Source organism: Pipistrellus kuhlii, unplaced genomic scaffold, assembly GCF_014108245.1.
Source record: "Pipistrellus kuhlii isolate mPipKuh1 unplaced genomic scaffold, mPipKuh1.p scaffold_m20_p_26, whole genome shotgun sequence".
In the NCBI taxonomy this organism is placed as follows: domain Eukaryota; kingdom Metazoa; phylum Chordata; class Mammalia; order Chiroptera; family Vespertilionidae; genus Pipistrellus; species Pipistrellus kuhlii.
This window is the reverse complement of record NW_023425525.1, coordinates 1,725,407-1,869,291: the sequence shown is the minus strand read 5'-3', so window position 1 is coordinate 1,869,291 and position 143,885 is coordinate 1,725,407. Positions and strand designations below refer to the sequence as shown.

At 49.7% G+C, this 143,885-nt stretch overlaps 2 protein-coding genes and 1 long non-coding RNA gene across 7 annotated transcripts; 1 reads left to right on the top strand and 2 right to left on the bottom strand.

Annotated features, from left to right (window-relative positions):
* Window positions 1-28,315: 28,315 nt before the first annotated feature.
* On the bottom strand, window positions 28,316-29,174 carry LOC118727840. The gene is made up of 2 exons (XR_004990689.2): window positions 28,568-29,174; window positions 28,316-28,421 (listed from the first exon to the last, which is right to left on the bottom strand). It is a non-coding gene; the product is annotated as an uncharacterized LOC118727840 (long non-coding RNA).
* Window positions 29,175-30,117: 943 nt separating this feature from the next.
* SEC61G (SEC61 translocon subunit gamma) lies at window positions 30,118-34,645 on the top strand. The gene is given in 6 exon segments (XM_036453819.2): window positions 30,118-30,202; window positions 30,205-30,236; window positions 30,239-30,249; window positions 31,801-31,898; window positions 33,829-33,931; window positions 34,469-34,645. Coding segments are annotated over 6 exon segments (324 nt in total). The 5' UTR covers window positions 30,118-30,132; the 3' UTR covers window positions 34,479-34,645.
* A 31,709-nt stretch (window positions 34,646-66,354) lies between these two features.
* VSTM2A (V-set and transmembrane domain containing 2A) lies at window positions 66,355-107,106 on the bottom strand. Of its 5 annotated transcripts, XR_006742642.1 has the most exons (7): window positions 106,944-107,104; window positions 104,951-105,117; window positions 103,832-103,882; window positions 101,700-102,039; window positions 83,837-85,253; window positions 77,343-77,347; window positions 66,355-66,368 (listed from the first exon to the last, which is right to left on the bottom strand). XR_006742642.1 is itself a non-coding variant. In XM_036453820.2 (5 exons), exons 1-5 carry the CDS (start codon window positions 107,014-107,016, stop codon window positions 85,165-85,167), a joined length of 720 nt encoding a protein of 239 aa, XP_036309713.1. In that variant the 5' UTR covers window positions 107,017-107,106; the 3' UTR covers window positions 83,326-85,164. The 5 variants fall into 5 exon arrangements, 4 of the variants coding, with proteins under 4 accessions (XP_036309713.1, XP_036309718.1, XP_036309714.1 ...); XM_036453820.2 differs by lacking the exons at window positions 66,355-66,368; window positions 77,343-77,347 and having other exon boundaries at window positions 83,326-85,253; window positions 103,832-103,876; window positions 104,945-105,117; window positions 106,944-107,106; XM_036453825.2 differs by lacking the exons at window positions 66,355-66,368; window positions 77,343-77,347 and having other exon boundaries at window positions 83,326-85,375; window positions 106,944-107,105.
* Window positions 107,107-143,885: the final 36,779 nt, after the last annotated feature.

Sequence of the window (143,885 nt, the reverse complement as noted above, 5' to 3'; positions counted from 1 at the left end):
CAGGCCAACGCTCTATCCTCTGAGCCAAACCGGTCCCGGCGCAGCCCACCATTTAAAATATGACTGATTTAAATGGCTGAAAGCAGCACTTAGGCTGGATAATATCGTCCGAGGACACAAAATAGTACAAAAGTCCTGACTGTCACATGATTAAACAGAGAATGCATCTCTACTCGTTTTTACCCACAGCCGGACAGAGCGGGCATTTTGCATTTATCTGTGTGGGTGAACAATATTTCCCCCGCCCGTCGAAATTCAAATGGAAGGAAGATCAGAAACGACAGTGTCCCTCCAACACCACACCTCCCCACACCTGTTTTCTTCCCCCCCAAACCCCGTGCTTAGCTTTGCTTAGAGACGTTACATTGGGGAGGACATATTTGCCAATTGATAAGGGGTTAGTAGCCAACATTTAGTAGGAGCTTATAAAACTCAACACCCTCAAACCCACACAGTCCAATTCAAAACTGGATAAAGGGCCTGAATAGACACTTCTCAAAGGAGCACACAGACAGATGAAAAGCTGCTTCAAGTCACTCAGCCTCAGAGAGGCGCTCACTAAAACCACAGGGCGGCGGCACCCACACCTGCCAGAGGGCCATCAAGAAGTCAACAAACAGGCGCTGGTGAGGGTGTGGCGGGAAGGGACCCTCGTGTGTTGCTGGTGGGAACGCAGTATGGAGTTTCCGCAAACGATTAAAAATGGAACTGCCTTATGGGCCTGCGATTCTGCTCTGGAAACATGTCTGAAGAAACCCAAAACACGAATCCGTAAAAACACACGCACCAGTGTGTTCCCTGCGGAGTTATTTCCAACAGCTGAGATCTGGAAGCAGCCCAGGTGCCGGAGGAGCCGATGGGTGAAAAAGCTGTGGGACATTACACCATGAGGCAGTTCTCAGCTGTTAAGAGAAGGAAATCTAACCCTTTGCGGCGGCACGGAGGGGCCTGGAGAGCATTAGGCAAGTGAAATGAGCCGCTCAGAGAGAGACTAGTACCACGTGATCGCACTTATAGGCGGGATCTAACGAGCACATAAACTAACAAGCCAAATAGAGACAGACTCATAGACACAGAACAAAATGACACCTGTAAGAGGGGAGGGGCTTGAGGGGAAAAGGATTAAGCAAAAACCAAACCCACCAAACTCAGACACAGATGACATCATGGAGATTGCCAGCGAGAAAAGGGGCTCGGGGAGGGAGGAGTGAGAGGGTAAAGGGGGGTACATGGTGATGGAAGAGTACTTAACTTGGAGTGGTGAACACACAGTATAATACACAGATGGAAAAAAGAAAAAATATGTATTTGTGTGTACAAGGAAATACCTATTTGTTTCTCCAACGATTGGCTCCAAACATCATCTGTTCCTACCGTTTTTGGCACTGCACCTATTGATACCTGTGCCAGGTAACGGGCAGGACACGCAGGCTCTCCAGCCTCTCAGAGTCACCCTGAGGCCTGACCCATATTTTTTTTTTAAAATATATTTTATTGATTTTGTACAGAGAAGGGAGAGAGAGAGTTAGAAACATCAATGAGAGTCATCGATCAGCTGCCTCTTGCACACCCCCTACTGGGGATATGCCCGCAACCAAGGTACATGCCCTTGACCGGAATCGAACCTGGGACCCTTCAGTCCCCAAGCCGACGCTCTATCCATTGAGCCAAACCGGTCTCGGCAGGCCTGACCCATATCTATGGACCTGCCGGCCGCCTCCCACCCTCGGGTGCCACATTACATCCTTAAGTTTCTATGCGAGCTATGACACAGAGCAGGTTGGAAGGTCTAAAACACGGGGCTTTCCAAAGCCGTCTGATGCTCAGTTCTCCGCTTTCCCTCTACACTGGCTCTCTGCCTTCAGGCCTCTCCTACCTCTTTCCACATTCACGTGCGTGACTCCTGTTTTTGTTGTCACCTGAGGATGTGATTAACGAGTTTTAGGGAGAGAGGAGGGGAGAGAGGGAGAGAGAAACATTGACTTGTTGTTCTACTGACTTATGCACTCACCGGTTGGCTCTTGCATGCACCCTGACAGGGCACTGAACCTCGCAACCTTGGTGTATGGGGCAGGCGCTCTAACCCAGAGCTACCCGGCCAGACCGACATGACGTAAAGACTTCTCCATGCGGAGCTGACTCCACGTTGCAGGGGTCAGACGAGGTGTAGGAAGTCTCGGGCTGTGCTCACAGCGGATGGGGGGGGGGGGACCCCTGCCTGCGCCCCGGGAGAGCACAGCCTGCACCTGCTGCTGCGGGCGCCCAGGGCGCAGTGCCCGCGGTGGTGCCGCACGTGTTTAGTCTCGTCCTGCTTGCTGCTCTCTCCATGGAGTAAGGAGGCGAGTCCAGGGCCGAGTTCAAGGCACTCACGGCTTGGCTGGCCGCCGGCTCCCGGGTCGCTGGGTGAGGGACGGCGGGGCCTGTGCACGGCGCGGCTGGGAGGGAAGCAGGTCCCTCCTGGCCCGCGCTCAAGGCCAAGTCCGCGCCCGTTGTGCTCTCTCATTGAGCCGGACGGGGACGGTGGCGCAGCTGCTAATGATGCACCGAGGGGGCCGCCATAGTGACGGCGGCGGCTGCCAGGGAACCCCGCGGGCGGGAGCCCCTGAAAGGACAGGAAAGTGACACTCACAAGTCGGTGCCCAAACACCCCGGGGGAGGGGGGCAGCGTGTCAGGGATCCATAGAAAGAAGGAAATGCAAATCAGTCATCCTCAGGGGCTAAACAAGTTATAGTAAACCAACAAATAATTACCGGTCCCAGGATTTGCAGCCCGCTGTGCTGGGAGCCAGAGCCGGGGTGTGTGTGGGGGGATGGACAGGGGAGGGGAGGGAGGCTGAGTGCAGGCTGGGCTCCCAGCCCAGCTCCCAGCTCCCAGCTTTATAGCAAAACTGGGCAAAGTTACTCTTCTCCCTGAGCTGGAGCCACAGTTGTGAGTGTGTGAAACGCTGCCTGCCACGGAGCGTGAAGACAGTGAATGAAAACAATCAGGCGTGCTCAGCAGAAAGTCTGGGAAAGAGTTAAAACCATAAAAACGCAGGGACGAACTGCCGTCCGCGCCCCTCCCGGAAAGCCGATATTACATCTGAAACGTGTTTTGAGAGTTTCCCCGATGCGTGTTTCAGAGGGACTGAGTCCGGATCGCACACCCTGGACCCTCGGCCTTGAGAACAGGATGACTGGAAAGCGGGCGGCAGCTCGGTGTGCGGCGTTGTGGGAGTCACGTCCCCAGACTGTGGCTGAGCTGTCTCTGACTGTAAAGAACTTCCAGTGTTTCCTTCAGGAACAAGAACCCTGGGCGGGACAGATCTGGCTTACATGCTCGTTCCCTTGCCAGCTTATTTCCTCAGAAGGAGAGGGTCCTCGGGAGCAGAGTCACTGTGTCCGTGTGTGTGAGAAGGAACACCGTGCTGTGGGTGACATTGCCCGGGGTCTCTGCGGGGCTCTGAGGGCGCCGGTGTCTCTCCCAGGACCCTCGTCTCTGTCATCACGGGGCCTGAGCGCTTTGAACCCTCCCATTGTCAACAGGGATGTTTTTACAAGGAGGAAGCTGCTATCTTTCCAATGCTCCCCATTGGCGATGGACTGTATGTCGTGGTCTGCTGGCTCATGCCTTTCGCTTAAAAGACGCCTTTGCTTATGTAACATCCACGAGTCGGTGATTTGGACAAACTCAGCCACTGAAACCACCGGAGCCGTGGCCGGAGCCTGCCTGAGAGCCTCGCGCTCACCGTGGGCCCTTTCCCAGCCGCCGCGCAGGTCCCACGGGAGCTGACCTCTGACCCAGAAGGTCGCCTTCCAGCCGGTGACACACACCTGCGGGCCCCTAGAAACCCAGAGCTCATGCCTGGCCAGTGCAGCCCGGCCCGCCCTCCCGGCCCGTGTCCCGCCCGGTGACTGGCACGGGGGCCTGTCCCGCCCGGTGACTGGCACGGGGGCCTGTGCCAGCGGCCGGGGTGGTGGCAGCTCGCTCTGAAAGAGCCATCAGGATGCTGCCAGGGCCTCTCTGAGCCGCCGAGCACAAAGGGGAGCGAGCGGCAAGCGCAGCCGGCTCCGGGCTTTGTGTGCGGTGACGGGCGTGAAGGCGCCCGCGGCGAGTGTGCTTCCGCGGGAGCGGGCTGTGCTGTGCGTGTCCCGGCCGCAGCCCGCACCCCGGCTGCTGTGCCGGCTCTTCGGGGGCAGTCAGGGCGGAGGGGGGCGTGTGATGCTGGAGTAAGAGGGAAGGACCGGCCAGCATCACCCTGGGCGGGCCGCCGCGGGCCTCTCCCTGTCTCACGTGCTGCTGGTCACACTAAAGCCACGTGCACGCGCGTGTTTCCGGGAAGGACTGAGCCCTCTTCGAAAGTCCAACCCAGAAGCACATTCCGGAACCGGCTGCCGTCGTTTGGTCCGTTCCCGGTTCCGCTGTGAGCGCCCGTCGGCGGAGGCGAGCCAGGGGGCAGGGGCGCCGGGAGGGCGGGGTGAGCTGGGTCTCAGTCACACTGGCCGAGGGCGCTGTCTGGTTCTGATAAGAAAGCACTCTGCAAGCAGGGCATTGTAAACACAAAACGAGGTCATACTAACCTCAAGGACCATTCACACACACACACACACACACACACACACCCTGAGCCCAGCTGAATCACAGGGTGACGCGCCTGTCCACCGCGCTGTTTGACACCGTGTGCAGCAGGCACTCCTGCAACCGGGAAAACCTGGGGATGTCAGGGGCTGCATCTGAGGAGGAGGGGCCACGAAGCATCAGGAATGGCGCACAATATCACTCATAACAACACGCAAGCGGCGGTCTTCTGCACGGTTATGTCTTGGTAAATTCATTTTCCTTTTTGTAAATATATATTTTATCGATTTTTTTACAGAGAGGAAGGGAGAGGGACAGAGAGCTAGAAACATCAATGAGAGAGAAACATGGATCAGCTGCCTCCTGCACACCTCCCACCAGGGATGTGCGGGCAACCAAGGTAGTGCCCTTGACAGGAATTGAACCTGGGACCCATCAGTCCGCAGACCGACGCTCTATCCACTGAGCCAAACCGGTCAGGGCACATTTTCCTTCTTAACAGGAGCGATATGGTCACCTCTTTTCTCTGTTGCAATTGCCAATTGATGAAAAGGGATCGAAAAGCAGCCTCTTGGTTTTAAAAAATACAGTTATTATTGTAGCTAAAATGAAAAACAACCTCTCCACGACACGCGGCTGCTGCTGGCGGCAGGTCCGTGGCAGGCTCTGCGCCGGCCGCTGTGAGTGCAGAGCTGGTCCGTCCCGAGCCCTCGGGCGGGAGGTCCCTGCAGCCCCGGGCGGGCCCTTCCTGCACGCAGAGCCTGGCTGCCCTTGAAACGCTCGCCATGGACCCGGCGTCTGCCCCGTTCTACGGAAAGCCGGAAAGCCACGCTGCCCGGAGCTGTCGGTGGACAAGAGCACAGCTCCTGTGCTGGAGTCAGGCCCCCGCCCGCCCCGCCCCGGCCTGGCCCGGCTCGCTCCGTGTGACACAGACAGCAGGCTTATCTGGGGCCGTTCTCAGGACTGAGCGCCTGAGCCTCTGTCTGCTCTGCTCGCTGAAGGAAGCCGGAGCGGTGTGTGTGTGTGTGTGTGTGTGTGTGTGTGTGAGGGCAGGGAATGGGGCAGCAAGGACCCGAGAGTCAAGGAGAAGGTCCGACTCTTGTCCGCGAAGAGGCACCGGTGAGGTCTTGGTGAATAACCTCACCCCATGGCCCTGGAATCCCCCTGAACGTGACACCAGGCGGCCGAGAGCAGAGCCTCTCACGCTGGTTTTCTGTAAAGAATGACCCAGTCCGGCCGGGGCCCCGTGGCTGAGCATCGACCTCTGAACCAGGAGGTCACGGTCTGATCTGGGTCAGGACACTCACCAGGGCTTTGAGCTTGATCCCCCATAGGGGGCGTGCAGGAGGCAGCCGGTCCATGACTCTCTCTCATCCGTGATGTTTCTCTCCCTCCCTCCCCGTTCCTCCTGGAATCAGTGAAAATTAAAAGTAAAGAATGACACCCCGAAATCCATGTCAAGGTTCCCAGCAGAGGACCCGCCGTCTTACCCTCAGCTGCCGGGCCGGGGCGAGCGAGGAGGGAGCGACAGGCCGGGGCGGAGCACAGCGGGAGGACAGGTCCTGACGGCGCCCGTTGGCTCTGTGCTCAGACAGAGGCAGGGGCTGTGCGTGTTTGTGCGAAACGCCGACGTGAAGGAATCTGTGTTGCTTTCCTGTTCAAGACGGGAGCAACAGCGCCGAGGAGAACAGGAGAGACTGAATTCACGCCTGAATAACACGTTCAACGTAAAACAGAAGGGAGCAGAGGGGGCTGTCCCGCAGCTACTGACTCGGTACCCAGCCTGCGGCATTGGCCGGGGACAGGGAAGCCGGGAGATGGAGCAGCGCCCAGGAGCTCGGAGGTGCAGGAGAGCCTGTGTCTTTTGCGTCCACGTGCCCGGTGGTCAGGCCCGAGGTTCTCACCGTGGGACCTAGGCCCTGCCCGGGAGGGGTGCGGGCAGCTGAGATAAACCCGCTGGCTGCCAGCTCCAGGGATTTCCACGGCCTGGTGCACGGCTGGGCTGAGCGTGCTATAAGGCGGGATGGGGAGCCTTTCCCCACCTGGGCCGTTTGGACATTTATAACATCATCCGGGGACCACACAAACCATCGCTTACAAACCCGCTGCTCAGACATTCAGTGGGCTCTCCCCTAACCCGGCGCAGGGCCAGCCGGAGCTTTCTGGGCCTCTGTGGCCCGCGGGCTGCATGTCCCCCCCTGCCCGAGGCCTGGGCGGGCCTTCGCTGCGGGGCTGGACCTGCAGCCACGTCTCTGATCCACGCTGCGGGCGGAGTCCCTGCGGGGCCTCAGACCCGGCCCTCTCCCCCCCGCCCCCCGCGCCCGGGGCCACTGCTGGTCTCCTGGGCCCAGGCGTCCTTTCCCCGAGGTCATAGCAAACAGACAGGGTCCCCCAAAGGCACACCCACACCCGGCAGCTGGCCCAGCTCAACCGACGTCCCTCTCTGCTCAGCGTTAACCAATCGGAGTTAATTGTTCCAAGTGCGTATGCTTTTGGGGGGACACTCTGTGTTAAACAGTCTCCTGCTTCCTGGGGCAAATCTGTTTTGGGGCAAGTGTTCCCTTCCACCCCCCGAGCGCGGTGCCCTCTCTGCTGCACGTCCTGTCTCCTTGTCCAGCTCCCTGCCCCCGCCCCCGCCCCTGCCCCCGGGGGTCGGGCCCTGCTCTGGAGCCGGAGGAAGACTGGCCTGGCCAGGGCGGGGTGGGGGTGGGTGGGAGCAGTCACAGGGTGACAGGGTGACAGGGTGACAGGGTGACGGGGTGGGGGTGGGTGGGAGCCGTCACCGGGTGACGGGGTGATGGGGCACCAGCGCCGTGGGAGAGGGGAGGGCGGAGGGTGAGGAGCCGGGACAGAAACCAGATGAAAGAGCGCCAGTGTGCGAGCAGAGCCACAGCGGCTCCTGGCAGCGCTGGGCGGGCGGGCGGCCTGGGCCTTGGCGGGTGCGGAGGGCCCGGGAACGCGGTCCGGCCCAGACACGCGTGCTGACGTTTAGGCGTGTTTATCGCAGGATGAAGGGGAACTTCCAGACCAATTACCTTTTTAACCAGGCCTCGCTCTCCGGTCTCCTCGCCCCCATGCCGCCTGGGCGTGGCCGGCCTGGCACCCGGGAGCCGCTGTCAAAGGCCCTGAGGCGCCAGGCGCCCCCTCAGGTCTGAGCAGGGAGGGGAGCCTGCCCAGAGGGGCCAGGTGGGGGGACAGAGGCAGGGGGGCAGGCTGCATCCAGGTGACCCCACTCCCACACACCCGCACGCCTCCTCTGGTCCAGCCCAGGGCCCAGTGGTGGCTCTGACCTGCTGCCAGACTGGCAGGGAGGGAGGAGGGAGGGAGAGAGGGAGGAGGGAGGAGGGAAGGATGGAGGGAGGGATGGAGGGAGGGAGGAAGGCTCCTCTGAGGACCTTGCTGCTGGTGTCTGTGTTGAGGGGCAGGTTGCGTGAGGCCGGCCAGAGAGAGAGAGGAGGCCGAGCCGTGGCATCGGCCCCTGCAGACCGGCAGCTGCCTGGGGCGGGAGCGGGGAGGGGGGTGGGTGCTGCTCGGGTGGCTCTCAGTCCCGGATCTGGGACCCTGGCCGGGCCCGCCTCGGGCGGCTCAGCCCGTGTTCCCCACCAGCTGAGTCCTCCCCGGCCCAGCTGGGGTTCGTGCAGCAAAATTCGTGCAGCGTGGACGCGGCCTGTGACTCTCCGGTGCTCCCGCCCCCGCCAGCCTCCTCCCGGCGGTGTTTCCGGGATCGCGGTGGGAACCGGTGACCTTCCACCGTTATTCCTGGGTCACTCTTTATGACAGCTCAGGAAGACAGCCACGGCTTCCAATCCGCTCCTGGCCCGTCCCCGGAGCCCGAGGGTGGCTTTGCGGCCACACAGCCGAGTCCTCTCTCCCACCCCGCCCGGCCCTCAGGGCCCAGCCTCCGTCGGGTCAGTGGGGTCGCAGGGCAGGGCAGCCTCCGGAGAGAGATAACCCACCCAGCCGGGTCCCAGCCCCTGGCCTGAGGCGGAGCCCCCGCTGCTCCCGATGGGGACACTCAGAGCTTCCTCCAGGCGGAAACGACTCCCTCCCCTCCCCTCCCCTCGGCTTAGGGCCCAGTGAGTTTGCCCGAAGGAGCGTCTAGCCTCTGTGCCCCCGGAGGCCGCTCCCATTCTGGGTGGTGCCAGGAAGAGCCAACCCGCCCAGGGGGAGGGCGGGAGGGGCGCAGTGGTTGGGGTGTCGTCCCGCACACTAAAAAGGATGTGGGTTCAATTCCCGGTCAGGACATAGACGGGACCCAAGCGATGGATGTTTCTCTCTCTCGCTTCCTCTCTCTCTAAAGTCAATAACAGACAGACAGACAGATGCGAGCTCGGCTGAGGGTGAACACAAATAAACCAGGAGCCAACATTTCTCCGCTGCGAAGCGCAGAAAAGATCATCAGACCAGGTCAGAGCGGGGGTCTGAGCGCGACAGGAGCCGGCCGAGCCCTCGCAGCTGCCCGTCCCCCAGCGGGAGGACAGCTCTGGGGTCGGCCCAGCGCCCGGCCGGCCCGGCGGGAGCAGCAGGGCCGCCTGAGTCAGAGGGACAATGACCCGGGCCAAGGCCCCGGAGCTGGACAGCGACGGCCGCCCGCGGCTGGGACAGAGCGGGAGTGACTCAGGAGGGGGCGGCCGATAGGGCACTTTCCTGGCTGTGAGGGGAGCCGTCAGAAGCTCCTGCCTCCGCCCAACCAGGCCCAGCGGCGGCCCCGTCTGGAGAGGCCCCGGGCCAGGCTGGAAGCCACGGAAGCAGCACCGGGTGATGGTTTGCCACCGCTGCTCCCAGTGTTTTCATTTATTTATTTAAAGACACGCTCTCATTCATTTCGGAGAGGAAGGAAGAGGGGGCAATGGAGAGAAGCATCAATGATGCCAGAGAGTCCCCGAGGGGCTGCCTCCTGCGCGCCCCACATGGGGGTCCAGCCGGCAACCCGGGCCCGTGCCTTCTGGTTCACAGGCCGACACCCAACCACGGTCACACCGCTGGGCTCCGTGTATTGATTATTTTTATTTTTATTTTTTAGATAGAGAGAAAGGGCGGCAGGGGGAGGGGGAGAGACAGAGAGAAACATGGATGTGAGAGAGACATATCGATTGGCTGCCTCCCACACTTGGCCCCCAGGGATGGAGCCTGCCACCGAGGGCCGTGCCCGGAGAGAACTGACCCGTCACTACACTAATTGCGAGTCCAGCCTGCAACCCTTCCGTCCAGGGCTGGCGCTCTAACCACTGAGCAAGCTGCCAGGGCTGCTCTGGATACTTTAAAAGAGGGCCAGGCAGGTGTCAGTCCAGACATGGGCCCCGTGAGGGCTCCCCCGCAGAGCGGCAGTGCTCCGGATTTGGGGGGGCGGGGGGCGGCCCTCGGGGTCCCAGTCCTTGCACCTGTCTCGCCAGCTGGGCTCGCCAGCACCTTACCTGCCTCTGCCTGCTCTCCCTCCTCTAGGAAACGGAGATGCTGCCACCACTGTGCGCCCCGCCCCGCCCGCCTCAAGGCTCAAGGAGGGGACGAGCTGCTAGGGTCTGAGCCCGGGCTGTGCCCTGACGGGGCATCGAGCTGCGATCTTCGGGCTCATGGATCCACGCCGGCCGGGCACAGAGCGATATTTCTTGAGAAAATGTATCTTGACAAAGCAACATCGGAGGCTTCTTCCTGTTAGAATGAGCGGCAAAAGGTATTTTTTTTTCTGGTTGCATCAATATTGTTCCCCCAAACAGCAGAGAAAAGTCTACATGAGGTCACATAGAGTTAAAAACGTGGCGTTCCCTGGAACTTCCTGCCTATGTACTTATGGTTTTGTGCATGTTTCTGCCATAAATACTTCAATATAGTTCGTATACATACGCTGACATGGTTGTGCAGCCTGACGTTATTCTGGAGACGAGAAAAGCAGCTGAACAAAAACAGAAACGTGATGCTTGTGAGCGATGAACAGCCTCCTGTGGGGCCGGAGAAGGTCATGGGACAGTGGAATCCTGACCGGGAAGAGCGTCGGCCGGGAGGCGCCACTAACGCAGACCGCAAGGCCGTGCCCCTTCGTGCAGCCGCCCTGGGTGCGGGAGCCGAGGGTTCCTGGCTGGGTGCACAGCACCCGAGGGCGTTCTGCACATCAACAAGTCCCCAGGGGATCCGGACTTGTCAGCACTTGGGAGCAGCGGCAGGAGCGGCGGCCGGCAGACAGGGGACCGGGGCTGCAGCGGGAGGGGCCCTGTGCCCGCGGTGGCCTCTCGGCCCACAGTTCCTTTCAAGGTGCACAAATCCGTGCACGGGCCCTAGTGTTATTAATAAACCCCTGCCTGCAGAGCTCCTCTCTGCACTGCGTCCGTGCTGACGGGCTGGCGTGCAGGTGCCTGCCCGGGGTTGCACAATGAAAGGCAGAGCTGGTTTGAGTCCAGGTCCGGCCAATCCCAAGGCCATGTTTACATGGAACACCTAAGCAGAGCCCCAGGCCCACCGTCTGCGGAGACCTTGTCCCCTCACCGGCTGAGTCGGTGTCTGCAGAAACCTGACTGTGCAGGGGCCGTGCCGCGGGCAGTGGCTGTGGGGATGGACCCCCAAAGCAGCATGCTTGCATGTCAGGGAGCTAAGGTGCAGCGTCTGCGGCCACCGGGGCTCCTGCAGGGAGCTCACCGGGCAGGGTCTTGGCTTCCTCACCGCACGTCTGTCCCGGGAGCCCATGCCCATGGTGTGAAGTCTGCCAGCAGCTCACACCCCCTGCCGGCCCACCCTCATCCACAGGGAGGCGGGCTGCCTTTGCACGCGTGTAAATCCTGTCAGTTTTCAGATGCCGCGTGGAAAGGGGCCTTCGCCGCTCAGGCAGACCAGGGCCATGGGCACACCACTCACGGCCGCGCCCCAGGCAGGAGAGCCAGGGTTCCAGCTCCTGTTGGAGAACGGATCCCAGGCCCTTCCCGTCCGTGTGGGGCGGTGCGGGGCTCCCCTCTGCCTGCAGTCGGCGACCCCAGAAGCCCTTACAGAGCGCTGCCTGCCAGGGGTCCCCTCGATGGGGTCCCTCGGCAGCCCGGCCTCTGCTCTCACGGTGGGAGGCAGCTGCAGCGCCGGTTCTCACGGCCCAGAGCTTGGCAGCCCCTGGCCCGCGGACAGGAGCAGATGTGGCCGGCCCCCGCGGCTCCTCCCCCTCCCCATGCGGCGGCTGATGGGGGTTTCCTGAGCGCGGAGGCCAGGGGCAGCCCGACAGGCCGTTTCCACATGGGAGACGGAGAGAGAGGCCCGAGGGGTGGCTCCAGGGGAAGGGCCCTCGCGGTAGAAACGTGGCTTTTCCCAGCGAAGGTGCGTGGGAACATCTGGAAACGCTTCTGCGAATAAATCACTTCTCTGAAGCAGCAACGTTCTCCGGCGAGGGGTGCGTCGGAGTTCCAGAGACATGAGCTCTTGGCAGGCTGCGAGCTCCGCGCTCCCCTGTGAGGCCCACACGCCGTTTCTCATGTGCGGAGCATGCTCTGGCCTGGCTGTTAGAGAGCTCTGCCCGCAGGAAGTGAGACTGTGGGGCCCGCGATTTCTCAGCGTGCGCTTACCCGTGTCCTGTGAGCAGCCATGTGGCCATGGACATTCACAGGAAACCCCCCCAGAGGTGGTCAGGGACCCATTCCCACAAAAACCACCTCAGACTCAGCACTGGAGGAAACCCAGCTCTGAGGGTGGCAGGGAAACGCCACAACGAGGAGAAGCCCTCTCCCTTTCACTCTGAAATAAATACAAACATTAAAAAAAGAGGGACAGGAAGCACAAAGCCAGAATCCACCACATTTCTTTCTTTAAATTTTTAAAAAATATATATATTTTATTGATTTTTTTACAGAGAGGAAGAGAGAGGGATAGAGTTAGAAACATCAATGAAAGAGAATCATGGATCAGCTGCCCCTTGCACACCCCCTACTGGGGATGTGCCCACAACCAAGGTACATGCCCTTGACCGGAATTGAACCTGGGACCTTTCAGTCCGCAGGCCGACGCTCTATCCACTGAGCCAAACTGGCTTCGGCCCAACACATTTCTTTATCTACATACTAGCGGCTGGTGCATGGATTCGTGCAGCGGTGGGGTCCCTCGGCCTGGCCTTCGGGGATCAGGCTGAAACTGGCTCGCCAACATTCCCTGAGGGGTCTCAGATTATGAGAGGGGACAGACCAGGCTGAGGGACCCCACCGGCACACGATCGGGGCTGGGGAGGGACCTCGGGGAGGGCTCCAGGGTGTGTCTGGGCTGTCATAGCGAGTTGTCGAATGGTTGAACGGATGATCAGACACTTAGCATATAAGGCTTTTATTATATAGCGTGTGTGTGTGTGTGTGTGTGTGTGTGTGTGTTTCAGAGAGGAAGGGAGAGTGAGAGAAACATCAATGATGAGACAGAATCATTGATTGGTTGCTTCCTTCACGCCCCACACTGGGGATCGAGCCCACAATCCATCATGCATCCTTGACCAGAACTGAACCCGGGACCCTTGAGTCCACAAGCCAGCACTCTATCCACTGAGCCAAACAGGCTGGAGCCAAACACAAGTTCATTCGAAAGGATTCAGGATCCCAGTGCCAAGACCTCATGGGATGGGCATCTGCTCTCTGTAGCAAAACACAAAGCAGAAACCCTCCCTGATCTGACCCTGGGGTGTCTCCACGAGCCTCAGTGAGGGCAGAGCGAGTGCCAGCCGTTCTGTACGCACAGGGCGGCCCCCTCATGCTCGCACGCTGTGCATCCTGGGAAGGGCGGCTCGTTAAAACACACGCCATCCTCACAACGTGATGGGCCCGCTGTCCGGTGGGCATGCATTTCCGGGCGCCCTGCCTATGGCAGAGGCACGAGGCTTCCATGTGCCTTCGTGTGCTGCTGTGAAATGCTTTGGGTGATGTGTGTGTGTGTGTGTGTGTGTGAAGAGAAACAATGAGAAATTATAAACAGACTGCTATCATAGTAAAAATGATAAACAGTAAACGGTATTAATAATAAGTGAGGGTGAAAGGCAGCGATAAAGGAAGGAGCCAGGTGACTGGCAGCAGCTACTACAGCACATTTCACTGACACTCATCTGGCTGCAGCCCCGCAGAGCCGAGGACTCCCTGGCCGAACGTGGCCCAGGTCCCACAGACTGCGGTTCCCGTCCTGTCTGCTGAGCATTCCTGTGACGACTCGTCCTCTCGCTTTGCTGGCCTTGCTGCGGATTGGGGAGAAAACGTTTGGGATGGACGAGATCTCATTTTCTTACTGGAGAAAGAAACACCGTGAGGCCTGGTGCAGAGTGAGATGCCTGGGAGGGACAGCCGCTGTCTGTCCTCGGGGAGGGCCGGGGGAGGTTCCCGTCCCTCTGAAGGAGCACGCCCTCCCTGAAGCCCTGCCCTCAGGGGCACATTCCGCAGTGAGAGCATTACTAGGCACCGACTGCAAATTGACCGTCACTCCATGACAAACATGATGGCGCCCACAGCCAATAAGGAGGGAATATGCAAATTGATGCGATAAAGATGTTGGCCGCTGGGCTGGGATTCTTGTGCTGTTGCTACGGTGACAGTACAGGTGTCTGCCCCGCCCCAGCCACTCTGCGCCTCTGGGCAGGGCATGTGCGCAGGCCCAGAGTGGCCGGGCAGGCAGGATGCCTGCCGTGAGGGGGTGTGGGGGGTGAGGGAGCTTCAGGAGGACGGCAGGGCCGGAGCGAAGGTGGAAGGCAGTGGGCAGAGCGGAGGCCCGGGTCCCAGGTGCCTGAGGGAAGCCGGTGCTGCAGCCAGGAGAAGGAAGGCCTATTCTTGCACCAATCTTCCTGCGTCGGGCCTTTAGTTTTTTTCATGAAATTTATTCGTAGCAAGTCATTATTTCATTGCTTTTATCTGTGCTGTTTTCTTTGATCTGGGGTTCTCTCACAGACACTAAGTTGCCTGATACACAAGTAATTCCTCTATTACCCACCAACGTGCCCTGAAGCTGGGCTGAGTGCTCAGCCAGACGGAACCTAATGAGGACGGGAGACATCTTCTGCTGGTTATCCCGCATTTTCCTAATTTAATTCAAGCCGTTTCTTGTCTTATCAGCTGTGGTTACACAATATGTTAACAATCGACTTGGCTGACCTCCTCCTAGGAAAGAAATTTGGGGAAATTTCTTTGTCAGCAGCTCCTCTTGGCTGCCGGTTCTCAAACCCATGTCCGAGTCGAGGGTGGAGCAGCGGCCACGGGGCTGGGGCAGGCCCCGGCCTGGCTCAGAGCTGGAGTGGAGGACCTGAGCCAGGCCGGCAGAAGTGGCGAGCTCAGAGCAGAGGCGGTGGAGGTGGTGTTGGACTTAGGCCGTGGCAGGAGGATGGAGAAATGGCCACATGGCGACTTGCTAGGGGCCAGGCGAGAGACTCCACTGGAGACATGGAGATGGTCTAGGCCAGTGGTCGGCAAACTCATTAGCCAACAGAGCCAAATAGGAACAGCACACTGTTCATGTGAAAAGTGACTTTGGCCCAGAGAGATCAAAGCTGGCCGTCAGAAGTTGAAATGGCTCATCAGCGCGTGTCCAATGGCCGCGGCGGCTGCCGGCCTGTGAAGTGTCTCCACCTCTCTCCTTGGAGCCCCACCTGACATGGGGCGAAGGCCACTGCCATCAGCCCTCGTCCTCCTGGCAACAGGCCTCCGGGGGGAATGTAAACAACGGGCACGCTGCCCTGAACGATCCCTCCACTCCTCACGTCCTCCCTGGCTGCTGGGTAACGGAGGCCCCTTCCTGAGTCCTGTTCCCGGGCGCCCCTCCTCCCGACGCCACCAGATGTCAGCGTCAGTGCCCACCTGGGCTGGCGCTGCCAGACCTCCTGGGTAGCAACCTGGTGACTGGCCCTGGGCACCTTGGTCAGGACACATGGGCCCAAGTGAGGCAGACTCTGTCCAGATCCTGCCCTGGCCAACAGCTCGTCCATCCACCCCCCATCCACCAACCTACCCATCTACCCACCCACCCATCCATCCACCAACCCACCCATCCACCCATCTACCCACCCATCCACCCACCCATCCATCCACCCACCCATCCACCCATCTATCCACCCATCCACCCACCCATCCATCCACCCACCCATCCACCCATCTACCCACCCACCCATCCATCCAGCCATCCACCCATCTACCCACCCACCCATCCATCCACCAACCCACCCATCCACCCATCTACCCACCTATCCACCTACCCATCCATCCACCAACCCACCCATCCACCCATCTACCCACCTATCCACCCACCCATCCACCCATCCACCCACCCATCCATCCACCCAGCCATCCACCCATCTACCCACCTATCCACCCACCCACCCATCTACCCACCTATCCACCCACCCATCCACCCATCTACTCACCCATCCATCCACCCACCCATCCACCCATCTACCCACCTATCCACCCACCCATCCACCCATCTACCCACCCATCCACCCACCCATCCACCCATCTACCCACCTATCCACCCACCCATCCACCCATCTACCCACCCATCCATCCACCCACCCATCCACCCATCTACCCACCTATCCACCCACCCATCCACCCACCCATCCACCCCTCTACCAACCCACCCATCCATCCACCCACCCATCCATCCACCCACCCATCCACCCATCTACCCACCCATCCATCCACCCAGCCATCCACCCATCTACCCACCCACCCATCCATCCACCCACCCATCCACCCATCTACCCACCCATCCATCCACCCACCCATCTACCCACCTATCCATCCACCCACCCACCATTCACCCTGAAGATGTTCACTGGACACCAGCTCTGAGCCAAGCACTGGGCTAAAGAGGCACACGATGGCCTCTGCCTGAGAAGGTGGTCTTTCAGGGCAGGTGCTGGCGTGGCCGGGACCCCCAATTGCACCTGTGAGCGCAGCCTGAGGATTCTAGGGAGGCAGTGGGGCCCTTTCCTGAGGCTGCAGCACGTGTGTGTGTGTGTGTGTGTGTGTGTGTGTGTGTGAGTGTGTGTGTGAGTGTGTGTGTGTGAGTGTGTGTGTGTGTGAGTGTGTGTGTGTGTGTGTGTGTGTGTATGTATGTGTGTGAGTGTGTGTGTGTGTGTATGTGTGTGTGTGTGTGTGTGTGGTGGGGGGGTGGGGTCTCGGTGACGGAGGAAGAGTTAGTAGAAAGGGAAACTGTGTCCCATCACTGCTGTCAGCCACGACCTTGGTCTCCAGGTGCCAGGTGTTGGGGTGGGGGGGGGAGGGGCAGCAGGCTGTCCTCCACTGGAGGCTGGGGAGGGCAGCTGCAGTGTGTTTTTTTTGTTTTTTTTTTTTTAACCAGTGATGAAAAACAGGAGAGCAGAGGCTTTGGAATGCCACCTGGCTTGCACAATTCTGGAAAACAACAGGTTTCTGGGCCAGTGTTCCGGCATGTTCCCTAACGATCGCCGTGAGGCCTGTCGGAGGTACAGCCTGGAGCCCGGAGCAGCCGTCAGAGGAGGGAACACGTGTAATGACTAGCGCGTCTCCTGAAACTCCTCCACGGCCAGACGCACAGCCTGACAGTGCGCACGGCTTCCACGGACTTCACCTGGATGTCACCTCTTTCAGTGACAGGCAGGCCTTCTGCAGGCGTGCCAACTGGGGGGCTCTGCTCAGCCCCCTCTCCCGACTCTGCAGGAAGCAGCCTCCTCGGTTCTACCCCTCCAGGTGGAGAGGCTGTGCTCACACTCTGCTCAGCTCAGGGAGGCAGGCAGTAGCGTGAGCGTCATGAGTGAGCATCATCCTGTGCACCAAGAGGTTGCTGGTTCGATTCCCATCAGGACACATACCCGGGATGCGGGCTCCATCCCCAGTAGTGAGCATGCAGGAGGCAGCAGATTAATGTTGATGTTTCTCTCTCCCTCTCCCTTCTTCTTTCTCTCTAAAACCAAACAAAAAAACCCACAATAAAACAAATAAAAATATAAAGAAGTGCATTATAAAGCAGGTTAGAGAGGCCCAGTACACGGGGACAGAGTCCTGAGTCTGTGATTGGAAGGTGGCAGGTCTGAGGGGTAAGAGGCCGGCCATGTGGACCTGACGACCGGGTAGGCTGGGGAGGGGAGGCTGGGGGAGGGGAAGCCGGGGGAGGTGAGGGGAAGAGAGGCTGGGGGAGGTGAGGGTGGGGCGGCGAGGGGAGGATTTTGAACTTTATGTCCTCATTCCCCTCCTCCCAGTAGAAAGACATTCCATTCTTCCAAACAACAGAGATGAAATGAGCCAGAGGAGGAGAAGGTAGACGGGTGAGGCAGGAACCAGCAGTCTGGAATGACCACATGGGGCTGGAGGGGTCAGGGCAGAGAAGGGGGAGCAGTGGGGCTGCTAGGAACCCCTGAGGCTCAGGATGGCTCCTGGCTTCCTGCCTTCACAGCCAGGCCGCCGGGGCCCTCCCGGTAACACCTGCACCAGGAGGAGCACGCAGTGGGGGGCAGTTCGCCGAGCCTGAGGAGCCTGGGGGACACGAACAGGCTGTCAAACAGCAGGGAGGCGGCCCTGGCCTGTTCGGCTCAGTGGATAGTGTCACCTGTGGACTGAAGGGTCCTGGGTTCAATTCTGGTCAGGGGTATGTACCTTGGTGGCAGGCTCAATCCTGGCCCTGTTCGGGGCACGTGCTGGGCAAGCAATCTGTGTGTCTCTCTCACATCTGTCCCTCCCATCCCTTTCACTTTCTCTAAAAAAAAAAAATCAATGGAAAAATATCCTCAGGTGAGGATTAACGAAACCAAACCACACACAGAGAGAGAGAGAGAGAGAGAGAGAGAGAGAGAGAGAAAGAGAGAGAGAGAGAGAGAGGGAGAGAAGAAGAAGAAGGAGAAGGAGAAGGAGAAGGAGAAGGAGGAGGAGGAGAAGAAGAAGAAGAAGAAGAAGAAGAAGAAGAAGAAGAAGAAGAAGAAGAAGAAGAAGAAGAAAAGGAAATGGCCGTGGGGAGCTAGAGTTATGGGTTTGGAGAGGAGACATGAGGAGTCATGGTAACAAACAGTCGTCCAGCACGATGTGAGTTTGCGTGGCCAGAGTACGATTCCAGGCTCTCCTCCTGGGGCCAGAGCACCACACCGGCTGCTGGGGCAGATGCAGAGCCGGACTGATCTTGCTTCTTGCTTCCACTGGCCAAGCTCTCCGAGTTTACCTCACTTTTCGGAGCTTTAGGTCCCCCTTCTGGGAGCTGGGGGCATTACCGCTGGAAGGATGTTTGCTGGTTTGACAAAGATAAGGTCTGAAAACCCCAACGGGTGTTTGTCCTATCTCTGTCCCTGTCCCCTCCTTTGCTTTCCCCCCCTATTTCCCTCTCAGAGCCCCCATTCTTGCTGCATTACTTTTTATAACCTTGTCCTCCCTGCCTCGCTCCTGATGGTGTGACACCATCCTTGGCGCTGAGGACATGCCTCTGAGAGTCTGTCTGGAATGTCCTAACATGGCCGATACGAAGGCTGCAGATGTAGGAATACATCATAATCATGCAACCTGTGAGCCCAAACCCCGCTGGCTCCGGAGGAGGAGTCTGTCATGGCGGCGCTCAGCGGTCACTCCCTTCCAGTCGCACTGCCCAGGCCGCGCAGGAGAAGGAGGAGGAGAAGCTGAGGGCCTGGACGGGGTTTCCCTGGAGCGGGAATGGCCTCGCCCCTTCGGTGGAAAGACAAGGAGGTGAGCGAAGGGAAATGCTGGCGGGACCGCGGTAAAGTGACCCCGGTTTGCTCAGGAGCTGCCCACGTGGCACGGAAGGGAAGGGTGTCAGGATAGAAGAGAAGAACATTTTGAGAAAAAATTCCAACAAAGGTAAGTGTCTCTCCCAGGTATGAAAACACATTATAAAATATAATGTTTAAAGCAGAGACAGAGATGAAAATGAGAACCCATATAAGAGGAAAATCTGTGAGCCCAGAAACTGGCCCAGATGAGTGTGGGGTTGTGAAACCTGGCTGGACGGTGGGTGAGAGCAGAAGAAAACGTAGTGATCGTGGGTTAAAACCAGACTGTTTCAGAGAATAAATATGTAACCAGGCTCAAATACCCTCCAAATGCATCGAAGAACTAGATATTTGGGAAGTCACGGGTGCACAGCAAGAAGGCAGGGTTTGTCAGAACTTCAGAGTGACGAGAGGAGGTCAAATCAGAGAGACCAGCAAGGAGAGACGAGGGGGCGCTGGGCCAGAGATGCCACGCTGGGACCTCAGCCCCCGGTTATTCCAGGAGTCAAACATGGGATGCAGCTTCACAGCAGAAGCAGCATAAGACAGAAGGGAAAAATAACGTTTACATTGCATAAAAATGTAACATTTTTATAAGCAGAAGAATGCTTAAAATAATAACGCCGCCGAAGACTGGGCAGCCGGTGCCAACAGAGTATGTGCAAGAGACAAAGCAGGGGTATAAACGGCACAGCGGGCGGAGAGGTAAGCAGCTAGGAAAATATTTATAGGATTTGGACCAGTATGCTAACATCTAGAATCTATGCTAAGGAAATGGTGGAAAGGAGGCAAGACTGGGTCCATGGGAGGATTAAATGGCTAGATTATAACTCTGAAACGAACAAAAACAACCCACATAACTATGAAACGAACAAAAAAACCCCCACACATCTAAGGGGTGACACATGCAGCGGTAAAACAGTAATTGTGAATACGGTGTAATAACACAAGAAACATCTGCGATGTTATTGGAAGGCTCTGTGCACAACTGTGTGTATGGCTATGGACAAACCCTATAATAGTCACTAAAGAGTTAATAATGTTCTATTAGGGAGTTAGGCTTATGGGTGGTTTTTATTTTATTTTATACTAGAGGCCTGATGCATGACATTCGTGCACAGCAGGGGGCGGGATGTCTCTCAGCCAGGCCTGCACCCCTCCAATCTGGGACCCCTCTGGAGATGTCTGACTGCTGGTTTAGGCCCGATCCCTATGGATCCTTATGGGATGGGGCCTAAACCGGCAGTCACAGGGATCAGGCCTAAACTGGCAGTTGGACATCCCTCTCAAAATCTGGGACTGCTGGCTCCTAACCACTCTCCAGCCTGCCTGCCTGCCTGATTGCCCCTAACAATTCTGCCTGCTGGCCTGCTTGCCCCCAACTGCCCTCCCGCCAGCCTGATCACCCCCAACTGCCACCCCTGCCAGCGTGCTCACCTCCAACTTTCCCCCCTCTCCCCTGCCGGCCTGATCACCCACAAAGGCCATCCCATCCTGGCCTGATCACCCACAAATGCCCTCCCCTCTTGGCTCCTAACTGCTTCTACCTCGGACCTGCCATCATGACGTTGTTCAGAAGAATGTCTGGTAGGTCTCCTAGAAGATCTCTCAGTCTAATTAGCTTTTATTAGTATATGTATGTATGTATGAATATATATATATATATATATATATATATATATATATATATAAAATTGGTTTCAGAGAGGAAGGGGGGGAGAGACAGAGAGAGAGAGAGAGAGATACATCAATGATGAAAGAGATTCTTTGATCCGCTGCCTCCTGCACGACCCACACACTGGGGGTAGAGCCCACAACCTGGGCCTGTGCCCTGACCGGGAACTGAACCATGATTTCCTGGTTCATAGGTCAGTGCTCAACCACCGAGCCATGCCGCTGGGCCTGGGCCTGGGCCTGGTGATTGTATTTTTACAATTTCATTTAAGAGCTTAAAGTGCTGATGGAAGAATCAATCAGAAGACACTCGAGGCAGGAAGTGGGAGGAGGGAGTCCGGGTCTTGCTGAAAGCAGATGGCAAGTCACCGGGGCCGAGGGCACAGGTCCCAGGAGCGCTGGGCGGGTCCGAGGCCTTTCCTCAGCTCCTTAACCCCCTGGCCAGCACCCGGGGATCCTCGTTACTCACAGGAAGTCAGCTTGCTTAGATGACGGACTTAATCACACCAGGCGCTGTGATTAAGTCTCCTCCCTCAGGCACGGCCCCTCCCAGCAACCACAGGCACCAGCACTTCTAGGCAACAGTACGCCAGGATGCTCCACCTCTTAAATGGATAAAACCGGACATTCTCACCAAGTTTGGCTCTTTAACAAAAGCTCCTGGATCTTCCCAAAGCACGATGGACCCACGAACAGCCTTCTCTGAGCCCGGACAGCGAGGTCTCTGTGCTCACGTTCCTGCTTCCTCCACACAGTGTGTGGGTTATAACAACAACAAAGAGTCAGAAAGGGAGAAGTGAGGGGAAACTAGGCCTGAGAAGGAGGAGCCCGGGAGGCTGGGAGAGGCCAGTGCTGCCTGCAGGAGAGGGGCTCCTAGCAGAGGGCAGTGCCCCAGAGGGGCCTGCAGGGCTGGGAGCCGCCTGGGTGGGCCAGTGCGTGACTGCGAAGGCCTAGGACATGGCTGGACACGCCTGTAGACGTTACACACACTGCACGCGTAGGCCGCACTAAATGTATAGACACTATTTTCTTTCTTCAATAGTTAACCTTACCTTACTGAAATGTTTTTACTTTGTAAACTTTAAAACATTTTTCTAACGTTTCACCTCTTTTGTAGTAACCCAGTTTTAGATACAAACACATTGTTCAGGTGGACGAAAACATGTTTCTTTGCATCCTTATTCCCTATTTCATTTTTTTTTTTTAATTTTCAGATTTTTTTTTTAAAGAGTAGGTTGTTGATTTTAGAGAGAGGAAGGGAGAGGGAGAGAGAAATTGATGTGAGAGCATGACATTGATCGGGAGGATGTCCAACCAGCCCAGCCACACCAGCCAGGGCTGTTTCCCTTTTTAAACTTTTTAGTGGAAACAACAGCGCACACATCAGCCTGGGCTGCACAGGGTCGGGCTCCCCTTCCACCCTCGTCCCGCCGGGAGGGTCCGGGACGATGAAACAGGTGCCCGGTGCGTGGTGAGGACCCAGTAAAAACTGCTGTCACTGTCGCTTCCCCTTCATCTGTGCAGCTCTGGCCGGCCTGGCTCCGAGCTCCCGTCCTGCTTCTCAGTTATCCTCGTCTCTACATTGCGGAAGTAGCTTAGCTTGTGCTTAGACAAGTTCTCTGGCTGTGTTGGCCGTGTGCCTTCTTCGCTAATGGTAAAAACATGTGGGTGCCCTCCTGGGAGCTTGCCTCCGCTGCCCTCTTCCTCAGTTCATCCTCCCCAGGATGACAACGATGCACAGAGCACCGTTTCTCACTGGCAAAACGATCACTTACCCGGCCGACAGTGTCCAAAAATTCCCGTGCAGTTAGATAATCTGCCCACATGGCTCTGCCTCCTCCGCAGGGGCTGCTAGGGAGCGCCCAGGATGTGCGGGTGCAGAGCGGGGCCAGAGGGGGATTTTTTTTTTAATCTGAAAATTTTAAAAAAATGAAATAGGGAATAAGGATGTAAAGAAACATGTTTTCGTCCAGCCCTGCTCAGGGCTGTGACAGACTGACTCGAGTTCCTAGGCCTGAGGATCACGGAGGAGGTCAAATCAGAGAGACCAGCGAGGAGAGACGAGGGGGCGCTGGGCCAGAGATGCCACGCTGGGACCTCAGCCCCCGGTTATTCCAGGAGTCAAGCACGGGATGCAGCTTCACAGCAGAATGAGGAGAAAGAAGCAAGAGACCAGTTTGTGTGAGCAGTGATGGCCGCCCCACCCAGCATCGCCCCCACGTGCAGTGCAACCACTTGTTTACTTCCTGGACTAAGGACAGGGACAGTATGTCCTTGGGACCTAACAGGAGTCTGGGATCTAAGGACTGAATAAATAGTGGATGAAGTAACTCATTACTGATTTATTAATGAGTGAGAAGCTTTACTAAGCTGTTGGCCGTGACCTAGTTTCCTGGTCTAATACTGGATGGCCCTAACCTCCCCACCATCTCACAGCTGCAGACACCGCCCCACAGCGAGCCCAGCTGCAGCACTGCTTCACAGCAACCAGCTCCTCAAGGAATCAACCCCCTGGAGGAACTCCTGGAGGAGGAGGAGGAGGAGGAGGAGGAGGAAGAGAAGGAGGAGGAGAAGAAGGATGAGGGAGAGGAAGAGGAGAAGAAGAGGAGGAGGAGAAAGAGGAAGAGGAAAAGGAGGAGGAGGAGGAGGAGGAAGAGAAGGAGGGAGAGGAGGAGAAAGAGGAGGAAAAGGAGGAGGAGGAGGAGGAAGAGGAGGAAAAGGAGGAGGAGGAAGAGGAAGAGGAGGAGGAAGAGAAGAGGAGGAGGAGGAAGGAAAGGGGAGCAGCTCTTTGTGACATTTCTATGGTTACTTCCTTATCCTGTTACTTAAAGCCATTATTGCTATTTTACTCTTTAGTATAAAGGTCCAAAGCTGAGAACTAACAGTTATGGAGCTTCTCAGATAGAAGCTTTATGTCCAATGTCATTTCACTGTCAAAAGCCTCGTCTGAGGGAGACATTATCTTCACCCCAGGAAACTGAAGCTAAGGTCGTGTACGTGTCTTGTGCAGGGTCACACCAATGGCAGCTGAAAGGCAATACTAACCTTGGTCTTCCACACACTCCTGCTCCTTCTGGAGGTCAAGTTCATCTCTCTCAGGCATGGGGCCTTTATTCCTAAAGGCCCAGTGCATGAAATTCAGCCCAGGAGCCCTTGGGGGAGAGCACACTGTCCACCAGGGGGAAGCTCCTGTGTTGAGTGTCTGCCCCTGGTGGTCAGTATGAATCATAGAGACTGGTCATTCTACTGTTTGGCTGATTTGCACATTAGCCTTTTATTATATAGAATTCTTTATGCATTTTTCATAGCTAAGAAATATTTGATAAGAAGTATCTGAGCCCGGCCGGCATGGCTCAGCGGTTGAACGTTGACCTAGGAAGCAGGTCACGGTTTGATTCCTGGTTGGGGCACATGTCCAAGTTGCAGGCTCCATCCCCAGTAGGGGGGGAGTGTATAAGTCAGCTGATCAATTATTCTCTCATCATTGATGTTTCTCTCTCTTCCTTTCTGAAATCAATACAAATATTAAAGAAACATTTGAGTCTATCCCAACACACTCCCCATAGACTCAGGGTAATCAGTTGAGAGCCTTACGATGAAGAGGTCACACTGAAGGACTGGAGTGGCCGTAGGTAAATGCTGAAGAGCCGTGTGATTCCGGAGCACTGCTCCCAGGTGATGGGAACCAGGGAGTGGCCCCTGGGCTTTAGAGAGACCAGACCTGAGGTGACAGTTATGTGGTTAGCATGGAAGCGTAGAAAGAAAGGATCTTAAGGAAACACACACTGGAAGGCTTGCCGACTGGGTCTGGAGAATGGCGGTGAGTGAGAGGGCGGAGTCCTCTGCTGACAGGTAGAAAGCGGGTGATGTTCATGCGCCCTGTACCACAATCAGGAAAATACAGCTTGGTGTTTTCTTGACTGTGGTACAGGATGAATGAACAGCAGACACGGGGCTGATGTGAGGAGCTGGTAGGACAGTGAACAGACATGCCCAGCTTGACATGCGGCTACAAAGGTGACTCAACGTTTGGCTTGAGAACTATGGCTAAGGGCAAGCGGATGCTGTGTGTTCAGGTGAGGTTCCACCAATGTGTACAATGTGAGAGGAGTGATAAACCGACTGCAGTTTCACGAATGGGGAGGAGGTGATGAGAGGAAGCAGTCACTTTATAGCCCAGGAAAAAAACAGGAAGCAGAGTGAAAAGATGATGTGGAAGAGAATCATAGGGAAAAAAAACTGCCAAGGGTAGACCATTTTAATGTTTAAGAGCGCCGTAAGCTATCACTGGTGTAGAAGATGGCTTCGAAATCACTGCAGCGGGTGACTCAGACCCGGGGAAACACAGTGAACTAATCCGTGCGCTTTCTCCGTTACGTGTCCTTCTCGGTCCCCGGGGGCCCTTAATAACAGATATCACTTCGGTGGAGAGAAAGGGTGCCGGAAATGGGCCATGGTGGAGACAGCCAACGGTTTGCTTTGCCTCCTTTATAGTTCCTGTCGACATCCCGAGTGTAAATCCTGCTGGTGTTACCCGTTGGAGATGTATCCCAGCAATCATCTTTGGGGCGAGCAGAACTAGGGGGGTCTGTCACAGTGAGCAGTCCTCAGGACACGACCCGGCCCAGGGCTGGGTGAGGACTGTGCGCTGTCTTATTAGTCACCTCCTCAGGACTCAGCTCGACACATAATTTCCTCTCATTTGACAATTTTTTTTTCCTGTGTCGCTAGTTTAGAAGCATTCCAAGAGCGGATGAGCATGCAGTAAGCATTACTAACACTGACCTCAATATCGTGGACATGACCTCATCACCACTCCCGCTGCCAAACCACTCTGGCGGAGTGTGATGTGGATGGAGATGAGCAGTCAGAACGGAAGAGAGACCCATGGACCACGTCTCCCCCAGATCCCAACCTGCTCCTCTTACAAAAGTGATCGGGGAACTCGGGGTCGGCTGACTGAAGAGCAGCGCAGCCAGCGGTGGTTGCGTGAATGTATGAATGAATGTATGAATGAGTGTATGAATGGCAGTTAGCACGGGTGTGGGTTTAAAAGCCACGGAAGGCCCCTTGTGGCTGGGGTCACGAGGGACGGTGCCACCTGCAGCGTCTGCGCTACAACCAACTCAGACGCTGTCCGCCCCGAAGGCCAGGCCACCCCACGTCAGCATTTCAGGGACACGTGGCCTCTCCTGCCAGTGCCCGTCCTTCTCGGTAGTTGTTCACGCCATCACCACTCACGCTGTTACCTCTCATTCACCTCAGGAATCTGATCACCCGCCCTGTGCACCGTGCGATTGTAGTGGTGACGGGACAGACAAAGCCCTGCCTCTGTGCTGACACATTTTAGTGGGGAGAAAGCGGATGGCCTCGAACTGACTGTGGGAGCTTAGCGGAGATCTGGGTTAGCCTAACAGAGGGACAGGCCAGTTACCAGGGCCGAGATCCAGAGATCCTCCCCACAAGCCCACCCCCAGCCAGGGCACCGCTGCCTCACAGCTGCCCCTGACCCTGCTCCACCCCCCAATATACAGCATCCACACCATGAACATACAGCATCCGGGGACTGTCCTTTCTTATTGGTGCCTTCGCCATGGACATGTGGACCACCCATCCAGCCTGAGCCCCAACAAGTCACACGTATAAGGCACACTGCGTGCTCTGCTGGTTCTAACTGCTTCTCCCCGTTAAACCGCTTTCCCCTCTGCAGTGACTCCCGCTGCCACAAATAACCCCATCTGGGACAGCGTTTGGGAAGGACACAGCCGGTGCAGTGGGACGGAGGGGACTGAGGGGCCCCTCTGGTGAAGACAGCAGGGGGGCGTCGGGAGGGGAGTGACAGACTCCACGCAGGGAGGGAGGAGAAAGCAGGCAGCCCAGCGGAGGAGGAACATGGAGGCGTAGAGAGCAGCGAGGGCAGCGGCCTGGACGGCGGGCTGGGTCTGCAGTGTCTGTGGACGGACGGGAAGCAGGACACAGCGAGAGGAGGCTCCTGGACACCACGAAGGAGCAGCAAGCCGGGGGCAGGTCAGGGCCGGGTTTACTGCAGCTGCAACACGAAGCTACGAGGAGATCAAGTGAAAGATGAACGTGAGTTGATCTTTTGGCCAGAAAACCAGGCCTGGGCCTAGGCTCCTGGGTCCACCCGGCACCTGCTGGGACCGTCCCAGGGTACAAGTCACAGAGCTGGCCGCTCACAGGCGCCTCTCCTTCCTGCCCGGCCCCTGCAGAACCCTGCCTCTCTCCTCCCGTCTCCACGGTGGCGGGTCTACACGCAGCGGGAGTTTGTGGATGGGAACTCCTTCCTTACTGAGGAATCCTGCTTTAAACAAGACATTTTGAATCGTTTTTTCTAGAAGCACATTCCTTTCTTTTTGCTTTGGGTGGGACGGGGGCTTCTTGGTGCTAACCACCAGGTGACAGCCTCCTTCTGTAGAAGAGCTGCTTGGTTATACACCCACTGCAGCTCCCAGACGGCCACCAGCCCTTCCAGCATTTCCCAGCACAGCCTGTGACCACGCGTGCTCCTGCACTGCCCTCTGCTGGCCGAACGCTTGAACTACAAATCAAAGTACTCTCATGGAACCAAGGTTTCCAGACAGCTCAATGGGTAACTAATTGCAGTAATTCTGAGTCTTCCTAGTAACAAAACACCCACTGACTGCAAACTTACCGTTTTGACTTTTATTAACAACAATAGAAAACAACAACAAAAAGGTAGTGAGAACAATACATTGTTTTGAAAGGCTGAAGGACTATCAGGTGAACCTGGGATGAGTGTGTCTGTGAGAGAGAGAGAGAGAGAGAGAGAGAGAGAGAGAGAGAGAGAGAGAGAGAGAGAGAGAGAGAGAGAGAGAGGGAGGGAGGGAGGGAGGTGTGTCTCACATACATGTGCTTTCTTAAGAGTTATTTCGCCATCTTGTGTCTTTCTCAGATTCTTCTGATGAAAACCATGGACACCTTTGCTGCCTCCGCGTCCGGACTAGGTCTCCTCCAAAGTCTGTGTGCAGGTTTGTGCGGACGTGTTCCAACTCGCTGGGGTACATACCAAGGAGCGTGACTGCCGGACGGCGGAGTGAGATGTTCAGCTGTGTCAGAACCTGCCCGCTGTCTTCCCGGTGGCCGCAGCGTCTGAAATCAGAGTCCCTGTGCTCCATCCCTCAGCACTGGGAGTGGCAGCGTGAGGTTAGCCACTGATGGGTGAGCGAGGCATCTCACTGTCTTACTTTGCAGCTCCCTGGTGGCAGGTGGTACTGAGCACCTTTCCATTTGCTTATTTGCCATCTGGTGAGGCATTTTTGGGACTCTGCCTATTTTTTAATGAGTTTTAAGTTCTTTGCATATTTTGGATAGAAGTCCTTCATCAGATACATGTTTTACAATTATTTTTTTCCCCCCGTCTCTGACTTTTTTTTTCCCTTGTAATAATGTCTTTGGAGAGAAGTTTTTTTTTAATCTTAATGAAGTCATACTTAATGAAGCCAGAAAAAGAGCCATCTCTTATTTAGGAATCAGCCTAAAACACTAACAAATGGGGGGGGGGAGGAAGAGAAGGAAGTGTGTTAACTGTTTCACCCCAGCAGGGCACTGATTTTACTGTCTAATCAAAACAATAAAATTGAAACTTTCTTAAAAAGAATATATGTCTTACAGTACCTTATTTCACTTACCATGTTTTAGATATTCATCAATATTGCCTGTAATTTTTTCTCAATTGTGTACTATTTCACTGTAGAAATAAGCCTTTTTGTCCGTTTATCCATTTTCTGTTGATGGACCCCTGAGGCACTGTTTTTTTTTTTTTTTTTTTTTTGCGATAACAAATAACCCTGCTACACCCTTTTGTAAGTCTTAAGAGCCACTTTTAAATTCTGAGTCGGCCTGGATGTTTGGATAATTTGAATCCGGCGGCATCATTTCCTCAGGCCTGTCGCCAGCACCCAGGGGAGTCCTGTCTTTCTCCCACTGTCCTCCCCCGCTCCCCTTTTTTACTGTCACAGCCGCAGCCCCGCGCGGTTACAGTCACGGCTCACTGGCCGTCCCGCGGGCGCGGCGCCCCGGACCGCAGAGCTGCGGGGGCCCTGCCCGGGCGAGAGGCCGCCCGCCCGCCAGCGGCCAAACGCTGCGGTTCGAATGCTCTCAGCAAAGCGAGGACAGCCACGCCCCAGCCAGCCTGAGGCTGCAGGGGCGCCCCGCGACGTCCCCGCCGCCGGCCCGGAGGAAGCCCGGCTGGCGGGCGGGAGGCGGTCTCCAATCAGGCGGCCCCACACCGTCACCGGCGCCCGAGGAGGCAGTCCCCACACCCGCAGGTGCGGCCCGGCCGGCGCCGCGGGGGCCCAGCTGGCGGGGCACCGGCCCAGCGGGCACCGGGGCTCCTGGGGGGGCAGCGGGGGCTCGTGGGGGGCATCGGGGGCTCGTGGGGGGCAGCGGGGGCTCGTGGGGGGGCATCGGGGCTCGTGGGGTGGGCAATCGGGGGCTCGTTGGGGGGGCAGCGGGGGCTCGTGGTAGACACCGGGGGCTCGTGGGGGGGCAGCGGGGGTTCGTGGGGGGCAGGGGGGCCGGGGGTCGTGGGGGGGGCCCGGGGGCTTCGTGGGTGGGGGCACCGGGGGCTCGTGGGGGGAAGCGGGGGTATCGTGGGGGGGGCAGACGGGGCTCGTGGGGGAGGGCAGCGGGGGGCTTCGTGGGGGGGCACCGGGGGCTCGTGGGGGGGCAGCGGGTGCTCGTGGGGGGGCACCGGGGGCTCGTGGGGGGGGCACGGGTGCTCGTGGGGGGCAGGGGCTCGTGGGGGGGCAGCGGGGGATCGTGGGGGGGCAACGGGGCTCGTGGGGGAGGGCACCGGGTGTTTCGTGGGGGGGCACCGGGGGCTCGTGGGGGGGCACCGGGGGCTCGTGGGGGGGGCACCGGGGGCTCGTGGGGGGGCAGCGGGGGCTCGTGGGGGGGCAGCGGGGGCTCGTGGGGGGGGCACCGGGGGCTCGTGGGGGGGCACCGGGGGCTCGTGGGGGGCACCGGGGGCTCGTGGGTACCAGGGTTGGCGGGGTACCTGGGTCTCGTGGGGCGCCCGGAGCTGGCGGGGCACCGGGGCGGGCGGGGCAGAACGGCAGCCGCCTCCAAACTCGCAGCAGCTGAGTGCCCAGCCCCACAGGAAGTCCAGCCCCTGGGCGGTCCTCTCACCGGAAGCGGGGCCGCGGCGCACGTCAGCGGCGCCTGCGCAGTGACGTCTACGCGCAAAGGACCAATGAGCGCCGAGGTGGGCGGGCCGGAGGCCAGCGGCCCGGTTTCCGGTTCCGGCTGGCTGCAGAAGCTCAGCTCAGTGCGACGTGTCCCAGGCGGCGAGGCGGAGCGGCGGCGGCAGGTGAGGCGCCGTCCGGGCGGGGACCTCTGCCCGGGGCGGCCGGGGCGGGGGAGGCCCGGGGCCGCCACGCGGGTGGAGGCGGAGACGCGGTTCCCGAGGGCGAGGGCGAGGGCTCCCGGGCCGCGGCTCTTCGGGCCTGAACCGGCGGCCTCGGGCCTGCGTGTGAGCCCTGTGTCCGGCTTCGGGGCGTCTGTGCCTCCGGTGGGCGGGTGGTGCTGCCGCCGGGCCTCCGGGGGTGGGGGACGGTGGGGGCTTTGGGGGTGTGAGTCCCTTTGGGCGTGTGTCCCTGACCCCTCGGATGTGAGTTCCCTGGATCTGTGTCCCCCCCGGATGTGTGTCCCCTCGGAGGTGTGTCCCCCTCGGATGTGAGTCCCCTCTGGGAGGTGTGTCCCCTCAGAGGTGTTTCCTCTCGGAGGTGTGTCCTCTGGGATGTGAGTCCCCCCGGATGTGAGTCCCCTCGGAGGTGTGTCCTCTGGGATGTGTGTCCCCTCGGAGGTGTGTCCCCGGATGGGAGTCCCCCGGATGGAGCCCTCTGGGATGTGAGTGCCTCGGGAGAGCCGTATTCCGGCGGCCCAGGCGCCTGTGACGTGGGGCGGGGGTAGGGGTGGGGGGAGAGGTGGTCAATCTAATGAACAGGTCACAGAGGCTCCTGCAGCCCCCCCCCACCCGCTCCCACCCCGCCCCCCCCCCCCCCGGGAAAGGGTCCTTCACTCGCAGGGCGGAGCTGGGAAGTGTAAGCCCCAGGGTTTGGGACCGGAGGGAGACACCGAGAAGCCCAGCGCCGGTATGTTTCTGGAGGGACCCTCCATCCTCGGCCCAGAGCATCCCCCACGTTCGGAGCCTGCGGTCCCGCCTGCCTCTCACCGGGGCCTGGGTGTGTGTGTCCGGCCCTCCCCCGAGCTGGAGGGGACGGTGACGGGCGGGGCACTGGCTGGCCTCCGGCTGGCCAAGCTGAGGTCAGACGGCGCGGAACCCCTGTGAGAAACTCGCCCCGAGTCCCCAGAGCCGTGTCCAGACCTCAGGGCTGGCCCATAGCCTCAGTCGTCCTTGTTCCGGGCGTTTGCTAGGTCTCTGCCATCAGGCGTGTGATTTCCTAGACGTGCTGGGTGGCCACGGCTTGGAGCAGTCACCTCGCAATCCACGTTTGCCTCGGCTCTGGCTCTTGCAGCACCGTCGCTGGCATTTACTGGGGGAGACACAGGCTCGGGGGGTTTAAAATAAAATGTAGAAGGTTTCTGTTGGCTCCTTAGTAGGCACAGCGGAGGCCTGTGGAGTGCTAGTGCTGAGGATGGGATGCGATGGCGCCGCCCTGCGTGTCTTTTGTCTGTGATGGATAATCACCCGCAAAGCGGTTGCCATTGCCCTGATGCTTGGCTGGAATTTACAAAAATAGCGTCAGTTTAGGCTCGGAGTCTCCTTCTCTTTCCTCTTGTTTATTTTGTGGGGGATTGGCTACGGCAGGCCGGCATCTCCGGCCGGTCTCCTGCACACGGTGGTAGAACAGTCCTGGCTGCAGGACATGACCTTGACTGTCTCTCCTGTTTGTCCAAGCACCATGGACCAGGTCATGCAGTTTGTTGAGCCCAGTCGGCAGTTTGTGAAGGATTCCATCCGGCTGGTCAAGAGATGCACCAAACCCGACCGGAAAGGTAAGGCTAGCAAGCAAGAGGCAACGGTCCACGCCCGCATTTTCCGAGCCTCTCCTTGTGACTGTTGTCCTCTTCAGTAGCCATGCAGTTACTCTCTCTTAAGCCACATTTTTACTTATTTTGCTTTGTTTTTTTTTTAACACTGTCACTTCCTATATTTTGTACACTTTATACATGCTTCTGTTGTGTGTATTTTCGAATGGTGAAAGGGTACTTATTAGAGCCTTATTTTCATGTTATGTTTGTGTTAGTCATATTTAATGGCGTCAGAGTTTTTAGTATCTTCCATATTTTCACGCTGCAGTCTTTGAGGAGTCCTTTCCCTCCCCAAACAGAACCCTAACAGGAATCAACGACAGAGTGCCAACCTCGGAAGTTAATTTCTTATTTATCCCTTGAGGCCCAGTGCGTGAAATTCCTGCATGCGATGGGGTCGTCCCTCAGCCTGGCCTGCGCCCTCTTGTAATCCAGGACCCCTCAGGGGATGTCCAACTGCCGGTTTAGGCCCGATCCCGGCAGTCAGACATCCCTCTCACAATCCGACCCCTAGTTCCCAACTGCCCATCTGCTCACTCCTACTGCTTGGCTCCACACGCCTTAGCACTGCCATGGAGGCGGGAGAGGCTCCTGCACCGCCGCTGTGCGCGCCAGCCATGAGCCCGGCTTCTGGCCGAGTGGCGCTCCAGCTGTGGGAGCGCACTGACCACCGGGGAAGCTGGTCACTAGGCTTTTATATATATAGGTAAACTACAATAGATGGTTCATGTGTTAAAAGATGCCTCAGACTTTGTCTGTTTTTATTCATTTCTTGACTGCTGCCTGGGCTAGGAGCTGGGATTACAATAGAGAATTTAATACATTATGTTATATATATAGTAAACTATACAACAATATATAATAGAGAATAGTCCTTGCTCTTATAGAGCTTAGACTTTTTCAGGGAAGGTAGTCCTAAGCAAATAAATGCAGTTACAGTTCCTAATTACTGCTGTCGAAAGTGTTATGGAAAAGGAAAAGAAGAATTAACAAGAGGACTAACCACATCTGGACAGCTTCCCCGATGGCAACTACCTGAGTCTGAAACCTTTGCAGAAAATTGTGCTCAAGCCTATCTGATTTTCAAGCCTTGTGTTTGGCTTCTTCATAATATCAAATCCAGCGGGCCTATTTTTTATGAAAAATCATGTTCTGTGCTTTTATAATCTAGAGGTCCAGTGCATGAAATTCATGCATGGGCAGGGTCCGTAGGCTTGGCCAGCGATCAGGGCCCATCAGGTTTCCTGCCTCCCCACCTCCTTTCCTCGTCCCACACACCACCTCCTGGTGGTCAGCACACGTCATAGTGAGTGATCTAATTCCCAGTTTCTTGGTTTAACTCTCAAGGGGACACTTCGCATATTAGCCTTTTATATATATATATTTAGCAGTGGTGGAAGTTTTTAAAGACAAATGCTCTGTATTTCTCCTATCCACAGTTTATTTCTTTTTGGCATCCTGGTCATTTGCTGAGAAGATAAAATATTTCACTGCTCGTTGATGGATTCACTAGTGGCATTTCCTTCCTTCCTTCCTTCCTTCCTTCCTTCCTTCCTTCCTTCCTTCCTTCCTTCCTTCCTTCCTTCCTTCCTTCCCTCCCTCCCTCCCTCCCTCCCTCCCTCCCTCCCTCCCTCCCTCTCTTTTCTCTCTTTTCTCTCTTTTCTCTCTCTCTCTTTCTCTCTCTCCCCCTACCTTTCTCCCCCCCCCCCCCCTCTCTCTTTCTTTCAACCTGTCAGTTTATTTACTATTAATAAAGTGTCATACTTCCTTTTCTTTAAAATTATGTATTTATTATCAGGAGAAATGTTCACCAGTAAGTTTATGTTACTGCTAGTTTTCCCCCCTATACTTGCAGTGTACTGTGAAAATGATGAATTTTGTGTTTTTAATCCAGAATTCCAGAAGATTGCCATGGCCACAGCAATAGGATTCGCTATAATGGGCTTCATTGGCTTCTTTGTGAAGTTGATCCACATCCCTATTAATAACATCATTGTGTAAGTAACCTTTCTGAAATAGGCAATATCTAGAATAGAATGAGAACTGGAACCATTGGAGTTGACAGCTATTTCAATAATGCGCAGACAGGTCTTTGACTTTGGAACCCTGCGGGGTCTGCTGGTGTTTATGAAGCACCTGCTGGTGTGAGGGACTTTGTTTCCAGATGAGCGAGCCAGGATGTGGCTGCCTGGGAGGCTGCCGCGGTGAGAACCGTTGCTGGTGTGAGCTCTTTATTTCCGCTAGCGATCAATCTCCCAAACTGGACACTTCTCCGCCACCACCAATAGGTGGTTATGGTTTTGTCTTGTTCAGAAAGACATGTCCCAAGTGAGGATCCTGGCAGCCACTTATCTCCAAGGATGTTTTCAGCCAAAGACTTTACAGTTCAGTTTCTTCTCGTTTGTGCTGTCTCGGGCCATGTAGGGGTGTGGTTCTAGTGAACCGGTTTGGCTCCAGCACAGCGCAGCGCACTGCTCTCGGGTCATTGGTAAAAGCCGGCATGCACGCAGAGCTGACCTTTCTCTCTCTCGCAGCGGAGGCTGACGGCCTACGGACGAGGTCCATCGTGGGGATCGGTGGACGGTGCGGATTTGAGACGCTCATGGAGTAAAGACGTTGCCTGCATGTTTTGTGTCTTTCTTTTTTTCCAGGATGTTTTCTGTTTCTAAATTAAAATAGTTTCCGTACAAACCAGCTTCTCTGTTTTCTATGGCTTGTGTTCCCGCTGGTTCTGGGAGTTGGGATTCCTCCAGCACGTCCATCCATTCAGCTGCTCCAGAGTTTGTCCTGGAGTTCTGTGTGCATCGCCACGCCAGGTGTCCCCAAGTCCTCCCACTGCACCCCCATAAGCATCTAGTAAACGCTGAACACGACCTTCCCTTGGTCTGAGTGGCGGTATTGCAGAGACCCGGCGGCACACAACTTCACACGATGTGAGCCTGCAATTACTCTGGGCCCACGCCCTGTAAATAATGAAGTTATGCAAGTTTCTAGAAGCGCTTTGGAACCGCACTAATCCCAGAGCCCACTCAAACTTGAACTTGCAGCTCACTCTCTGAGGAGGGTGCACGTTTATCAGATCAGGCCACGGCTGAAACGCATTAAAATGCATTCACTGTTTCAGTTTCCTCAACACATTTTTGCTGAATTCAACAAAGTAAAGTGGGACACGAGAGATGGGAAGGCAGCTCCCGGCTCAGGCCCACTCCTGATGCCTGGGGGACTGGGTTCGGATCTAATAAACTGGGTGTGAATGTCCTGAAGTGCCATTCCCTTCGCGATGTCACTTGTCGGAGTGTGAAGCAGACAGAGCAGCATGAAGCTGCCATGGCAGAGGGGGCGGGTTATAAAATACCTCCTGCCATTGCACCGGTCCTACTGTGCGCCCCGAGTTTGAAAGACAGGAGGTGACTCTCCCTAAGGGGGGTGTTTCCTGCTTCTGTGGAGGGGTAAATGGCTCTTCTTTTATGGTTCCTGTGGGAAAGAACAGCTGGAAGGGGGTTTAAGTTAGAAGAAGAGGTGGCTTATTCACAGGTTCTTATTTCTGATGCAAAAGAAACAAAAAATTCCCAAGCTCTTGGACCGAGAGGAAATTAAGGGACAATCATAGTTTGCTGAGGAAGTGAAATTAATGAAAAGGCCATATTAAAACTTACGGGAGTTGGTCAAATTCTGAAACCTAAAGTGGTTTTTCTTCGGGTTTTTAAAAAAGACTATTATTTTTTAAAATGTTTTTTAAATTTTATTTTAGAGAGAAAGGGACGTGGGGGAGAGAATATCCATCAGCTGCCTCCTGCACGCCTCCTACTGGGGATGGAGCCGGCAACCTGGGCCTGTGCCCTGACTGGGAGTGGAACGGTGACGACCTGGTGCATGGGACAATGCTCTACCAACTGAGCCACACTGGCCAGGAGACTTACTTTTAAAGCAATTTTAGGCTCACAGAAAAATGGAGAAGGTGCAGACATGTCCCATATACCCTCACCCCTCACACATTATCAACATCTCCCCCCACAGTGCTACATTTGTCACAGTTGATAAACCTACATTGATATGTCATCCCAAATCCGTAACTCACCTTAGGGCCACTTGGTGTTGGACATTGTGTGGTTTTAACAAACTTGTAATGAGATGCATCCACTGTTATCATGTCATCATACGCGATGATCTCACTGCCCCACAGGCTGGGACCGAAGCACATCTCCGCCGTCAGACTGTCCCAGGCCAGGTCAGCAGGCATCACAGTGACACCTGCTGGGAATGACCTGGTGCCCACGAGCCTCATGGTCTCCGAGCCTCATGGCTGCTGCTGGCAGAGACTCTAGCAGGCCAATACCCAAGTCAGATGGTGGGCATCTGGGTAAATCAGTCCCGCCCAGTGGACGCGGTGGTGGCGGTGGTGATGGTGATGGTGGTGGTAACTGGGGATCCTCCACTAAAACACCGAGCTCTGTCCTACGAGGGGAACCCCCTCGGGCGCTGGGTTCCATACGCACCTGTGGCTCCCTCACACCCCGCACCGGGCCCTCCGCACCAGGTCACACCCAGAAGTCCTGGGTGTGGATCCCACTCTAATCCTGGTGATAGGAAGAAGCGGAGCTGAGAACAGCGGAGAACGGGCTCCAGGAGGACAGAGCAGGCCCAAGCAGACAGGCAGACCAGAGACGGGCCGGTTCCGCTGTGGTGCCCTGGTGTCTTCAAATGGGTCCGTCCCAGCGAGCGGGCCCAGCACCCGCTGACCCAGGCACCTGTGAGCAGCTGCCCACCTCCCTCCTCTCCCGGCACAGGAGGCATGCCCCTGTGGCTGCTTGGTGTGTGCCAGTGGCAGACACAAGCCCAACTGAGACAAGTTCTTTTAAAATACATTTTTCATTGTTGAGAGTATTTCAGATCTCCCCCATTTCCCCTCCTCCCGGGCCCCTGCTCCCCAGGACGTTACTCCCCTATTGCCCGTGTCCGCGGGCGTGCACACAGGGGTGTAAGTTCATTGGTACATCTCCGGTCCCCCACTCCCAGCCCACGGGAGATCAGTTCTGACAGCTGCGTGAGATGACATCCTAAGCCGCTCTGTGCCTTAGTGTGCTCTCTCTCCCTCCCTCCCTTCCTCCCTCCCTCCCTCCCTCTCTCTCTCTCTCTCTCTCTCTCTCTCTCTCTCCCTCCCTCCCTCTCCCTCCCTCCCTCCCTCCCTCCTTCCCTTCCCCCCCCCCCCTCTCTCTCTCTCTCCCCCTACCTCCTTCAAGCCAAAGCCCCGCCTCTGGCAGCAGGAGTAAATGATGTGAGGTGGTTTGTGCCAAAACTTTTTCCTCTTCCTGCAGGCTGTGCCATTGCGAGTGGGCCATGATCATCTCGCTCCATCAGAACCACATTCTCAGTGTGTGTGTGTGTGTGTGTGTGTGTGTGTGTGTGTGTTATATCATACCATTTTTATACTATATTTTTGGCTATTAAGTAAGTGGAAGATACTCAGCCCTTGCCCTAATTTGCATTTTGGGTTACAATTTAGGATCATATTTTCTCATGATTTGTTTACTATTTTTAAACCTTTATGGAGTTTTTTTTTGTGTGAAATATTTTTATCTTTTTCCAAACAGCTAATGGGATGTTAGTATAAAGAACCATTAAAATGCACCATTACCTTGAAAAGACATGATTATTTCCCAATTGTAATATTAAAAAAAAAACACCCTTCCCTCGTTTGCTTGCTTTTCAGTGTGTTTGTGTTTTTGCTTCCTGGGCAGGTTGTGAATATTTTACATTCCTGTGTGTTTGTGTGAATATTTTACATTCCTGTGCGTCTGCTCATCCCATTGTGGTTCCTCCTGTTGCCCCAGAGTGGAGCTTGCTCTCAGGGCACAGACCGCATGCACATTCTCTCCTTCACTTGTCGGCTTTGTCTGCAGGTTTTTAAAGTTCCAGTTTCTGCTTCATCTGTGCCTTATGTTACCTTAAACATTTTACATAATTTGTAGGCACTGGAAATGCTAGCCTCTTAAATGACACTTCATGGATGCTGTTCCGAAGCCTGTGATCCAATCTCCCCCTTTTCTTAAGAAAAAAATATTTTTATTGATTTCAGAGAGGAGGGGCGAGGGAGAGAGAGAGAGACGTCATTGATGAGAGAGAATCACGGATCTGCTGCCTCCTGCAAGCACTCTATGCCGGGCCGGCGTGGCTCGGTGGTTGACCCTCAACCTACGAATCAGAAGATCACAGTTTGATGCCCTGGCGGTGGCTACGGGGAGGCAGGAGGAGGCTCAGGAGAACGCGGGCGCGTCTGCCAACACCACGTCCAGAAGTGGGGCGGGGCGGGCGGGGAGCCCCGTGCTCCTGGGACACAAACAGCAGGAAAGGAGACTCAGACGGAGCTGGGGAGGCCTCGGCCTCGGATGGAGCAGACGGAGGGGCCCTTTCCCACTGGGAAGCGGAGGGCAGAGGCCAGGGCAGGAGAAGGTAAGACAGACAACGCTTAGGGTGCTTCTGCCATACCCAGCCGTTCGGGAACCAGCACGCCAGGAGCTTCCCAGGAGCTGGCAGGAATCCTATCGCCAGGAACGCACACGCCTAAGAGCCTGCGCTGGGCTGTGGGCAGAACGTGGGCCCAAAGCTGTGAGCATCCTCTGAGGCGGCTCCCAGCGCCAGCTCAGAGGGGGGGCGTCGTGAAGAGGGAGGCGAGATCAGAGGCCCCGGAAACAGGGACCTCGGGCTCCCCCAACCAGGAGCCCCAGCTTCTGCCCAGGGTCCCCCAAACCAGCCCAGGCGCTTGGGTCCAGGTCAGAGGCATCTCTCTTGGCTGCCTGCAGAGGCCGGCCTGGCTGCAGCCCGCAGGCAGGTGGCCGGCTGCACTGCGCTCCTTGGGCCAGCAGGTGGCGGTGCTGCAGTGGCCGGGAGCCCGGAGCCTGGACAGAGCCCAGAGCCGCAGCAAGTGCCTGCGGGCCTTGCTCACAGCTGTGCATCCTCCACGCAGCTGCGGGCAGAACCCGCCACCCACAGGAGAGCCCTGTACCCCGCCAGCATGGAGCTCAGAGGGCCCAGCTTTTCCTTCTCCCCCCTGTCCCCACGCAGACCTGGGGCAGCGCAGGGTGCTGGCCCAGCTCACTCTGGTTCCCAGACCTTGGCCTTTGGGGCGCCCAGCTCTGCCCCCCTGGGCCAGGGCGCAGCCTCTGAACGCTGTTTCCTGATTGGTGAAATGGACTGAGCCCGGTGGTGGGAGGCCACAGCCTGGGCTGGATGTCGGGGTCTGTCAGTTCATGTCTCCCCCTCCTCCCAGGACGGTCTCTAAGCCACCACCCTTGACCTCTCACCCACCCTTGATCTTACACTCACCCTTGACCTCGGGTCTTCCTCCATCTGCCTCTTCCTCCTCCTGTATCTGCCTCTCTCCGCCTGTTTGCACTGCAGCCAGTGACCTTTAAAATGGAACTTGGCCATGTGGCTCTTGGGCTTAAGCCTTTTACACCATCTCCCCGCATGCAGAGTGACACAGGATGTGTGGTCTGTCCTACGGCAGGTGGCACTTCGGTCCTAACAGGTTCTCCGCACGTCTGGATTCCTTGAGTTCACTTCCCACATTCCTCCTGAGGGTTTGCTTTCCTCTTCTTTCCCAGCTTCTGGAAACCTCCAGGGCCCCCTGCCCCGGGCGGGGCTGCATTCCCGTTACCCTGGTGTGTCAGGAGCCCAGCCCTTCGCAGGCCTGGCATGTCCCCCAGGAGTTTCCCCCTGCCTCCCGCCCAGGCCACACCTTGCCTCTGCATTAGATTGTATCCACACACCCATCTTTTCCCGAAGCTGTGCTCTGCTCTGCAGCTTTTACAAGGGTCCTCTCCTCTGAAGGCAGGCTCTCGGGGCGAGGGCTGTGACGCCCGAATTTTGGAGAGTCTGGGCCAGTGCCCTGTGCACTGCTGAACACGCCCCTGGCCTGAGGAGGGAGCGTGGCAGACTCAGGGTTCTCCTCCCCGTCTCCTCCCCATCTCCATCTCCATCTCCATCCCCATCTCCTCCATCTCCTCCTCCATCTCCATCTCCTTCTCCTCCATCTCATCCTCCATCTCCATCTCCATCCCCATCTCCTTCATCTCCTCCTCCATCTCCATTTCCTCCTCTGTCTCCACCTCCATCTCCACCTTCATCTCCATCTCCATCTCCTCCTCCATCTTCATCTCCATCTCCATCTCCTCCATCTCTTCCTCCACCTCCAGCTCCACCTTCAGCTCCACCTCCACCTCCATCTCCATCTCCATCTCCTGTATCTCAGCAAGTATTTGCATTTTCATGGATTTTGTACCATGTGGATCTCTATAGAGACTGCTCACTCACATATTTTAAGGTTAGTTGAAGAAAAATAGTAAAATGAAAACATCCATCTTGGTAATTGGATTTGGCACTGAGCTTTCTCCAAAATTGCCCCAACTCTTTCCCTTGCTCTGATGATGACAATCTGGCTTGAAAGTGCTCATAGATAATATTTTAATTAAAACTAGCTGAAAACAAGCTTACTGTACTACTTAAATAACTGAAGAGGAAAATGTGGAAAAACTGATGATTTCAAAATGAAGCAGGGAGAAATAAATATTAGGAGTGGAAATAGAAGTGTGATTATATTACATATTTAACGTTGCTTAAGATCCAAGAATAACACCTTCTATGAATATCCAGGGCACATTTCTGCTCCAGGGTAGCAGTGGCCCCAGTTATGTGCTGATCTCCTTGACCTTTCAGAAAATCTGGGAATGATTTTACTTATATAAGGAAATATGCAGGAATAAGCCCCAATACACATGGCAATACACGTGGGGCTTACACGTTGTATAAAATGCTTAGTTTTATTGATTTCAAAAGATTTTGGAGTAGCCTTCATATGACTACTAGCCCTACACTTCCTCTTTCTATCCTATGGAGAGGATGACTTTCCGCTAGGTCATAGGGCACTGAGCCGGGGGGTACTGTGGCCCACGAGGGGGCACATTCTGAGCTGGGATCAGGTGAGCCATTGACTTGGTGGCCCGAGGTCCCAGGCAGGGAAGCGTTTATCAGTGTGTCCTCTCGCTTGCGTAGCTGCAGCTCAGTGCACGCTCCGGACCTGGCTGAGGCAGGTTGTGACCGGCACACGCACTCACACGGGGGAGGGCTGAGGGACCGGGAACCTCCTCCTGTCGCTGAGAACAGTCTTCTCACGGATCGAAGACCAGGTCCCAGGAAGTGTGTGATGCGTGTCCTGGCGGGCGAGGCTGGGAGGCCGGTGGCGGAGGCTGTGCTTTGTGTTATCCGTTCATCTACCCACTTATCGGCTCAGCTCCAAGTCCATCCTCCCTGGACTCATCTGGGAGAACCGAGAGGCCTCTCTAAAATCTCTTCTCTGCCAGGGCCGATGTCAGGGGAGGTGGGGAGAGACCCTGCAGGAGGAGGGGCTTTCCTCTCTAGCTCTCCAGGCTGCCCGGAGGCCAGCTCTTCCTCGTTACTGACGAGCAGCGTGGCTTCTCCAGGGCGAAGGGCACGCACGGTGCAGCCTTCCCCAGCATCAGGGGCCACGTGCTTCCTGCAGCTCTGGATGTGGCGTCCCTGTGTGGCCAGCATGGGCCCGCCCAGTCTGCTCATCTGTGAGTCACTAGCTCGTCTGATCCCAGTTCAGAATGCACCCCTCGTGGGCCATAATACCCCCAGGCTCAGCACCCTATGACCTAATGGTAAGGCGTTCTCTCCATGGGACAGAAAGAGGAGGTGGAGGGTTAGCAGTCGTATGAAGGCTACTGCAAAACCTTTTGAAATCAATAAGTGCCCTCCTCATAGCCCTGTAGACTGGGGCAGGTCCAGTGACCATGGAAACCCAGTAAAATCCTGTCCCGTCCGGATGGGTGCATCCCACGTTCTCCTGTGAGGCCCAATCCCCTCCTCAGGGTGTCTGTCTGTGGGTTCTCTCCCACAGCTCTCTCTCCGTCTCCGCAGTTACTCTCCTGTCCTGTTTCCCAAAATATAGCTTATCTTTTTTGCATTAAGCTTCCCTTGTTATAGCTGTGTTGTCATTTGCATGTCCCGGTCGGACCCAGGTTATAAATATCTCGCAGCGGGAAGAAGGAGCCAGCTTCCTGACTGGGGAGAGGTGGGCCAGGAGTAACAGGTGGGGAAGAAGAGCTGGCGACGACAGACAGAGCTTTACACAGTTATGTTGTCAACAGAGACTCACATGATGTCAAAGCTGGAGGGGTCGGGGGTCAAGGGAGGTCTTTTATTATAGTAGGAGAGACAAGACAATATCTGTGTGCTGTAGGGATGATCCTTTAAAGAAGTAGACACTTTACGAGACACCATGGTCTTATTGGGCTTTGGCTTCTGGGGGGTGGGGGGGGGGGAGAGAGAGAGAGAGAGAGAGAGAGAGAGAGAGAGAGAGAGAGAGAGAGAGAGAGAGAGAGAGAGAGAAATGAACAGAGTATTGCGGATGCCTTTGAGGTGAGGACCCCAGAACGGATCAGACACTTAAAATGGGCAGGGGAGATGCTGAGGGAGAAGAGAACACTTATGTGATTTAAATTTTAAAATCATCATCCCAGACACTGACCTTAAACCCACCCCCTTCTGTTAGATGTCAGCATCACGACTCTCATTTGAACATGCTTCTCTCCCACTGACACTGGCCTGTCCTCTCTCCAGACTGTTTCCTCCCCACCCCAGCCTGTCCCTGGACCTCTCGACACACCATGGGGCTTCCCAAGCTGTTAAGAAAATTGTTTTAATTTTTTAAAAAATATATATTTTATTGATTTTTTACAGAGAGGAAAAGAGAGGGGTAGAGAGTCAGAAACATCGATGAGAGAGAAATATCGATCAGCTGCCTCCTGCACCCCCCCCCCCCCCCCACTGGAGATGTGCCCCGTAACCAAGGTACATGCCCTTGACTGGAATCGAACCCGGGACCTTTCAGTTTGCAGGCCGACACTCTATCCACTGAGCCAAACCGGTTTCGGCTGTTTTAATTCTTAAATGCAAGTATGTTGCTCCTTAGGTTGAGTGAATTTCTTCCTATTATCTGTGAAATAAACCCATTATGACAGCAGACAAGGCCCCTTAGGACCCAGTAGCCGACCAGCCCCCCTGTTTCTCTCACTCCAGGTCCCCGGGGCTATAAAGCGTAGCCCCGCTGGCCTTTTCCAGATCCTCCTACCAGCCAAGTTCTTGCTCAACAAGATTGCACATCGGAAATCTCTGCCTGGGAGAACACCGTCACTAAATTCTCACTAGGACCTCCCTCCCAAACCAGCCCCCTGTCATTCTCGGTTTCATTCACAGCTGCCAGCATCTCTGGTCACTGTTTATTGGCTCACTTGCTTGTTCTTTACCTCGTTCCTCAACGAGATGGCAAGAAGCTCCTTGTATTTGGTTGACCTACCGTATTTTTCGGACCATAAGACGCACTTTTTCCCCCGGGGGGAAAAAGTCCCTGCGTCTTATGGTCCAAATATAGCCTACACATATACTTTAAAAAAAAAGTTTTTTTACTTGCCCGGCTCTGTGTGGTCTCTGTGTGCTTGCCCAGCTCTAAAATGGTTCTAAATGCTGCTGTTTACTTTACAGGGTTGATTACATGTGTTTATGACTGTGATGTTGGGTTTTAATGCACATAAAATATTTTAGGACACTATTTGTTTCAGAATCTTTTTTTCTTCATTTCCCTTCTCTAAAAACTGGTGCGTCTTATGGTCCGGAGCGTCTTATGGTCCGAAAAATACGGTAATTGTTCTTACCGTCCGACGCCTGTGGGCACCTAGTAGGTTCACAGTGACTGCTTCTGGAATGGTAAGGTGCATTTTGTACCCAGCATATTATCATGGCATTTGTGCTTTGAACAAGGTCAACACCACGATTAATTATGATTATGATGGATCTAGCCATAGACTATTCCTTTTACATTTTTAGAGCCTTTTGGATTTTTGACTCAGGACTTTGGCCAAACTTGTCACAATAATCAACCTTATGTGCTATTTGTCTCCATGACTTCATCAGCGCAGTTAGTCATTCTGACGTTTAATAATCAATAGTGCTATGGCTAATCACCGCGTTCGGCATGGCTGGGGCCGGTGGTAACCGAAAGCCAGCATTTAGCAGCATTGTTTCCCAGTTATTCTCACGCCTGATATAATTATATATTTAAAGTAGAAATCAAGTTTGTTGTGATAGAAGAAATATTCTCCCTAGAGGCAGCTATTTCCTGTAAAGCTTGTGTAAGGGTAGAAGCCTACACTATTGTTCTCCCTTTCTCCTACTCTACGGGGCAATGCTTATTCGTCAGCGTGGAAAATGCAGGGCAGTTGCATTAAAAATCCACCCAGCCGTCTCCACCATGAGGAGCTGCGTGAAGGCTTATGGGCTGAGGCCCAGGGTGGTGACAATAAAAGGAAAACGAAAAGTCCCAGTAAATTGGTTCAAAATAGGGAATCACACCAGTCTGTCGCTGTGGGTCAGAGTGCCCTGAAGAGAATTAGTCAGTTTTGCAGAGAAGCTGGGTCTTTCTCCAGCGTTGACTGGCTGACGGCAGCATGTAAGCTGTGAAGAGGCCCAGCCAGGGTGGTTCAGTGGATGAGTGTCGACCCATGAGCCAGGAAGACACAGTTCGATTCCTGGTCAGGGCACATGCCCAGGTTGCAGGCTTGATACTCAGTGTGGGATGTGCAGGAGGCAGCCAATCAGTGATTCTCTCTCATCACTGATGTTCCTCTCTCTCTCCTTTCCTCTCCAAAATCAATCAATAAAAATGTAATAAAAATTCTGTGGAGAGCCTGTGCTCTCTGTGGGTAGGTAGGGGTTGCAGGTGCTTGGGAAAAGCTTACCCATTTTCCACTAAAATCCTTGGTAAGTTTGGGTCCTTGTGGACTTAAACTTCCCTAAGGACAGAAGAAGGCCCTTCAGAGGCAGGTGGGCTCTTATCTATCGGGTACGACTGCAATGGCAACGGGGCAAACACTCTGCCCAGCTGCATCCAGACACTTTACAATATCTCAGCGAGAAAGTAAAAGTGGTGTTTTATAATATTAGCAGCATGACACAATGCACATAGAAAGGCAGAAACACACCAAAATGCTCAATTTATACCGGGCCTGACTGGCAGACCCTGAACGATGGACGAAGGATTACTCTGATGCATGTTTCTGTGAAAGAGAGGTTAGGGACTCCTTGGCTATCACCACCAAGCAGCCCCGTTTGTCTGCCTCCGTAGGCTTTTATTGGAACAACAGCTTGAACTAAAATTAACTATTAGATACAATCAGCAGGTGAGCATCCTTGAGAAAGCACCTGCTTCTACAAGGTCGTGTCTAAAGACCAAACACAGAGATTCCAGTAAAACACTGGGGGCTCAGAGTTTTTTGGAAAAGTCAAAGTAGAGGCTGCCACCTTTGGCAAGATATGTCCCCCTAGAGACCCAGGACCTTTCTGAGAATCCTCCTTACAGACCTTCCAACCAAGACCCACAAATTTACTTGGGGTGGAGGTGATAAAGTGGGCACAGTTGTATAACTAAAACCCAGGTTCGTCTGCTTGTCACCATGAAAGCCAAACACATAAGACAGGTACTGGTGACAAAGGAAAGAGGTTTATTCAAGTGCTGGCAACCTGAGAAGAAGGGAGACTCTTGTCTGAAGCCATCTCAATATCTCAGTGCAGGCAGAAGATTTTATGAGGAGGGAAAAGGGAAGCGGAAGAAAGAGATCAAGGTGAGGGGGTGAAAAAGGTCTCCATGTGCAGACCAGGGCCAAGTGATGGGTGATCTGGTGTGCATCCTCCTGGTTGCAGTTGAAGGTCAGCAGGCCTTCTGCAGCTGGGATGACTGAAGGTTGGAGTCTGTGTCTTTGGAGTTTAGTTCCCAGGATTCTCATACAAACATGCTGTTTCTCTACAAGCTGCCCATTGGTTAGAGCCCACATTTACAGGAACAATGTCAAAAGAATGATGGGGTGGGTTACTGTTACAGTTAGACCTGGACCTTCTGACGATGCATTTCAATAACAGGTTACTGTCAACTCTATGAGTAACAACAATATGCTAGAAGGTTAAAAGCAACTCAGTAAAAGGGTCCTTTATGTTTCAAAAATCAGTTTATTTAATACTTTTTATTTATTAAAAATGGCGATAGAACTTTAAACTTATAAATCTATTTCCCTTTTTGCCCTTTCAGCGTGAATTGTGTGATCAGTTTTTAGCTTTCTGTGCACAGGAGACCTGTATCGACGTGCTGATGATGTGATACTTTGGAACAAGGTCATGGACAGGTGCTGACAGGAAAAGTCCAGGAATGAAGTATTCCTACTAGTAGCATGTGGGAGAAGAATAATTAAAAACAAAACTTTAACACCCATGAAAGCTTAGAACAAGCTTCCTGCCTCAAAATGCATTAAAAAAAAAAATTATACCATGCCACTGAAACTGGTTTGGCTCAGTGGATAGAGTGCCGGCCTGCGGACTAAAGGGTCCCAGGTTCGATTCCCGTCAAGGGCATGTACCTTGGTTGTGAGCACATCTCCAGCGGGGGGTTTACAGGAGGCAGCTGGTCAATGATTCTCTCTCATTGATGTTTCTAACTCTCTGACCCTCTCTCTTCCTCTCTCTAAAAAATCAATAAAATATATTTAAAAAAATTATACCGTGCAGTCAAAACCTGACATGTTGTTATTGAATCCTGTCCTATTTAGGTGGTGATCTGAGAAGACACCTTATCGCCTACCTTTTCTCAGCAGCACAGGCATTAAAGCGGCAGAGTCACAGTCCGGGGAGGACGTTTGGAATCACTTGGTCCGGTGCACTTACTTTGCAGAAGAGGAAATGGAGGGTCAGGACGGCCGTGGCCCACCAGTGCCCGGGCCGTGGGGGCTGGCATGACTCCCCCACCCCGACCACCCTCTTCAGGAACGTCCGCCTCCCACGTGTCCTCCTCACTCACCAGATTATGGAGTTTACTTCTGTTTCCATACCCACCTGCTCTGCTGACTGCTTCCTCCCCCTCTTCCCAGCCCTGCTTCCTGCTGTTCCCGGCCCCTGCCTCACAGCCCAGACGCCTGGAGCCCTCGCTGCGGAAATACCGAAGCAGGTGGGAGCATGAAGGAAGCCCTGGCTGATGATGGTCTGATTGTATCAAAGCAGCAGCAGGACTCACCTGGCATGTTTTTACGAGAATATGGTTATTTTACTGCGTGATAATCACAAACAACAACGTAATGGGGAGAAGAGGGTGTGGACCTCCAGGAATGAGACATCCCTCTTGTATCTTTAGAAGGTGTGTGTCCCTGAGGCTTTTCAGTAAGGAAAAGGAGCTGCGTCGGCAGCAGACTCCCCGGAGGGCGGTTTTCGGAGGTTTGCTTGCTCGGAAGGCCCAGTCCCCGATGCCCACAGATGAGGAAGGAGCAGCGATTCAGGCCGTTCTTTGTACTGAAAGCATTTGAATTTTTGGGGGTGTATGATGATGTTTTGATATTTTAAAATGATCTTTCTGGCTGGAGAGGGACTGCCCCTCCCTGAGGCGGCCCATTCGTAGAGACGGCAGTGGGTGCCGCCAGGAGCAGGTCTCTGAAGCACAGAGTCGGCCCCTCTTTTTGGCCCCTTCCCGTCGGGAGGCCTCACCCCCTGCCCGCATCATCCCGGCCCCGGGAGGTGCCTCGGGGCCACGGTTACAGCTGGAGCCGCTGAACTGACTCAGTTAGCCAGTCCTAGGCTGTTCAACCTGCAAAAACCCAGCGAAGGTCATGACCTTAGCCTTCTCCTCACGCCTGTCTACCTGGAAAGAAATAATGTGACAATGAACTGACCAATAGGAAGTGGGGAGCTAGTGTGTCACAAACCCTGCTACCCGGTGGCGGACAGGGATGGATCAGACAGAGAAAAGTCACAGACTCTGTGGGTTCGGGGCGGGGTGTGCTGGGAGCTGGTTGCTCAGAGCTGAGGGTCATAAACCATTTCTTGGGACCTGAGGACAGCGCCGCGGCCTTTCCTGGGTCCCTCTGTCCGGCCTCAAAGGGAAGTGGCCGGGCTCCTCTGCCTTAGGGCTCAGGACCGAAACACGATGTGATGTTTAAGGTCAGATGTGATGCTGAGCCTGCTAGAGGCCCGGCCATGTGACCATTCTCCAGGTCCCCACTGTCTTCCGCGGCCTCGGGGGACAGGCTGGTCTCTGGGAGAGGGCTGAGATTTCCACAGCTCGGATTTGAACTCAGTTTAAACCAAGTCGTAAGGCCCCTCGGCCCCATCTCTCCCGGGGGCCGGGAGGCAGGCGGGCCTCTGTCCGCACCGGGCGTGTGAGAACTCTGTTTCCCGGAGCCGCTCCCGTGTGATGGTGAAGGGAAGGGGCACAGGGTCGGTTTCGTGGGAAACGGCCGATGGAAACGGATGCAGACAGATGGCTCGGGGAGACCCAGAAGCATTCTTAGCCTCGACGGACCGGACCGAGATGGTCAGCGCCACATTTGCCACATTCGTGGTTTCCAGCTTGGTTTCTGCGGGGAGGAAGCAGCACATTTACATATTCCTCCTCCGGTGCAGCCAGCGCCGGGCTCGGAGCCTGGACTGTTCATAGCGCAGCTGAGGAAGCTTCCAGAAGCCTGCGAGCTGCCTGCGGAGCGGCCTGAGCGGGAGATGAAGGGCGCGGAGAATGGCTGCTGGTGAGAGGGCGTCCCCTCCCGGAGGTTATTATCTCCTCCCGCTCCGCTAATATCCACACACACCCAGTGCCAATGGGGCCGCAGTTAATCTCAGAAATATCCAAACAGCTCCAAACGCTATTTTTTGAGGCTTATTCCAGAGGATTTTCTGTTCTGTGCAGGGCCAGCGCTGGGGTTCGCTGACCCGTCCACGTGGTGATTGGATCTGAGACCATTCCCGCGTCTGTGTAGACACGTATCATTTACTTCTGCCCAGGCACCTTGGGGCTGCTCGCCGTTGTAAAGTCTGGTGCTGAATGGCTAATTGTGTGACTTCGTTAGTGTGAACGATGCTAATTTAAAGTTAAGTATTTGCCTTGCGGGTTCCAGAGAGTTCCATTTGTCATGGGCTCAGTTGCTTCTTCTCACAACTTTATTTATTTATTTATTTATTTATTTATTTATTTATTTATAATATATTTTATTGATTTTTTACAGACAGGAAGAGAGAGGGATAGAGAATTAGAAATATGGGTGAGAGAGAATCATCGATCAGCTGCCTCTTGCACACCCCCTATTGGGGATGTGCCCGCAACCAAGGTACATGCCCTTGACTGGAATCGACCCTGGGACCTTTCAGTTTGCAGGCCAACACTCTGTCCACTGAGCCAAACCAGTTTCAGCACAACTTTATATACATTACACGTAACATACATGTTCTATGTATATAAGAAGTATATCTAATCTACTTACCTAATAATGATCAGTTATATCTATTTAATTTTACTTTTTAGAATAGGAATTTCATACATAGTTTACATAGTGATGGAGGAAATCATAAATCAAGACCCCATGCACATACCCCTAGTCTACTTGCAACAATTATCAGTATTTTGCCAACTTTCTTTCAAGAATTCTAATTATTTTTCTTCGCAGGATATGATGGCATTTAAATCACAAATATCCCAGTTTTGTAATGATTTTTATTAGATTTCTGGACCCAATATTATTTTATTATTTATCAACTTTTCTCTTATTCAATAATTCTTTATTTTTAATATGATGTTTTATGTTTTAATGTATGCAATGCACATTTTATTTGGTTTATATTTTCTTATTTATCATCTTCTCTCACTGATTATGATTTCTAAGTGGCAATTGCTGGTTCATAGGGACGTTGTTCATTCTTTACTCTTTTTATAAAAAGTAATGTTTTAAAAAATGTTCCCTACATTTTGTGGAATTTATTGAAGTAGAGAATATGCAAAAGACATTGTCTTCATATCAGACAGAGGGGCCATCAAGCCCTGGTCCCCAGGCAACATAACCTTGAGTGGAAAAAAATAGCAAGGCAATCTAGGAATATATTCCAACAAACTAGAAACACCAATCAGAAGGGATATATACACCCCTGTGTTCATAGCAGCACAATTCACCATAGCTAAGATTTGGAAACAGCCTAAGTGCCCATCAGCAGATGAGTGGATTAGAAACCCGTGGTACATCTGCACAATGGAATACTACGCTGCTGTAAAAAAGAAGGAATTCTTACCAGTTGTAACAGCATGGATAGACCTGGAGAGCATTATGCTAAGTGAAATAAGCCAGGCAGAGAAAGATAAATATCACATGATCTCACTCATATGTGGAATGTAACAATCAACATAAACTGATGGACAAAAACAGATTTGGAGACAGAGAAGCATCAACCAGACCGTCAAACCTCAGAGGGAAGGCAGGGAAGGGTGGGGGTCAGGGGAAGAGATCAACCAAAGGACTTGTGCACGCATACGGGCCTAACCAATGGACACAGACACCAGGGGGTGAGGCACGAGTGGGCGGGGTGGGGGTAGAATAGGGAGATGAGGACACACATGTAAAACCCTTCTATGCACTGAGAGCCACAGAAGTGTGAGGAATCCTGGTGGAGCGGGGGCCGGGGAGGTCATGGGCACCAGGGCTCCTTGTGGCCACACAGCAGTGAGGAGGCCACTTTCTGAGCGACTCGGACTCTCACACTACGTCAGAACCACATGGTGGGGAGACCGTTAAGTCTCTTGATCATAGAGACTTTCCTGAGGGAGCCTGGCTGTGCCAGGAGGTGTGCGCCCCGAGGTGGTCTCCCTAGAACGCATGTCCATCTGGGCGGGTTGTTCCCACCGGCTGGCATCAGACCCCCCATTGGCCCCGTGCAGTAATGAGGCTGCATCGGTGCTCTTGCTTTCCCGGGAGAGCAAGGGACAGGGACTGTTTCTTATCACCATACTGTACGCACCGGGGCCAAGAACTCTCTCTTAACTATCGCTGTATCTCTACGCCATAGCCTGTTCCCTGTGACATAGGGCATTTATAACAAAGGCTTGTTGCGTGGAATGAATGCCGTTAAAATTAGATCTGTGCCCTGATACTGTAGGAGGCATTGTCATACATTTCCATGGGAAAGATAAAAACGTGTTTACGATGATTCATACACAGATGCTTACAATATACCTTTGTTATTTTTCTCAAAGGGTAAGTTTGTGGAAAACAAACACACCGATTCCAATTTACAAACGAAAACAAAGCAAAACACATCTGTACCTGGCTGGCTGTGTCACAGGTTGCATAATGTAACTGCTCAGTAATTTATTATTTCTCTGGATAAATAGGAGTCTCTGGAGTGCTGGTATCTGTGGTGAGACTTTTTACACAACTTTTTACAGAAGCCAAACTCCTAGAAATCTTCCTAGCTTCTTCCTTATGTGTATGATACCTTTTGATTGCTAAATTGCATTTGTTTTAGTTCTCATAGCTATGGCCTTACTGCAGAGTCTCATCTTTTCCTATTTAGCTCATAGCAACGCCCTATCGATGGTTCTTCCGCCTTTTCGTTCCGGTCTTTGGCCTTCAACCAATCCCCACTCCACAGGAAGATGCCTGTCTGACTCAGTCAGTGCCTCGCCTAAAGCTGATTGCTGGTTCCCTGAACCTAGACTCCTTCTGACATAACTTTCATGACCCGACCCTGCCAACCTCTTTTCGGGATTGCTGTCACTCCTGCCCCTCCCCTCAGATAATATCCCCCGGACCATGCTCTTCCCGGAGTCATCTAAGCATTGTCTTCATTCTAGTCACACCGGCTCACCACTGCGATGGATGCGCCTTCTTCCTTTGCCTCATCATCCCATCCACGTGTTTTCCCCAACAGAATTAATGAGCAGGTTCTTCATTTCTGAGCAATGTTAAATGGAAGTTTCATACTTCTATGATTTTACTTATTCTATTCTGCTACAATGATTTATCTACATGTCTGTCGTTGCAACTCTTCTTTAGTCTCCCTGAGAATCAAGCTGAGAATGATGTTGGTTTTCAGCTCTACAGAATCACAGCAAGCAACTGATGTACAGTAAACTCGGAAGGAGGGTTAGTTGGGCTGATGACCTTTAGTTTTAAATACCGCACATTTACATGATTAGATGCCAAACATTTAGATTATGGCCCCTCCTGATCGTAGACATGAACTGTGGATGACTTTACTCAGCCTCCGTTAGTCCAATATGCGCTTTCCAGTCGCGCTTTGAATAAGACAACAACAAAGGTCCCTTTAGAAAGTCCTGGGAAACAGTGGTGACGGTGAGAGGATGTTTTATATTTTTTCCTTGCTCTGACTGAGTCCTCTCAAATAGATTTGCTGCAAGACAACTTACCTGAATTCAGGTGCAGTGGCTGCTGCGGAAATGACAAAAGAATCAATCTGTATTAGATGGGGTTTTCTGTTTTTATTTATTTTATGAAGACCATAAACTTGAACTGTTATTTCTTCACCAGGTGAGAGAAGAGAAGGGAACATTCTTTTCCCCCCACTTTTATAACCACAATGAAATTTGAAAATCTGGAAGGAACATGCTTTATGTACTGTTAGGGAGTGATTTCATGAATCATTAAAGTGGACAGGGTTTGGAATGACTATTAAGAAAGGTAATGAACTACTGAAGAGGACTTTTTGTGCAATTGTTTTTAAATGATTTACCTGTCGCTTTATGTTAGTGAGAGCTGTTTTGTTGTTAGAATCATGACACAGACAAGGATGAAGCCATCAGCCTGCGGAGTAAAGATAACATAAAGGAAGTTAAGACTCCATTACTTGAGCGGATCCTCGCTCAGGCAGCCACTGCTCCTGACAAAGGTGAAGAGCATCCGCGTCAGAGCCTTCCTGCTCAGCGGCCCGATCCTGTGGCGGAAACAGGGGCGCACAGAGGAGGTGTCTCCTAGGGCCTCACCGGGCCAGGCAGCGCACCCCTTCCTCTCCCACGGAAGTGGAATCCTTAGTGAATCAATGCGATTTGTATTATCTGGGCTCCGTGATTCGGTGACAATGGGAGGAGGGCGCAGGTTTAAAGACAGAGTGTGTGACTGGGTCCTGGAGATTCTGTCGCCTCCCAAATGCTCATTAGGATGACTGACAGGGTGGGTAATAGGCGGGGATCTTCAGCAGCGTGGGAACCGGGGAGAGGTGTCACCCTGATTCGGGAGAGGGAACGATTTCTGCCACCTCGCCTGTCAAGTGAGTCGACGAGAAGGAAGGACCCAGAGCTGAGGACGCCCCTTCCTCGAGAAAATAATGAGCCTGAGGAGGACGTGGACAGGAAAGGCATGTCCCCGTCAGGCTGTCTTGGGAGGGTTCCGGGAGGCAGTCTCTTGGGCTTCCCTCAGGGGTGACTGACAGTATTAGAATCCCAACGGAAGCTTCTAGAATGGATGGCACCAGAAAGCACAGGGTGTGGCACCTCTTGCTCTACCACGCTCACGTTGCTCGGGAGGGAAAATCTCCAGAAAGTTTCCTCCATAGAGTCCTGGACTGATGGGTAGGCGGCTTCACCTGTTCCCTATATCTCCCCCACGCAGATCAAGATGAAACCATGTGATCACCATGGAAACCTGTATAGGACCCCTTAATATGGTTCCCAAGAGCACTTTCAGATTCCTATTACATTGAAATCCAAACTGGATACGTATGAATCTATGTTTTGACAAGAGATGAAAGGGAGAAAACGTGGAGTGTAACTCATGTAAAATAGGACTCTGTCATTTCTCTGAATTATCAGTGTCTTCCGTAGCCTGGAGCACGGAAGGGAACATGCAGGATACGCCAAATCCATGTCCTCAATTTAAAAGAAAATAGAATTGCCGAAACCGGTTTGGCTTAGTGGATAGAGCATCGGTGTGCGGACTGAAAGGTCCCGGGTTCAATTCTGGTCAAGGGCATGTACCTTGGTTGCGGGCACATCCCCAGTAGGGGGTGTGCAAGAGGCAGCTGATCGTTGTTTCTCTCTCATCGATGTTTCTAACTCTCTATCCCTCTCTTTTCCTTTCTGTAAAAAAAATCTATAAAATATATTTAAAACAGGTAAATAAATAAATAAATAAATAAATAAAAGAAAACAGAATTTATATTGTTGTTTCTTAGAATTTATTGAATGGAGGACCTTTTGAGAGCCTTATGAAAATTATGGATACCCACCGAGAGAAATACAGCTGAAAACGTTCACACCCAGAAACACCTGCATACCCTTTTGGGAGCTTCACAGCCTCCCTAACATCTTCCTGTTGATCCCAGATTACCTCTGTATTAGCCTGAAATCGAACCAATAGAAACCGAACCCATTTAGAGATGCAGGAATGGGCTCAGGTGGTCACGGCCCGAGAAGAAGCCCCTGGGTCTCCAGGTGGCATGTTGGGGACCCGGGAAAGCTGCGGGCTCAAGTCCGAGGCAGGGGAAGACCAGCGGCCCAGCCTGAAGGCGGGGAAAGAGAGAAACCTCGTCCTGACTCAGCCTTTTGGCTCTCCTCTGGCCTTCCTCTGGTGAAACGAGGTCCACCCACACTGGGAAGGGTCACCTGCTTTACTCAGGTGACTGATTCAAATGCTGCTCTTCCCGGCCGGCGTAGCTCAGTGCTTGAGCATCAACCTGTGAACCAGGAGGTCAGGGTTCGATTCCCCGTCAGGGCACAGGCCTAGGTGTGGTCTGGATCCCCAGGGTGGGGTGTGCTGGAAGCAGCTGATCAATGATTCTCTCTCATCATTGATGTTTTTCTCTCTCTGTTCCTTTCTCACTGAAATCAATAAAAACATATTTAAAAAATCCCCAAAATGCTACTTTCACCCAGATACTGCCTCACAGACACACACCCCTGACCAATGTTTTTAAAAAACTATATTCATTTTTTACAGAGAGGGATAGATATTAGAAACATAGATGAGAGAGAAACATCAATCAGCTGCCTCCTGCACACCCCCTAACAGGGATGTGCCCGCAACCAATGTACATGCCCTTGACCAGAATTGAACCTGGGACCTTTCAGTCTGCAGACCCAACTCTCTATCCATTGAGCCAAACTGGTTTTGGCGGGTTTGGGGATTTTTATCTGACCGAGTGCCCTTCTTATCTTGTGAAGTTTTCTTAAGAAAGAGCAGCATTTGGCAACGTGGAGAACAAAGACCCAGTGCACCCCAGAGCCCGTGTCTGTAACCCACAGCACCGGCCCAGGGACCACACAGGCCTGAGGCTGTTAAGGTGCCAGGATGGAGCTCCCTCGGAGTCCGGGGCCAGCGCTGACAGGCCGCCCGCACTCAGCGAGCAGACAGCTGCTGGTGAAGTCCCACCAGGCAGTCTCTCCGCCCGCAGAGAGCAAAGAGGCAGCTAATGGCGATGACCTGTGCGGAGCGCTAAGACGGGAGAAACTGCTGGTGAGGCCGAGGGAGAGGCGGGCTGGCTGATGGATGGGCGGGTGCCCGCTGCTGACAGCACTCCCCTCTCTGCTCGGAGGAGACAGTCCAGAGAGCCTTTAGACATTTAAATCCCTCCCTTCCTGATCTGACAGAGAGAAATGGTGGATGGAGGCGGAAGTCTCTAAAGCTACCGTGTTTCCCCGAAAATAAGACCTACTTACAGTTTCCTTCTGAGTGAAATATAAGGCATCCCCCCAAAATAAGGCCCCCCCCCCCCCAGCTAAACATGAGAGATTTGGTCCACTGATTCTGAAAGAAATGGAGTCACAAGAAATTCACCAGGAAATTCAGGAATTGGATCGTTATGATGATGTTCCAGAAGATGATGACATGATTGTCATTGAATAAATGAGAAATTCTTGATACTGTAGGATTCATAGTTTGTCTGGTTTGTTGACAACTACCGTACTACCGTATATAGGCAATAAATTTCCTTTATTTTCATTTAACAGTAAATGTGTACCGTTTTCTTCTTCATGGAAAAATAAGACATCCCCTGAAAATAAGACCTAGCGCATCTTTGGGAGCAAAAATTAATATAAGACACTTATTTTCGGGGAAAAAGGGTAACAGTTTGTCACGGGCCTGGCAATCTGACAGAGTTCAGAAAACTCTCTTTAAACCCAGAAATGCTGGGGGACCCTTCTCCCTCCGGCTGGATGCAGGGACGCCCGGAGGTGTGGTGATGCGGGCCGGCTGTGTCTGTCCCATGCAGTGTGTCTGCATCCTCCTGTCCTCTCCGCTGCCTCTCCTCGCCCCAAAGCATCAAAATATCACCCAGTTACTTCTTCTTCTTCTTTTTCTTTTTTTAAACTAAATAGTTTTTATTGATTTCAGAGAGGAAGGCAGAGGGAGAGAGAGAGACATCCATGATGAGAGAGAACCATGGATCGGCTGCCTCCTGCATGTCCCACACTGGGGATGGAGCCCACAACCTGGGCATGTGCCCTGACTGGGAATCAAACCCTGACCTTCTGGTTCCTAGGTTCAACAGCTGAACCACACTGGCCGGCCAATATCAAACAGTTATTTCTTATTATAATAGTACCAGGGTGGTTCTCACTGGCTCAGTTAAGCTCAAGCAGAATTTGTCACTGCTTCCTGGCTCTGTTGTCCACAACTGCCACTCACAGGGCCTCGCTTCCCAACATATGGGCAGACTCTGCTGGGCTCCTTGGTGGGCACGGGGACCCAGCTCTTTCGGATCCACTCCAACATTCCCCATCACCCACTCCCCACACCCCTGTGTGGGCTTCAGGCCCGGGGTGAGGGGGCCCCGGGCCCTCTCCTGTCTCCGCTGGGCACATGCAGGCCCTCCGTCTCCCCGGACGCCCAGAGAGTTTGTCCAGCCCCTGTGCCGGCCCCAGCTAGTCTTCCTGGCCATCCCTGCTCCAACCAGAACCAGAACCCAGGTGGGCCCGGCGCTCCCTGTTTCGGGCTTCGGAGATGCTCAGCGTGAAGGTCATCGCTCCACGCCAATCCAGTGGGCCCGCCCGCAGACACGTCACAGGGGCTGGCTGTCCCGGTCCGTCCCGTCCTGGCCGGAGCACCGGCTGCTGGGCCGGGGACGGGAGCAGCTGGGCCGGGGACGGGAGCAGCTGGGCCGGGGATGGGAGCAGCTGGGCCGGGGACGGGAGCAGCTGGGCCGGGGACGGGAGCAGCTGGGCCGGGGACGGGAGCAGCTGGGCTGGGGATGGGAACAGCTGGGCTGGGGATGGGAACAGCTGGCCGGGGACGGGAGCAGCTCTAGGCCCGATGCGCCACTCGGACAGCGCCAGCCTGAACGGCAGTCGTTTTCATGGATACACGGTTCTCGGTTTGGGTGTGCCTTTGGTCAATGCCCAGAGCGCTGGCACTGATGTTTCTGACATCAATTTTACAGCGACTGCTCTGGCACAGGGCTCGCTGGGCTCCCCTTCCGTCATGCTGGCAGGGAGGACCGCGGAGCAAGGATTTCAGAACAAGTCTCCCTGGGAAAGACGTTTGGAAGTGAACAGAAAGACACACCGTGAAAATGAGTCAGAAAATAAATGGCCCGTGTGTCATTATTTAACATAGGACTTCAGGACACAGTCCAGCCGGGAGAGACATCAAAATGTAACGCTCAGGAACGGGAGCGCCATGAAGTAAGCAGACGTGTAGGCCATTTTTCTTATCTGTGTCTGAAAACCAGATTTAGAGACTTCACTGGTATGGTGTCTGTCTTAGTTATTTTTCTGGGGAATTTTTGTTGTTGCCGATGGACAACCATGCCCCCCTTTCCCCCCTTCCAGCTTTCTGTTCTTTTTGGATCCGCACCTGAGGATATTTTCCCACTGATTTTTAGAGAGAGTGGGAGGACGGGGGAGAGACACAGAGAGAGAGGCATCGGTGTGAGAGACACACAGCAATTGATGGCCTCCCACACGTGCCCCAGCCCGGGCCGGAGGCTGAGCCGGCAGCCGAGGTGTGTGCCCTTGACCCGAACGGAATCGGGGCCCTTCAGTCCTTGGCCAACGCTCTCTCCACTGAGCCAAACTGGCTGGGGCTCAGGGCCCGCTTTCTGCAGTGTTCTGTGCCCGTGTTGATTCCGTTCCTTCCCCAGAACACTGGCTGCTGTTTCCCCTCTCCTGACCTCCATTTGTCAGCCCCCACGCCATCTCGCATCCACTTAATACGGCAAATGGTGCTCCTTTTCCGCAAGTTCTAAAAATGACAAAATTATTTGCATAGTTGGCAGCTTGCACCAGCGGACTTAATTTTATGGAGATGCTTAATTTCACTCGGCAGAAGCAGAATTACATAAAACAACATAAAAGCCATTTTTACTTCTAATTAACTTGAATAATTTTTCCTGCCTCTTAAGGGTTCATATTAAATTAATCGAGCCACTCTTTTTCTTCTTTTCTTTTCTTAAAAAGGGCGTTATCTTTCAAAAGCCCTTCTCCTTGTCTTGTCCCTCTAAGATGGGAAGATGTGTTTCGTGTTGACAGAGTTATGATCGAGACCATACCGTCCGATCTCTGTGAAAGGTTTTGCCTGGAAAACACTGGAGCTATCTTAAAATATTTGCCATTTTATTTTTTAAAATTAATTTCTTTATTGATTAAGGTATCATATATTTGTCCTCAACCCCCTATTTCAATCCCCCACCCTCCCCACTCATGCCCCCACCCCCCTATTGTCCTTGACCGCTGTTTTGGCTCATATGTGTGCACATAAGTCCTTTGGCCAGATGGGGATTTTTAAAATGGCAAAAATAAATAAATAAATAAAAATCCCAATATTTGCCATTTTAAATAATTCCCGTCTGGCATGCAGCCCGGCCCGGCGCTCTGGCCCTCACTGAAGAACCTGCCTGCACACCGGGAAGAGATGCCGCGGGGAGCGATGGGCGCTGTCACGGACCGGGAGGCATTTCACGGCTTGAAAGGCCCACCGGAGCTCACCGCCAGCAGCTCATCCTGACAAGACTCCCTTCCTGGACGACCTTAAGAATTTATTTTCTTCACAAGTTCCGGCTGAAAACCCATAATGCTTAGAGACGTAAGCAGAGAGCAGGTCCCAGCCGAGGAGGCGGCTCTGTGGACAGTGTCTGCCTCTCCCTGCAGCCTGGCCGGGACGGTGGCAGCTGCAGGGCGAGATGGGGACAGTGACTTCCTGGCCGCCAGGAGCCGGGACCTGAGCAGGGAGCCTTCGGGAGGACAACTCGGGGGACGCAACGTTTGCTGAGCGCCCCATCCAACCGTCAGGGGGTCTCACATACCACAGAGAACATGAAGAGGCAACAGCAAACCCGAAAAAGCTGTGTGCAGGGATTCTGAGATTAAAGATGAATACGTGGTGGCTCGGCCAGCCTGGCTGAGCATCGATCGACCTTTGAACCAGGAGGTCGCGGTTGGATTCCCGGTCAGGGCACAGGCCCGGGTTGTGGTCTCCATTCTCAGTGGGGAGCATGTAGAAGGCAGCCGATCAGTGACTCTCTCTCATCACTGATGTTTCTCTCTCTCTCTCCCTCCCCCTTCCTCTCTGACATCAATAAAATTATTTATCAAATATGAATATGTGTGTCCAGGGTCTCCTGGTCGGCCCCAGGGTTTGGTGATTCTCTGGGGGTACACACAGGACTCGGCCGACGCTCACGGCCGCGCTGGGGCAGAGGGAGGACAGAGCACCGCCGTGGGGAGGAGCTGGTGCGGCCAGAGGAGCCGGGGCGTGGCTGCCAGGCTCCTCCCGGGACTCCGGAGGCCAGGCCTGACCCCGAGCAGCGTCAGCTGTGCCAAAGGCAGTCATCACCTGGGAGACCAGGGGAGAGGCAGGGCCCAACGACTCAGCTGGTGTGACCCAGGGCCCCGCCCAGCATGTGCCAGACCCATGCTCTGAGGGAAGCAGCGGTCCCACAGACACAGTGCAGTGCAGTGAGCAGCGCTCATCACAGAGGGACCGGGAGGACACGCCCCAAATACCAGTTGCTGGGTGCCAACCAGGCCCTGTCTTGCAAGCAGGCCTATGGAGTCTGCTGCCTTAGCTCCTTTCCCCGTTTCCTGTGTAATTCTGTAAGTCAGGGTTAGAGAGGCCAAGCCTTCAGGAGAGGAATGGATAAAACATATGGAGAGACAACTAACAGAATTTAAAAAATACCTATGCTTATTGTCTTTTAACCTGACATTCCCTAGTGGTGTTAATAGTACTGGGAAATTTACACCCCCACGGGCTGTTTCAGAAGAGTATAATTCAGCACAGCTTCTCTCTCCCGCTCTTTTTCATCACTCATAATAAATGGATAGAAAGATATAGAAATAACATGGATATGAATATAGATTAAGATAGACATAGATATAGATGTACTTTTCCTAGTCTTTGAATGTTGAAATTTATTTAAAGTTATACTAAGAAATAATTAGATATGCTGAAAAAATTCTGGATTAAGAATATTCACTACAGGATTATGTAATAATATTAGAGATTCGAAATAACCCAAATGACCTACATTGAGGAAATAAATGCACTGGACTGCATCTGGATAGTAGAGTCCTAGGTAGCCATTAAAATCATGTTGTAAAATAATTGTCTTCATGGGAAATATATTACCCCCTGGTGCCCACCCCCCCCCAAAAAAAAGAATAAATTGTAGCACTAGTGCCACAAGGAATGATCAGAAGGAGGAACGTAATCAGTACAAAAATAATATCAAGTTAGTTTGGACAGGATGAGTTAAATCACCATGTGGCTTTGAAAACATTTTGTATTCCATTTTTGTAGAAATACATAAAACTACTTGATATACAACATTGCAACGGGTCCTAGCCAGGATTATGGCTGGCTCCAGCCTGCCCCATGGGGTGGACTGCTTGTGTTTCTTATTGCTACACCATCATTCACAATCATACGGAAACACTTCCAAATAAAGCATAAAATCTCTTGTCAACAGACTTGGTAATGGTATTTGTCCAGAGTATTAGAGGGAAAATAAATTAAATTACAGAGGAATCCTCTGATTAAGAAAAAAACATTATCTGGAGACACACGCGTGAGCTCACACTGCAGACCTGGCCCACGTCCACTCGTGGGCATCAGCGGTGGGATCATCACGGCGTGTAGCTACAGGAACGTTGCCGTGGGCGTGACGCATGTACCCGGGATCGGACCGATTGGGATTTCACGGTCGGGAGCATTATGCATTTGTCAGTCTTGTTCAATCGTTCGCAGCAAAGCGACTCAATCATACTGTTCGTGTCACTCAGGGGAAAAAAATAAAAGTGGAGTGGCCTAAAATTAGCTTATGTACTAACTGCAGGCGATTGGTCTCTGTCCAGAGGCACTTTCCCGCCGCTGATAGATTCTTGTTATGAAACTTAGAACCCATTTGCGACGAGTCACAGCCCATTAGCCATCTGCTCTCTCTTAGAGACCTTTCCTTTGGTGGCACAGAGATTTGACTTTCATGATAATTTAAAAATATTTTACAGGCATTACGAAATGACAGCGAATGCAATCAGCATTCACATCAGAGCAATCATTTTGCTACAGATAGGTCTAAGGGTACAAGGACTAAAACATGGGAAGTTCACATAAGATGAAAAGAACACGTGGAGAAAAACCACGAAAATGCCTTCCCCGATAAATATTGCATTGCAGTAGAAGACACGGTCTTCATACACGACAACATGCATGACAACATACATGACAACATGCCATTGAAAAGGGCATCTGGGCCAGGTCTCTTCACAACAGAATTTTATATGATCCCCTCAAGACAGCCAATGCCATTGAACCTATCCTTGGTCATAACAAAGATAGAAATCTTCCTGCTTCATTTGTAAAACTTTAATAATAAAACTTTATCATGATGGCATTTAAAGTTATAAAAAAAAATCTTAATAATAAGTAAAAGCCAGATCAGTTCAACTAAAAGTTTAGGAAAAGAAGCTAGAAATACACCAGAAGACTAATACAGTCCAACCAAGGAGGATTTAATACATAAGTAAAAAAGTATGAAAGTCTAGGACCAATCCTAGACTTCATACCTGACTTATTGCAGGAGATAGATCTTAATCGGTCAGTCTAGAACTTTCTGGTCACTACCAATGAGGTAACTTATCATGTGGGGTGTCTGTCCCCCAAAGAAGATGAGGTAATCAGCCTGAAAAGACCCCCGCCTTCCGCTAAGGCAGTGGTCGGCAAACTCATCAGCCAACAGAGCCAAATATCAACAGGACAACGATTGAAATTTCCTTGGAGAGCCACATTTTTTAAACTTAAACTTCTTCTAACGCCACTTCTTCAACATAGACTGGCCCAGGCCGTGGCGTTTTGTGGAAGAGCCGCACTCAGGGGCCTGTGGCTCCAGAGGAAGGTAGTCTTGCTCGAAGGGACCCTTTCTTTCCTTTTGCTATAACTTCTGGCCACACCAGCTTCTGCCCAGAAAGCTTTTCATCTTGTCCAGCTTCACTGGCTCCTGCCTACTGACCAGAGGGGTGGCTGGCCAGCAGAGGACTGTCCTCTAAGGCAGCTAGGTATTTAAATCTTCCCTGGTGGAGTGTTCGCTCTTTAGCGGCATTAAACAACCCATTACATCAACACATGATAGGTAAAACACGATTATTTCCATCGATGCTGCAAAAGTATGGCATTCCTTTCTTTAAGTATAAGATGGAAACAATGGCACAGCAAGCTATGTGGCGGGAAGCCGTTTTCTCCTTGTCTTCTGTGGGCACGCAGTCTCCGTTCTGCTCCTTCTGTAAGGACACCAGCCTCACGCCCACATTTTACCGTAATTCCCTCTTTAGAAACAGCAGTATTGAATAGAAGCACAGTAGCTGACTCCGTGGACGAGGGAGAGGGCGGCCCACCTGGGCTGGGGAGGACAGGCCGGGGGAGGGGCTGCCGGACAGCTGCACCTGCCTGTGCTTTGCAAACGAGAGACGCACAGGCAGGAGAGCTGGCTCTGTCCCCCTCAGCCCCAATTATGCTCCGGTGGTCACAGTGTCTCCCTCAGATAGGAGCCCTGGGACTCTCTAACCTGCTTTCTGATTTTGGCAAAATGAGTCCGCAGACGACCTGGTTCGATCTGGCAGCTGCAAGCCCACATCAGGCTGCTGAGAGCTTCGCCATCCCAAAGTTAAACAACAACAACAACCAAAATGGGTTTTCTTTGTTTTTGTGGAAACTTATTTTAATTAAAAGTTCCTTAATCTTTTTTGGAGAGCAAATGCGCAGAAAGGAAAATCTCATTAAGGAAGGCAGTGTAGCAGCCAGGGTCCTGGCAAAGCAGATAAACAGACGGCATGTTCAAACAGGGCGGCCCGAGGCGAGTTTGATGAAGACACTGAAAACGGGTGGCCAGGCCGGGCGGCTCTGCCTTGTGTGGGCGCCCGCCGCGCCTGGTGGGCAAAGGCTGGAAGCCATGGGCCAGCATCTGCCGACGGGAGGGGGCAGGGCCTGGGGGAAGCAGACTGCTGGTCTGGTCCAGGCAACCCCACCGGAAGGAAACCAGGGGACTCCCTCACGGGGCAGCGTGGCTCAGTGGTTGAGCATCGACCAAGGAACCAAGAGGTCACAGTTCAATTCCCGGTCAGGGCACGTGCTCAGGCTGCTGGCTCGATCCCCTGGGCGGGGAGGGGTATATAGGAGGCAGCAGATCAATGATTCTCTCTCATCACTGATGTTCCTATCCCCTCTCTGAAATCAGTGAAAACATATTAAAAAATAAAATAAAAAAACCCTCCCTACCTCTCAGCTCTCTCTCCCTCTTTCTGATACCATCTCGTCTGAACTCAACCGGAAGCCAGAGGTCCAAGGTTCAGTTCTCAGTGGTCGGCCTCCTGGAGCGCAGAGCAAGGTGGGAAGGGTGAACACTGGGTGTGGAGGGCAGACAGGAGGTGTCCATACAGTCCACCCCTTTGGTCCCTCAGCCTCCACCCTGGAGCTTCATCAGGTATGAAATCCATGTCCTCACCATGGGGGACGCGGCACATCTCCACAGCTGGCCTATCATCATGGGGGGGCGGGGCATCCCTAACTCCAGGAGGAGAGGGTTTGTGTTCACGTGCCGCCTAGCCCTCTGGTTTCTACTCTGTTCTCAAGTTCCATATGCTGTCCTCTCCTCTCTAGGGCGGCGTTTCTCAGCCTCAGCACTGCTGACGTGGGGTCCATTAACTTTTGTGATGGGGCCTGCCCCCTGCATTGCAGGACGAGTCACAGCGTCCGGGCCCCCGCCCACCAGCACCAGGAGTCACCCCTCCCCCCAACCAAACTGTCTCCAGACAAAGTCAAAGGTTCCCCGGGGGACAGCATTGCCACCAATTGAGAACCACGGCCGAGAGCTGTCAGGGAAAGGGCCACTGAATGCCACAGCCTCTCCATCCATGTTATCCTCACGGAGGCCAGCAGCTGCAGCAAGCGGCCTTCTCCACCTCCTGCCCTCCATCTGCCCTTCATGGCCGCCTCCACCGACGTGAATACACAGGACCCCAGGTGACGTGGCTGCTCCTCTCACTTACCCCGTGGCAAGGGGAGCCGGCCAATCCCAGAATCCCTGGCGAAGGCCTGTTTCCCAGAGCTATTTCGGTACCACGTTCCGTATCAGTTCACATCCCAGCAGGAAACAGATGTTGAGCTGAATCCAAGCAATTTGACAGCCGTTTAATCAGACGCTATTTACATGGATGTGGGCAGGACTTAGGGGGACCGAGAGGGAGGGAAGTGCAGGGCCCTGAGCTAGAAATGGGCCATGGTGGGGCGGGGGGGAGGAGGGGGGGATGCTCCATTCCCTCCTCTCTCTAGGCCTGAAGAAGTGAGGGAAAGAGGGGAGAGAAGATCCCGGGTCATAGGGCCACTGGAGAGGGAGGGGAGGGAGGGCCTTGTGGGCATCTCCCTCCAGGTGCTGTTCTTTCCTGAAGGCAGGAGCCTGGGAATGGACCCCCGTCCTCCCTGCTCCTCCTCCTCCGGGGCAGCTCCCTATCGGCAGAGCCGGCCGCCAGGAGCCTGAGAATTCACGTGGTCAACACGCTCTCAGTGAACCTGCTCTGCTCTTGGAGAACCACGCGCTCAGGCACCATGGTCACCGGGCTCCCTCACGGCAGCAAGACGTCCGCCAAATCTCACAGCTGCTTCCCGGAGTTTCTCTTTCCCTTTGCTCTCCACAAACCCGGTGTCTCCGAATTTCTTCGTCTGATTTCCTACTTTCCTGAAGTGGAGTGTGTTCTCCAGGAACTTCGTGAGCAGGAGGCCGCCCGCCTCCCATTCCTCCTCCTCTTCCTCCTCCTCTGCTAGCTCTCTGAGACAGTGCTTTCTGGTTACTGGCATGTCACATGCCCCCTGATCGCCAGTCCTTTGCAGTGTCCTATTTTTCCTTCCTGGTGGCTTCCAAAATTCGCTCTCTATTCTTGAGGTTGTGGAACTCTACAGTCATGATCCCTCATGTGAATCTGTTTTCATTCCTTTTCAGTCTGGCCAAGTGCGGTGAAAAACTTCAACTGAGATTTTTATTGTAATTCCATTGGATTTATAGATTAATTTGGGATTCATTGACATCTTTACAACATTTAGTCTTTTCATCCATGAACATAGAATAAATCTTTCTCCATTTTTAAGATCTTCTTTTATGTTTCACAATAAAATATTTTATAATTTCCTCTTGAAAAGCTTTGCATTTATTTTAGATACATATTTATTTATTTATTTATTTATTTATTTATTTATTTATTTATTTTTTAGGTATTTGGTATTCCTAGATATTCCTTTTGTCTCCCACTGGGAGTGTATCTTTGTAAAAATACACGATGTAATTGGTTACAGAGACAAGCCATTGAATTTTGTATATTCATCTTTGACTTACCAAAGGAATTGGGTACTGGTAAATTCTAATAATTCTTCTGTGAAGTCTCTTTAATTTTCTTTATAATTAACCACATTACCTTTAATTACCAGCAAATAGCAATTTTGTTTCTTCCTTTATAATTGTAAACCTCATTCGCTTTCATACTTTCTTGCCTAAGCATCAGGTATCCTCGAATTGCTTCTGACTTTAAAGGGAACGCTTCGGCTGGTCTAAGCAGTACTAACTGAGCTAATGGCTGGCAGTCTGGTAGGCACACGATTAGGTTCAGCTCCATTCATTAGTTTGCTGTTCCCTTTTTTCGTCAATGCGTTTTATATTATCAATGCTTTGCAGCATGTGTATGGTGAACATAATTTTCCTCCACGTCTCTGTGAACAAGGCAAACTATGTGACTAGTTTTTCTGGTATAAAATGTACTGGTTACATTGGCGTCAGTTCTTCTTGGTCATGGCGTGCCTCGTGCTCTTGGTACTCCAGCCCTCTGTCCGCCTTAGTACTGCCTGTGCACGGGTTGGCTCAACCACCAGTGGGCTCCAACTGCCCCTAACGAGACCTCTTCCTCTCTCCCTCTCAGCCTTCCATGCCCTCCATATTAATTCCATCCCACCCTACATCTCTGTGCACTTTCATTAGCAAAAGAAACCCATCTCTTCCAATCATTCTTTACCCCCCAGGTTCTTACCTCCCCGTGGCTACGTATCTCCTAACGTGACTCAAATTTTCATCTTCCTCAATCTCACAAACCCTTTCACGGCCTTGAGTCTGAAAAATGGTCCACATCTTTAACTTCCCCTTTTAACTCCTTGATGAAACTATATTTGTTGTGTTCATTGAATCTCTTTTAAGTGGTAGATGCTTTTTCTCCACACCTCTCCTGCAGTTCATCCTAGAGCTGAGGTAGGTGGCCGTCGCAGACTGCATTTTACAAAGATGGCCGCATCACCCTTAATCCCATCCCGTGTGCTCTTGTACAACAATAAGGTCGACACTTCCCTTCACTGGGCTGTGGAGTCTACGTCCTCTGTCCTCCACTCTTGGACTTAGATGGACCTTTGCAACTGCTTCAGTCACTAGAATGTAACACATTTGCCATGTGACTTCTGAGGCCAGGCGATAAAAGGCAGTACAACGTCTGCTTAGCTTCTCTCTGGTTTGGGGAACCCAGCCCCACGTGGCAAGGTAACTGAGGCCACCCAGAGAGCCAGGTGTAGAGACCGCAGCTGACAGTTCCAGCCAGGCTCACAGCTCCTCACCGGCATCAGGAAGTGAAGGAAACATCACATGACAGGAAACGTCAGGTGACGCAGGGCTCCAGGCTTTGTTTTCAGGAGAGGGCCCAGAGTCAGGGATTTCGGCCCCCTCGGTGGCTTGTCTGAATTCCTGACTCACAGAAGCTATGAGAGGTAATAAATGATGATTGTTGTTTTGAGTTTTGAGTTAATTTGTCACGCAACAATAAATCACTAATAGGAGCCCGTGATGTTTCTCATCACCGTTTCCAGATCATTATCTCAGCTCTTCCCTATAAAACCCAAGGTTCTCTGCAGCTCATGCTCTTGGAGTATAGCACACATTACTCTCAGTTCTTGCTATTCCTCATTTCTAGGATATGTTAACGACGAATGTGTCGCCTCCTTTTCTAATGACTCATGATTTATTCTTTGTGGTTATGTCAGTGTTCTCATTGAGTAAGTTCCCAGTACCCTGAGGCTTTTAATTTTCTTGAGGTTTTCACTTCCAAGAAACCTGTCCACTGTCAATGTCAGCCTCAGTGTGGTCATTACCAATAATTGCAATCCCTCCATAATCTCAATGATAAGCTTTCGGTTTTCTGGGTACCGCTTTAAGTCATACCAATTCTCCCCACGCTCCAATTTCAACAATTGATCTCAGTGAGCCTTCCAGTCAATGGACCCATGACCTTATCATTGTCCTTCCAATCCCAGTCGTATCTCACTTTCTTCTTTTCCAGCTCAGAGTCCCTGGTGGTCCACCATTGTGATCACTTCCACATCCCCTCTTTCTCTTCATTCCTGGAAAAATCCCACACCTAGTTAATTGCAATTCTCCCTTAATGCTATCCCTGCAGCCATGAAGGTGAAAGGAACTGGAGAAAAATGTACACTGACACTGACCGCTCTGACGTTACGGTCACGACCAGCACATCGAGAAAGTTTTCAGTGCTTCCTGCCAATCTTATTACATTTCCCTTCTCTTCTCCATCTCTCATTCTTCCGGACATCTTTTTTAAGCTCCAAAACCTTCTTTCCCCCTCACTCTCAAGTGATGACTTCTTTTTTTTTTTTTTTTTACTTTTTTCTATAAGAATAAAAAGTTAAACGGAGACGTTCACAGCTCCCACACCATCACCTAGGTCTGTATGTACAGTTTCTGCCTTGCCTTTTGTTACACTGAACGAACTCTCTGTGCACCTGGAACCGGCTCCCGTATGCAAGCAATTACCTCCATTTCCTCTTTCCAGCTGAAGCTCACACTTGAATCATCTCTCTTTTGTAGCATTAAATTTCCCCTCTAGTGGACCATTTCCATCAGCCTGTGTGTATGCTTAAAAAACTTAAAGAAATAGCTCCTTGAACTGTATATCTACCTCCAGCCATGTCCCACTTCTCTGCTCATTAAATTTCAAAAAATATATAGTCTGTACTTTCTTTCCTCATTTCATCTTCTCTCATTCTTTCTTGAACCTACCCCAACAAGCCTCCTCTCCTGCTCTCCCACCCAAAACCCACGTGACAAGGTCCTCTGTGATCCCCAATGTCTGTGCACACGGGCCAGGAGCAGGCAGCACAAGTTGCTCTTCTGCTCTGGTTTACAGGGTGCAGACTCCCAGGTCTAATCTGAGTACGTTCTGAGGGTCTAATGTACAGCATGCTGATAACTTCACACCACTGTATTGTATGCCGTCCTGACAGGTGCTAGGAGAATACATCTTAAATGTTCTCTCCAAACACACACACACGGTAACTGTGAGCGGTGATGGATGTGTTAATTAACCTTCTCGGGGGTAAGCGTTTTGCAGTCTAAAGGAATATCACATCATCTCATTGTACACCTCAAGTTTACACAAAGCCACATGTAATCATATCTCAATAAGGCTGGAGGAGAGTTTCCTTTACTTTAGCTTCCGGGAACGACTGAAGCTAATCCCCCATCTCATTGTGTTCCTGCCAACCACGTAGAATCTCTGGGAGAAAAACTCCCTCAGAGTCAAGGCTCTTGAGGGGACTATTAGACAGAGGCCTTTTTTTCTTTTCTTTTAGAAATAGGAATTGTGTTTATTGCCATAAATGGAACAAATACAAAGGTACCAGCGATTTTTCTCCCTTTAAAAATTTTCTCCTCTTTTATTACGCAAGAAATACGGTGTTTTGTGGTCAGTAAACTTCCTTCTTGTGCAATTTCACTTTGCTGTTTTATTTAATAAAAACTTAGAGCAGCCCGGCCAGTGTGGCTCAGTGGTTGAGTGTGGACAAGGAGGTCATTGTCGATTCCCAGTCAGGACTCATGCCTGGGTTGTAGACTCCATCCCTAGTAGGGGGCAGGCAGGAGGCAGCTGATCAATGATCCTCTCTCATCACTGATATTTCTCTCTCTTTCTCCTCTTACTTCATCTCTGATATCAATAAAACTATATTTAAAAGAGAACTGAAAGCACACAGTAGGTGTGGACAGTGGTTCCTGTTTGGCTTTGCAGAAGGATGAGTCCGTAAAGCGGGACTAGCTCCTGGTGGGCAATGTTCTCTCAGAGGCCAGGCATCTGACCCGGCCACTCACACAGCCAAGCCGTTTCCTCTAAAAGGTTCCAGATCCTTCAAAGAAAACAAAAACCGAAGGAAGAGATAAGTGTTAAAATCGAAAGTGCCGAACATAAAAACAAAGTTGTGCCTGTAAATTGGTGCCGAGAATAAGGCAGGATTGAAGGAACTGGGTCAGTTATAAGCTTTTCAGCAGACAAAGCAAAAGGAAAAAAATCTATTAATGACATAATTCAGTTTCCTGGAAGTGAAACTAAAATCTCTGAAGACAAATTTCAGCCAGCGCACCTGGCCTTTTCTGAGGAGCAGAGAGGACTCTGCTCCGGGTGCTCCCTGCGGGCAGCACACGGAACCAGTCTTGTCTGGTTACAGCATCTCTGTTTTGCTCACGGATGTTTATGACACACGTGTGCCATTCACTCATGTGAACTGAAGGAAGAGCAGGAATTCTCGTGGCTCGCTGGGGCAGGTCCCCAGTTCTCAGATTTTGACCTGGAGGGCAAATGCCATCCGCGGAAGATGGCCATCCTTGCCCTCAGGTCTGGCTGTCTCCACAAAGCTTTGGCCAGCGTGCAAGGTTGTGTGCCTCCGCATGCAGGGTGGGCGCACCTGATCTAAGTATCCGAAGAGGACAGTCCTCAGGACTTCACAGATATCGACTCGCGGGTAGAGCTGATATTTTCTTTTTGAAATCTTGAAATTGACAAGGCATCTGTCTATATCAAAATATGCTTTCATCTGCTGCTTCAAAGATACCGTCTCTTTCAGGTGGACAGAGTGATCAAGGAAATAAGAATGACTCATGAGAGGATGGCTCATTGAATAAGATCAGAAAATTACAGTTGTATTGGAATGTGGCCATAGCCAGGGAGTTTTAACATCTCATGCTCACACGGAACAATCACCACACGGCAAGTTCAATGTTTATTAAGAAAGTGCAAGGTCATAGTGTCACGTTGGGAGCTGAGGATATTTTGGGAAGGTCTCAGACGGACCTGAGTTAAAATTGGGTGCCTTTTCTGTTCTTGACTTTGACGTGCCTCCATCTTCCCATCACCCCACATTCCATTTCCGTTTTCAGGTACACGTCGAGCCGTTGCTGCTGGAGTGTATTGGTAATACTGGCGTTTGCTGGATCGTGTTCAATTAAACAAATCACTGGTGCATAACAAACAGCCTCCAATCCCATAAAATCACTCCTGCCTTGTTAAAATCTCATTTGTTATAGGAACTCTTAAAAACATAAGGTGCCTCTGAGGGGAAATTATTACCGTTCATATTGCAACAGGAAATAATGCTCCCTATAAATCAATACCAGCAGGGATGCTCTTATTAAAAGGAGCACACAGGTCAATTGCTAATTTCCAGTTGACAGCATAATTTAGTGAGGCATACTGTGCCCTACGGTGGCTGGCGATCATTTTTAGAGAACAGGGGCCATTTCCCGGGTTCTGAGAGAAGCCCTACACAGTGGAGATAAAATAGACTCAAAGTTTCACGTGCCTTCTTGTTTTAGATATTTTCTTTTTTGAAAACAGCTTTATTGAGGCATAATTGATATGCAGAGAACTGCATGTATTTAATGTGTAAAGTTTGATGTGTGGACATATGTGTAATGTATAAAGTGTGATGTGTGGACACATGCAAATGCCCATGGTACCAATACAGCCGAGATGATAGACATAGCCAGCACTCTCCAAAGTTTCCTTGTGTCCCTTTGTGTTTATTTTCTTTTTTGTTATTTGTTGTGTGTGTGTGTGTGTGTGTGTGTGTGCGCGCACGCGCAAGTGTGTGTGTTTAGACACTTAACATAATATATTATCTCTTAAAATGTTTTGAAGTAAACAATGCACTGTGTTGTACAGCCCAGAATTTGTCAATCTTGCATAATCCTAACATTCTAACTGCTGGAAAACATCTACCACTCCCCACTGCTCCCCAACCTCTGGCAACCTTATTGCATCCTCTGCTCCTATGAGTCTGGTGATTTCAGATTCCTCAGAGAAGGGCATCATGCAGTGTGTGTCCCGTGCCTGGCTTTTCTCACTTAGCGCAATGCCCCCAGGTTCGTCCATGTGCCACAACGGCAGGATTTCTTTCAACGTCAACGCTAAATTATATATATGGATACACATCCCATTGTCCATTCACTTGTGGATGGACACCGGGCCCCAGGGGTTCTCCAGGCCATGGCTATTGTGAAGAATGCGGCAGTGAATGAGGGAGGGCAGATATCTCTTAAAGATCCTGATATTTATTTCAGAGAGGAGGGGAAAGGAAGATAGAAGAGAGAAATATCAGTGATGAGAGAGAACCATTGATCGGTTGCCTCCGGCATGCCCTATGCCCACCCTGGGGATCGAACCCACAGCAACCCAGACACGTGTCCTGACCAGGAGTCGAACCTTGACCTCCTGGTTCAGAGGTTGATGCTCAATCACTGAGCCATGCAGGTCGGGCCCCTTTAAAAAAAACAAAACATTCTAACAGGTGGGAAGGGGATACATCATTGTAGTTTTGACTTGTATTAACCTGATGACTAGTAATGTTGGGCATCTTTTCATGTATCTATGGGCCATTTGTGTGTCTTCTTTTAAGAAATAGACATTCAATTTCTTGGCGTATCTTTAAACAGGTTTTGTTGATTTCCTACTGAATTGTAGGGAGTTCCTTGTAGACTTGAGAAGTGAACCCCTTATAAGGTATACAATTCGCTGATATTTTCTGCCACTTTGTAGGTTGCCTTTGCGTCCTGTTGACTGTTTTCTTTGCGGAGGCCCTCCAGCCTTTCAGGATAGCATGAGTTTTCCTCCGTCTTCACAGGCATTGGTTTGGGACTCTCCCGTGACACTCCGGTTGAATTTGGGCACAATTGGTTTCTTACTCAAAACCCTAAGGCATTGCATTCTTAGAAAACATATTTCTGCGAATTTTTAAACTCTCAACTTTGGCATTTCTCCTGGCATCTCAAAGGCTGTTTTAATTGGAAATGGGAAAGTGTGACTCAGACCTCAGGTTGACGTGAAGCTGGCTCAGCCTCCGGTGGAACGTGTGCGGTCTCTGACGGCGCTGCGTTTGTCTCCGAACCGGGAAGAACAAGGCTCACAGGGCGCTCACCTTGGCCGTGGCTCACACAGGGGGCACCGGGCTCATTCTGGGCGTTCTCATCCCAGGCTCTTCAGCTGTCTTCCCCGGGAAGATAATAGCGTGATGCTCCTAATTCTGTATTAGCCTCTCGGACGCTCCTTCACATGAATTAGCTATGTGCCTCTTGCAGCTGCCACTGAAGACAGGCCAGACTCATAACTCCCACTGACAGATGAGGAAATTGGGGATCAGAAGGTTAAGTGGCCCATCACGGGCATGCTCCTCCTCCAGGGAAAGGTGTCATTTTTTGCAGAAAGGAGCCTGGGATGGGGTGGAAGACTCCCGCGTGGGAAACTGTGGTGGAGAGTCCTGCCTTTCCCCACCATCTGCACTGCCTTGCTTGTCACTTAAATCCCCTCAAGTCCGTGGCCTTCAGTGAGAGCGAGACACCTAGTATGACACACACCAAGTGACAGCAATGCCTTCCGTGCGAACCTACAGGGATAATTGAAGCTTGAGATAATAGCATGAGCAGAGGGTGGGGAAGGCCATGGAGCAGGGAAACGTGACCAGACAGGAGATAAAATTGCAGAAAGAGGAGAGGAAAGGCGACTTGCATTGTTCTTTGTATTTATTTCCTTCGTGTTCACTTATAATTTTATTTCCCCTATATCACTTGTTTTATCCCTTTATTCTTCTTATCTTAAATATTATTCTTTTTATTCTTTTGTCTAATAGTCAATTTTGGCTCTAGTCAATTTTCCAATTGGGGTGTTAATGTCTTTTTAAAGAATATTTATGATCTTTAATGCTAAGGTTATAATCTACTTATTTGCTTCTTTTTGTCTGCTGTTCTTTTCACACTGATGCTTTTCAAAAACCATCTATTTATAGAAATTTTATGTTTCTATATAATTTATCATGGCTTACTCTCCTTTGTAATTGCATATTTATAATGCTGTATGCTTAGGAGATTTTTTGACCCCCCCCCCCATTTAATTATATATTCCACCTAGAATATTCGAGAATTCATAGTGAAGAGTGACTAGGCAATATCCTTTTGATCAGATGATAATTATTGCTTGAATAATCCCATTCTCCCAGTTGCTTGTCCACGTGACCTTCACATGCACTGTTTTTATATACACTCCGGCACTTTCTGGAGCTTTCCCTGTGTTCCATTCATCTTCCTGTCACTATTTGGACCCAAACCACATTATTTTAATTACCGTGCTTTCCTGATTTGGGAGGTTACCTCTCCATTCATTACTCTCTAAACATTTCCTGTGGCGATTTTCCCTCATTTCTCCTCCAAGATTAAATCTAAATTGATTTGGCAAAATTGCAAAAACAAAAACAAAACTAAACAAAAAACCCAGCTAGGGTGTATCTGGAAATGAGTGGCTAAATGGGAAAGATCGCCATTTTTATAAAGACTCATTCTGGAACACGGTATGGTTTCCAACTGATTAAATTTCTTTTGTGCTCTCAGTAATTTTTAATTTTTTTTTTTAGTTTGCTTTATTTAGGTCTGGCTCTTCCTTGAGATTGTCATTCTTAGTTTGTTTATGTTCTCAATGTGAATGCACCTCTTTCTCCATTATATGTTTTTTTCTAACTGGCACACAGGAGACTGCTGCTTTGGTAAATTAATATTTACCTTCTATCAATTGCTAGCCCTAAAATATGTAAGTTTACCTCTAGTGCTCACAGCACACCATTACTTGCCTCCGAATTATGACAATTATGTTCATCTTTCCTGATTTTTTGTTTTGTTTCTTATCTTTGTATTTTGCACTGGTTAGATTATCAGATTAGTGTGAAATATCAAACAGCCACTGCAGGGGCCCTGGTCACGTTTCTTAGTTAATGAAAGTGTTTATAGTGTTTGAATGCTAACCCCATGTTTTGTTGTAGCTTAATATAGATTTAGTTCATTTTATTGAGAGAGTATCTTTCAAATTAAAGTTTACAAAGAGTTGTTTTAAAAGAATTTTGAACTTTATCACCTCTCTCTCTCTCTCTCTCTATCTATCTATCTATCTATATATATATATATATATATATTAAAGGCCTGGTGTATAAAATTCATGCACGGCGAGGGGGGGGGGCAAGGGGGAGGGTCTCCTCAGCCCAGCCTGCACCCTCTCCAATCCAGGAACTCTTGGGGGATGTCCAACTGCTGGTTTAGGCCTAACATCCCTCTCACAATCCTTTATTGCTGGCTCCTAATTGCTCACCTGCCTGCCTGGTCACTCCCAACTGTCCCCATTGCTGGCCTGGTCTCCTCTTACTGCCCCCCCTCCCACTGGCCTGGTCACCCCATTCAGCCTGCTGTTCAGTCATTTGGTCATTCCTCACTAAACCCCCTGCTGGCCTGGTCATAGACAGCCATTTTGTGAGGGCATGAGGATTAATTTGCATATTACCTCTTTATTATATAGGACATTGTCTAAGGAGGTGATCATTATTTTTTTAGCCATGTTATAATCTTCCATTATATTCCGTATTTCATCTTATATTGATTCGCAGGCATGGGCTCAGTGACTGGGGCTCCTTACCTAGGCTGCCGGCTGCCACTGCCGAGTGCCCAACCTGCCGGGAGTGGAAATGTGCTGAGCTGGGTCCTGGCCCAGTTCCCGGGAAGAGCTGGGAGGCAGCCACTGATTTCATTGGACTCTGTCCATTGCGGAGAGGAGGCCATTTGTTCTGTCTGGAGCTACAAGCTTCCCCCTGAGCATGTTCCTCCCAGGTAGTGCTGCTGCCAGCGCCATCATCCTGGCACCGGCTCCGGGCAGGGAGTCCCCTCCCCCCAGCAGGAGTGAGCCCAGGGTGCATGCCCACACAGGGCCCTGGTGCCCGCATGCTCCATCACCCCGAAGCCGCTGGCCTGCTAAAGCCACGGCGGCCACGGCGGACTCAGTGATGCCCTCATTAGCACCAACACTCAGAAAGAGAAGACCGTCTGAACCAGAGTCGGCCCAAGGCGCAGGGCTTTCCAAAGCCACATCCTGGCTCCAGGAACCAGGCTGGGGGCGGAGGCGGCTGTGGTGTTCACACAGTTACCCAGTCACACACAGACGGGCCGTGCTTTCTGTTCCTTCCAAACTCCGCGCAGGTGGAGACGTGGGTTCCCCCAGGAGGTGCGCCTCCAGCAGCACACACAGTGGCTTCTCGGGACATTGAGATTGCCCCTTGCCATTCGAAGCTTCCCTCGTGCTGACACTACCACCCATGATCGTGGACATGCATGTTGCATGTACTCTTGTGCAAATGCTAGCGTCTGGCCTCTTCTTATGTCTTAATGTTTTATTTTTTTTTTAAGTCTCTCACCCAGAATTCTGCCTCTTATTACTTAATATTAAACAACGTTCTCTTATGCTTGTACTCTGTACAATGTTTTTTCTATTATAGTGTTCATTATCTTTGTATTTACCTTTATTCCTTTTCCTTATCCTCTGGTTCATTTAAATGAAAATTTTTATCTATTTTGCTGGAGAATATAATGTATACAGTTTCTTTCTTGCTTTATAACATTTAAGAACATCCATTTTTCTCAAATGGTGAAATTTATGTTTATAAAGTGTTGGCTTTATTGTTATTGCTTTTTAAACTTCTTAGTGAGATTAAATATTTTCATAATTATTAGATCCCTATAAATTTGTGATTATTTGTCCCCTTTTAAGCCAAGATTTTTTTCTTTTTCCCAGAGATTTAGGTTTTAAAAAAGTATGGAGGGATATTGATTTGGGCATATCATATATGTTGAAGTGGCTTTTCCCTAAGTTCTCTTTTGATTTTGGATTTTTATCTACATAAATTTTAGGCTTTATAGTGCCATTTTATTTACTTTTTCCTCACTTTATTTTGCTTTATTTTCCCCTCTCCCCAACCTGAATTAATAAATCACTCCAAGTTTGCTTATAGAACTACAGTAATCTTTCTCAGTGGTTTGGAATGTGGTCTTCACCACATGCTGATATACACCTGTATTTGTACACGCATGTATTATACAATTTTGATTGTCAGGAATATATTGTAGGATATTTCAAGTTTTGGAAATCTTCTAGATATCTTCAAAGAAGAGCATTTTCTGGTTGCAAAATCATGCCTAAGTTGAATTGGAGAACCATTTCCTCAGGAAACGATAACGTCCGTTGATGGAGGGTTGACCGTATGGGGACAATAAGGAAACAGAGAACAGGAGTGTTTTGTGCCCGTGGTCGGCAAACTGCGGCTCGTGAGCCACATGCAGCTCTTTGGCCCCTTGAGTGTGGCTCTTCCACAAAATACCACAGCCTGGGCAAGTCTATTTTGAAGAAGTGTTGTTAGAAGAAGTTTACATTAAAAAATTTTGGCTCTCAAAAGACATTTCAATCTTTGTCCTGTTGGTATTTGGCTCTTTTGACTAATGAGTTTGCCGACCACTATTTTATGCAATTACTTGCACTTCAGGATCTTCTCAGATGCTCTCTTATTTCTGCTGGTGGCGGGCCGCTGTGGTCTGCTGGGCTTTATGTGGTCCTGAGAGGTCGCATAACTGCCTGGTGTCCCGTGTTTATTTGATCTCTACCAGCGGGCAGTGCCAGACGGTTTCTTAAAGGCAGGTGAGTAACTTGCCACCAAAGCAAGGCTTTCCTACACAAGCCATGGGATGCTCACAGCTCAGGCCCCCTAGGCAAGGTGACCAGACATCCCGCTTTTGGCGGGACAGTCCTGATTTTTAACAATCTGTCCCGCGTCCTGCGGTGTTTTAAAAAAAGTCCAAAAGATTTAAAAGAAGATTATTTCCAAAAATCGGCACTTTTTTAAAACGCCATGGGACACTGGACAAATTGTTAAAAACCGGGACTGTCCCGTCAAAAGTGGGACATCTGGTCATCTTACCCATAGGGGATCCTGAACCTCACGAGGGAATGACGAGGACACCATTGGACCTGTCAGGTCACGGTGTTGATGGACAGAACTACCTCCTCGATGGCCTGCCTTTCCCCCCTCTGGTTTACAGGCACACCTGGAAACGTTCAGCTCCCTCAGTAAGTGAATCAGCAACACAGCAGGCTGAGTGAGTGTTGCTTCCAAACTCCGAACAGGCCCTGAAGCTCGGGGCCATGTTTCCTGTCAGGAAGAACAGGAGTGCCATGTTTCTTCATTTTGGGAGGAATTTTCTTGCACATACCCATCAGACACTCATTCAACTTTACGTTCTTGAATTTTGTCAAATGGAATCTTGCCATATGTCTCACCTTGTGTCTTCAATCAATCATACACTAATTATGGCTTTAAGAGGCACCCACAACACTACAGATAGCCCCAGAATATCCTTTTATCTATGTACAGAGGCTGGTGCACGAAATTCCTGAACGGGAGGGGCGGGGGTGGTCCCTCAACCCGGCCTGCACCCTCTTGCAATCTGGGACTGCTGGCTCCTAATGGCTGGCTTGCCTGCCTGCTGGTCATCCCTAACCATTCACCTGCCTGCCTCATCACCCGCAACCATTCTGCCAGCTTGCCTCATCGCCCCAACCACTCTCCTGCCTGCCTGATCGCCCCTAACAACCCTTCCTACCTACCTGATTGCCCCTAACCACTCTGCCTGCCTGCCTGATTGCCCCTAACCATTTTGCCTGCCTGCCTCATTTCCCCTAACCACTCGCCTGCCTGATCAGCCTAACCAGTCTATCTGTCTGCTTCACCCCTAATTGCTCATCTGCCTGCCTAATTGCTCCTAACTGCTTGCCTGCCTGCCTCATTGCCCCTAATTGCCTCTGCCTTGGCTCCCACCACTGCGGCTTTATCCAGAAGGAGGTCAGGAATGACCTCTAATTAGTATATTACGCTTTTACTATTATAGATTCTACTATCAATGGCTATTTGCCTGAAATAAAATATGTTGACTCTAGGTGGTGTATTATACATTGATGGATTTGTTTTGTTATTCTGTAGAGGATTTTTGCACTACATTCACGAGTTAGATTCTTCTGTAATTGCCCCTTTTCACGGTCATTGTCAGGTTTGCTAGCCAGGTAATGCTAGTCTCATAAAATGAGTCAGAGACCATGCCAGGTTGCTATTCACTGGGATGGTCTGTGAAAGAGTGGAGCTATTCCTTCCTTGAGTGTTTAAAGGTATGCTGGAGCCATCATGGCCCCACATTTTCTATAGATTTCTCCTATCCCACAGAGCGTATGTATATTATTAAGCCTCCAGGGTGCCACTTCATCCTGCTGTCCGTATCTTACCGTCAGTAGAATGTCCCAGGGGCCAGCGGGGAAGACTACCATGTGGTTCTGACCCAGAAAGTCAACGGGTCTTTGAGGCAGGAGAGTAAAGGGATACTTCCATCCCTGCCTGGTAAAAAATAAACACCTTTTTATTCATTCTAATTGCAATAAAGTAGAAAACTACCAAATTATTAACTGCGTGACAGGTCCTGGGAGCTCTGCTGACTTGCTCCGGTAAGTAGCTATATTTGGATCAGTAACTACAATTACACTCATTAATTTTGCTTACAGTAACCAGACTCAATACTCGGCTTCCTTTTGTTCCAGCAAAGAAAGAGGTAAATGCTCCATCCACGACATTGTGCCACTCACTTCTGTCATTTATTATTATTATTATTATTATTATTATTATTATTATTATTTAGCTATTTTGGTGAAGAGGAGAAACCTAAAGGTCTCTCAAACTTATAGCCATTACCTCATGGAACAGGGAACCAGTGGAGGGTTCTTCTTGTTCCGTAAATAAAGGCATACATTTCAGCTGTGTTTTGGGGAGCTGGGGGAATCTCTGAAGGTGGGTAGAGTGGTCTCCATGGGCCAACAATAGGCTTTGACAAATAGTCCCATGATCACATGGCCACTACGTCTTGGACTAAGGTGTCCCAGAAACCCAGGGATATGGCATCGGTTCTGGGTCATTTTCTAGTCACGCAGCAAGGGCTGGATGATTCTACTTCTTTGATGAGCAGCTACTACCAAAGGCCTCTGTTCCCTTCGGAGGACACTGAGAGGAGTGCTCTCAGTGCGCACACGCAATGCTGCGGCTAAGCCCGGGGTCCCTCGAGGATCGGACTCTGGGGCCAGGGCTGGTTGAGGACCGTGGCTTTATTGTGGTGGCTCAAAGCCCTGTTTTCAGGAAACGGACTGTTTTTCATGAAGGCTGCCCTTCTGCTCCCTTCCTGAAGATCTCACAGTCCATCAACGACTCGTAACGGGGTCAGACGACGCTGATGGCCTTCCAGGGCTGATCACGCCTGTCGCCACCCAGGCCTTTCCTCCAGGGACTACACATCCCTGCTCTGCATCACCCACCGCTCCTCTGGTGTCTGAGGCCTGCAGCTCTGCGGGCTTGCTACTCTCCAGTGGTTTCTCAAAGCTCTGAAGAGGAACATATCTTCCAGAGAACCTCCTCATGTGTAACGAAGGGTGGGGATATCGCAAACACATGGGTAAACCAGCAAAGAGAAGGACAGGAACGTACAACAGAGCACCAAGACCACAGGACACACATCACGCTCCGACCCCCAACACACGTGCTGCTTTGGTACGTGGCAAAGAATGCACCTCTCTCTCCCTGGGCTCCCCTTTGCCTTCTGGTTTTAAAAAACATAGTGAGAGTTTAGAACCCCAATTATTGTTTTATACGATACACTGTCATTTAATTAATCATTCATGCCACTTGTATTACAATTTGGAATAAAAATACAAATGTGATTCCCCTCTCCCCCCAAATTTTGGGTTGTAAAACCAATTTAATGGTTTTTGACAAGTTTTAACAAAACAAAATAGGAAATATTGGCGTGCATTTCATTGCATGCACAAAGTAAGAGTAAATATCGTCTTTTGAAACTTTAGTTGCTTTTCATATACAGTGAAATACCATAAAATATTCAGTAATTCCTTACATTGATCACTATCTTTTATGATAGACAGTTTATACTATGCCTATTTTTTTTAACATTGTATTTGATTCCTATCTGAGTCGGAGCATATAGGTAGGTAGGTATAGCTTTCAAGAAGAAATAGATATATGCTATTTTTCTATAAGCTTTGACTATCACAGAATAATTTTATTTCTTTAACAATGAAAATAGAAATTAATAAAGTGTAATTATTTTCCCACTGTACCTCTTAACCCATTGTCTTCTGGAAAACTCTGAGATCTTACTTTCTGATTTTTCAATCACCACCCCCAGCCCAGTACATGAAGAGTTCTCTCCTCCTCCTTCTCCCTTATAAATTACAATGTTTTACCAACAAGTGAATCTCTTTTCTTTCCATTTACATACTCCTGTTTTTATTTCAAATTACATTTGTAATTACTGTAAGTAGTCCAGTCCTACACTGAACGTAGTCCCATTAAGCCTTTGAATCTTTCCCTTTCTTCCTCAAAATTCACAGTTGTAAAATAGCATTAAAAGATGGAGTTAAGCCCTAGCTGGTTTGGCTTGGTGGATAGAGCGGACTAAAGGGTCCCAGGTTCAATTCCGGTCACGGGCACATGCTCCCCGTGTGGGAGGCGTGCAGGAGGCAGCCAATCAATGGTTCTCTCTCATCACTGGCGTTTCTATCTCTCCTCTTCCTTCCTCTCTGAAATCAATAAAAATATAAAAAAGTAATAAAAGATAGAGTTACATTGTCTTCTGCCCAATATACCCCAGCAGCTTCTAGGCAAAAGTGTACTTGACTCGCAGAAGGAAAGAGTCAATGTTGTTCCCAAAGGAGTCTTGTTTACAAGCTCAACTACAAGGGTAAGAAGTCAGCTGGGAGAGGGTCCGTGTCCTGGCTCCGAGTAAGAGCTCACATGAGAATCTGCGGAACCTTTGCTTTGTTCCTCCGTCCTTGGCTGGGTCTGGCCGGGCTTTCCCTCTCTGATCTTTCCTCATGACCTTCTCCCCATTTGACTGCACTGGCCCTCTTTCTAGCGCCTTAGCCTGCCTGATGGATGCAGGCTGGGAGCTCTGCGCATGCCTGAGCTGCCTCTCCCAGGTCCTCTGCCGCCTGCTACTTGTCATTCATGTTTTACTTAAATCTCACTTCCTCAGACCACGTCTAGTCACACTTCTTTATGTCATGCTACAGGGTTTTCTCCTTTTTCTTTGTTAATCTTCACCCGAGGGTATTTTTCCATTGTTTTTTTTTTTTTTTTTTTTTTTTTTTTTTTTTTTTTTTTTAGGGAGAGTGAAAGAAATAGGGAAATACAGAGAGAAACATAGATGTGAGAAATACATTAATTGGTTGCCTCTGCTGGTGCCCTGACCAGGGCCCCTGGGCCTGGGAGGAGCCTGCAACCAAGGTACATGCCCTTGGCCGGAATCAGACCTGGGACCCGTTGGTCCCCAGGCCGACACTCTTATCTAGTGAGCCAAACCTGCTAGCATGCTACTGGGTTTTCTTCGTAGAATTTATTTCTGTTATATTTTCTTGTTTCTGAGTGTTTCTATCGCTCCTTCAGTAAGGAAAGGACCTTATCAATTCTATTGAAGAGACTATAAAGTCTAGGGCACGTTCTGAGTGATAGACTGCTCCCCTAATGAGCGAGAGGTTCTGTAATTAAAATTATTTGGGCTGCACGTTAGAAATCATGTGCACACATATTTTGTAGCTTCACAGTCTTAATTCCAAGCTGGAGTCACCAGAGTCTATGTATTATTGAAGAGGTTACATTTCCTTTTGCAATTATTTTTTCTTATAGAAAACCAGCATTAAGTTATATTTAATATTTTATCTTTCATATAGTATCAATACCAGGACCATGTATTTGAACGGTACCTGTGTATATTTTGTAAAATTATAGTTTAAGCTCTTAGCTTTGGTTTTAAAGATTCAACAAGCTTTATCCCATATCTGTTATACCATGTAGTATATGGTGTATGAGAAATACAAAAAGGACATAAAATATATATGTTTTCTTTGCCAAATATATAGATACACACACACACACACACACACACGCACACACACACACTATTTCCCTAAACATGTCTTGCTTCCAAGAACTTTAAAGGGAAATAGTTCAAAATTATGATAGTCAGGTCCTTTAGATGCTCAAACGCATCTAATCATTCTTCTTTTAGGCAAGAAACTCATATTCTAACCATTTTCAGAATCAATGAATGTCAGGGGCCATCTCCAGAAATCAAAGACACATCGACAGAACTATCCATAGGGTTTCCATGGGCTCCTGTGCGGCCCCCTCCACACCTGTTTACTCGCTCACAGGAGAAGCTCTGGATTTAGAGGATTTTTTTTTTTACCCTATTTTACCCTCAAGCGTTTTCATTGGCCTTGTTTCATTTGTAAACAATCTGTAAGTCTTCAAGAAAGAACCAAAGAACCTGATTGAATTCAGGTAAGCAATTTCAGCTTTTTATGATTTCCTTTTTTTGAAAGACATTAATTAATCTTGGAAGTCAAGGTTGAAAAAGCCAGGTCACTTAACTTTCCATCTATATTTGTTTCCATGTCCTAGTCACACAGTAATAGTCCCGGAGGATGCCAGGTAAGGTGGAAATGACCGGAGGGTCTCCTTCCTTGGTTACAGCTTCTATGCCATGCTTTTTTCTCAAAGAGGCTGATGACCGGGTTTTTGGTAGCTTACTGACAGAGACATCTTATTTTGGACACAGACTGGAGTCTACTGAGATAAAAGGAACTTACATTGTGGGTTTTCCCAGACTGACTAAATTAGAATCAGTATACTAATTTATACTTGACTGTACGTGATCTTAAAGCCAAGATAGACCTAATAAATAATAGTTACCGTACCACTATTGTAAGCATTTTAAGCATTCAACGTTGAAAGAAAATAAATTTCTAAGTTAATAAAATAGTGCAATCAAATCCTTTATTTATTTATTTTTCATTAGACCGAAATAATAAACCAAATGAACAAGGAAAATGTCAATCAAAGATTTAGCATGAAGCATTAATTCTCAGTAGATAATGTCAAGAATATTATGAAAATATGCACATTGCCTGTAATCGAATTGCAGAAAATCAATGCATTTACCTTCAAAAAGCAGAGGTATTCATTGCCTTCAAGCTTCAGTTTAGGACCTTGGGCTGGGAGCTGAGTGTCTTCTGGTTTTGTGATGGAAAAACAAAAACAAAAAAGGAAGGATCGCTCTGGAAGGGAAACTCAGATCATTGCTATCTCAACCCGCATCCATCCATGGCGGATTCGGCCCACACCACCAGTTCTGCCCATCATTCTTTGCCAGAGTAGGAAACAGGTTCTAAATAAAATAGTCTAAGTGATCATAAACCAAAATCAAGAATGGAATGTTTAAAATAATAACCCAGTTAAGTAAAAAACAAAACAGAAACTGAACACATGTGTTGTCATCTTTTGCATATTCTATCGAGCCAACAAACACATTTTAACTTTTAATTAGGAAACATTAAGAGATAACTCAGAGCAAATAACAGAGCGATGAAGCTACAAAAATTCATCAAGGTCAAAGGAAGCACAGCGTTAGTCACAGCAGGAAGCGTTGTTCCAGGAAGTCAGGGAGTGAGGGTGGCCACCTCATCTTCTCCTCCACAGCCACCTCTGAGGCAGACTTTCTAGGAGCAACATTGCTTTCTGACAATCACAATGATGACTGTGACCGGGGACCGCCATCAAACCAGGGAGTGTACATTCTTGAGCCCAGACCCTCGAACCTCAACACACACCATATATGAAGAAACATAGCAAATCCCAACAAGCATACAAACAGCAGAAGCAATTCATGTATCAGAGACCAATACAATCTTGAATATGCATTTTCCAGGAGGAAGGAGAAGCCGACAGGCCACCCGCAGCTATCAGGCCTGTGGCTGTGAAACAAGGCATTTCAGAATCCACACAACCCGTGAGTCATAAGTGAGAAACAAAGGCTCTGTCAAAAGAAACGTTGGTTGGTTGATGATCCAACATGTGGCTCTCTGTATGTGTATATTTATAGATACAATGATAAAAATCAGCTTGCATGAAGGTCATAGTCTATCTACTTTGAAGTTATATCACACATACTAGAAGCGATTTACAGAATTTGTCCAGTTTGCATATACAGGGATTGCAAAATGAATTAAAATACATTGAGATATGGAACACCCAAAATGCATTTCCAGAAAGCTCCCAGGATTGACAGGGATTGGCCGTAATCAGGGACTTGTCACCATTGAACAAGGACTGTAATCAAGAAAAAGGAGAAAAATCCAAGAAAAAAGGGAAAATTAAAAAAAAAATTATTATCTTTTTTAATTTCTTATTTAAAATAAGGTTCTCCTTGTTGTCTCGCAGTGTTGATGATTTTGTTCTTGTCCCCCAAAACAGGGGTGTCGTCTGGTGATGGTTTGTGTGTCCTGGAGTCTTCTGATTGACGTTGGCTCCCTGAAACGATGGGTCTTTCAGTGGGAAGTGGTGATCTCCATGGTAAATATTTACTATCCCGACGAGGTCCAGGCCAACCCCTGAATGCTCCGTGAGAGGATGCTGTCAGTATCCGGAAGGAAAGGGGGGAAAATAGATGTTGCTATCGGAACACGTCCTATCACTTCACACTAATTCTCTTGAAATGAAAGCTCATGGGTTTTTGCCCAAGAAAACATTATGGACAGAGCGTGTGAGGGTCTCTTCAGGAATGCTCCGGAAGCAGGTGCTCCTGGTCTGGGGAATTAGGCTACAGTGGGTGCGTGGTGGTGCTTGGTGTTTAGGGTCAACTTTGCTGTCCGCTCCGTAGGTTTTACAGGCGATTTGCTCTTTGCTTTAAGAAGAGAAAGTGATATTGGAAAAAAGTCAGCACTTTAGATTAAAGCAAAGCACCCTTCACAAAGCCACAAACAAGAAGCAGGACAGAAAGTCCATGGCTTGTAGCTATCCTGGCACCTGCGGAAGAAGTTATAAGATATTCGCTCATCTTGAGGATTTCCAATGCTCCTTATCAGGCTGTTTTAAACACATACACACACATAGTTAATCAGCTGGCCAGCTTGGCTCTGCTGCTCATGAGTGTCTTGGCATGCACTGTGAATGACAACACATACAGAGGGTTTCAGTCCCAGGACACGGGCCCCGCGTGTCTGCTTTCAAACAATGCCATTCCATGGGGGCAGGGGAGGGGGACCATGAGGGTAGGGGGGGCCCAGAGCGGAAGGAATCCCACGTCCTCCCCGCCAGTCACTCTGGGAGGATTCTTCCCTACTGTCCCTGGGCGGCTCCTGTAATGGCGCCTACAGACACGGCCTGCTTTCCCGCTGTCTCGGCCTGAAACCACAGGGGATGTGACCCGGACCCTGAGCGGTGGCTTCCCGAGGGCAGGACTGTGCCCTGGGGCGGGCACAGGTGGGCACAGGTGGGCACTCCCTTTCAGAGGAAGAGCTTCCTTCATTTCACCCTTGAAATTACCAAAGAAATGAGGGTTTCCAGAAGCGTTTCAGGACCGTGGAAGGGAGAGAATGCCATGGTATCTTTGCAATTTATCTTCGTCTATTTGATCTAATATGTTCTTAGTTACAAATGATGTATCAGATGCCTTTATTAGTAAGAAAACTAGAATGGGATCGGGCTCAGAGCATTTTGTCTGTTCTCTCTCTCTTGCTGCCTTTTCTAGCAGGAGGAAGGCGAAGAGGGTTAGCAGGGGGGAAGGTAGACCCTCAGCCTTTTGGGTAATTCAGCCAAACCAGCAATGACACGGTCAGTGACAACCGCGGAGGCGGGAGCACACCCTGTCACTCAGTCACCGCGGCGGAGTGGCTGCGAGTGTGACCCTGACAGTGCTGGGGACTCGGCTCCCCAATGGCTGTCCAGCGGCCTCGCACTGCTGCTCTCCTGAAGACCCAGAGGCTAGTGCAGGGTCTGGGGAGCTGCTCCTTCTCTCAGGGGGGCTTGGGCTCAGGAACGTGGCAGGGACCGTCGAGTAGGTGTGCGGCTCTGAGAACGAGGCGCGGGAGGGGGATTTGCACCATTCACGCAGAGCCGCCAGCCTTGGAGCGTCCCAGAGGGAATGTGTGCTCTCATCCCCTCCGAAGAGAGACGCTTGGACAGGGACTCATTTTTTGAAAAAGAAAAGCAAAGGAATGACTGATTCCTTGGCTCCTTAAGTGGCCAGTGGTCCCTGACGCCATGTCTGATAGGGAATAAAGGGTTGGAAATGCTAAGAGCAAGAACACGACCTCAAATGGTTCACCCAGGAACGTTATTCTGTAAAATCGTGGCTGCTTGTTCAGCATGGACCCTGCGCACTGGCCGAGAGGCACGGGGGCTGTGTGGGAACCTCCCTTCTCCATGGCACTGAGCCATCACAGGGCGTGCCTGGCCATCATTCCCATCAGATATACAGGGGGCAGCTACTTCTCTTTGACCCAGTGTTCCACACTATCCAACGTCCAGCATGTGCAAGTTAAAACAGCGTTTACATGAGTAGTATCATCGCAAACAAATCCCACTGCACACGGAGAAGGGCGTTTTAAGGCGACTTGAACTTGGATCTGCCATCTCATAGCTGATATACCATTGTAATACAGTACTCCCCCGCCCCACAGTAGTCATCCACTCCACACATGCATTCCCTAGCAGACTTTTGATGAAATGACATTTGTTTCCGTCAGGCCAATGACAAAGGTTTGCTTTCCCGCACAGTAAGTTATAAAGCAAATCACTGATAGTTTGTCTCTTCCTTCTGCATTTTATTTACACCTTGAATAAAGAGATTCAATGAAGAGATAAGTTCTTTATCTTGGTAATCTCAAAGACTTAGGCAGATTAAAATGCTATAATCTGTCCTGTGTGAGTGCAACAGATATTCACATCATCCTGGCCTGGATATAACAGGGATTACTATTCTGAGCACAAACCTTGTTTATCAAACAGGCTACGGTCTATTCTATAGACCAGTGTTTCCCAAACCTTTGACATATGTGCACCCCTTCTAGACTTTTCGTAACGCTGAGTCCCCCTCGTACTCACGAGAACGTAGAATTTGGCACAGCTAAGCCCGGTGCAGTGCATATCCCCACCAAACTCCGGTGCAATGCGTACCCCCACCAAACTCTTCCCGCACCCCTGGGGGTACGCGTACCACACTTTGGGAAACACTGCATAGACAGATACAATTTTTTTTTGTAAAAAGGAAACGGTGGCCACTCCTCCCGCCCTCTCGCGGTCCCCGGCAGCACCTTCACTTTCAGGGGCAGGCGAGCGCCCAGGCTGCCGTCAGAAGCCTCCGTTCTAACTGTCTCTGGGCCGCTCACTTCTAAGATCCTGCAAAAGGCACTCATTTCTTCCACGTTTTCAAAATGGGTGCCATAAGTATTCATGGCTTTCCACTGCAGTGCGCCAGACAGTGTGCTCAGGTAGGACCATCTCCCCTCCTCCCACCCCCCATTCTTCCCTCCTCTCTTCGCTCCGTGCCCAGGCCAAGCACAAGAACCTGCCACCCCTCCGTCCTGCCATGCCTAGCAGCGCCTGTAGCCCTCTCACACCCTGGGCCCCTTCCCGCCACCTCCCTGCAGACCCTCTCGCCTCTGAACTTTGCTTTTGCCTTTCCTATGCCCCTCGCATGCTTACACGGACCTGTGATTCATTCTATTCCTATCTCATCTCCCTGATGACCACACACGCTCGTTAGAGGCAAGGGGTGGCATTTCAACAACGACGCTCCATTCCTCGCCATGTCTGGAACAAGCCTGGAGGGCTGTCACACGTTTGCCCCCAACACCAACTGCTCTGAGGGAGGAAAGAAAGGAAGGTGCTCTCATCTATGTTACATGGGAGAGCATGCACAGAGCATGAACGCATGCCTGGAGGAGGGGCCGCTGGACAGAGCCCAGGGTCTCTGGAGGTTCCCCCATGGTCTCCTTGGACTCCCCTGCAGCACAGAGGCCTCTCTCTGGCTTCTATGCCTGTGTCCTCACAGTGTCTCCAGGCACCGTCCCCTGCGCCCGTGAGACAGGGCGGTGCTTCCTCTGCGTCACCAGTGGAAGAAGAGTCTAGAAAGTCTTCTGATCAGTCCAAGGCGCCTAGGCGCGGAGCCCCCAGTTTCAGCCCTTTCTGTACCGCACACAACAGCCAGGCACAGCGCCCCCCTGAGACCGGGACGCCTTCCCCAGAGAGGGTGGGACCCAGGAGAGTTTGGCCAAGGAGAAACATGGAAAAAAGTCTCAAATATTTGACCCTCACGCCCATGGTTATTTCAGAGAACAACAGAAAGTCCCATCTAGTTCTCTAAAACACAAAGCCACTCGGGTGGAGACCGCATGCAGTTACACCCCATATCCTGACTGTCATTGTCACCGCTGGCTACGTGCCCCGTGTCCCCACCCCACTGAACTCCGCACAGCGTCCCACTGCCAGTCCGCCCTCGCCTCCCACCTGTCCTCCAGAAGGAAGAACTTGGCTCCCTGTGGTGCCTCCCCTCACCCCGCACCATCAGGACCACGAGAATTCTCCCCTGGATGTAGGACTATGAGGCTGGGGGTCTCGGGAGGCCCCCTGAATAGCACTGCATTCCCCCCCTTGCTCGTGTCGGACTCCAAATGGACGGGACGGACGGGGTGGCTCCCCTGTGTCAGTGAAGACACAGTAGCACTTGGCAGACATTGTGTGGACGCATCGCCACCACCTGCCATCCTGCGGGTCAGGAGCATGGAACTCAGGACGGAGACGGCGCCCCCAGAGCCCCATGGGTTCCGGTGGGAAGACAAAGGCACAGAAGGGAGGACACAGCCAGGCAGTCAGAGCGCCCAGCAAACACATGGGCTCCATGCAGGGAGCCCCTGGGGCAGGCAACCTGGCCCCATTGTCCGCACAGCTGCTCCATCAGGATGGAAGCTAGTATCTATTCATTTTTTTGACGCTATTAATTTTTTGACGCTATTTAATGAACATGAATCTTTTCAGAGAAAATGCACAACATGCTTTAAAGAGAAAAAAAAAACTTATCTATATATATAAAACTCTAATAAGCAAATAAACCAAACGGCGGAACAACCAAACAGCAGAACAACTGAACTATCGGTCGCTATGACGTGTGCTGACCACACATTTTCTGTCCAAGCTTTTTCCCCACATCTGACAGACTGGGGCCAGAGGCCACGCTGACAGTTAAAGGGCCACCAGGCAGTGACGGGAGAGACAGCCGGAGCTCTGTCTCCCAGGAAAGGGCAGCAACACTCCCTGTCCTTCCCTGCTCTCCTGCGTCAGCAACCCCCCTCCCCGCTGGTCACGTGGCCTCCCGGGCAGCTCAGGGCGAGAGGGGCGGCTGCTCACAGCCCAGGTCTACATGGCAAGGAGCCTGGGTCACCCCAGTCACATCCGAATGTTCCAGACTCTCTTCCTTACAATGAGTGCCTGTAGGCTCCGGGGTTTCTGCCTCCTTCACTGACTCAAAAAGGGACCCAGGAGAGTGACAGCGCGTTTTCACTGTGACTTGCTCATCCGGGTAGGAACTGCTCTGGGTGCGGGCAGAGTGATGGTGATGATGATGATGGTACAGTAGCTAATGTTTCTTGAGCACTTATTAGTCCCTCACCCCTGACTGTGATCCGGGAAGCTGCTACAAAGGCTTTGCTGATGAAGGAACCTTGCTGCGAGGGGCATGCCTTGTGCCCAGGTTTCCTCAGCGGTAGGTGAGGCGGCTGAGGTTCAAAGCCAGCACCGTTAGACTCTACGCACTCATTCATCGCGTCCTCTCTGCTGGCTGTCCCGCACCCCTTGCTTCCCCAGCTCTGCCCGTCAGATCTGTGGGAACGTGAGTGACTTTGATGCAATGGAAAGGAGAACACATAAATGAGCGAAAACACAGGTGAAAAGTTTTCCGACAGCGACGCTGTAACGCCACTCATATTTAATCACTGCTTACTGCATCCACGAGAATGTTTGCTGTGAGCACCGCGTGTGCAGGTACGTACATACGTGCTGCTAACATGCTTGAAACCGTGTGCTCTCAGAGCTGAACTCTGCCTCCTGCGTGTTTTCCTATGAACCAGCCAACGCTGCACGCACCACACCGAAGGCGGACACGCATCCACACCGTGCTGGAGTGATCACAGATTCCGCACCGGGATGGGTGCTTCTGCTGCACACGCTTGGGAAATGCCGCCTTTGTCCAGGGCTTAAATAAGTATGTTGACTTGGGAGGGACTGGAGAGAATGGTGAGGACCACTGAGACCACGTGGGGTGGCGTGGCTGCAGGCACGGAGACCCCAGCCAGGGTGCTTATGGGTGCAGGGGGCTGGGAGAGTGTGCCCCAAGTAAGGAGGCGAGAGTTATTGACTACCCAGCAAAGAGGTAAGAAGACATATGTTCATGTTCTCATGGCCACTCCCTGATGGGAGAGAGGAGTATGGGCCCCACCCACACTTTCTGCATGCCGCCCTAATCCCCCATCCCCAGGCTCACCAGAGAAAAATTCCTCATCGAAGACAGAAACATACCTCGCAGTTTAGAGAAATGGCAACAGAGAGACCCAGAGTCAAGGAACAGAAGGAAAGAAGGAAAGAAACAGCTGTGGCTGTGATTTCATTTTCCACACATCTATATGTATAAAAGGCTAAGTGACCGACTGTCTGTCCGACTGACCAGCCAGCCAGTACCTATGACGCACACTGGCAACTTAAAAATAAACGTTGACTCATGCACATGCAATACAAGTAAAGCTCTCCGAATCGATATTATTGAAATCTCCACAAAATGATTTGTAATGGATCTATTATTGAAGTTACATTTGGAAATAGTATATCTATAGTTAATATTAAAAATATATCTAAATATGCAATTCTTTGTCCAAAAAATGAGCACATTCATAAATTAAACGAAGAAATTTTGGATATACTCAATGGAGATTTTTACAGCTATTGGAGTGATGATTCCATGATTTAATAGATGGTACTGAAAATGAAAATTTTCCCATCGAATTTCTTAATAGTATTAATCCTTTGGGAATGCTGTGCTATAAATTAAAATTGAGAGTAGGTGCAATCATCATGCTACTGAGAAATCTTAATAGTAAGTGGGGTCTTTGCAATGGCACTAGATTTATTATAAAAAGATTGCAACCTAACATAATCGAAGCTGAAGTATTAATAGGATCTGTGAAGGAGAGGTTGTTCTGATTCCAAGAATTGATTTGTCCCAGTCTGACACTGGCCTCCTATTCAAATGAATTCCAGGACAGTTTCCCGTGATGCCAGCATTTGCGATGACAATAAGTCATGAGGACAAACTCTAGACAGAGCAGGAATATTCCTGCCTGAACTGGTTTTCACACATGGTCAGGTATAAGCTGCTTTCTCTCAGGTGCGAAGAGCATGTGAGGTTAAAGTTGTAAATACTCCATCACAAGGGACATCAGTCAAGCACTTTGAAAGTGTTTTCACTCTTAATGTGGTGTACAGGGAGATATAGAATAAGTTTAATCAATTTATCAGTCATTGTTCTTATCAATGTTGTTTTTATATCATCTTTTTGTTGTTTTTATATCATGTTTTAATGTTTTTATACCATGTCTTTGTTGCTATATCATGTTGTTACTGTTACTTATTAATCAATTTATATATTATTTTCATATATTTTTTACTAATTTTTTTTAGTCTCTGACACTTCTATTATAAAGAGCGAATAGCGATATTAAAGTATTTCTTCTAATTAATTTCCTTTCAATGTGCACAAATCTGTGCACTGGGCCACTAGTCTTATATAAATGGAAAAAGAGAAAGCTGACACTGTATTTTATAAATACAGTAATTTTCCTAAGTTAAAAATTAATTTTAATTGTTCAGCATCATCTGTTTTTGAGGAAAAACTTATTTGAGGATGGATGCTATAGAATACAGAAAAGCATCAATGATATAGCTTTAGAAAACACACTTGTTTTCATTTAAATAAAATTTAAGCATTATTTGTATATTTTCCATGTTTGAAAATATAATAAAATATTTCCAAAGCTTTTGAGCCAAAGCTTTCACCATTTTTTTAGCTATTTCAAAATTATCTGAATTAGAGTGTTTTAGAAATTATCTTCATAACAGAAATTTTCTTAGACATCAGAATTAAGCAATTAACAGATAGTTGAGGATTTTCTAAAAATCCATATCCTACTTATCAAGGCATGCAAAGAAAATGATAAAACTATATAGTTGCAAGGGACTGGTCACTCAACTTCTTAGATATAACTTGTTATGAAATATAATCTAAAGTAAATATCATTGTTGCCATGGATGTGGGATGGAGGGTGGTCCCCGTGCTGTTTTCTAATCCTCTCTCTCCATTAACACGTAAGTGACCTGGGCCGTTTTCTTAAGGATTGGCCAAATTACATAACAATTTCCACCTCTTCTTAGCAGTGGTATTATCCTCATAAGAGCTCTGGCAGAGCAATGTTCAATCCAGAAACACTTCTTTAACTCTAATGATGTGCCAAGCACAGTGCTAGGTACTTCGATAACACCAACAGGATAAGATACAATTCATATCTCCCCCCTCCCTCCATTAGCTTTTTCTTTGAAGGGCTGGGAGTTGGTTGATCACACGTTGGCAGGTGTGTTAGCAGCAGCACACCCCCTGGGTTTGCATGGTGCCTGGCGGTGCGGCAGGGTCCTCAGGACCACGACTTTATTTCTTTGAAACCTTTATATTTTTAGAACTTCTGAAGTACAGTGAGTTTTTCTATTCTAAAGTATTTTTCTTTCCTACTTAGTGGTTATGATTCTACGGCTTGGTCCCTAAATGAGCATTTTTTTTTCCCCTTCAAATTAATTTTCCAATGCTAAAGTGAGGATATTGCCTTCAAGGCAGATAAATTTGTTTAATGAGAAAAATTAAAACTAAAATGGCTGAAGAAGATGCCACTGAGGATGCAGTGACAACAGAAGCCGTCTGCATGAAAGAAGGACAACCTTGGCCGGGTTATAGACCCCTCACTGCACACGGCTTGGCACATTTGCATTTTTGAGTTTGGAATATGTGACGGCATTATTTACTCTTCATTACAATTCTTGTGTCTGGGAAGGTAATCCATTTGCTTAATGTGACATCTCATTTTCACGTTCTTAATATTCTGTAGTGGCAGGCTTCACAGGATGAGCAACTCCAACTCCGAGCGTTTCCAATTTGCTCTGCTTCAAGCACTAAGAACTTAATTTGTAGGAGGTCTGCTTTCTGCATCGAGATTCCAAATCCATGCAGAATGCTCTCTCCCTTGTTTGAAGCACTCATATTAAAGAAAGATAATGATCCTTTATAAATATTCCGGCATATTGATTTTCCCTGACACTCCCCATGACCACACCATTGCTCATCACTTTGCCCCAACTCTGAAGCAGGGGCCGAATGAGTCAGAGCACTGAGAGAAAAAAACGATTGCATAATGTTTCCTTTATGGGCTTTCTATGTGCTTGACTTATTTCATCAATATGTATTTATCAAGCGCACTGCTCTGTTTGGAAAAACAGAAAGAGTAATTTGATGATCAAATTCTCCACTCAGATCCCAGGAAACAAGGTATGTTCTTCATTTCATGAATATATTACCACCTTTATAATATATGCATGGACACACATGTACGTGTGCGTATATGTACACATGTGCATGTGTACCCAGATGTACATGTGTGCACAGATTTAATTTGTCATGCACTCTAAAATCACATCACACATTGTTTTACTCTGCCTTTTTTTTTTCTCTTCTCACTTCTTTATTTATTGAACCTACCGTTTAATTTGTTTGCCCTCTCCTGAGCTTTCATTGCCTATTTTTAAATTTGGGAAATTTTAAATAATGTTTTCCCCCCTTATAACCAAAGTAATAAATTATCATTGTACAAACGTTACCAATACACAATAATCAAATAATTAAAAGTCGTAACTTATCTTGACTTTTGATGTACATTTTTTCACATACTTCTTCCTGCTATCTTTCTATGCACAAATCTCAGATAGATTTAAAGTTTTGTGCTCTGTATTATTTTAAAGTTTTGCATCCTATATTTTTTTACAGTACGTTTTGTGTTCAGTTTTTTTGGATTTCGTTAGACATTATTGGAAAACCTGACTGGAGAAGAGTCTTCATATGTTTTGTCACATCCACTAGGTGGCTTTCCCCCTCCTGGCCATTTGCGAATCTCCCGTGACGGGAAGACCCAGTGACAGGCACCCTGCCAAGGTCTGGGCCACTCCCGCTGGCCTCCTGGAGTTCCCTCCGGGAGCTTCACTGCAGGGACAAATGGCCACACGCTGAAGCCTGTGGGTGACCCCCCCCCCCCCCCCATCCCTCCGGAAGAGAAGCACCCAGTCCAATCAAGTAACAAGCCAGCAGGATGCCCGCAACCTCCACCTTCAGCGAAGAAGCCTTTGCTGAGATCACGTGCTCCAGTTTGAAAATGACGAGGGTTGTGACGGGATGGCGTCAAGTCTATGAACCTGACCTTGATGATTTATGTAATCTGGCGCTAACATTTTCTCTTTGAGTATGGCTGTTGTATGGAGAATTGATTGATTTCAACTCACACCTTTATTTTGTCTTTATCAATAGTATATGGTCACTTTCGATATCTCTAAGTCACTTGGAGTGGGTTACATGATCATAGCATCTGTAAAACTAACTGATACCTTTTCCCTTCCTTTCTTAAGTATTAAACACAAATATTTTTTGTTGTATCACTCATTGGCTACATTTGTAGATAAAATACATGTTTTAAATTATGCATAGTAAAATATTATTCTCATTTGCATTATTTTGTAACTAAATCTTCAAGCCCCAGGCCTCTGGTTTTATGCCGTTTTCTAGATCTGATATTTCTCTTCTGCTAAGCTCTTTAATCAATCAGAGTGCATTTGCATTTTTATCATACACTGTGATACTGTTTCCTTTTGTCATTTATTAATTAAACAAATCCTTCCTAAGTTATTATATCTTAATTCCTCCGGCACTATATTAGTTTACATAATCGTACAGGTTTCCAGCAGTCTCTTTTCCTCTTTGTGTTCCTTAGCTAGCCTGTGGAGTCAGGGTTGCAGAAACGTGTGTTTTAATGTCTGCCAGGCTAAGAGGAAGGGAACTTACCCTGTGAGCTTGGTCATGAGCTGGGTTTACTCTTAGGTCACTAATGCTGACAATGACCTTATGTGTGATCCGCTTTATAAGTAAGGACTCTGAGGTGGGGCCATTTTGTGAACAACTCCCTCAACACACTGGTCGCCAGGGAATCTCAGGTTAAAATCTGCCTCTCTGTGCAGCCACAGCCTGTGCCATTCCTGTCATAGGGGTCTACTTCCATCTTGGTTTTCTCTCCTTGCAAAGCTGTAGAAATATTTCCACTTGTTTATGTTTTCAGATGCATCTATAATTTCTTGCTGATTTAAGAAACCCAGGGTTCTTTTTTTGAAACCCTACATGTAATTCAGAGAGCAGCCACTCTGAGTAACTGCAACTTCAACTTCACTGTGAATAGATACCTATTGTTTCTTCCGGCCACACAGCTCAAATTCCTGAAAACCCTTTGGAACTTCAGTATGTTTTATGGTGAGGATCCAGCTCTAAGCGTGGGCAAGGCAGCTAGTGGCCAATACGGTCCGGCCTTCGCCTTCGCCTTGCCTGTCGCTGGGGGTGGCACTCGCTGAGCACCAGGTGATATCGGCCAAGTCGTCATCACGTGTGAGCCTGGTCTCTGTGTCTGACGACATTTAACCCTCAAGATGGGGAGACGGAGACGCAGGCAGCTCTGAGCGATGGGCCAGACATGGGCCCTCTTCTTCCCTGAGTGCCGCCCTGCCGCCTGTGCTGGGGGTGGTGGGCCGAGGCCGCGGGTGGAGGCAGCAGCTCCTGGCAGCCGCACGAATGCACCGTGTCCGGGATCGGATGCACCGTGTCCGGTACGGGTGACAGCAGCGCCCTGAGGGAGCAGGAGCCCTCACCTTGCGCCTCGGGCCTGGGCTCCCTTGGCGGGCAGAGAGAGTGTTTGCGGCTGCTTCCCAGCCCCCGTCATCCACCCAGACAGCTGCCGCCCTGCTGGCGCCTCTGAGCGTGTCCCTCCTCAGCGAGGCCTCTGGTCGCCATGGGGCCTGTGGCCATCCTGCCCCGCCCTGCGGCCCCCGGAGGCCTGGGCTCAGACCCAGCTGCCCTGAGCTCAGCCGCCGAGGTGATGTGGGTGGTGGGAGGACTTAGCCGATGGGCAGCCATTCCCAGCTGCCCGTTCAAGCATCGCCAGCAGGCTCCGTGGCCTGCACTGCACAACGCATTGCCTCCCGTCTGTTCACGGACACACGGTTGACATAGCTGCCCTCCGACGGACAGGATTCCCAGGAGCAGACTGATGTCACCAGTGCAGGCAGCCAAGCTGGATCATAACAACCCAAACCAACTGAGGCCTGGAGCATGCGCCTGGCTCTACCTCCACACAGCCACACGGGAGCCTCCCTCCACCTGATCGCGACAAGTGTCCTCCCAACGCCAGCTGCAGGCGCAGGAGCAAACACAACTGTGTCCCAAAGGCTGTCCCAGCACTGGAGTAGAAAAAGGTCCCAGCGCAAGACCGGCTTCTAAAACAGTAACATCACACACACACACTCACACTCACACACTCACACACACTCACACACACTCACACACTCACACACACACACACTCACACACACACTCACACACACACACACACTCACACACACATACACACACTCACACACACTCACCCATACACACACAGTCTCACACACACTCACACACACTCACCCATACACACACAGTCTCACACACACTCACACACACTCACACACACACACACACACACACACACACTCACACACACACACACTCACACGCACACACACACACACACACACACACACACACTCACACTCACACACTCACACACACTCACACACACTCACACACTCACACACACACACACTCACACACACACTCACACACACACTCACACACACACACACACACTCACACACACACACACACACTCACACACACTCACCCATACACACACAGTCTCACACACACTCACACACACTCACCCATACACACACAGACTCTCACGTACACACGCCTCTCACAGTAAACAATAAGAACATCTCGCCCACAAGAACGTGCTAGAGGTGATGATTCTCATAAGTGACGCGCCCGGAAATGCCTCCTTCCGGTTCCAGATTCGGGCTTTGGCCCAGGGGGTCCTGGGATGTGAGTTCTCCCAGCCTGAGTCTGCCGGGCGGCTGCACCGCACACTGAGAAACAGCGAGGAGCCAGCTTTGGAATAGAGGCGACGCTACTGACGGAAACAGAATTGACAGGGAAAGAAGACGAAAGCCAGCACACCATCCCCCCCCCCCCTCCCTCCAGGAGCGCCGCGCATGGGCCCCGTAAGGAGAAGCCAGTGCCCTGCGGAGCCTGCAGCCAGGACGTGGTCCTTGGGAGACCAGCTCCGGCGCACGGGCCCCACACCGCGAGGAGGGCATCCCAGGAGAGCATGCCACAGGCACAGGCCGGCTGCAGGAAGCACAGGTGCCGGCTCTGGAGGAAACCATGGGCTCTGACCAGCAAGTAGGGAAGGACCCGCACAAGAAAACGGCCTCTGAGATCGGGAGACGCAGGGAAGGGCCTAAGGCCGTGCAGGAAACGCCCTGAGGAAGGTGAGCTTGAGGACTGGGAACTCGGGAGACACCAGGCTGGGAATCAGACCCCGGAAGTTGGGGCGCTGCTCTGGAAACACCATCACTGACTGTTTGCTCCATTGTGACCTGTTCCCTGTGTCAGAGCAGAGACAGGCCTGCGGGCAGGAGCTGCTGGAGCAGAGGGGAGAGGGAGAGGCCCATGCAGAGAATTACACCCCTGCTGGCGGGACAGAAAGATCCCACTGTTCAGGGGTGCTTGGGAGAGACAACCCGTGGCCCCTGACTGGCTCACTGGGGCAGCCGGCAGAAGAAGAGGCGAGAGGAACATGGGCCGGGTTTCACAGACCTGTGATGGCGATGGCGCCTGTTATTGGAAGAACCTGGGAGCCACGGAGGAGGAACACGTGTGTTTTGGTGAGAAAGCTAAGCTATAGGTTCAGGTTTGAATACTGGGGCTGGGGGTCCTGACTCGGATGCCTGCTGCTGTGAAACAGACCACCTGGGGCCGAGTGCCTGAGGACCACCAGGCCAGCGGGGGTGGGGGTGGGGGGGAGTGTCTCTCAGGGGTCTGTGTCCATCTGGCTTGGGGGGTGCTCACTGGGCATCTCTCTCAATGCAATGAAGTGGCTGCTGGGCTGAAGGTCAAAGCTGGCAGCTTGGGGCTTCGCTGGGCAAGGGGATGTCAGGGGAGCTGCACCTTTCAGGGGCTGCTGGCCTCTGGGGCCCTGGCAGAGGCTGCCAGGGCTCTCAAAGCCAGGTCTGCCATGAGCTTAGAGTGACTTCTCATCTTATAGACAAAGTGGTCACGGGCCCGGCCACGGAGGGGACTAGGGGGAGGGGAAGAGGGGCCACTTCTCTGTAGGCACAACCTTCTCTACTCTGCCGTGGTGCTCGAGGCTTATTTATGTGGAGAAGTATTGGGGGACGATACTGAACCTCAGCCTGGCCCCCCTGAATGAAATCAGAGTTGGAATTGTGAAGGAATGGAGCCTGAATAAATGAGTGAGTAAACAAAGCATGGGTATTGAAATCAGCTTTATCTGATAAAGCAGAAATTGTAAATCAGGGTGTGAGTATTATGCTGAGTAGAATATATTAATATAAATAGCCATCCTGGAGACCATGTTTTATACGGTAACCGTGCAAGTCTGGAAACTTACACACGAGGAGAATGGGTGCGGGGCCAGCCCGTCTTCTGAACGAGAAGTTAGAAGAGGTTATGTGTGTAAAAATGTTCTCCAGTGTTCACTGGTAGAGATGATAGAAATGAAAAGTGTTGATATATCTCGGGCTAATCTTTGTGACGAGCAGGTGACGTTTAGAGAACATGGCTGCTGGTGAACGTGGCTTCCATGAGCCAGCATTCCCCTCTGTTCACCTTCCTCTGGCAAAAGCAATGCCTGAGCCTGGGCTGAGCTGCAAAACCAGCGGTGATTTACACGTGGAAATTGTCAGAAGATCTCTAGAGCTTGCCATTTAGCTCCGATCAAAATACTAAAAAAGACGTATTCAAATACAACAGGTATTTGCAGAGTACGTTATATAAACTGACGTTAATGGCTTAGAAATAGGTAGGACATTTTATTCTATACTTAGAATCCGTCATTGGAATAGGTAATAGAATGCCTGATTTTATCCCACAGCATGGCTTTCTGAAGTCTAGCTGGGAGAATTCTATGTGGGCTAATAATTTCACTGCCATGATTTGAAGTTTTCTCCAATTAGGCAGTAAACTGTCTGCTGAGGCTGCTCTGTACATTTGCTTCCAGTGTCTAGCTTCTTCTTCTGATGGCATGAAAGGGAGTGGCAATGCCGCCGAAGACATTAAATCTTTATCAGATAATGGCTGCAAACTTATAACCATTAAGTGCATATGTGTGTGTGTTATTAACTTATATGTATCTATCTATCTATCTACCCATCCATCCATTCTAATATATAAAAAGCCAGGGGCGGTCATGACTGAAACAATTGGATGGACAACTGAATACAGTCTGCGAGGGGCAACAAGGCAGGCAGGGGGTGTTAGTGAGGGATGACCAAATGACTGACAGCAGGCTGTGTGGAGCGACCAGACTGGCACAGTTGGGGGCATTTGGGGGCGACCAGACTGATAGGGGATAGTTGGGGGCAACCAGGTTGGCAGAGGAGGCAGTTGGGGTGACCAGGCTGGTGGGGGGGCAGTAAAGGGTGACCGCCAGTAAGGGGGGCATTTAGGGGCTATCAGGCCTACAGGCAGAGGTGAATAAAACATTATTGGAGAGTGTGCAGGCTGGGCTGAGGGGACTGCCCTCACTGTGCACAAATTTTGTGCACCAGGCCTCTAGAGTGTGTGTGTGGAGTGTGTGTGTCTATGTGTATTTTCTAGGTATGGTTTTGTTCTTTAATTTGGGAAACAAAAGAGACAATAAAGAGGAAAAGGAGACAAAGCCAAGCAAACGGAGCTTTAGTGAAAGCAAGTCATCTATTCATCAGACTGACATGAATTGCCACGACCGAGGCACCACCCACATCGCAAGGCAGAGCAAAGTCACAGAGGCCCTTCACCAAGCTCTCTGCACACATACCCGCCGGCACAGGAGGCATAAGGAGGAGCCCTAGGTTGGCACACATGATTTCCAAAGCACTGTTCACAAGAAAGGATGTAAAGCTACCTCTAAGATAAGATATACTTATATGCATGTATAGAATTATCCTGGTGAAATGAGCAAATTACAAAAGAATTTGATGGCGGAAGAGAGCTTGAAAGCTAGCCCTGTGATCTTCTGTTACCAAAACTAGCAGCAATAATTTTTCGATGCTAAGCTGTAGAGGAAATAACCTAAAGAAGGAGGCACATGGGCACGCCCCTCCATCCATTCCACCAAGTGCTGGCGCGGATACAGCACGTTTGCCCGGGTATGCAAGGCACTGGTCGCGCCAAGAAGCCCGGGTCCCACATCAAGGCCGAAACCTGGGCGCGTTCCCACGGGCCGCGTGACCCATACCGGACGCCATCAAACAGCTTTAACTTGCACAGCTGAGCGTGGACAGGCCTGGCCCAGCTTCTCCGTCAGCATGGAGGGCACGTGGGCGGGAGCTGCCTTATTCCTGTGCCACTTCCTGTGTGATTATCAGCCCTTTCCCCGTGGGCAGCTGACGCTCCTCCTCCCCAACCAACAGCCCTGGGAGCGCCGCCCGCCTCACGCCGCCGAACACAGGTGCCTCTCTCTCATCGACATGCTGACCAAGCGTGTGACCGAGTCTCTTAACATGAGCCGTTATCAATGCATAAACCTACAGAGAACAGGAACGTGCATGTACAATGCAACCGGCATGACATGATTTATTATTCTCACCACGGGTCCATACAGAAGGTCAAGACATGACAGTCCGGCTCTCAGGCCCCCTGGACAGGTAGCACGGCCGGCCACTATGGGGGCGGGTCACCTCTCCGATGGGGCCAGCCTCGGGGTCTCTGTGCCCCAGCATTCTGTCCCCTGAGCTGGCTCTGAGCTCAAAGGCCGTCACACCTAGCCCTGGCTACTCTCCGTGCCCCCTGGTCCCGGGGAGGGCGGTGTGAGTGATAACACGAAAGGCTCAAAATCGGTTTCCATACCTGATTGCGGACTCTGTTTGGGGATTTTGGCTACCGCGTGAGGGCTGGCGGTGGAGGGCACCCGCTGGCCGGCGGGGCTGTGGGCGCTGCTGGGCACGGCGGCGGCTGAGGCGTTCTTGCGGGGCTTCATATCCTGCAGCCACATGGGCGAGGCCTCGAAGGCCTGCATGCGCCGCGCGTGGCTGTTGGCGTTGACCTTCAGGTAGGCCTGCGCCTTGTGCTCCTGCAGCGCTCCGTAGTTGGCGTCCGTCACCCTGCACTCGTACAGGCCTTCGTCCTTCCTCCTCACCTTGGAGATCTGGAGCTTGTGGGAGATGTCATTGCCTTGGACCTTCACTGTCTGGAAGATGGCAGGGAGAAACAGTAAGTAAAGGGCCACGTCGCATGCCCGCGTCCCCGCACTCTGTCCCAAGCGCGCTCCTGTTGGGAAATGCAAGAGAGCTTCCTGTAGACTGCTTATCTTAGTCTGCCCCCGTGGCCCGCAAGCTGTGGTGGCTCCGAGCCTCATGCGTAAGGTGACCAGACGTCCCACTTTTGGTGGGACAGTCCCGGTTTTTAACAATTTGTCCCACATCCCGCAGCGTTTTAAAAAAGTCCCGATTTTTGGAAAGAATCTTTTAAATCTTTTGAACTTTTTTAAAATGCGGAGGGACACTGGAAATTTTTTTTTTTTTTTTTTTTTTTTTTTTTTTTTTTTTATGAGTTTGCCAACCACTGGTCTACCCCAACTGGCTTTCACCAAGCATGAGCTAATTAGTTCCATCCAGCCAGCGCCAGGACTGCATGAGCCTCAGGTGCTGGTACCAGCGCTTCTGTTTTCCAGTCCTGGTTCTGGCCGCTGCCTAGCTGGCTCAGCTGAAGGAAGCATGAGCCTGAAGAGGCCAAGTCTAGAACTGACAGTGCCTCTTTTCTTCACGCTGGGCCCCAACTCTGAGAGATTCCAGAAGCATTCTGTGGGTGGCTGTGACCACATTCTTATTTCACCGAGAATGAGCTCTCATCCCCACATGAGAATGACAATTAAAGGTACCAACAAAATAGACTTGGATATTAATGATTTTTCTTCTCAATTTTTGGGGACACTCTGACCTATGGTCATGGGGTGGTGTGACTCAGGGTGCAGAGCAGACTAACATCACCTGAAGTCTGAGCTCGGAGCACAACCCTGGCCATCATGGGGTTTCTATGCTACAGAAACTCTGAACACTGCCCTGTTTTTCAAAATGGAAATTGGCACTCATTTCTTCTAATAATGTTTAGGCCAGATTAATAGCAAGAGTATATACACTGAGTGGCCAGATTATTATAATCTCTGAACACATAATAATCTGGCCACTCAGTGTGTGTGTGTGTGTGTGTGTGTGTGTGTGTGTATGCATGTATATTATAGGCCGTGTGCATGAATTCGTGTGCCAGATTATTATGCGTTCAGAGATAACAATAATATATTACATAATAATTATATATATTGCATAATAATTATATATTACATAATAATAATAAGTAATATATATATCCCTAAACATCTTTATCAAAACAGCTAGATTTACTAGACATTATATGCTATCCATGACTAGATGATGACGGGTTTCATAAGACACTCAGACTATTCCACACACAGTTATGAAAAGTAAGAGCCAGTAACGTAGAAACCTCTCTGCATTTCACGGGTGAACCTCTTCCATCACGTTTGTGTGTGTGTTTGGCTTTGGACTTTGCGTTTATCTGATTTCCTGTCTCAGCACCATTTCCTGCGAAAGCAGCACCCGCAGTCTCCCTGGTTGTGAGTGGCCAGCAGCTCGGCTCCTGCAGGCTGTCACTGCTGGAAAGCAGAGAGCAAAGAAGCACCGCACCTCCCTGCTGGCACCGACTCCCGGGAACTGCTCACACATGGAACGGCTCACACATGGAACGGCTCACACATGTAATCACATGTTGTGATTAAAAAAAAAAAAAAATATATATATATATATTCACGCGCCAGCTCTAACGGGCCTCCGCCTTACGCGCCCAGAGCGGAGGGGCACTGGCTTCGGTTGCTTCCGCAGAGACAGTGGCAGAGGTTCCCAGGGCCCCAGGAAGCCTAACACACACTGACTGTCCGGCCGCCCGGCCGTCCGCCCGGCACTCACGCTGATCTTGGTGCCGTCGTTGTCGGGGTCGCGGTCGGGCAGCAGCTCGGCCTGCGGAGAAGGAGAGGAGCTCAGCCCGCGCCGGGGCCGGGGCCGCAGCCGCGGGCCCATCACCGCTGCCCGGAATCGGAATCGGGGCCGCGGCCGGTTTGCGGGGAGAGGAGCGCGGCCCCCCGCCTCCGCCTCCGGGCTGCGAGCCCGGCCTCCGCCGCGCGGGGGCGCTGGCCGCCCGCGCTCAGAGGCGCCGGGACGCGTGGAGCCGGAGCGCGGGGAGGGGCGCGGGCGCGGGGAGGGGGAGTTTGCGGGGACCAGGCCCCGCCTTTGCCCGGACTGCGTCCCCTCCCCGGGTCGCAGGGTCAGACTTGCTTCTTCTCATCCCGAAGCCCCACGTCAGCGGCCTCTTTGGCTGAACTCTGTCTCCAACCTGCGCTCCGATCCCTTTTCCTTCCCGTCTCTCCCCCGTCCTGCCCCTTTTCCTCTCCCCTCCCTCCTCTCTCTCCTCCCTCTTCCCCTCCAGCCTCGCCCCCTCCACTCTTCTCCTCCCTCTGTTCCCCAGTGGCCCCTCGCCCCTCCCCACTCCCTCTGCACCCGCCCCCTCCTCCCAGGCCCCTCCTCCTCGCCTCTCTCCCTCCTCCTGGTACCCCCCTCCCTTCTCTCTCTGGAACCTCTTCTGCCAATCAATCACGGGCGTGGGGGCGGGGGATAGAGACACCCACAGAGTTCCCCGGACCCCGCCCCACCCCGCCCCGCCCCACCCCACCCACCCCACCCCACCTCAGGTCCCTGAGACGGGGCAGCGGGTGTCCCGGGACAGATCAGCACTGAGTGCCATCGCACACATCTGGACAAGAACCGGGACTGACAGGAGGAGGCCATTCCCAGTCTGAACCAGACAGACTCACAGGCTGCCTCCTTGGCTTTCAACTAGCGTCTCCAGGACGCACGGAGCTCACCCCCTGGCGTCCCTGGGCCTCCCTCCCGCCAAGAGCGCCAGCGGCTCCCAAGGGACCTGGGCTTGCACCCCTGGCTCCACACCCAGGCGCCCGGTCTTGCACCCCGGGCCCCACACCCAGAGGACCCAGGGAGGGAGAGAGTGTGAGGGCCACCCGGACCCTCTACCTGGGCGCCGGCCACCTCGGCCGCGGGCTCCGGGCCCGGGGGACCCCGCAGGAACCACCACTGGATCTCCAGATACACCGAGGCCGAGCCGCTCTGGAAGGCGCACGACATCTCCACATTCTGCCCCTCGGTGGCCGTCACGTTGCGGGGAAACTCAGTGAATTTTGCTGCAAAACAGAAACGCACCCTTTAGGAGATCCACAGCATGCCTGCCAGCTCCGTTCCTGAAGGGATCGCTCCCTTTTCTTGGCTCCAAAAACAAAATCCAGAACAAACCCCTTCTCTGACATCCTGCCCTTTGCCTGGCTCCCCGCCCCCTCTCCGTCGCCTGTCTTATTTTTGGTGCCCGGCCCACATCACTGTGCTGTCCGTCAGGCCCAGGGAATGGAGAGCCTAAGGAGCCTGCCAATAACTCCTCTGCTCGCCAGGCTGCTCGGCGAGGAGCAGAGCAAGCCTCCCGGCAGCCTGCAGCCCCCGGGTTACCACACCTGCCCCGTTACCGGGTTACCACAGCCCCCGGGGTGCCAGACACACCTGCCGAGGGGGTGGGTGAGGACGGCCTCTTGCCCCCAAGTTTCCCAGCCACCCATGGTAACTGGAAACCTCATGGGGCAGAGAATGGATGGTGACTGCCACAACACTCCTTCCTGATGTGTCAGAAGCAATTAGCAATGGTGCTTCCGCACTGGAACCAGCCACACTTCCTCAGCTCCGAGGACCCCTTGCTCTCCACTTTCACCTTCATGGTGCTCCCGGCAGGCAGGCCTCGTGCTGTAAATTGCCACCCATCCCGGGACGAAGGGACCGCACATCTGGACACCCAGGTTGTGGTGAAGCCAATAGAGAGATCCCCGCCCCCCTCCTCCTCTTTCCATGACCGACCTCGACCCTGCAGTTTGCAAGATCCATGGACTCAGAGCAAAACTCACAAAGATGAGATGCTCCGTCCCTCTCCAGGCACGTCTGTGAGGGGCACGCTTCAGCGGGCATGCTTATCTGTCTGAGGGACACTGGGGAGGCGCTGAGGGGTCCCCAAAAGTAATGTCAGCAAGGCCTGGACAGCGCACACGCGTGGAAGGGGGGCCCAGGGGCTGCAGGACCGGCTTGGGGGGGGGGTGAATGCACGTCCCCGGCCCCCACTTTTTAAGGAGACACCACCAGCGTCCCTTTTCACAATCTCATGAAACCCCAGATGATCTCCACGGACATGGCACTGCATTTACACCCGGAGGGAATGGGAGAGCCAAGAAGACGTGCTGATGGGGAAGGACTTTTTGTGGGGGGCGGTTGGGGTGGGGGAAAGAGAGAAAGAGGAGGTGGCTTTTCTGCCTCCAAGGGCTGCGGGCTCAGGCCCTGGCCCCGCCGCGAGCTCTGTTCGTGGTGCTGAAACCGGCCCGCAGCCCGCGGGGCCGCGAACCCCAGATTCCGCAGGCTGCAGCCCTGGGAACGCAAGCTCTGGGCGCCTCTCACCGACCCTCTGAGGGCCTGTCCTCTGACACACACACACACACACACACACACACACACACACACACACGCATACGAAGTCACCGGACCCAGGAGAATGGGAACTAGAAGCCCGCCTGCCTCCACGGAGCAGGGGACCGGCCTGGGGGAGCCCCCGGTGCTGGCCACGGTTATGCATGAGCCGCTACCTTATGCATGCACACAGGAGGCACACACACACACACACACACACACCCGTGCTTCTGCCGGGCGGGCTCCGAATAGACGAAGAGATGTGCTCTCAGATCCAGCACCCCTGCCGTTCCATCAACTTTAAAGGAAAAAAAAAATGCCCAACGGAACGCGGTGGTTCCAGCGTTCCTGGCCAGGAATCTCACATCTGCCCGGATACACTGCACACGCACACACACACAGGCACACACACAGGCACACACACAGGCACACACACAGGCACACACTCAGGCACACACACACACACACACACACACACACCAGCGGATGCACGCGGCCCGGGAGCCGCACTTACCTTGGGAGGAGACCCCCTGCTGCACGCAGAACACAGAAAAGGCGACCCCGACCCACGCCACGAAGACCCCCATCTTCCAAAAAAAAAAAAAAAAGGAAAATAAAGGGGGGTCACATCGGCGGGCGCAGCCCCGCAGCCGGAGAGGAAGGAGGGACCGCGGCGCCCGGCGAGCTCAGAGGCCGGCGCGGGGCTGCGCGCACCCGGATCGCGCTCCGCTGAGGGCGGGAGCGGGGAGCGGGGAGCGGGGAGCGGGGAGCGGAGGCTGCACCGGGAGCTGCACCGGCGGAGGGAGGCTGCACCGGGAGCTGCACCGGGAGCTGCACCGGGAGCTGCACCGGGAGCTGCAGCGGCGGCGCGGGGGCCGGGCCGGGCGCCGGAGTCTCCCGCCTGGTGCTGCGCCCCGCGCCCCGCGGCCCGGCCACGTCAGCCGGGCTCGGGCTTGCGTGGTCGCCGCCCCCTCCGCGCCGCGCCAGCCGGGAGCGGGGAGCGGGGAGCGGGGAGCGGAGCGGAGCCGGAGCGGCCGGGCGGGCGGAGGACCTCGGAGGCGGCTCCGGCGCCGCAACTTTCCGTCTGACGCTGCGCGGAGCCTTAACCCGCTGCGCGCCGGCCCACCTGCCGCGGGAGCGGGCTCCGCCGTCAGGGCTCCGGCTCCGGCTCCGGCTCCGGCAGAGGAGCCGCGCTGAGCCTCCCGCCCGCCCCCTAACGTGCGGGTTCCTGGCAGCCTGGCTCCCGCACCGCCGGGCGGGACTGCGGCGCAGGCTGGGGGCGGGCTCCGCTGGAGAGGAAGTGGGGGCGGGGGGCTGGAGGGGGCTGGAGGGAGTCCGCTTCGGGGGATGGATCGGCCGCTTAGCCAGTAAGTAACGGGCGGCCCACAGGGCCCCCGGGCTGCGGTCTCGCCGGATTCCTTGCTGCACAGCCTCCTCCGGGGAGAGAGACAGCCAGGCGGGCACCCCACCACCCCAGCTGGCCAGTGGAAGGGACGGAAAGTCCCCAAAGCCAGGCCCTGAGAGAATTTTCCAGAAAGAAAAGCCTACCGGACGAAGTGTACTTGTGTTTATTTTTAAAACTCCCATGCCCCGCTGCCTCCACCTCCATGTGTTTTGGAAGGGGGTGGGTGGGTAGATTTTTAAGTATCACTAAGGCCTTCCTTGCAGGATTCATTTGTTTACTTGCTTTCCTGTGGTCTGACACAGTGGTTCTCTAAGGTTCCACAGGATGCTGAGGGTGCGGAATACTGCCATAGGTACAAAAAGCACAATACGTGTTGGAATTTGGAACCCAACTAGTTACCCGCCTTGGAGGAGCTCTGAGATGTATCGTCTTAGTGAGACTTCGAAAACGGTAACATCCCAGTGCAGCCTCTGTCAGTTGGAAGTCCAACCGTTAGTCAGTGATTTTAAACTTTTGAGCAATATTAAAACCACTCGCGGTCTAAGCAGAGCACCAGATACGTCCTTCCCTTTTATTAGTTCTATCAATACCATAAGTTGTCAGTACTTCTTGGAAACATGACTCAGTCTTAACCATGTGGCCAACCAACGCAGTAAAATGCATTTCCATTTTCCTTATAAAAATGTAGTAGTTGGGTAATCCTTTCACTGAGCAGGGGGTGGAAATGAACCTTACCATCGTTGCTGGTTTTTAAACCAGTACCTACTGAGGAGTGGAAGTACCTTACAAGGTCAGGAACAAAGCAATTCTATTTGTTTTCTGGAGGGACATTGATTTTCCACTGTGGGCAGAGGCGGAATATAACATTTGGAGGACGTCATGGAGATATTTGACATCTGTTCATGTGTAGGCCAACAGGATGCTATGGCCTTCCTTCTGCAAAGGACCCTGAAACATGTCATCCCCCCAAAATAAATGTCTCCTTATGTGATAATGTGTTCAGAACACAGGACCAGGCCCACGCTCACACATACTCCCTGAACATTTTTCGGAAAATAAACTCTCGGGGTGCAAGGTCCTCAGAAGGGAGCTGTCGCCTGCACACCTCACTGGTCACACTCAATGTTTACCTCAAGACTTTGGCTTTTTTAGAGCATTCAGCGTAAACATGTGATTTGTATGTCACCCACGTGAGCTGACTTCAAGGTTATCTGCAGTTGGAAGGGTTTCCGATATAAAGAAAAGGGCCTCAGTCCTCTGTGCCCTGGTTACCGGAGTGAAGAAGATTGAAGGGTAGCAAAGGGGACCACATACATGGTGATGGAAGGAGTCTTGGCTCTGGGCAGTGTGCACACAGTGCAATGCATAGCTCATGTAATAGACATGTACACCTGGGACCTATGTGATCTTAGTCACCGATGTCACCCAGTCCATTTAATTAAAAAACATAAAAAAACAGAATGAGAAAAGTTCAGAGCCACAGAAAAAGGAAAAGGGCATCCATTTTAAGCAGGGGAGTTCTGAGTTCACGGAGGAAAGCCCTTCGGCTGCTTTTACGGGGGAAGTTGGTCTCAGTCACCGCAAAAGAATAACAAACGTGAGTTTCAAACGAAAAATGAAGTGTGCCCAAAGCTGGTAGAGACCAGATCAACCACCAAACACTTTACACAGGAAGTTACAACGTTAAAACAACAAGAGGAAGAGGAAGATAGGAGGGAGGGAGGAAGGGGGGGATTGGAAAGGATTTATGTTCTTTTTCTTACGAAAAGTGCAGGATAGATGTTTTATTTTCCGCTTTGTCATTGCAGACCAAAAATCTTATCTTAAGTACCCTCTGCGGTGCCATCCCCAGGCCTGGACACAGTGCCGGTGAACACATCTGCATTATCTCCTCGCCTCATTTAAGACAAAATGCCCTTCTATTAACAGTTTGAAGCGATAAGAAAATTTAATTAAAAAGTAAATATATTCAGCATATCAAATGGCCCGGCTCTGAGAGGAAGTGCATTATTTCAGACCGATCCTTCTAGAACACTGCCTTCTCTCACAGGAAGGGCATGACCTGTTAGCAGAGACCAGTTGTCCGCGGCCGCGGGAGAGCCGTGTGTGCCCATCGGTCCTTCCCCAGGAGGATGCGGTGCTTTACTCTGGAAAGGTGACTGCAGCCGGCTTACAGACACCCACTCAGTCACTGCTGCTCCCAGACAGAATCCTACAACCTCATTTTTAAAAAACTCTTGTCTTGCCCTCTTAGTTAACATTGGGTCATTGTTTTTTCTTTAAAAAAAATTTAAATATCTTTATCACCACAGCTATTTCCCTCGGCAATTTATGATAAGAAGGCTTACTCTTACACTTAATGTGTTCCTTCCACAGGCTTAATTAAGTCTGAGTTCATTCCATGGCCTGTGTTTGGTAGCCTGCATTTTACCCTCTTTCTTTTTTTCTTTTTTGTATATAAAAACTAGTTTAAATTTGTCTTTTAAACTCTACCCTCGCATTATATCTGCAGCTGTTAGGTAAGGGTTGAGAGCCACGAATCCAACAAGAGCTGAACTGGGGATGGCGTTCTTTCAGTCCTGGGACTACAGACCACGTCCCCCCTCTTTCCTAAGAGGGCCTTGGATTTGGGGGGAATCCGTATTTCATTCCCATAAACACATCGTAGAATGACTTTCCGTGTTGGACCACCATAATCCACTCTCTTTGGGCCTTAAGTGCCCAATGTAAAAGAGTCTGAATAATTGAAGACTAGGCAAAACTAGGCCTTAATTAATAAAATATAATATATAATAAAAGGCTAGTAAGCAAATCAACTGACCGACTGGTCTCTATGACACGCACTGACCACCAGGGGGCATATGCTCAACCCAGGAGCTCCCACAGGGGGAGCTCTGCTCAGCCAGAAGCCGGGCTCACAGCTGCTGAGCCCAGCAGTGGTGGCTGGGAGCTATCCCATCTCTGCAGCAGTGCTAAGGATATCAGACTGATGGCGTAGGCCCTTGGGGAGCAGGCCTAAGCCATCAGTGGGACATCCCCTGAGGGCTCCGGGACTGCGAGAGGGGGCAGGTCCAGCTTAGGGACCCCCACTCCAGTGTATGAATTTTGTACATCAGGCCTCTAGTTTATTATATTTTTGTTGATTTCAGAAAGGGAGATGGAAAGAGAGAAAGAAATATCAATGATGAGAATCATTTATTGGCTGCCTCCTGCACACCCTACACTTGGGATCAAACCTACAACCCAAGCATGTGCCCTTGACTGGAATCGAACCCCGGACCCTCCAGTCCGTAGTCCAATGCTTTATCCACTAAGCCAAACTAGCCAGGGCTGCCATTGACCTTTTATTTTATGTTGTCTTGGCCTTTTGACTGTGTTTTGAATGGAAGCTTAACAATTCAGGATATGAACTCAGAATCTGGCATTTATATTTAAATCACTTCTAAAGATAATGGGTATTTGTGCAATTTTTGATATATTCCAAAATTTCCAGGAAAATATTTTAAAGCATGGAATGGAGGTAAAATTATTTCCTTGTTCTGTGTCCTATTCAGGGCACCAATAATGCTTCTAACTTTTTTCCCTTAACTTAATCTGTTCCTGGATTATGGGAATCTTAGTGAGAAAAGAGGTTTTCCCACCATCTCTCCTCAGGCCTGTCGTGACCATCTTCCAGTGGGAATTTTTCTCCTTGCTCCCCAGACGTATTCCATTTTGAGGAAATACTTACTGTAAAAATGTTCTTGATTTTGCTGAGACAAAAATGAAAATACTAAAGAAATAAAAGGGGGATGGAAAAATAATGTGATTTTGTGGAAACCTGGTCCTTTTTATAAACATCTTTTTCATCACCTGCCTTCCCGGATTCCCAGCTCTCTAAGAGCTCCGCGATCCAACTCCTCAGAACTGGGGGGCCATCTGGGGGCGGGGGGCACCCCTAGGGCACATTTTATAACTGTTTCAATCTCCTCTCAGGAGAGGTTGTGCTTTGATTGACACTTAGACCTGACGATGTACCAGCACTGACAATTAGCTTCGCAACCCGTGAATCAAAAAGCGAGTCTCAAACCAGAATGGGGAAAAGGTGAATTAAATTACTATCTTAATATTGCTGAGCAGCCTCCCATTTTCAGCGCAGGAGAGGGAACTGTGGGTTCAACATTTTAATTGATGCCTTCACTTACTCATTCAAGGGTGCGCTGCATACCCACAGCACGTGGGGCGAGGTGCTAAATTTATGTCATCAGCCCTCTCGCTTTCAAACTATTTTGGGACTCCCGAGTAGCAGAGTCGATCAAAAAAGGTTATTTTCGTGCCTCAGATATGCTAAAGAAGATTTCTGACATACATGTTTATTTACCTAAAAGAAATATGCCACTTGTCTTATTTAACGAAGAAACGCTGAATTATTCTGTGCACCTACTCAGATCTTCTTGGGAAGTTTCATCTTCATTTAGATAAATATAATCATAATATACCATCTGCAAAAAAAGGGAAATTAGCATTTTTGCGAAAAACAGTGAATGAGCAGGGGAGAGTCAGAATAATGAAAATACGCAGAGCTGTGCATATTGAGCCACAAACGCCTTCTTCGTTTGATATTCTCCTCCAAGGACTGAATCTCAGCAGCCAAGAAGTGTGTCAGGCAGCAAGTATTTCTGGCATCTATATTTCATTAAGTAACTATGTTTCTTTCTTCTTATTATTATTTTTAATATATTTTATTGATTTTTTACAGAAAGGAAGGGAGAGGGATAGAGAGTTAGAAACATCGATGAGAGAGAAACATCGATCAGCACACCCCCTACTAGCAGTCCCCATGGAAATATCACCCACTTGAATTTGTTTGCAGGGGATGGACCAGGGACAAGACATAGGACTGTGGAAGGAGTTGCCCCAGGGGCCCGTGACATGGAAGTAAGGGAACCACTTTCTGAAAGGACTTTATTCTTTCCTAAGGTTTTTATGGAAATCACAGTAAACTGAGTGGAGAGTCTAAGTAAAGAGACACTTATTAAGAAAGAGATAATTGAAAGCGGGACACTCAAGGAAGCTTATCAGATATGTTTGAACCTCATTCATTCAGTATCTGCCTATGAAAACACAGCCCTCCTGGGCTCTTAATTATTAATATGTTCAAATATTATTTTTCCCCACATTAGTCATGATTGAGGGAAAACCTACTTAGAGAAAAACCAGTCTAAAAATATTCAAGTAAATGTTGATAAGAAGGCACTTAATTTCTAGGAATAGAAATTAAATGTATACATTATAAGTCCTTGATACTTATTATCTATTTATATAAAACCCTAATATGCAAATCAACAGATTGGCAGAACAACCAGTTATTATGACACAGACTGACCACCAGAATGCACATGTTTAATGCAGGAGCTTCCCCCAGCCCACAGGCCCTGACTGGTGGTGGCAGTGGGGGGCAGGGCTGGCAAGCTGGCAGTGCCATTCCAGCCAAGGCAGGTGCAAGTGTGGCCCCCCCTTGGTCGCCCCCCTGATTGCCACACAGATGGGCCCTGATTGCTGGCCAGGCCTAAGGACCCTACCTGTGTACAAATTTTGTGCACCAGCCTCTAGTATCTACACTAATAAAAGAGAAAGATGCAAATGGACCATGCCCCTGTGACACCCATCAGCCAATCAGAAGTGAGCATGCAAATTAACCCAACATGCATGGCAGGTTAATTTGCATACATGAGTGGCTGGGGGTGGGGCGGGATGCAGATGTTCTGCACTGCCTCAGTAGCTCTGAGCCTCTGGGCAGCATGGGAAGGCAGAAAGGCGGCTCTGGCTGGAGCAAAGGCGGTGCTGGCAGCCAGAGGAAGGAAGGCCCGTTCTTGCACGAATCTTCATGCATCGGGCCCCTTGTATTGTACAATATATAAAACCTGAACAATGAGGCCTAGGTCTTAGTAAGTTATCTGGTTTTATTCACTAGGAACTTCCCACATTTTACCTCTAGTAATATGTTTTCTATTAGAAATGATTAAAACTGTCTTTAAAATTATTTTCTAAAATATCCTTTCTTTTTTGGAACTGTTTCTCTCTTTTTTGCCTAAAACTCAACTCCCTTCTTACTCAGCTTGCTGCTCGGACTGAGTTTCCTGTCCCCACTTATGGCCTCTGGAGCCTTTCAATTACTCAAGACAGAAGCAGGGTTTTCTCAGAACCTTCCTCTCACCCACACACGGATTCAATGCCCAAGTTCCATGAATTTTGCCACCAGCTAACTGCAAATGCTGCCGGAATTCATGCCCTTCCTGCAAGTAATTGAAAGGATTCCAGTATTCCTCCCAGCTGTCTCTCCCTGCAATAGGGTTTTCCATTTTCTCCTTCACATGCGTGCTTAAACTCTATAAGGTCTCCCTGTTGCCTGCAGTTACAGAAACCAAATTCCCAGTCATGCCACAGAGCGCCCTTTATTTTTAGCTCCCGCCTTCCTGTGTTCTGGGCTCTCTGCTTTTCCCGGTCATGCCTGGCCACCTGGGACCTTTCCAGGTATTTTTCCATTTCCAATGACTTCTCCAAGTTGTAAACTTCCTCTTTGGAGACACAGCTCAACCCTCCTTTCCTCTTAAAGGCTCTCCTCATCTCTCCCCCTGCGACAAGCCGGCGGAGGCTAACTCTACCACAGCGAGTATGTGCAATGTATGGCCCTGTCTGTCTCCGCACTGTTTCCATTTAAAGGCGCTCTCAGTGCACAGCAGATGAGCCCCAGATATTGACTGGCTGGCTGAATGAAGGAATCCAAGGATCTTACTTTAAAAAAGACAACTAAGCCGAACCAGTGTGGCTCAGTGGATAGAGCGTCGGCCTGTGGACTGAAGGGTCCCGGGTTCAATTTTGGTCAAGGACATGTACCTGGGTTGTGGGCACATCCCCAGTGGGAGTTGTGCAAGGCAGCTGATCGATGATTCTCTCTCTTTGATGTTTCTAACTCTCTATCCCTCTCCTTTCCTCTCTGTAAAAAATCTATCTTTAGGTATATAATAAACTAAGTTAGTTTATTTTATACCTGCTTCCAACCAGGTGTATCTTCAATATGCTGATGTATCGTTCTGCCCCGCCAGAATGTTACCACTTAGTACTTTGGTCCTCATTTCCCCCTGAAAAACAAAAACAAAACATTGACAGGCCCAAGTCAAAGGGTGCGAACTAGAATGAGAGAGAAGGAAAACACCTAGCATTGATGCCTCCACAATTCTCCTCACAGATGTGTTTGAAAGACTTTTTTTTTTTTTTAAATTATTATTAGTGCCCGAACATGATTTCTATTTCTAGGAGGTTCAAGAAATCCTCCCACATGGAGGCATGATCCAGCATTGCCAACAGGCAGCATGGCTTCTAAAACTGGAAAGTGACACAAGCCTCTGGGAAAAGAACTCGGGTTTTGACAGAATCACAGGTGATGAAATTATTTCTGAGGGAGGCTGACCGGGAGCATGTCCCCTTTCTGATTCCCGCCGGCCACCCCTTCACACAGGACCGACCCCTGACTCCCGCGTTATCATCAGTCGGCACTAAGTAGCATTTGGTCACACCTATCAAGTGGTGAGTGGAGAGCCGGCACGAATCGGTGGTTTCTACATGCCCTTTACATACAAAGCCCACACACCTGACCTGAGGTCCGAGGTCGTGTCCGTGTTTTTCTCCGGGGCAGGTAACTCCGTGGGGTTTATTTCACGCAGTCCCCAGCGCTGCTTCAGAAGAGTCGGAGCTCACGTTCTGCGTTACCTGAGTTCACTGGCTTCCCGCTGCTCTCTCGCTGCGATTAAAACCGAAGGGAGAGGCGCTGTGTCCAGGGTGCAGGCTGCCATCCGGCTTTGCCTCACCTCTCTCTGGCCTCCCCTGTGTCACCCAGCAGCCCCTGTCACCCAGTCTCTGCCCGGGTCCCTGGGTCTGCCCGGTCCGGTTCAGCCTCACGTTTGCGGTAGGCCCAGAGCGAAAAGCACACGTGGCTTTTGAATGTGTATAATTACCATTGCAACTTGAATGTGAATTTTTACACTCAGCTAACATAACGGAGAAAGTGAATTTCACAATTTTGAAAGCAATTTTGAAATCATTGCTAAATGTCAAGGTTTGTAAGAACTTGAAATTCACTCTTAGAATTGAAGTAAGAAGGAATTTCACTGGATATGTATTCTGTCCTACATGCAAGTATGTCAATGCAGGCTGCAGGTCTTGATTTTTCCTTTAATCTGGTCTAGAGCTGAAAACTATTAGAGGGAGGTGCAAAGGGATTTTTTTTTCAAGAGGCTCTGGTTCCATTTCTTTTGGGAACCTCCCTCCCCCCCGCAGCCCCAGCACAGAACATAGGTTTCTACAGGTAAGTAAGCACTCGTTGGATTTATTCAATGTATGATGGCGGACGATGTGGAACTGTAGAGAACTGTTTTTAAATTGTTTTCACTTAATGTCTTCCCACTTCATAACCGGGAGCTTGTCAATGATGTCTGGCTTGGTTGGTAGCGTTGTTAGCATTTCGGCTCAGAAGAGGGGGGTGAACATTATTCACTGTACACATGACAAGGACAGACTTTCTGAATTCAGCAAAGCGCGGAAGGAGCAGGGCAATGCATTGCTCCTAAGGAGCTGGGTTAAAACACACACAACGAAACCCACCACTGCGCCTCAGAGTCCTACTGCGACCGTTTCTTTCCCCCTTTCTCCCTTTCTCCTTCCTAAAAAATAACGTGTGTGCAATCATTCTCCCCGGAACCATCACAGCTTGAGTTGAAATAATTGCTCTGATTTGTGTGGCGAGGAAAAGCACCCTCATCTGTGCGGATAAAACGCAGCCCCCAGCACTCCAGCCTGTGCTCTTAGGGCGGCTCAGGCCGCCCGCACAAAGGACTGCGCTGTGCGGCCCTGTGCGGTGCGAGGGCCCTTTCATTCCGGCTCAGTTTCGGAACAATCCAGCCGGTGGGGGAAATGCCCGCTGGGTGTTCTGGTAAGTAATTTTCCGTCCACGCAGGCTTATTTCAGCCCCACAGCGTTGCTCTTGAAGACGCGCCAGTGATTGGAGCACTTAGGGGCCGCTGTGCCGTGTGTTTTAAGCGATTGCCCTCGGCTCGGGCCTCTCACCAACGGCCAGGTGAGGCTGCCGGGCGGTGGAGAATAAAGGAGCCGCCTGCGAAGGAAGGAAAGCTTTCCACGTGGTTCCGATTCGCTTCCAGACGGTTTGGAAGGCCTCTCCACACACAGACACACCAAACACTGAAATAACAACGTCAGCCACGTTGCACTGCCGGTTCTCAGGGCACTGGGATCGAGTGTGTCTGCCTATGTGTTTGCTGACTGGAGGCCGATGCACGAAACTCACCCAAGAGTAGGTCTTTGTAGTCCCGGCTTCTTCCGGAAGGTCGACCAGATGGTCATTCTGCTGTTTGGCTGTTAGGCCAATTTGCATATTATGCTTTTATTATTACAGATATTCTAGTTTTATTTTTGTGTTATTTATTTATTTTATTTTTTTGTTGTTAATCCTCACATGAGCATACTTTAAAAAATTATTTTTTAAAATTAATTTCAGAGAGGAAGAGAGAAGGAGCGAGAGATAGAAACATTAACGATGAGAGAGAATCATTATTCAACTGCCTCCTGCACACCTCCCACTGGGGATGTGCTTGCAACCAAGGTACATGCCCTTGGCCGGAATCGAACCTGGGACCTTTCAGTCCACAGGCTGACACTCTATCCACTGAGCCACACCGGTTAGGGCTCCAGGCAGGGTTTTGTCTTGCTGCCCTGTGCCCAGTCAGGGCTGTGCACAGCCGGCTCCCAGCTGCGCGGGGTCTACAGGTGCCACTACAGGCTGCTTGACCAGTGCACCTGTCCAGTTCCCAGCATGCACTGGCTGTTTGTTTGCTGTTACCCGTATGTATGGCAGCTTTTCTGTGTTTGTCGTCACCGGTGCCTCTGTGCTCTGTGCTGGGCCTGTCCAGGGCAGGGAGCACCCGGGAGTCTGCTTTCCTGTGGCGCTGCCCTCCCACCTCCCCACCCACTAGGCTTCCTAATGGGCCCGCATCCTCATGGCTGCTCCTCCTGGTCCGGGTCCTCCTCTCAGCCTCTGGGCAGCCTCCGCTGGGACGAGGTGGGCAGACTCGCCTAGGGAAAACCTGGATTTTGGGGGTGGGGGAGAGAGCAAGCTTCGTCTCTCCAGATTTTCTTCTTGGGAATCTCACCGACACAAGTCTTCTCCATCTCTGACTCACCTTGCTTTAATCCATACAATGTAAATATTTTATTTTGCTTTTCTGGTTCTTGTGGGGAGGCCTGCTCAAATCCCGTGTTCTGCTGAGACTGGGAGCTGGTCTCCCTCCCCCTCCGTGTGTACCAATGTTTGGTTATCATCTTTAGTGCAACAGAATCTGGGAGCTAAACCTGATGATTAAAAAATGATTTTTTAGTCATTTAAAGGATGCATAGCTTTACATATTTGGGGACTATTCGTGTGGACCTGGTGTGATGCATGCAGCCCCTCATTAATGTGTCATAAATAAATAGCCGAGGATTTAACTTGTTTTATTGGGCAATTCCTGAGATCTGTCAAAAAAAAATAGAGAACAAATAGAATATTGTTGAATATTAACATTTTTAAAGATGGCACAGGGTTTGAGAGCTGCCTCCCTTCCTACTTGAATAACTTTCCATAGATTCCCCTAGCCCGCAGTGAGGGCGGGCTCACAGGGGCTCAGCAGTGTTGCTCAGATATCGTCATGCCATTCCATTTAGGAACCATTTTTTTTGTCCACAGCACTGACTAAATGAACTTCCTGACACCACAATGCAGCTTGAAATACTCTCTAAAATTTCCAAAAGCACTATTTAATTTGTAAAACATTTGTTCATCATTGAAATGTAGATAATTAGAGAAAATAGAGACATGACAAAGAAGTAAAGATTCCATTAGTGCTTCTGACACCTTATAAATCATCAACTGAAGAAAATGCTGAAAAATACCAACCTTAGCTGGGTATTGATCTCCCCAATGTACTCCAGCATCTCAGCAAACAGTTTTCTAAACATGCAGATTGAGTGGACTGAAAGGGAGAGCCATCCTTAGTTCACTAAATGGTATTGGAAAGAGTTTCATCATTGCTTTCTCCCAACGCTTTCACGGGTATCAGAAGAATTCATTTAGGACGAGTAAGACAACTCTCATACAGTGTCACAATTCATTAACCTAGCTAATCTCCACAAATTAATGAATTACTCAATTTTATGTCAATTGATAATTGTCCTTTAATTTATAAAACTTTTTTCAAGTCGATACATTTATTTAGATGTCCTGAAGTTGTTACTTTAATGAAATTAATCCAGTTAAGTCAATTATATTTATTAGAGTAAAACTCTATACTAATAAAAGAATAATATGCTAATTAGATGGAGAGACCTTCCAGAGATCTTCCGGACAGCCTTCCGGACAAAGCCGGAGGCTTGGCCAGCCTGCAAACCTCCCCCAAACAACCCTCAGCCCCTTGCCCAGGCTGGCCCTGTCTCCAAGAGAACCCCCACCCTGATCTGGGATCCCCTTCAGGGCAGACCAGCCTGTCCCTCCCAGTGTACCAGGACTTTATTCTATGCTAATAAAAGGGCAATATGCTAATTAGACTGGAAGACCTTCCAGACTTTCTTCTGGACAAAGCCATGGTGGTGAGGCTGAGGCAGAAATGGTTAGGGACAGTCAGGCCAGGAGGGGAGAGCAGTTGGGGGCGATCAGGCCAGCAGGGGTGGGGGGCAGTTGAGGGCAAGCAGACTAGCAGGCAGATTGGTTAGGGCTGATCAGGCAGGCAGGCACGTGAGTGGTTAGGAGCCAGCCATCCTGGATTATGAGAGGGATGTCTGACTACCGATTTAGGCCTGATCCCAAACCCGCAGTTGGACATCCCCCAAGGGGCTCCAGATTGGAGAGGGTGCAGACCGGGATGAGGGACACCTCCTCTCTGGTGTACAAATTTCATGCACCAGGCCTCTAGTTTTTTATATAAAATATAAAGTTGCCAAACTCTAGAATTTTTACATATTTCAGGAGGTCTTTTATCTAAAAACATATGAAAGAATAAGTAAAAAAGAAAAATTGCAATAATTCTCAAATTTTATTTATTTATTTATTTATTTATTTATTTTTAAAATATATTTTATTAATTTTTTACAGAGAGGAAGGGAGAGAGATAGAGAGCTAGAAATATCGACGAGAGAGAGTCATTGATCAGCTGCCTCTTGCACACCCCTTACTGGGGATGTGCCCGCAACCAATGTACAATACATGCCCTTAAACAGAATCGAACCTGGGACCTTTCAGTCCGCAGACCGACGTTCTACCACTGAGCCAAACTGGTTTTGGCAATAATTCTCAAATTTTAAAGTGTTATGTTATACTTATGTGTGTGTGCATCGGGGGAAAGAGGGTTGAAGAGGGACTATAGAATAGAAAGGTACTCTATTCTTCTTTGTGTGTGAATTTCTCCTCCTTTTTCTCTCCCTTCCTCAATTTATTTTTCTTCTTCTTCAATAGCAATGTCATAATATTATGCAAATAACATATGTCATTTTCACTATTACTGATATCCCTACACTACTAATAAAGTTGATGACCTCAGTCTTTATCAAGAAAATACGTATTATCATGAGGTAACTGTAGTATTCTACCTGATGGAATATCATTTAGGCAGAAAGTGGCAATTACAATGTTAGAAAAGCAATTCATTTTCTGGAAGGTAAGTGTCTATAATGACAAATATTGAAATAAACTGTAACAAAAATAATATATTAATAGCATATTTCCAAATACTTATTCAACCAATTGTTGAATATTTACTAAAAATTTTCTGGTTTCTCCTGGGTTTTTGACATTACTTAGATATAGGTTTTGTTGATATTACAGCATAATAATATATTACTGGTCATTTTAAACATTGTCGATAATTCACATGTGTCAAACACAAGGCCTGCGGGCCAAATCTGTCCCGCCAGGCCTTGCAATGTGGCCCGCACCGCGCTGTCATCACTGCACTCCGCTGCATTTCCATCACAATGACAGTTTATGACTGTTCAGTAAACCATTCGGCCCGAGATTTAGGCTGGATTTTAGATTTTGGCCCCTTCTCTGATTGAGTTCGACACCCCTACAATTAATACATCTCTCTAGAATATATTTAGCATAGAAGATTCAGTTATCACTATTAACAGTTAACAGTGAATAAGAAGGGATATGCTAGTGAGCTAGGTGCACAGAACCTTCTTCCTTTTCATCCACAAAAGCGATATTACACTAAGTGCTTGAGAGTACATTGTTTAATGAATTGAATTAAAAAGTACATTCATCAGGACAACTCAACATTTTTCAACTTCAATCTACTCTGGCATTCTTGATTGATCAAACCACTTAAGCAATTGCTCATCTTCACTTTATTTCATTATACATTGTGTGAACTTCCAAAACTCAGGTTCACATTAATGCCATTTTGTGTTTTGGATATTTATACGAGTCGCCTGTGCTGATTCTGTCCACTGCGTACTACGTACAGCTCTACTTTTCTGTGCTTCTCAGCTACAGGTACTGAAACCCTTTCCTGACTAACCATTCTTCAACATGAAAGAAAACTTCAGAATATGAAGACCTACCATGAAACACTTCCCTTCAGAAGAGCAACAAGGAGGTGTCCTGAGTTCGCACAAGTATAAGCTGTCACTGTCTTCAGTAGCTCGAGAGGAAGACTGCTCATCTGAAGGTAATGATAGTCCAAACATTCAAGAAATGGTTAAGAAATGCTGCATCCCGAGAGATGACAGAGCGAAAGTGAAGAGACTTGCGGATGATGTAAGAATATAGCTGGGAGACATATGGTCAGTCATGAGGGAACGGCAGGCAGAAACAAACTGCAAAACAGGAAACTTCTTTTATGATTATTTTTATTGATTGTAGAGAGGAAGGGAGCGGGAGGGATAGAGAGAGAGAAAGAAACATCAATGATGAGAGAGAATCACTGATCGGCTGCCTCCTGCACACCCGCTACTGGGGATCCAGCCTGCAACCCAGACGTGTGCCCTTGGCCAGAATTGAACCTGGGACAAGGCTGATGCTCTATCCATTGAGCAAAACTGGCTAGGGCCAGGAAACTTCTTATAATACTCAAGGGTGTGAAATAAGAATTGAAAGGGTAGAGAATAATATGAGAGGGATTGGGAAAATTCCCTATATAAAAGTCAGGTTACACCCTCAAATAGAAGAGGCAAATGATTAATTAAAATATATAGACTCTTCCTTTACCTCTATAACTTTTTTCTAAGCCCATTTCTTCTAGGAATTACTTCTTCTACCTCTGTGGTTTTCCAAATTAATGTTCTTTAAGGTACAGTACATATATACAGTATATACAAAAATAACTTCCCTGCAGGCTTCACTGTGAGAGGTGAGTAGGGCTCTGTGTTAAAACTCACAAAAGCGTGAGAGGGGAATGGTGTTTTTAACACTCATGCTAGCATACATGGAGGAATTCCTGAACCCTGCTTGGGGTCCCCCCAGAACTGGCCTCACTGGCTGGCCCACTTCCAGCCCCTATAAGATGTGGCTCTCAGTATGTCTAGAACTCTCTTGTTTCCAGAGCCACAGTTTGTTCTGTGACTCCGATTCCACCAAGTATGTCAAACTCGAGGCCGGCGGGCCGGATGCTTCATTAGTTTGACATGCTTGGATGGGAATGATGATATCCAACCTCTTTGGGCCTGACTCCGTGTGATCATCTTGCTTTCCTCTGGTCTCCAATATTTCTTGCTCAGTCTTGGAACCCACTTTTTAATGGAATACATGTAACATAGAACACGGTGTAAGGTGTAGAGCATGTTCTTTGGATACACTTATGGACTACACTATCATTGCTGATGCAGTGCTATTTGTCACATTGCATAATTGTAGCATGTATTCATTGTCCTGGATTTCTGTTCTGTTAAACACTGAAGAAAAGTCACAGAGGGATCAGGAGCAGAACACTAATAAATCTGAGCATTAGAACCTAGACGAGACTCTTACAGCAATATTGCACTCTTGCGAGGCCATGTGATTTATGTCAGACTGACCCTTACATCGTGTCCCAGATCAATACCTTACCACTGGGAATGCCCACCACGCTGCAAATCACACATTCCTCCACCGAGTGATGTCTCAAGACAAAATCCCAGGGACTCCAGATACTGCTCTGTCAGTAATACTCCGATGGAGTGCTAAGCACATCCCCCGGATGGCATGTGGGAATGGAAACGCCAGCAGGGCAGTCTCAACTTAGCTCCTGCGCCCCAGAGGCTGCCCCATCCGCCTCTCCTCCCACGTGGTACCGCATGGGCTTCCTGCTTCTCATGTGCTCCCTCAGCCAGTGCTGTCTGTCTAGTCTTTTCCCCTCCCATCTTAGTGCCTCGTTGGCCTGTTCCTGGAGCCTCTGTTCATGTTGACATGGCTGACGTTTGGTGCACCATCTGAAAGATGGAATGTAAAGCAACTGATAAACAAAACAAAAAGAGAGTAAGTGAAACATTCCAGCAACTTCCAGTTTTCACAGTCCTTTGTAGGATTGCTTTCCTATCCCTTTTCTCCATACTAAGAAATAGGTGCCTTCTGGAACTGGCTCAGAAGTGGACAATTCCTTACCTTCTTTATGTGAATGAGCAAATCCCTTGAATTATTGAGTGGTTCTTGGGCATAGTTTAACTTTCCATTTTTATGGAAGAATAAACTACGGGTCAAATGATTAAATTTGTCGGGGATAACATTGATGTTCACTAGAGTAGAATACATCACTGAAATATTGAGACTAATATGTGCATAAATCTGAAGGAAGAAATAAAAGATATGCTTATATAATGGCTGTCCCCTATAGTTAACAGAAAGCATAGGCGATATTTCAAAGTCTCATCAAGGAGATTTTTGAAGTGGAATTATGTGAACAGATGTTTCACATTGAAAAAAACAAAGTGCTGATAAAAATAGGACCAAAAGGAAACAAATAGTTATTATTTCTGGTGACTTAGGGAAGCTTGTTGTCAACCACTTTTATGAAGTTTTTTCCCCCTATTATTGAATTTATTGGGGATATATATATATATATATATATATATATATATATATATATATCCCCAATTTGCATATTATCTCTCTCTCATATATATGAGAGAGAGATAATATGCAAATTAGGCCAGGACTTCGTATTGGGTCACAACCAGACTGGAGGAAGTTGTGTGTGTAGGTGAGGCCCAGAGCGGAGACAGAGACAGAGGCAGGGGGACCTGCCCGAGCTGGTGTGGCAGCTTGGGTGGCCCCGGAGTGGACACAGGAAGGGGGCCTGGGGGACGCTGTGAGTCAGGAGCGGGTCCTGGCCCCCGTGGGGTGCCTCCTCGCAAGATTTCAGTTGCACACGGGGCCTCTAGTTGGTTAATAAATTGTATAGGTTTCACGTGTATAATTCTCCATTCATTGCACTGTGTGCCCACCACCCAAAGCCAAATCTTCTTCGTGATATTAGACCCCCTTTACCCTTTCCACCTCTGAGTCCCCCTTCCCTCTGGTAGCCACCATATTGTTCTGTCTATGAGTTTTGTTTATTTGTTTTTCTTGTTTGTTCACCTGTTGGTTTCAGTTTTATATGCCACTTATGAGTGAAATCATATGGCTCTTAACTTTTTTTATCTTACTTATTTCACTTAGCATGATAGTCTCAAGGTCCTTCCATCTTGTCAAAGATGGCAGTATTTAATACTTTCTGATGGCTGAGTAGCATCCCATGGTATATATATGCCACATATTCTTTTTTTAAAATTAATCTTCACCTGAGGATATTTTTCCATTGATTTTTTTAAGAGAGAGAGTGAGAGGGAGTTGGAGAGACACCCAGACAGAAACATAAATTTGAGAGAAACACAACTATTTGATTGCCTGCTGCACACACCCTGACTGGGCCGGGGATTGAGCCTACAACTGAGGTACGTGTCCTTGACCAGAATCGAACCCATGACCCTTCATTTCTTGGGCTGACATTCTATCCACTGAGCCAGACCAGCCAGGGCTATTCTTTTTTATTTTATTGATTTTTTACAGAGAAGAAGAAAGAGGGATAGAGAGCTAGAAACATCGGTGAGGGAGAATCATCGAACAGCTGCCTCCTGCACAACCCCCAATGGGGATGTGCCTGCAACCAAGGTATCATACATGCCCTTGACGGGAATCAATCCTGGGACCTTTCAGTCTACAAGTCGACGCTCTATCCACTGAGCCAAACAGGTTTCAGCTACCAGGGCTATTTTTTATGCAATCCTCTATGGCACATGTGTCAAACACAAGGCCTGCGGGCCAAATCCGTCCCGCCAGGCCTTGCAATGTGGCCCGCACCGCGCTGTCATCACTGCACTCCGCTGCATTTCCATCACAATGACAGTTTATGACTGTTCAGTAAACCATTCGGCCCGCGATTTAGGCTGGATTTTAGATTTTGGCTCCTTCTCTGATTGAGTTCGACACCCCTACTCTATGGGATGAATTTCGAGGAATGCAGTGCCACCTGCACCAGACAGAAGGTGGGCATGAGAGGCTGGCTGGCAGCTTTCCTGTACAGAAATGAAAGTCTATGGTCAGGAGGTGAATGCTAACCTCCTCTTCTCCCTTCACTTACAGACCGAGTTTCACAGAGCCCCCCACACAGCTCTCACTGCAGATGGATTAAGCACCTCCATTGAAGCAGCCCTCCGGGAGAGAACTGGGCTTTCTCTGGATGGCCCTGCAGACAGGGGCAGGGACACCAGCCTGGCAGGTGGAATCAGTGGAGAGAATCTATGCTGGAGTCACCGCTGGTAGCAGGCATGCACCTTAGATAAAATGGTACCATTGCAACTCAGACCCAGGGAGGAATAACCACCGAGTTCTTGGGAACCTTCATGAACCTAATAAAAGTTGTGAAAGCATCAGCAAAAATAAAACATGGCGAGGACAAGAGATAAGTGATGAACACAGAAGTAAATGCAACCAAGAGGAAATGATTACATTTCCCTGTAAGAAAGGGCCTGGATATTATTATAGAAGGAAATACAGGAGCCTATAGATCCAGCCTGGGGGAATGGCACGCTTATTACAAACCCAACAAAGCTCAGGAGTTATAAGAAAATTAACATTTTGATAGGAAAGAGATATCACTAACAAATAAAAACACTGTGATAGCAATTGTTTGTAGCTTATTTTAGATAACGTTATCATTCAGAGTGTGTTAGAAATTACTGTGGATCAGAAAGACAAAACAAAATAAGCTGATGTTATTGGTAAGTAAATAAATTGCAATACGCAGAATTAGAAGTATGCGATAATATTTACATGAATAATTATTCATTTTTATTAGTAGTATGTCTTCTAGGTCTCTCTTATATAAAAGTAATATAGTGCACAGATATCTATAAAGATTCATGAATTAGAATATTATTTTATTGTAATAGCAAAAATTTGAATAAGCTTTATAAATATCAGTGGGAAATGTTTTTTATCTTCTATGGAAATCATTAATAATGATTTACTTGTATAACCTTACCCAACACATATACAAAGAACTTTAGGGGAAATAATATGGAATTCTTTAACACTACTATCATTCTTGACCAACTAATTAGGCAATAGTAAACAAGCAAGGTTGAGTAACTAATGTACTTAATTAATAAGTAGGAAGGTGGGGTGGGGAGGGAAAATGAGGGAAATCATGGGGAAAGGAGAACAGAGAAAAGTGGAATTGTTGAGAGTGTGGGTTGCACAATCAAACTGCATGGACACAAATGCCATCTTGTCATTTACTAGCTGTGTAACCTTGGGCAGGTCACTGACCATGTTCTTTTCTTGGTTGTTTCGTTTTTTAAGTGGACATGATAAAAAATAGCCATCTTATAAATTGTAATGTTCTTTATCAGAATAATAATAAGTATATAATATTCTATTTTCTATCTATCTATCTATCTATCTATCTATCTATCTATCTATCTATCTATCTATCTATGTCATAGTATGCCCAATCTTTTTTCCTTAACTTGCTGTATTTTATTTTTGTCTTACAAATTTGGGTTCTATTTTTCTATTTTAATGGGAATTATGTCTTCCTTTATCTCATCCAAAATAGACTTATTCTAAAGTCATAGCGTTCCCTGAAATTAATTTCATTTGAAATGCATTTATGTTTCAGTGATTCATGCTGCTGGTTGCATTTCCTAGCATTAGATTACATCAAAGCTCTGTGTGTTTCTGTTTTTCTGTATTGTGGCACACAGACCTATTAGGAGTGTCTGCTTCTGAATGTCTTTAATTTCTTCTGTCTCCTTTGGCTCATCTGTTTCACCCCAGGCTTATCTCTTCCAAACTGACTTTTCACAGCCTTTGCTCTCAGCGCAACTGTGCCATCAGAAGGTAGATGAGGGGTTTTGCCCCATGCAGCTGCACTCACAGAACCATTTTTAAGTAGAGGACTTTTAGCAATTGAGAAAATAAAAGAAGAAAACAGTGCTGAGTCAAAAGAAGAAGAAAACACTAAGATATCAAAATTGCAAAACGTTACTAATGGGCATTTGGTACATTTAAATATATATATATATATATACACACATACACACACACACACACACACACACACACACACACACACACACACACATATATATATATATATATATATATATATATATATATATATATATATATATATATATATATATACACTAGAGGCCTGGTGCATGAATTCGTGCACCAGTGGGATCCCTCAGCCTAGCCTGTGGGATTGGGTCAAAACTGGATCTCTGACATCCCCCAAGGAGTCTCAGATTATGAGAGGGTGCAGGCCAGGCTAAAGGACTCCACCAGTGCTCAATCAGGGCCACAGAGTGATGTGGGAGGGCTCTAGGGTGTTTCCAGCCTGACTCACCTCAGTCCCGATCAGCCAGATCCCAGTAGCAAGCTAACCTACTGGTTGGAGCATTTGCTCCCTGGTGCCCTGGTGGTCAGTGCATGTCATAGCGAGTGGTTGAGTGGGCTTAGCATATCATTAGCATATTACACTTTGATTGGTTGAATGAATGACCAGATGACTGACCAGATACTTAGCATATTAGGCTTTTATTCTATAGGACATATTGGTGACAGGTGGGAGGGGAAGGTAATGAGGAAATTATCATTCAAAATGAATGGGTGATATGTTAAGTAATTGCTAAATATTAGAAATAAATTATGCAGTAATATACTTTAACAATGTGTGATGGTGGGACTCAGAATTTCTTCAAGAAAAGCATTCATGAAAAAATTAGTTGATCTATTTTGAATCTTAGGAATAATAACATCAAAGACCCGAATACAAGGAAAAAATGTTGCAGGCGTTTATGCCACTGTGCAGGGCTACCCACAGGATTTTAAAATCATTGCATAATGTCCTAGCATGATAAACATGAGCTTATTGTAAATGGTGAGGAAATGTAAAAGGTAAACAGTTTTGGAAGGCTAAACTCAAGGATGTGCACCTTACAAAACACTAGAAACATACCCTTAATTTTGGGTAACAGGATTCCGAACGACACCGCTAAAAAGTGAAACTTCAGTGTATGTTTGTCCTCTAGTCTTCCCTTAGAACCTCCACTGTGAGTCCCTTTTATGACTACCTCTAAAGGTTGAACATACGTGTGTGCGCGGTTATTGAAGTGTGTAAAATTAAAGTTGCGCTTTTCTCAGTGTAAATGGGCTCAGTTAGGCCATAAATCAAAAGGAGAGCCTCGAACTCATTTCCCTGCCTCGCGTGGCCTAATGGGAAAAGAGGAAGTTAAGAGCCAAGGATGCATTATCTTCCCGCTATGCCAGATGGATGCTCGTTTGCAGAACAACGCTGTGCTCCGAACAGACATAAGAACGTTTCAGCAAATGCAAACAAGATTGGTGTGCACTTTCAGTTTTCCCCACATTGAATTAGAAGAGCATTTATCTGATGGCCAAACAATGGGCGTCTGGGTCTAAGGAGAGAACCTGTGAACACTTGATTGCGTCTTCTCTGCGGAATATGGAGCTAACGGGATTAGCTGCACAGAAGAGTGAGGCCATCGTTTCCTGGTGGCAGAGGCCCCCATGGGGCTGACTTGTGTCACAGTCACACCAGGAAAACAGCGCCTAAGGATCAGCTAAGGCTGGAGACACAAATCAGGAGGAGTAAATGCTCCTGTTAGTTTTCATACACATTGATCATGACCTTCAGAATCAGTAAGCTTGGGATTCAGCTTGCATTTCCCTTCCTTCTCTGTGAAGCACAGCAAGGCTGAACATAAAAAGTCTAGAACGCCTAGCTGTCGGTCCGGCGAGTAAGCAGTGTGGAAATTACCGGCCTGTCACCGTGAGTAAGAAGCAAACAAGAGGGAAAGCCAGCACTTCTGAGATCCTGAGAGGGCAAGGCCACAGGGCCAGTGGCTGCTCCCGGAGAGGCAGGGACAGACAGGCAGGGCCTCAGGTGGCAACTTCGCAGGCACCGTGCCAGGTAGGCAAACCCAACCTCTTACTAACACTGCTCATGCCCAGGAGAGTGTGGCCATGCAAACCAATGGAAGTGGATACGATTTCTTGTCAATTAGTGTTAGGTGTGCGAAGTTGGGGAGGATGTGGGGGAGGGTGACTCTGACACACTGCTGGCGAGAGTGTAGAACCATGCAGACTGTCCAGGAGCAGTTGGGAAGTCTCTGTCAACATTTAACTTACAACTTAAAATTTAAGATTTAGTCCTGCAAACATCATAACTTACAAGCAAAATAAAGGTGCACAGGGATATTTGTTGCAATATTATTTGCAAAAAAAAAAATAAAATAAAATAAACACACACACACACACACACACACACACACACACAAACAACTAGGAACGAATTAAACACCATCTGTGGTTGTGCAGTTAAATACATTACAGAACGTTCATACCCTGGAATAAAATGTAACTTCAAAGAAAAACGATGCTGTTTTGATAACATGAAATGACCATTAAGCAAATGTTCAGCATGAAAAAGTAAGTTGTGGCATAATTTATTGATCAAATTTGATTAAAAAAAGATGAAACTAGACCACAAATGATATTTAAAAGAACAGAGGTTTGGAAAGCTATAAGCAGTGGTAGCCTATTAGGTGTGGGTTCAGGGTGTCGGGAGAGAAGCAGTATGAATCATTACCTCATTTTACTCAAAGGCTTATTGAATCACTTGAATTTTTAATGAATATATATATATTTTTAAATTTTAAAAGAAGAAAAAAGATAAAAAGTATAATTATATTCTCAAATCATAACATGTACATTAAACCAATTCCACATGGGTAAAAGAGATAGAAGAAAGAAGTGAAACCTAAAAGCATAAAGAGTTTCTCAAAATGACTATAAGGCTGAAACACTAGGAATAAAAATCAGTATATTTTGTGTAATATGTTCATTAGCATCTGGTGTGCATGCATATTTTAACACCTATATATATAAAACCCTAATATGCAAATAGACTGAACAGCAGAACAAACGGTTAATATGATGTGCACTAACCACAAGGGGGTGCGTGTGGAACATGGCAGGCATCAACCAAAGCAGGATGGTGGAGCAGGTGAGTGGGGGTGTCAGACCAAGGTGGGGTGCTGGTTGCTGTCATTGGGGTGAGCCTCTGGTGGTTACTGAAAATTCTTTGTTCCCGTGTGCTGAGATCCCACCCAGTGCTTGTACCTGCTGCTGGCGCTGGCCCCAGTCACACCTGCTGCTGGTACCCAGCGCCAGCCCTGATTGCTCTGTGTCATAAGTGGGGGTGAATGGCGGCTGCTGGCCCTTATTGCCCCTGAGGGCTTCTCCACCTCCGCCTGCTCCTGAGGGTGATAAATAAACACACTGGTGTCTGAGAGCAAGCAAGGAAGCGAGCCATCACCCAAAGCGGGAATGCAGAGCGGTCAGCAAGGTGTGAGGTCAGCCAGGAGAGAGGGGTACTTGGATGCTGAGTTCTACACACCCCACCCAGCAGCTCCGGGAGTGAACTCCAAGTTGAAGTGGCCTGAGGAGGAATAGGAGGTCAGGAAGTGTTTAAGTCACATTTGTTGTGGTGACATTGTTAATAAAATTATATATAATAGGTGTCAGGTGTACACTTCTACGATACATCATCTGTATATGGCATGTGTGCCTACTACCCACAGGCAGATCTCTTCTGTCACCATATACTTATCACCAGGTATTTAACTCTTCTTCCGCCCCACCCACTGCCCTCTGGTCTGTGTCTCACAATGTTCTCAAGACCATCCATGTCATCGCAAATGGCAGCATTCATCTTTTCTTGTGGCCGAGTAGTATTCTATCGTATGGATGCAACACACCCTCTTTAGACAGCTTCTTTGAGATGTTTGGTGTGGCAGTGGGGGTGGGGGTTTGGGTGGGACCTCTGGTCATGTGGAGAGATGCATGTGTTGAGTCCTCTGCTTGTGTGCTGTGGTCTCACCGTGAGGAGACAGCTTCCCCTGGAAAATGTGGAAAATGCAAATTCTCAGCTCCCCACCCTCCAACCCACTGAACCAGAAGTTAAAGGGGCAGAGCCCAGAGAACCACAGCTTTTGGGATATTACTTTAGGTTTGTGAATATAGATTATAGGTTCAAGAACCCCTCATAATTGATTGAACTTCTGTCCGTTATTTAATTCTTTTAGTTCATTTATTGCTCTCCAATGAGGGAGGATATGGATTCACACACACACACACACACACACACACACACACACACGTCTGTTTATGCAAGCAATAGTGATGAGTGGGACTGAGGAACCTGCAGTGCTGCTCAGAATGTCACCACCAGGCCGTGTGAGGTGCCCTTCTAAGTCGTATGTTCAAAGAAGTTTCAGTGTTTGTTCCTCACCCTCCATCCCAGGCCTTCCCATGCGTTGACTTAATATAGCATTTATTATGTGTATTCAGAGTAAGGAAATTTGGGGGGCTTTCATCACCTCTTTTTCGTTTTTATATACAGTAATCTTCCTGCTAAATAATTGCTCAAAACCTTTTTTTTTCAAATTCAGAACACTTAAATACTTGTTTATTTTTGATTGACATCCATATATCTACCATCCTTTCCAAACTTCTTATTCACTCATAATTTTGAAAATGTTGGCATAATTCTGATTTCACCGTTTTCCTGCATTACAGCTTTGTTTCTCACTCATTGGTATTTCTCTTCTCTCTGAATTCCACAATGATGGGTTATTTTTTAAAGATTAAAAAAAAATGTTTTTACTGATTTTAGAGAGGAAAGGAGAGGGAGAACGATAGAAACACTGATGAGACAGAAACATCAACATTGATTGGCTACCTCCTGCACACCCCCTACTGGGGATTGAGCCCACAACCAGGGCATGTGCCCTGATGGGGAATGGAATTGTGACCTCCTGGTTCATAGGTCGATGCTCAACCACTGAGCACACCGGCCAGGCAGGGCATGATGCTGTGTTCTTCATCATCACAGAGAGTATAAGTGATATTGAAAGAGAGAGAGAAGCCGCGTGCCCTGTGTGTTATATACAAGACTTAGTCCTTAATCAGGGTCACTAGATTTTAGCTGTTACTATTATTATCAGAATGACTACTGCCGAGAACCAATCCCAGCAAGTAATGATGACAAGAGTTTCACCAAAAGGTTGGTGAAGCTTGGGGAGCTCAACAAGGTTGAGTCACATGTAGTTCACCTGCACTTCCCCCAAAGCTGAATAGGATTGTTAACTGCCAGATTGTTAATTGCCTCCTGTTGGCCAAACACCTGTTCCCCACACTGACAATCTCTGTAAACCCTTTGATACCGTACCCTTTGAAGTGTATGTCTCCACCTTGCCTTGGGACAAATTGTGTTATAATAAGTAGCACAGGGTCCTAGACAAGGAGAGTCTTTAGCTCCCTTTAGCTGAAGCTCCTTTGACCCCCAATGCCTCTCAAAAATATCTTTCGTCCATGGACTCCTTAATCATCTACAGGAAGCCCCTTTCTCCAGAATGCTGAACCCTTTGTAAGGCTGGGAAAAGACTCCCCCCCCCCCCATCCACCGGCAACTACAACCATAGCAAATGCTGACACTAACCTCAGAATTGTGTGTGGTCCTGCCCCTTTATTATCCGTGGACTCATCCCCTCTTTCCAACCCCATTCAGCTTCCTGACCGTGTGAACTTGATCTTGTTTGGCTTTGTAGGTCTCATGTGTGAAAACCTCTATTGTTACTTTCTTTCTTGGCAAGAACTATAAAATAACCATAATCATTTCCTCCTGTATTCAAAATACTCCACCTAGAAGGTACTTAAATTCTAGAAAGCTTTATGCCAATTTGAATTACAATGGCACCCTCTTTCCTGCTTGTCATGATCTCTCCTGGGCTTTCTCACTTCCATGGCAACACATACTGTATTTTACTTCATGCTTAAAAAGTATTTATGCTGAGTGGTAAACTAGCTTTTATGAATATTCAACAATGCCTTCCAAGTGATGAAATGTTCTGAGCCTTCTCTTAAGTCCTTCCCACACACAACTTCTAAATTAATCCTTTGAAGTACAGCGCGGATGGTGTCATTCCTCTGCTCAGAAATCATCAATGATCCCTCCACTGTTTGCCAAGGCAGGCCCACATTCCCTGCCCAGGCTTCTGCCTCCTGGGTAATCTCGTCTTGACCTGCTTTCACAGCCTTGCCTCCTGCCTCTGACCTGCTAGCATGTGCAGGAGAATGTTTTGTCTGCAGACGATGGATGGCATGTGAAAAGTGGCGTGAGCAACAAAGGCATTGTGATATTACCAAAGGGAAATGTGACATGGAGGGGCAATGGCTGTCTCATTGAAAGTCTCATTGTTATCACATTCCCTGAGCACTGTCTCTGCAATTTAAAAACATATTTTTATTGACTTCAGAGAGGAAGTGGGGGAGGAAGAAAAAGAGAGAAGCATCAATGATGACAGAGAATCAGGACCGGCTGCCTTCTGCATGCCCTGAACAGGGGATGGAGCCTGCATCCCAGGCATATGCCCTGACTGGGAATTGAACCATGACCTCCTGGTTCATAGGTCAATGTTCAACCATGGAGCTATGCCAGCTGTGCCTTCTCTGCAATTTCTTAGCATTCCCCTAACAATGCCGTGATGGCTGCCTCCCTGCGAATGGTCACGTGCACCAAGAGGCAGAATAGAGTAAATCCCTACTTATGTGTTTTATCACAAATGAGAAAAAACTTTTGAGAGCCTTCCAGCATGCTGTCCTTAGCTTCTGCTGGGCAGAGTTTGTTTCATGCCCACGTGGGACCGACACCCAGTGAGGGGAATGAGACCATCACAGTTTCCCAAGGCTGATGGGCACAGCTCCTGGCTCTGCGTGACGCCAGCTTCCCGTGGAGGGCATGACTGCTCAGAGGAGGATGAACAAAGCCAGGGGCCAGTGGCTACAGCTAGGAGGAAATGGCCACTGGGTAGACAAACAACTGTGTCTTCCACATCAATAAGGTGTTCATATTAAAATTAAGACTAAGCATCATGCATTTTTTTGTCACTACAATTAGACTCCATAGTAGGCTGTGACACTCACCCCTGGAAAAGCCTTAAAATATCTATCTATCTATCTATCTATCTATCTATCTATCTATCTATCTATCTATCTATCTATCTATCTATCTATCCATCTATCTATCTATCTATCATCTATCATCTATCTATCTATCTATCTATCTATCTATCTATCTCTATTATCTGTCTATTATCTATCTATCTATCATCTATCTATTGTATCTATATCAGAAAGTCAGGGTCATATGCTGGACCCCAAGATATCTGAGTCCCCTTATCTCACTTGGAACCTTTTGCCTTCTCTCTGGCCAATGTCATAGGCTCTCTCCTCCGTGCCACTTTTCCAAGCTTATTTTTAAGCTTATTTATGACTGATTAGTCCTAGAGATGACCTTCATCTGGGTGCTTTCCAGGGAGCAGGAAGCCCTCACAGTCCTGTGAAGGCACCAGGCTGGGCCATTCCTGCACCACTGGAGGCTTTAGAGCCAATGGGCAGCCAGGACTGCCCAGTTCTTGTTAGCTAATAACTCTTATTGCACAGCCGCCTGGATCGCTCTCCTCCGCCATTGTTTGTACAACCCCTTCTCTCCGAACTGCAGTGGTTCCCGTTCCCAACTCCCTAAATCCAGGTGTGCATTTGCTTTACGTAGTTCGTCAAGTAATAGTTTCTCTTAGCAGGTTTTACTGTGATAAAAATAACATCTAGAAGAGTTGATTTGGGGGAAATCCATGAGGTTTGATGATTTTGGTCACAAATTAAATAAAAAATATAGATATAAAAATGTACAAAATTCTTAATGGTTTTCTTTAAAATAAATAATTGCAATACATTCTTAAAGGCAGGCAACTGTCTTTAGATATGTTCATTCATATATATAAATAAATAAATAAATAAAACTAATATCTTTCTCTCTCACTTTCATATATATATATATATATATATATATATATATATATGAACGAAAGAGTGAGAGAGAAAGATATTAGTTTTATTTTTGCACTAACGAGGGAAAATGTACAAGTTTATGTAGATTTGACCAAATAACTCAAATTATTTTTAAAGGAAAATCTCTGGCAGTGCTTTCTTGTTGTAACATGTAAGACTGTGGGTTATATAGGCAATGTAGAGAATCATTCACATAGAGGAAATGTGAAACTGGCCAAATAAACTCCTTGCATTATTTACAGGAAGCATTCTTTATTTATCCAGCAGTTTAATTGATTTGAACTATACACCAGAATAAAACATAAGGACTTTTCGCAGTAGGCTCAGGGCATGAAGAATTTAATCTCATGAGTGTTGTAATAAATGATTTCCCCCATCACTTTTCACCTCCAGTCTTGAGAGCGACTTGTATATTAACATTGTCAATGTTTATATAATTTGAAATGCTGTACAAAGCACACATTGTCAAGGCTGTTATCTTAGGGTATCTTTGAATTATTGAAAACTGACACATCTGTTCACTAATCTGCGTAACACTCAATACAACCCCTACTTTGTCTCTTTTACTGGTGTCCTTTATCCAACTAATAGATCTCCACTAATCGCCTCACCCGGCTCATAGACTACAATACAGGGAGTCTTTCTGGGCAAGAAATCCAATTTAGTCCTCCGTGCATCTGTATAATGCTTGGGATTCTCCTTCGTTGAGAGCAGAATGGCTTAGTGACAGGGTGTGCTGACACCATACAGACACACACATACACAATCTGATAAAAGAAAAAAAAGTATCCATGGTGTATACACAAATGATCTAACTGGGTAGGAAGGGAGATAGCACATCTGATAAACACTGCAGGAGGAGTCCTTTCCTTGCTCTCCGTGTGTGACTGGAGGACACTTGGTCTGAATTATTTTTCAGACTGTGACCTCTGACAGGTCCAGCATTGGCAGAGCATTCTATGAGGAAGAATGGTTGTGGGATGGAGTCTCAGACTCCCACTTCCGGGGTGTGAGAGGGAATGGGATGCATGATTGCGAGTCTACTCAGGCAGAAGTCCAGTGACTTTCGCTGTCCACCAGAGTTTGTTTCAAGGTGACCTTGGTGGCCATCCCTTCTCTTTTTCTTCAGGGTTGACCTTCATGATAGTTAGTGTATGTATCCCCTGGAGATGCCATGAGCCTTCTCTTGCCTTAAATCCCTCTGCAGCATCATTCCACAAAGAATATTATTCTCAAGTAGGATCCTACAGATGTGTGTACTCTGTGGCATTTGGGATGAGATGCATTTAGGTCTAAGTCATATTAAGATCCACACGGAGACTCCCAATATTGATACCAAGAATCCACAGATCCCAGCAAGACCTGTGGCTGGAAATTCCAGTTGCAACGACCTCTCAGTAGCCAGGTAAGGTCCAGGGCTTGTTTCAGTTCTTCTGGTGGGACCTGGACTGTGACAGTGTTGGCTCTGCTGGGAGGGCTTAGAGAAAACATGTGATGGGCAGATGCTTTTCTAATGGATTCTTATGCCCGGAGCCAAGCTTTTGATGTCTCATAGTCTTATTTCCATGAGGAGTTGGGAAGCAAATAAAGAGAAATGTTTGTTTTCTTCTCATGACCCCAAGTCACCTGTGGGGAGAAGAGAGTAGGGAAGTGATCACAGAAGTGGCAGCACTTCTGGGCTTAAACCAATGACCAGAGCAGCACAGGAAAGGCAAGGTTCTACCAGACAGGAAGCTCCCTGTGGCAATTTCCTCTGCTTCTATTTCCCTCTTGACTATCTGACCAGGCACACAGGGTCCTATTATGCATCAATCCCCCCTTTCTCCCTTCATCTGTGAGCGTGTGACCAGGTGTTGAAATAGCTCCAGAGAGCACTCGTCTTGTTTATATCAAAGAATATGTCTGAAAACAATACTACATGAAGAAGCCATAAACCTTGTTGAGGATGAAATTAAAATTAAATAGTGAATTTAAAATGAGGAAGAATATGTACTTCTAAAATCATGGCACATAAACATACCTCTACTACCCTTGTTAGTGGTGGGTAAATTATATGCCACACACACTGCAGACAAATAATTAGGCTCCATTTTAAATCTTCAAATTTATGCCCCCTTCAGTGAAACAGCATGTAAAATATTTGTGCTCGTAGCAATTAAAGGAATTTTAATTGAAAAATGAAAGATAAGCTCTACTCTCCTGACTACTCACTCGTTTCCTGTTTGAAAGAATGGGGGAGTGGATAAAATGTAGAAACATTTTGTATAGCTGTTTATGAATGTCTATTAAAAAACCTTAAATTTTGCATAGACTTTAATGAAACAACTTCTCTCTCCATAATTTTCCATGATTTTTAAAGTATTATTTATAATAGTGAAAGATGCTAACAACTATATATATATATATATATATATATATATATATATATATATATATACACACACACACACACACACACACACACACACACACACACATATAGACTAGTGGTGGGATCTGGACTATTTTGCAATCATATGAGCAAACTGTCTGAGACCCCAACCCAGTTTGGTTTGTTGCTCACAGAATAATAGAGTCATTTTCTTTGCTTTGCTTCATTGGTGGAGATTTCCTGGAAGTTTTAGGATATCTTTCTTTAATTTTTCCTAGACTCTCTGACTTTAGTTACGTCTCCCGCCTCTGCTTTCCCCCTCCCCCACTGCAACAGTCCCTGCTCCAGGCTCACTCTGCTCTCGTGCCTAGGAGATCCGTCTGCCACCAGAACTAGGATTCCCAGCATTCCCGTGCTCTGGACTTCTGCTTCTGGTCCTGGGGCTGCCACCAGATCTACTATTCCCAGAATTCCTGGTGCATCCCCTGTGTTCTTGGTTTTCCCTTCCTGCTCTGTCTCCATCCCATGGCCTCCTGCTCTGCCAAGTCCTCCAAGCCACCAGCTCTCCCTCTCTGCTTTCCATCTGGTGGCTTGGGGAGCCAAGTTTCCCAAGCCACTGCACTCTCTGCTGGCTCTCCTGCTCTGCTCTGTGCCCATGTATGCAAATTAACTTACCATATTTGTTGGGTTAATTTGCATACGCACTCCTAATAGGCTGGTGAGCATAGCAGAGGTATGGTCAATTTACATGTTTCTCTTTTATTATATAGAATAAGAGGGCATATATACATATATGAGGAGAGAGGAAAAATAGAGAGAGTGAATATTATTTTAAGTGTTTATCATCTCCTTTTTTGTGTATTTCCATGAATTTTCACTGCCAGCGTACAGTTCTTCTGCCTATCCAGAGGTGGAGATGACACCCAAACAAATGTAATCTAGGGTCTTACTGTCACGTGGAATCCTATATATTTGGCCCACCTGGAACCCAGAACATCACACGAAGAAGTCATGAAAACACGCCTCATCGAGTAATAGTTACTGAATAAAGAAAATGTTCACTGTATGTTGCTAATTAAAAAAATAGACACAAACAGGTTTATGTCATAGCATTATTTTTAAAAGCACCTACAGGTATATAGCGGATGTGCTGTATGACTCCATGAGATTAAAATTAATCTAAAGAGACTAATATTTGGAGATTATATTTTGGTGTGTGTTTTTTTAATTTTTATTAATGCAGTGCACCTACAGAGTTATATACTGTAAACACCAATCGAAATTCTGATCCTTTTTGCTTTTATTAATCTCTTTTTAAACATTGCATTTGTAGGTCGACACACCCTCCTTCCCTACCCGTTCCCTCCAGCAAATATTGCTCACATAGCGAGCAGGTCGACACCATAAGTCAGCCTGTGACTCTACCCCTCACTCTCCCTGCTGCCGGGCGGCATATTCCCACGGGCCATGACAGATCTGGGAAGGAACCTGTTATTTTTTCCATAAAGGGGATCAGGACAGTGATCAAAGGATGTGACGTTTCACTTGTTTGTTAAAGAGAAGCATCTGTCTGTCAGGTGAAAACACACAAAAGCACATCCTTCGCGTCTTTAATGATCACAGAGTAACACTCATAGCAACGTCTTCAGAGAAATGACTGCGTGCCAGGCCCGGGATCACTGCTTAACCCTGGGTCTCACATTGAATCTCCCACCGACTCGGATGCATGGGTCTTTTCCTAGTCCCCTCTCTCTTTCCCTCTGTCCCCGTCCTGCTGCTGGACAAAGTGGCTCTGCAAATTTGACGAATTGTCCCTGAAGGTTAAGTGAGATGGAAACCCATGGGAGACTTTGGGATGAAGCCAGTTTAGCTGACTTCGCCTTTCGACTTTGGGGGACATGGATGGTGATGAAGAACTGGCGGAGAAGAGGGAGGGGAGATTGAGAAGCTCCTGTCTATAGGCCTAGTGTTTTGTTAACTGTCTTCTCATGAGTCTAGTCAGCTGAGTGATGGGTGAACATGAAATAGGGGTTATAGAAGAGGGTGTCGAGCTCCAGAGTCAAGATGGAGGAGAACCCCTGATGCCATGAAACAAGCAGAGACAAATGCCACACGTCTGGCCAAATGAAACAAAACATTTTTTTAAAAAAATTAGAGGCCTGGTGCACGATAACCATGCACAGGTAGAGTCCCTGGGCCTAGCCTGTGATCAGGGCTGATCAGGTTCCCCGCCTCCCCACCTCCTGCCTCCTCCTTCCCTTGCTCCCTCACTCCCTCAGAACCCTGACACTGATGCTGGTTGCCCGCCATGTTCTACGCTGCCCCCTGGTGGTCAGTGCATGTCATAGTGAGCAATTGAACTCCAGGTCTCCTGGTCGAATTCCCTTTATATATATATATATATATATATATATATATATATATATATATATATATATATATAGTTGACTCTACAGGCTATATACAGTAGGTCCTCTGCTTACGTTGAAGATCTGTTCCCACGATGCAACATAATTCAATTTTCACTGTAAGTCGAATCCCACCCACATAAGCACGTGGAGCACATCCACAGCAATAATGCAGTGACACAGTAAAAAAACTAAGAGATAACAATTTCTGACCTTTACTTGTGGTAAATAAATAATAAGAAACACAAAGCACATATGTACAGACATCGAAATGACGGAGCTTTTTTATTTTTATAAGTAAATGGGAGATGGCGACGTAACAATGAAACGCCATAGGTTGAGTCTGGCGTAACTCGAGGACCGCCTGTGTATAGTTTAAAAATCGATTACAGCTGCATTTATGTCATTGTGTGGTTTCAGGTGGAAGCACAGGGGCAGAGAGCTCTATCCTTTAGGAAGTGACCTCCCTGATAATCCCAGTGCGCGCTGCACCACATGGTCCTCACCATGGCGATGTTGGCATGGCAAGCCGTGTGCTGTGCTCCAAAGGAGCCGCTCTGCCCGGGCCTGGGAGCAGGGACAGGGCGCAGGAGGGGGTCAGGGTGAGCAGGAGTGGCGCTGATCGATCGATCGTTTGGTCCAGATGCAGTGAGGAGGGAACTGGAAAGTAACCCACAAGCGCAGAAAGCGCTCCTGTGCCCGCCAGCAGAGAGGCTGGCTGCGCGGTCAGTCCTGTGCAGACAGCGCCATTCCTGACATGGCATCGTCAGAAATGAAGGTATTTTGTTAAATATCAATATTTCATTAGAAAAGAAAAAAAATGGTCATGTCCAACATTACATACGAAAGAAAAAAATAGCTCACCGTAAATGAAAATTTGTTCACTTGCACACAGAACAGAAACATTTAAATATGCTAATTAAAATTACAGGCTTCATTCCCGTGTTGTAATTGAGGGCAGTGGCGTGGTGCTGGCATGGAATGGAGGACGGCGTAGGGAATGCAGAAACTGAAAAGACAAACCAAATCTAACCCCCGGCCCTGGCTGGAATTGGGGCCCGGGGCTTCGGATTCCTGTTTGTAGTGTTTGGCCCTTCCCTTCATGGTCCCCTCACTCCTGTCCTCCTGTCACCTTTCTCTGCGTTCTCACCAGTTCCCTTCATCACTCTGACAGCTGAGCCACCCGCACGGAGCAGCCCCCCGAGGGCCGGCAGGGGACAGCCCAGCGGCAGGAATGGGGCGCCATGTCTCTCTTCTGGACTGAACTCCCACCTCGCAGCTCCAAGGTATGCATTCCCCTCGGCTCACATCCTCAGAATGAACACTTCAGGCTCTTTGCTTCTAAAAAACAACGTTTTCTTAAATTGGAAATATGCTTCAGTGTACATGCAGAAGTGTTATTGCCAAAAGATGCATGTTTTGTGTGTGACGGAGGGTGTGAGCACACAGGCATCTTTCTCTCAGGCCTGCCTCCAAGGGAAGGCGAGGAGCCAGGTCTTCGGCCCCAGGCTCTCCTGCGTGTGCGGGGTCATCCATCACCGCAATGGAATCGATGTGTTCCCTCCTGGGCTGAGAAACCTGTGGAAGAGGCGCCGGCTCTGTGTCCTGTCCTCCCTGTGGCCAGGTCACAGCGAGCAGAGCCCAGCGGGCCTCCGCCGTGTGGGCCCGGGCAGGTGTCTCTGAGCTGACCTGACTCCCCTTCTCCGAGCCCAGTGTGGTTCCTCGCAGAGGCGGTTAGTCTGAGGCTGGTGGAGGAATGCTCCGTGGTCAGCCCAGCGTCCATCTGCAAGGCAGATTGCTCTCCTACCGGCCAGGGCCCCGGGAAACAGAAGCAGCGGTGATGTGACTTCTGTGGCTGGCAGGCAGGTAGGGCTATTTTAAGGCGCTGCTCTGGCTCCTGTGCTTGTGGTGGCTGGCGAGTCTGGCATCTGCCAGGCCGTCTGGAAACCAGGCAGCCTCTCCCGGCTACAGTCTGAGGCAGAACTCCTTCTTGGGAAAGTCTGTGTTTGGTACGAAGGCTTCCGCTGGTTATACGGGCCACCCACACTGAGGAGGATCGCCTGTGTTTCAAGTAACTGGTTTGTAAACACCCGTCACATCTGCAAAACACCTTCACCACAACCTGAACCCCACACACCTTCACAGAACCCCACACACCTTCACAGCAACCTGGACCCCTCACACCTTCACAGAACCTGGACCCCACACACCTTCACAGCAGCCGGGACCTCACACACCTTCACAGAACCTGGACCCCACACACCTTCACAGCAGCCTGGACCCCACACACCTTCACAGAACCTGGACCCCACACACCTTCACAGAACCCCACACACCTTCACAGAACCTGGACCCCACACACCTTCACAGCAGCCTGGACCCCACACACCTTCACAGAACCTGGACCCCTCACACCTTCACAGCAGCTGGACCTCACACACCTTCACAGCAGCCGGGGCCCCAGCCCTGAGCTGCCTGTGCCCTGACGGGAGACGGGCTGGGCACTCTTGGAGTGGTGGCAGCCGTCCAGCGGGAGGGTGAGGGCCTGAGCCAGGCCGCGGCCGCGGAGCGGGGGTCTGGTGAGACGTGTGCAGGAAGATGAGAGACACAAATCGTATGGGGGCGATGTGATGACACTTGGTGCCTGAGGGAGTGTGGGAAGAATAGAAATGGCAAATTAAAGATGATTCCCAAGTTCCCGCGTTAACAATTAGTCAGATCAGAATGCGGCGCTCTCTGCGAGAATGCAAATGCAAATGCATTATGGATTGAGCATGGTTTCAAGGAACCTGATAGCAATCCTTTGAACTGAAGAAATACATTTTAATTCTCAAACAGCTGGGAATAAGAGCTAAGAATATTTTTTAAGGTGAGAAGCAATTGTGAGTTAGAGTTCCTCCAGGAAGTATTTTTCGGTTTGGTTTCTAGGAGAGAGCATGCATGGGGCTGTACTTGTCTCAGAATAGGGGTGAAGAGAGGAACCACAAAATGCATCTGGAACTGCGGATTCTTCCAGACAGTCCTGGGTGTGACTAGTGAGCGTGTGTCTCAGAGCGTACCCTGTGAAGCGAAGACTTATGACCTGCTTTTACCTACAGGAAACGCGTGGGCTGTGCCACTCAAGTCGGTAGAAAGTCAAATTATGCCACCTTGAACCAGTACTTAAAGCTGACGAGGCAACCCAGTGCGGTCTTGATTGGGACATATTTTAAGTCATCTGCATTTAACATAAATATTTAATCAGAGTTGCCAAGTGCGCCTTGAAGGATCGAGCAACAGTCATTTCTCAGCTCAGGTGTCTCGACTAATCAAACCTCAGGGAGAAATGCAACATTCATAATGATACCATCATCTTATTGAATCAGCTCGGCTAAATCTGATTTTGGTGCAGAAATCACAACATTTGCTTTTCTCAGGTAGAAATGCAACCCAGGGCTATAATTTTCACTGCAATGGGAGGGTCCGCTGCTTGTGGCGTCTGGGGCCGCATATGAAATGCTAACCCACGTGACTCTCATTCAGCCCTGTGTTCTGTGAGCTGGTCTTTAAACCGGAGAAATGTTTCCTACTCCGATCCACTCCCTTCCTCTGTTTCCGTAAATGCCTGCTCTGCTGAAAGAGGTAAATCCTTGGCTAAAGTTGTTGAACTGCAACAATACTAGCTCCAAATATTATTTTTGAAACATCAAGAAAGTGATGAGGAGGGGGTTTTGCCATCCTTTGCTGACTGGCGAAGC

Excerpts from the sequence above, each read along its gene's own strand:
- VSTM2A (XM_036453820.2), bottom strand. The coding sequence starts at position 107,016 with ATGGGGGTCTTCGTGGCGTGGGTCGGGGTCGCCTTTTCTGTGTTCTGC. Across the intron at positions 103,877-104,944 it reads TGGCCGGCGCCCAGGTAGAG|CTGCTGCCCGACCGCGACCC; the intron begins GGTCCGGGTGGC and ends CCGCAGGCCGAG. Across the intron at positions 85,254-101,699 it reads CAAACAGAGTCCGCAATCAG|CAAAGAGCAAATCGCCTGTA; the intron begins GTATGGAAACCG and ends CTCTTCTTAAAG.